The sequence below is a fragment of the Gobius niger genome (assembly GCF_951799975.1).
Source record: "Gobius niger genome assembly, chromosome: 5".
Classification (NCBI taxonomy): domain Eukaryota; kingdom Metazoa; phylum Chordata; class Actinopteri; order Gobiiformes; family Gobiidae; genus Gobius; species Gobius niger.
In genome coordinates this window covers 8981132-9125310 of record NC_136856.1, presented here as the reverse complement: position 1 = coordinate 9125310, position 144179 = coordinate 8981132, and the positions used below count along the sequence as shown (strand labels likewise).

The 144179-nt window shown below is 41.4% G+C and overlaps 6 protein-coding genes across 8 annotated transcripts; 2 read left to right on the top strand and 4 right to left on the bottom strand.

Annotated features, from left to right (window-relative positions):
* Positions 1 to 28657: 28657 nt before the first annotated feature.
* LOC306962907 (transmembrane protein 182-like) lies at positions 28658 to 38715 on the bottom strand (the record flags this gene model as incomplete). Its single annotated transcript, XM_079556283.1, has 5 exons — positions 28658 to 28943; positions 30879 to 31016; positions 32530 to 32628; positions 34547 to 34664; positions 38557 to 38715. The coding sequence occupies 5 exons, from the start codon at positions 38713 to 38715 to the stop codon at positions 28720 to 28722; spliced, it is 738 nt and encodes a 245-aa protein (XP_079412409.1). The 3' UTR covers positions 28658 to 28719.
* Positions 38716 to 40835: 2120 nt separating this feature from the next.
* On the bottom strand, positions 40836 to 63625 carry LOC306963464 (sodium/hydrogen exchanger 2-like; the record flags this gene model as incomplete). Its single annotated transcript, XM_079557035.1, has 15 exons — positions 40836 to 40957; positions 41039 to 41102; positions 42209 to 42298; positions 42392 to 42488; positions 45740 to 45880; positions 45957 to 46027; positions 47304 to 47393; positions 48238 to 48434; positions 50246 to 50463; positions 51885 to 52135; positions 52289 to 52529; positions 53631 to 53853; positions 56304 to 56565; positions 59512 to 59996; positions 63457 to 63625. 15 exons carry the CDS (start codon positions 63623 to 63625, stop codon positions 40836 to 40838), a joined length of 2721 nt encoding a protein of 906 aa, XP_079413161.1.
* On the bottom strand, positions 56287 to 63646 carry LOC306963465 (uncharacterized protein; the record flags this gene model as incomplete). The annotated part of the gene is made up of 3 exons (XM_079557036.1): positions 63457 to 63646; positions 59512 to 59996; positions 56287 to 56565 (listed from the first exon to the last, which is right to left on the bottom strand). The coding sequence occupies exons 1-3, from the start codon at positions 63623 to 63625 to the stop codon at positions 56287 to 56289; spliced, it is 933 nt and encodes a 310-aa protein (XP_079413162.1). The 5' UTR covers positions 63626 to 63646.
* A 5536-nt stretch (positions 63647 to 69182) lies between these two features.
* sh3bgrl (SH3 domain binding glutamate-rich protein like) lies at positions 69183 to 95246 on the bottom strand. The gene is made up of 4 exons (XM_079556303.1): positions 95170 to 95246; positions 77404 to 77589; positions 71700 to 71780; positions 69183 to 69622 (listed from the first exon to the last, which is right to left on the bottom strand). Exons 1-4 carry the CDS (start codon positions 95212 to 95214, stop codon positions 69584 to 69586), a joined length of 351 nt encoding a protein of 116 aa, XP_079412429.1. The 5' UTR covers positions 95215 to 95246; the 3' UTR covers positions 69183 to 69583.
* Positions 95247 to 96295: 1049 nt separating this feature from the next.
* On the top strand, positions 96296 to 99471 carry hmgn7 (high mobility group nucleosomal binding domain 7). 2 transcript variants are annotated; one of them, XM_079556141.1, is made up of 6 exons: positions 96296 to 96455; positions 97409 to 97441; positions 97629 to 97667; positions 98259 to 98306; positions 98408 to 98527; positions 98608 to 99471. In XM_079556141.1, the coding sequence occupies exons 1-6, from the start codon at positions 96441 to 96443 to the stop codon at positions 98653 to 98655; spliced, it is 303 nt and encodes a 100-aa protein (XP_079412267.1). In that variant the 5' UTR covers positions 96296 to 96440; the 3' UTR covers positions 98656 to 99471. The 2 variants fall into 2 exon arrangements, with proteins under 2 accessions (XP_079412267.1, XP_079412268.1); XM_079556142.1 differs by having other exon boundaries at positions 96297 to 96455; positions 97629 to 97658.
* A 12372-nt stretch (positions 99472 to 111843) lies between these two features.
* Positions 111844 to 122766, top strand: tent5d (terminal nucleotidyltransferase 5D). 2 transcript variants are annotated; one of them, XM_079556186.1, is made up of 3 exons: positions 111844 to 112262; positions 117115 to 117426; positions 119248 to 122766. In XM_079556186.1, exons 1-3 carry the CDS (start codon positions 112248 to 112250, stop codon positions 122227 to 122229), a joined length of 3309 nt encoding a protein of 1102 aa, XP_079412312.1. In that variant the 5' UTR covers positions 111844 to 112247; the 3' UTR covers positions 122230 to 122766. The 2 variants fall into 2 exon arrangements, with proteins under 2 accessions (XP_079412312.1, XP_079412313.1); XM_079556187.1 differs by lacking the exon at positions 111844 to 112262 and adding an exon at positions 113205 to 113339.
* Positions 122767 to 144179: the final 21413 nt, after the last annotated feature.

Sequence of the window (144179 nt, the reverse complement as noted above, 5' to 3'; positions counted from 1 at the left end):
AAAGTGAAATTTGAGCACACAAAGATTGCAATGACCGTCTGTCTCCCATTGCAAAAGTAAAACTCAGCTGCCTACCTTTCATTTGACAGCGACTATACAATGCAGCAAACTTTCTACCACCTACAGCTTGGTCCTCGGTTGTTCCTGAACAGATTGCTTCTTCTCGAAGTTGACGCAAAACTTTGAGAATCTCACGGCCGTCGTAACCCACTCCTCCCACATTCACAGCCTGTAGATCTCAATGGAGCAGGTGCACTTCTTCAGCGTAAAGCCTCCATAGGTCCAGGTCTGACCTCACCCCTCCGTGAATCATCCTCCAACGTGCCAGTATGTGTGTGTGCGCGGACTTTCCGAATCCCCGCTGTATCCGTAATCCAAAGACAAGCGGGAGAAGAGGATACGCCGCCACTCACTGCTCTGGTTGTTTTTGAAGTCTGCTTTTGTACAAATGGATGTGAACTTGATACATCGTGGAAAGTGGAGTCAGCGTGTTTTAGTTCGGAGATGTGTCAGAAATGATAGAAACCGCGCCAAGTTAAAGTCACAAAATGGTAGCGAAAGGCCGCACTGATAAAGTTTAGTTGTCTTTCGGAGTTAATAACATCCAAATATACTAAAAGTTTTTCAGCAGGGGAATTACACAAGAAGTCTGTTTCAAATCCTCACTGTTCTCCAAAGGGCAATTTTTAATGGTTACAAGGAGACATTTAGACAGGAGAGTAACTGTTTTAAGCTAGATTTTACAGGGTAAAAGTCCAACTTTATTGGCAGATGGCCCATCCATCATCTTTGTTTGCTCACAAGATAATTTTTGGTAGTTTCTCTCCAGCATAGACTCTAAAAACATGGATGTAACATCGCCATTAGCTGTGGGAAGCCTAACAAGTATTGCGGGGAGGCTCCGGCGGTTTCTTTACTGTCAACTTCTTCAATTAAACCTTTCTTGCTTGTCTTAAAGTCATTATTGAACACAGGCTTCTTACTGGCACGTGTTTGTCATGTCCAATGTCAGCCATATTGCTAGCATGAACAAGCTTCAGCTAGCCCTGTAGTCAGGGCCGACTTAACCTACCCATAGGCCCCTGGGTTAACCAGGAAATATAGGACCCCCCCAACCCCACCCACTCACTCTAAGCCGAGATGGCTCCACTACGCGCTCAGCGATCATAGCCATTCTATGAATTTTACTGTTTTCATGCTCACTTATACTCACAGAGGTGTGTTTCCATTCAGAAAACTACAAAGCCCCTAAACTTCCCTAAAGGGAGAAAAATAAATCAGCCCAGGCAAGCCCAGTGGTTAAAGGAACAGGCCCCTGTTCTTCCATACTGAGATATGTTCTTCCCTGAGCTTAGACGAGTTGATACGTACCTGTCTGGTCTTTGTGCCTGTGAAAGAGCTTGGTAGCTTCCAACTTCACCCCCGTTTGGAGCTATAAGAATATGCTGGGAGAGGCCAAATGCTAACAACATCTTTGGTCGTTGTGTGCGACTGAGCGCACACACAAAGACCAGACAGGTACGTATCAACTTGTCTAAGCTCAGTTAAGAACATATCCCAGCATGTAAAAACGGTGGCCTGTTCCTTTAAGGTGGCCCTGCCCGTAGAAGCCACCCTCACTTAGTCCATCGCTACAGTCTGTGCCCTCTAGTCAGCCTTCTGAGTAACGATCCGTGGTGCTCCACAAAGTGGCCAGGTGTAATCGTTTTTTTGCACTAGCAATTACAATATTTGAAGCACATTATCATTATTCCAATATTACTAATCCAATCAATCTTCAGCTGAATTTCCCATCCAACCACAAACCATGTAGCTTCAGCGAGGCTGGATGGGAGTCTGTGTGAACCACCACATGATGTCTTGTGGGTAGTGACAAGTGCGTTTGAAAAAGTTATCACCTCCAAATCACCAACACATGAGAAAATGCAGTTGTTTCAGTTGATTGCATTTATAATTATAATTATTGTTATCGTTTTATCCTATCTCTTCATCATATGATTTGAAGCACATTGATTATCTGCCAGCAATCTTTATCTTGTCATAAACACAATAGGTCCGAAACTGATCCCTGCGGGACCCCACCTTTTTGTCGGTAAGTGTTTTAAGAGTTGTTGATTGAATAACAAGGTTTTTTCAGAGCTGGAATGTATTTTTAGTTGTTGTTTTTTTTGTCTCTAGACTTAAGATTCTTGAGCCCCTTCCAAACAGTTAATTTACCTGGCGTCTATTGCTCACCTCTTCTTATTACCAGTTTGTTAGTGTTAACTCATCAGTGAGGTCGAACAGTGTAAGAACACACATTACAACACAGCCACAGGATCACGTTACACCATTTGAATAAATACTAGGCAATTTGTCACTGTCATGTCAGAGCTGGCCCTCTCCGTCTGGCCTCCTCTGCCCCGGGACAGCAGCAGGAAGCAGCGGCTGTGATTGTATTAACCCCTGAAGAGAGCTATGACCTCCGCCTCTGATCCGCTGGAGCTGGCTGCTCCCATGAAGAAACCAGCAGCTGTGATTTTGGAAGAAGAAATGTCTACTTATAAGGAGTGTGGGCTTCTCTTTCTTTTGATGATGTGGAACTGACAGCTGTGACTTTAGAAAATGTTGCTCTTTCGCATTTCTTGGATGTTTCATGCTCCTCGTAACTGGTGGGAGATATTTCAATAATAGTTGCAGAACGAATATGAATATTGAAAGGAAACTATGCTTTGTGGATAAGGGGAGGCTATGGCGTCTCCAGAGAGATTTGTTCTCTGCTTCGATGATATTGGAGTAACTTGCAACATGAGCTGTCAGTGACCACAATGCAGATCTTGAGCTAGATTTGGTCAATAATATCTAGTTGGAGGTTTTAAGCCTATTGTACATACTGTATTCAGGTTGATGAAGAAACCCAGCACCCAGACACAGCATGCAAACTCCACACAAATTGAATTCTTGCTCTGAAGGTAAATCGCAAGCTATTGACTGGCAAGGTTGGTGGGATACCAGTAAAGGAATACTTTGGGCATGAAGCAGTTAGCGCTCGTGCATCATACAGACGGCATCCCTGGAATCGTCCATATATGGTCATTTTTTAAAACAGTTAAGGGGAAAAACAATTTGGACAAAAATGTAAACTTTCTCTAATTATTCAAAAACTCAAAGACATGGAGAGGAGGTTCAACATTCCATAAATACATAAAGAACGGAGAATGCTATCATTGTGCTTCATTCATCGTGCTATGGCTAACGCTAGCTACGACTGCCCTTTTTTCACTTCTACTGAACAATCTGCTGTCAATAAATATACATGTGGACCTGATTTAGACTTGACTTTATTTTTATGCAGGGGCGGATCTAGAGGGGTGGCACGGGGCAGCTGCCACCCCTAGTAAAGGTCTTGCCATCCCAGCTGCCCCCCCTTTGTCATGTGAAGTCTCACATCTGGACAAACAGGACAGGACAAAGAATTAGAACAACTTTAGAGCTAATGAAGTTGCCAGGTGCAACTCCTGTGGCTCCAAAGATGCTGATTGTTTTTATATATTTTTTTTTATAACAAAAGTTTTAATTTTACCTGAGTAAGACCCCCTACTCATATTATGTACAATGTATGTATCCCCCATACAGCCTACATCTAAACTGAAAAATTGCTTTGCGATCAAGCTAAACATTTGCTATAAACATTCAACATTGTAAAATGTGTTGCCACCCCAGAAATGATCCCTGACCCTGCTTGCCACCCTGTGATTTTTTTCTAGACCCGTCCCTGTTTGTATGTGATAGATACATTTATATTTCACCAGAAAATGGCTAAAAAGAGTGAAAACTTGTGACAAGATGCCGTCTGTATCTATTGAAAGAAGGTCCCAGGTTCGATTCTCAGGCCAGACAGGACCCCCCGTGTCTGTGTTGGTTTCCGGTTTCCCCTACAACTAAAAACATGTACAATAATCCAGGATGAGTGAGAGTGTGTTTGTGAGTGCGAATGCAAGTGGCGTGTTTACATGAATGAGTCCTATTATCATCTGTGTTTATTCTGAGTACCATATGTGTAGATTAACATGTCCAGTCCTGATGAACTAAACCAATAAATAAAATAAGAAACCTATGAAAACCCTGCATTCGAATGACTTATTAGTAAAGCAGCAGAGGTAGCAGACAGATTGCAGCTCACTATAACTTTACGAGTTCTCTTGTTCATGAACAAGAGCCAAACTCTTCTAGTATAGTTCAAAAACATGGACACAATTAATGCAAATCCCTTCTGCTTCTCCAAAACATCTATACACGGTGTTCAGACCACTAACCAAGACCAAAATCAAAGAAAGAGCAATGGAATGTGGAAAGTCCAAAAAAAAACCATTTCACTAGAGTCCAACATAAAGTGGTTTGCCAATTCCAAAAGTCGCATTCCTTTGTTCTTCGCTGAAACTCCAGAGGCATGATTCCCCAAGACAATAAAAACTATGTGGATGAAAGGTGAGTCCGGGAGATCAGAAGCGAGCAAAGCAACACTACGGCACGTTGTGAAGCCGATACAACGAAACAAAACAGGCTCCACTGTTATCTGTCACCGCTGCGGACTCCCACCTGTCTGCTCAAGTTTCTCTCATTAAGCTCCAATCTTCAATTCGCCGAAGATAAGACTGAAACTGCAGCTTGTTCCTGTGTCTCCTTCGCTCACGGTGTTATAAAGGTGCCGTAATTAGCTGTCATAATTAGAGAGATAAGGACTGCGGTGGTCTGTGTTCCAGGCTGTTTTTATATTACACCGATAAGAAAAGGTTTGTGTAAGGCGTGTTGTGATACATGCCGGGATCCGTAAATTAATTCGTATTGATATTAGAATCCCAATTATGAGGCGGTTATTAATTTTGATTGGTATTAATTGGTTGCATGCACTTTGAGAAACCTGTTTACGTCTGTCCTAGAGCAAACCTAAACAGCACGAAGCTTATAATTCTCTTTCCAGGTTAAATAAAGGCCAATTTACTTTTGTGAGCCTTAAACCATGTTATAACATTGTTCCCTTGTCACAGACATACCAGGGGAAATATTTCACTTCATTTACACTGTTTGGATTATAAAGTGTGTTTTACGTTTCATAAAATGTAAAATGTTAATGCTGAAGCACCCAAAACATGCTTTTAAGTCTATTCTTCAAATAAAGTATATGTATCTATACATGACTGAGACTTGAACAATGGGCAATCAAACACTAATGATTGAAAGATTGGCAGTTATGACAAAATTATAGAAAGCCCCTTCTTCCTCTTCTTCCTCATCTACCTCTTCAACATTCTTCTTCCTACTTCTTCTTCTTCCTCCTTCTTCTTTTTTTCTTCCTTCCTCTTCTTGTCTTTTTCTTCCTCTTCCTTCTTCTTGACTTCTTTTTCTGCCATCCTTTTCATTCTTTTTCTTCTGTGTTCTTTTTCCTTCTTCCTCTTGTCTTTTTCTTCTTCGTCCTTCTTGTCTTTTTCTTCTTCCTTCTTCTTCCTCCTTCCTCTTCTTCTTCCTCCTTTTTCTTCTTCCTCCTTCTTGTGTTCTTCTTCTTCTTTCTTTGTCTTCATCCTTTTTTCCTTTCTTCCTCTTGTCTTTTTCTTCTTCCTCATTCTTCTTGTGTTCTTCTTCTTCCGTCCTCTTTTTTCTTCTTGTCTTTTTCTTCTTCTTCCTTCTTCTCCTTCGTCTTTCTCATTTTTCTTCTTCCTCCTTCTTGTGTTCTTCTTCTTCTTTCTTTGTATTTTTCCCTTTTTCCCTTCTTCTTGTCTTTTTCTTCTTCCTCCTTCTTGTGTTCTCCCTTCTTTTTCTTCTTCTTCTTGTCTTTTCCTTCTTCCTTCTTTTGCGTCTTCCTCCTCCTTCTTCTTCCTTCCTCTTCTTCCTTCTTCCTCTTGTCTTTTTCTTCTTCCTCCTTCTTGTTTTCTTCTTCCTCCTTCTTCTTCTTGTGTTTGCTTTCTTCTTCCTTCCTCTGCTTTTTTCACCTTTTTCTTCTTCCTCCTTCTTGTTTTCTTCTTCCTTCTTGTCTTTTTCTCCGTCCTTCTTCCTTTTTTTCTTCTTCTTGTCTTCTTTTTCTTGTCTTCTTCTTCTTCTTCTATCATTAATATTAGTCAGATATCCAAATGAAACTTAAGTAAAAGTATCTTAAAACTACCTATAGAGACATATGTGTGGGGAGGAAGTGTGGCCGCCCAGACCGGGGTTAGCACAACAGCCCAGACCTCCTGTACCTTTCATCTGCCCCTCTGTCCCCTCCACCTCCTCCACTCAAGCAGACCTGTGCCTCTCGGACAAACTGCTCACCCTTAAATAAATCCTGCTCCGTGTGAGATCCTGGGCCGGTCTCCTGTGACGCGGACTCAACCTCTGCCAATGTACAACACACTGTAGTTCGTTTGATCAAAGCAGCACCTGCAGAGGCCGAAGCAGGTGGGACACATTTAAGCACAATGTGATTCACAATGCTTTTACAAAGCAAGAGGGAAAGTATTTACAAAACATGAAGAAAAATCATCATAACGTTAAAGAAAAGAGTGCAGATAAAGTACTTTCAGTTGTCCTACACTGCTAAATTCAGTATAATAATTTTCGCCCGAATTTAAACATGGTGAGGGCAGAGAATTATGCAGTATCACATCTTCATATATAAACTAGTGGAAAAAAATAAATAAAGCAAAAGGCCCATAAAACAGAGCCTTTAACCTCTTAACTCCCGCCTGAACCGAGAGGATCTTTTTCCTCACGTCATCAGATTTTTTTTCCATCATTTTTTTGTTGGGTGTTCAACTCATTTTTGTCACATTTTTGTCATTTTTTCGTCCATTTTGATCACATTTTTGTCACTTTTTTTTTTTAAATTTTTTTGGTCATTGTTTTGTAATTTTTTGTCAATTTTTTGTTGTTTTTTTTGTCAAATTTTGTCATTTTTTGTCACATTTTTTTCATTTTTTCGTCAATTTTTTTAATCAATTTTTTGTCATTTTTTTAATCAAATTTGTGTCCTTTTTTGTGGCGTTTTTGCCACTTTTTCATATTTTTTTTGTCATTTTTTTGTCAATGTTTTCTCACTTTTTTGTCACATTTTGTTGCTATTTTCACAGCTTTTTTCCAGAAGCTTTTGGACTGGGGTAAAGCCAAACTGGAGAAAATGTGCTCGGTTCAGGCGGGAGTTAAGGGTTAGGGTTATTGTTGCTCAGCGTGGGCGTGGCTGGAGCGTTTGTTTGCGGCTAACGCTAACATTAGCATCGAGGACGTCTCTGTGTTTGTCCCAACATGTTTTGCATTGAGATGGTATTTTAAGTAACTATATTGTGGAGGCCAACTCTTTTTTGCACAACTTGCACAAAGTAGTACGCTTGTCTATTGTCCCATCAGGGCGTTTTTTAAAAAGAGAACTGAGTCCCCAGTGAAGCGTCTCCGTCCCTTTGCTGTTGTCTGTGGATGTGCGTTAGATCTATGGGCGTACCAGAAACACGCAAATAGAAAGGTTCTGGCTCGGGAGTTCCGGCTTGGGGGGGAAATTGGGGGAAATATGACAAATTGCATTTGTTTTTAAAACACGTTAAAATCGTTGTAATTAATCAATCAAAATTTGTTCGTTGAAGTCCCACCCTTAATATAAACGGATCTAGATTTTTGCTCAAGCTATGTACGACTCTCGGCCGAGCTCACTGATTTTGCGCACATTTCCAGAGATGGTATTTATGACTGTATTTGTTAATGACTCTCCATGATAACAACCTCAATAACAAAGTCTTCACATGTGATATAGAGCTGACGTTAAGGTGACGTTAAGGTTCAATGCTGCCATCTTAGGGTTTAGCAATTAAGCATATCCTAATCCCAAAGCATATTGACAGGAGAGCTTACAGTCTATATGCCAGTGTGATGCCTCATTTGAAAGCCAAGACATATGTGTAAAATCTGTGAACCACAACTTACATCACATTTGCCGTTCTTGACCCGAAACCCTGACCCTAAACCTAAAACTAACCCTAACTTCCTGATCGGGGGGATGGCAAGTTACAGTTATGGCTGCACGGTTAAAACATCCACCCAACGATTAAACAATGACAAAGGTTTGAGCCCCCTGTTTTTGCTGCACAAAACTGAAACACAAACTCCAGCATCCCATAAAGCATTAAATCCATCATCCAAGTAGCCATTTTATGTCTCCGTGGCTCAGTGATAGAGCTGCAACACATATGCATCCAAAGAAAAGACTAAGGACTGTATTTAAATAGGCTGATAGTTGTTTAGTTATTGGGTAGATCAGTGGAATAGTGGAGCTAAACTACATACCACATATAACAAAGAAACTGAAGTTCAGTTTGGCTCAGTTTTTTACTTTACTTCACTATTTTTTTCGCCCCGCCGAGCAACCAAGATAAAGCACAGTGCACAACGCCGTAAATGAGAATCTTGCAAATTCAACAGAAAACTCAAACCTATATCTCAGGATATAACACTTTTTTTTTTTTTGTGTCCCAGCGTGACTTTCCAGCAGCGTGCTCTTTTCTTCACTTTCTTGTCTCCCCGTCTTCCTCGCGGCCCTCCTGAGACGCAGTGATAACCGGGGTACAGGCGGACAGAGGATGTGAGAGAGAGGGGGGGGCGAGGGGGGGGCAGCTGGGACGTCCGACTCAGGGATATTTAATCCTCTCTGTGAGGGGCGAGCGTCTCTCTCCCCGTGTTTGGCTTGAGCAGATCAAAGCGGCGTTCAGATCCCGGCGAGGAGGACGGCGCGGCGCGGAGCTAACGAGGCAGTGATAGATGGGACTGTGCTCCACTGTCCTCAGCTGCTGCTCTGTGAATACAGGAGGAGCCGTCTGCCCATTAAAACGGAATAACACCACACACAGGCTTACAGCGGGTAAATAAAAACAAACCATAGGTGCATAATGGGGCAATTACCAGATTTACAGGATATTGTGAATGCCAATTTAAACGGGCAAAAGTAAATATCAGAAAACTATGATGTTTTGGAAGTATGAACCGTATAGTGGGTCTATGGAACAAAGAGAGACATGGATTCAGCTTCTTTTTATTGTTTTCTTTCATCGCATCGTAGAAGTTTTCGCATTTGTCAACTTGATTTGGTTATTTGGTTCCTTTCTACTCTCTTCTCAGAGGCTGCTTCATACTCATCTGATCACACTGTTTTTATGGTGCGCTCCATTTGTCCTCAGAGGTCGAGCTGGGTTTCTGGGAAAGCAGTTTTTCAGAGTTTCAGTGTTTCAGTTTTTATGACATAAACAGTCACAATATCAGACAAAATATATCATTCATTAAGGAATTTAAAACCCGGGCTATATCCGTAATGTTAAAAATAATTTAGAGAGTTAGCTTTTCTTCAGGGTTGCCAGGTCTTTTTTTGCCTTGGCTAATTATATCTTTCTTTTTAAATCAAAATCGCTATTTGGAATGATGAAATCTCTGAGAGCTGATTTTTCAATAAGAGAAGGGAGAAAGGGGCAATTTCTCATCATCGCAGGAGCACATGGGCTCAGTCAACTAGTAAAACATACTGAAAATTCCAGCTGCACCGTATGTCCGCGGGTTTTGGTTGGTTTTTCAGATATGTTTGGGCGGGCTTGGCTGCCCAGACCTGGCAACCCTGCTTTTCTTGTCATATGCTGACAGTGGATGTTAGCAAAAGTAGCATCGCAAAGCTAGTAGTCAATTGTTAATCTGTAGAGGCTTGACTTCTTCGCAGGAGCGGGACAGTCAAAGGAGGTAGAGGACAGCTAAAGGGTTAAAAACACAAGAAATGTAAAAAATATAGTAGTCGGGTCTTTTTATTAACTGCACTTCTAAGTTGTTTTCCCCAATTGAGTTCCCCCTTTTGAGTGGATATACTCAGACGTTGGAAATTCCGATTTCCGAAAATGGGTCGTACCATTATACTCTGGTGAGAACTGCGATGGCCTCACCCACTTCTTGCTAACCCCAGTTTCACTCGTTCACCCATTGTCTGAAGCCGGGGCGACCAGGACGACACTGTGGGGAGAAAAGTTATGTCTCAAATTATTGTACAATATAGGGCTGTGCAATTCATCGAAATTGCGATTACAATTTCGATTATTATACTAAACGACTACAAAATTAGCATAATCGGAAATAATTGTTTTAACATTTTTTTTTTTTTCAAAGCAAACTTGCATTATTTTATGGCGCTGGGATTATTTTACCTTCGCACTACACGTGCCATGGCTCATGCTTTTGCCTGACATAAAAACAAACAGCGCTGTGTGATGATGTCATCAGGCCACGCTGCTCAGTTTACTTGCGCAGGTGTGAGGGCTGGCCAGCAGGGGGCAGGTGTGAAACAGAGACCTCTCCTCAATCGAGGCATACTTGAAATCATTTGTACTTTTATGACTGTTCAGAAAACAGAAAATATTCAGCATCATTTTTTTTATTAATAAATATATAAATAAAATAAATACTTTTTTTTAAAGGCAACAAATAATCGTTTGAATAATCATGATTTCGATTATGATCAAAATATTTGTGATTATTATTTTTTCAATAATCGAGCAGCCCTAGTACAATATCAGTGTTACCAGGAATTGGGTTGGTTGGGATATTGAAGTGGCCTTGAGCTCCCTCTGCAGGCGGCTTTGGGAATGGCTCATGTTGGAACGGTGAAACAGCAAATCCATGGCGCTGAGATAAACACACATTCAGCGCAGAAGGATGATGGATTTAAACATGTGGGGGATAATGTTAGTTCCCACAATGATGCAATGAAATCCAGGAAACACAGATCGGAGCGCTTTGGCAGTAGAAGAAGAAGACAACCAAAGTAAATTGGTCCCTCAAAGATGGTAGCCTATGTTTTCTACAAAGGGAACAACATTATAACGTGGTTAGTAAAAAAAAACAAAAAAACTGCACGATACGTCTTCACTAATTAAAAACGGTTCAGGGAAATTCAGAACATTTGCCAATTTTATTCAAAACTGTTAATTACAGAAAAGGTAGCGCTGCTAAATTGCCTACTCAAGCTCCAATTTCGAAGCCTCAAACGGTGCACATTACCTGCTGACTGCTGATGTTTACAATCTGGCAGATGAAATGAACTTACAGTAGGTGGAAATAAAACACAAGCTTCTCATTAGAGGTGGATATTTTTTTTTCTCTTTTCTTAATTGCAAGAATGAGTTTTTTTTACCCCCATGTGCAAAAAAAAAACCTCAGCCAGAATACAAGTTATTACTTAAAAGATACAGTCCTGAAGTGAGCACATTTCTCTTCACCCGGAGGAGTTAGCGAGCAGTGGGGGCTGCAAAACGAAGCCGGCGCGATAACAAAAGTGATGATTTCACTGTTTCCTTTTCTATTTGTATTTTAATTTTACACCAATCCCTTGAAACACACGCGAACGTTAAGCCCGCGGCTCCCCTGCCACTCGCCTTCTGAGGTCTGTGCAGGTCTCTGATAGCAAGCCTCTGAAATGGAAAAGAGATAAGAGTAAATAAACAAATAAATACAATAAAACTGAATTTGTGCTGGTTCAGTGCGCACATAGAGGGGGAGAGAGAGGGGGGGGGGGGGGGAGAGAGAGGAGGGAAGGAGGACAGAACAGGGGGAGAGAGAGATAAAGATAGAGGGCAGAGAGAGGGAAATGAATGCACGTCTTTGCGAGGCTCCCTCAATAAAAACCACACAAAGGTAAATACCTAAGTGAATTTAGGCCCGATCCATTTATTCACTCAAATCTGTTGAGGCCGATACAGAAGAGACGCCGTTTGGCTTTTCCAACAATGAAGATATCAGTTTCCTCTGCGTCTCCCCGATATGATCATCTTCCATTTTGTACAAAAGAGAAAGAAAGGAAAAAATATACAAATCCGTGACAATGACATTGTTTGGTGTCAGCTAATAGTCTCTGTTGATGTGTGAGCGGAGGAAAATACACCGACCTAAAAGTTTTCTTATTTTATTCACGGATGTTTTTGTGTTGTTTGTTTCAAAATATACTTTTAAATTACTTCTGATTTTTGTGAGACTTTTCATAGATTTCCATTGTATCCTTGTATATTTCCTTAACAACCTGAAGGATTGTGCCTGCCTTACAATGGAAACGGCACAATGTATATGTCATATGTCAATAGATTTTGTTCATGTTATAGGATTCTGTTTCCGTTGGAGCAGGTGCCAATACAGCTCTATGGCAGAGAAATCATTTGTGAAGTAATTTCCAAAAAGAAAATGTCCAAATGTTTTCCTGGATCATTATTTGATATTGATTGGATTCACAAACCTGACATATTATTCTTAAAGGAACAGGCCACCGTTTTTCCATACTGAGATATGTTCTTCTCTGAGCTTAAACAAGTTGACCTGTCTAGTTTTTGTGCGTGCGCTCAGTCACGCAAAAAGACCAAAGATGTTGTTAGCATTTAGCCTCTCCTCCTGTCCTCTATGGGGGCAAACGGGGGTGAAGTTTGAAGCTCTTCCACGTTTTCCCTATTTAAATACAGTCACGTGAGTAGCTACACAATCCTAACAGGGTGCACTTTGTTCACTAAAACGGTGTGTAGATAAACTTACTTTAATTCAAGCTAACTAAAATATCCAATCTACAGAAAATGGATCTCTTCAGTCTGCATCCTGCTGTCTTGCCTTGCCCGTCTTGCTGCTCTGCTCCTGTTTATTACTTTTTCAAGAACGAGATGTAACCACGGAGTATGTATGTATTATGGATGTATCAATCCAATCCACTTTATTTGTATAGCACATTTAACCAACACAAATGTTTCCAAAGTGCTGCACATGAGATCCTAAAAACAGATACAATACTTATTAGCTCTACCCCCAAAAAAACAAAAACAAAACTAAAACCTGCATAAAACAATAAATAGTTCGGAAAAGACAGTAACAAAAATAAAATAGATAAAACATTAAAATAATTAAAAACATTGAATAAAACAATAAAACCAACAAGATAAAATAAATAAAAGACACAGGGACCATACAACTCACGGTATGGTCTTGCTTTTAATTGTGAAATCATGAAACAATGATGAAACAAACAGAAACTAAGCTAACTCATGAACAACAAAATAAAAACTGTTAACTTAAATATAATTTCTGCCTCTGCCTCAATCAACGAACCTGTGTGCTTTTGGTCCTAAGTTAAACTTAGGTGGCGTTGTCTGGCTTTAATTTTAATTTGATATAATTTATCAGACCCTCAATATCCCACTCTGCTACACTAGCATATTTACATCGATTTTCTAAGCGGATAAAATGTGGGACTATATTGTAAGGCGTAATAACACCTTAGAAGCACTTCGACGTCTGTGCAGTAATATCTTCACTTCTCAAGAATTCTGAAGATTTTACTGCGCTGAAGTCGAAGTGCTCCTAAGGTGTTATTGGATTGGAACGTGGAAGAGCTTGTTCGCTTCTAACCTCACCCCATGTGGCCCCATAGAGGAGAGGAGAAGAGGCTAAATGCTAACAACATCTTTGGTCTTGGTGCATGACTGAGCGCACACGTAAAGACCAGACAGGTACGCATCAACTCGTCTAAGCTCAGGTAAGAACATATCTCAGTATGGAAAAACGGTGGCCTGTTCCTTTAAGGCTGGAAGTCCTTTCAACTATCACGCACATGTTTTTTGGAATATTGTCTCCTCTTTTGGACGCCTTTATGACGAAGCAATTAGACCATGGTTCATGTGTTGGAAGAGATGACTTTGAACTCTCTGACAGTTTTTGTTTTATGTGAATTGACCTTGGATTTACTGAGAAATTAGCAATAAGCTGAGTCTACAAATATGCATTTTGTTACCAGTATGGCATTTTCAGCTGCTCCACCTCAGGTTTTAACTATAGATACAGAAGGCAACTTCTTTTTGGAAATTTTCTGGTGGAATATGAACTTATTTATTACACATAGATATATTTTTTCATTCTCCGTTATTTATGTAATTATGGGCTGTTGAACCACTTCGCTCATCTCCATGCCTTTAGTAGTTCTCCACCTTTGGGTCCTGACCATCAAGTTGAGAACCCCCTGGTCGATCAATGTCTGTACGTCACAAAGTGTCTCTATCTAAACAAGTCCATGTCCAAAAGTGGAGACGTTTACGTAAAGGTGTTAAAGGTATACAGGAGGATTTTCCCAAATTTTAGGAAAGAACCGCCCTCTCCACTTTTAAAAAAAACTGCGCATGTGCAAGGCTCTACCTGCCTCCGAGGAGGAAGAATCTCCCAAAAACACTCTGGTCTTGTTTCTCTCTTCTGAAGCCTTTCTCTTCTTCTCATAAACTTCGAAGACACTTTTTCTCTTGCGACCCTCTGCCATTTTCAAACGACTCGGTGCGTTCTGCGAGCAGCAATGACTGGCTAACAGCGTAACTCACATAGGCCTGAAAGTGCGCATGCGCAGAAATTAGCAAGGGGCGAGCGCGCACGACAGCCTTACGTAGGCATATCACCAGAATGATTGACAATTAGGAGGACCAATCGTCTTGATGATCCACCCGGAAATAGAACATCCTCCGCTATACCTTTAAGTCTCTATTATGAGAAAATGGTATTGGAACAACAACAAAATAAATGTACATCCATCAGTCATTGAAAGCGCTACATTCTGTACAGCAGTGGTTCTCAACCTTTTGGAGCCGCGACCCCCATTATGACAGTTCATTAGGATCGTGACCCCCGCCCGGGTCAGACCATGGGAAAAAAAAGAATTATATAGGTTAATGTCCCTGTTTTTCCCATGGTCTGACCCGGGCGGGAGTCACGATCCTAATGAACTGTTAATAATGGGGTTCGCGGCTCCAAAAGGTTGAGAACCACTGCATTAACCTATATAATTCTTTAAAAAAAAAGAAAAAACAATGGATAAAATAAAATTAATCAAATTTAGAACAAATAATAGCACCCTGGTAAAATAGCATGTATGCTACAATACCATAATAATAATAATATATATTTTTTATCTATATGCTCTGGCGACCCCGCAAATCTGTCTCGCGACCCCCAGGTTGAGAACCCCTGCTGTATAGTATCTGTATCTCAGCTATTTTGACAATCTGTGGTTATTATCTTGTCTCTTGTCACTGGCTTCTCCTCTTTCCTCCTCGTCTGTGGTCTTGAGTGCGGAGCTAAACCGAATGTTGCGTGTTTGGAATCGTTTGAAGGGCGCCCACACTGACGCTCCTCTCAGCGGCTCTTTCTTCTCACATGTTTCTTAATTACACTATCATAGTCCCGTTAATTACCTTATCAGCTCGCTGTAATCCCATGGTCAGTGTCGGCAACTGCGAATCAAAGCAAACCCACTCGCTTTCATGTGGTTCTATACTCCTGATGAATGCACCGGTCTGTTTGAAAAGGAGTTATTTTTGTAAGCGATTAAAAAGAAAATAACAATAGGTGTGCTTTTGTTTTTTTGTGTTTGTGCAAGCGTAATTTTAATTGTTGCTCTAGAGATTGCCTGCTTGTTGTCCCTTTAAGAGCATGTGCAATTGCTGGTTTGTTTTATAGAACTAGGATAGAAGGTGTTTCTTTGGCTATAAGAGGCCTTGGTTTGGACACAGTCAAAGATGGGTGTCGGATGAGTTTAGAAAGTAGAATGTACCAAAATCCAAGTCCAAAGTATGACTTAAGGGCTGATCTCACCGGCTTGGAGACTAGCGGAGAGAAATTCATATGAAACTCCATAAAGACTCCAAGAGACTCCATACGACTCTTTGGAGGGGTTTCAGCACCCAAATGATCCTGGGGGCTCTGTTGTCAGGGGGTTCGTGCCTCTGGTAGGGTCTCCCATGACAAACAGGTCCTAGGTGACGGGTCAGACAAAGAGCGGTTCAGAAGCCCCTGATGAGAGACTTACAGGCCTGGTTAGAATCGTGAGGCCGTCCTTCCCTGGACCCACCACCTGCAGGAGGAGCCATAAGGGGCTGGTGCAATGTGACCTGGCAACGGAAAAGTGGAAGAAAATTGATGGATGGATGGATGGATGGATGGATGGATGGATGGATGGATGGATGGATGGACTACCGTTGATACATTGTACCCACCAAATCTAGTACAATGTAGTGTGCTTTGTAACAATCTGTAATAACCTATGTAGTACATACACTACGGAATAATGTGTATCAGGTTTGGAGGTACATAATGTAATAAAGACTTAGGGTTCATGTCATTGTGAACCATCAAACTACTTGTGGATGTAACCCATCGGTTCAACTTATTTTACACAGCACATTACATACATTGCACAAAATTTGGAAGGTACAATGTATCAAGGGTAGTGTAAAATAAAGTGTGACCGCTCATGGTTAGAGGTAGATGAGCTATTAGACACAGTGGCAGTAAATAAACTAAATAAATAAACTTGGAAGAGCTGGATTCAGACCATATTCATCTTATTTCGGCCTGCACACTTTTGCCTCTTTTTACCATGGATCGAGAGCGTGAAGTGGAGAACGAGGGAAAATGTTTGCCACTAAAACACTGCACCGTTTCTCTATATCAGGGGTCCTCAGACTTTTTTCTCTGGGAGCCACATTATTGTTCCTGACTGTGATGGGGGGCCGGACCAGGTTATTACATAGAATTGTATGACCCAGACCAAAATGCCTCATCGTGAAGTAGAGATGACTCGCCTGCACAGTCGTCCCCACGACTATATCCACAAGATCAACACTTGATTCAGGCTCATATTTGTTTCAATGTAGTGGTTTGCAAAAATAGTGATCAAGTCTTCAAAATAAAACATCATTATGTAATGTGACCAAAGTAATAACTTCTTACACTTGTATTGTGCTTTACAAGCCTGTGTCACAAGTTTCTCTCGTCATTATTTATTCTCTCCACACTCTGTGGTTAAAGGGACTATAAGGAGTTTAAAAATGTTAAAATTAAGTATTTTCCTCCCCCTACATGTTCCAGCCATGTCCTAATGTGTAGAATGAGCTCAGACCTGTTCACCACAACTGCCTCTAAAATCCTGTACGGTCACTCAAAAATGTGTCACTTCGGCCCGAATTGCCGTCATGCACAAGCTTAATATAGAAGGTGCAGTTACACATTTGGCCTGAGGTGGCAGTAGTGAGTATAAAATGGCGAACTTGCTTCCAGCCCCTTTAAGCTTCATTTACCACTTGGCTATAATGTGTTTATATTCTGATCTCTTATGTAAGTGCCCTCTGCTGGACACCTGTGGAATTATTTTTTATGTATTCAAATTGCCCCCTAGTGGCTGGAATGAGTAAACTGGTTATTTAGTTAAAATATCCTAACTCCGCACAGGAATGGGCTAGAGACTTACTTTTTTTTTGATTACATCTTCTTGCTGGCCGGATTTGGCCCTGCTCTATATGGTAGGGGTATCCAACCATTTTTACCTGGCGAGCTACTTTTACACAACGTCGGAGAGTTTCAAAAACACTTGTGTAAAATGCGACTTAGGTGGACTTCACCCTGGAGAATTAGTATTTCAAAGAAATTGACTCTAGTTTAGTACTAGTACTGTTTGCAGATTGTGTTCGGCAAGTTCAGAGCAAACAGAAAATGCATCTAAAATTTGAGTTATCAAGTGTGTAGAGATGTAGCAAGTCTTTGGCGAGCTACCTAGAAAGGCCTGGCGAGCTACTGGTTGGAGATCCCTGCTCTACGGGGCCTGAAAACGCCTTTGTGTCCATAGACCCATGTAAACTAATACTAGTGAAGGGGCGGGCACAAGTCATTGCGGCGCCCATGGAAACTTCAGAATAAGGTGAATAGACTCAAAGTGTTTTTACTGTTGTTATGAAGTCGCCAACACCTTACAAAGTGTAAAGAGTCAATTTTGTTTGGATGTTCAGAAGAGTGACGCACATCAATAACAAAAAAATCAGTTGTCGCTAGCCAGTTCCAACAAGTCTGCTCTACCTGCGATCCTCAGGTTTCCAGATGACATAACCCGTTCTCCCTGACGCACGCATCGCCATAACAGTGTTTTGAACTCTGCAAAACAGACCTGCGGTAGAACAAAAATAACCAGTGTATAACATGATTTGTAAATGCAGTCGTGAGCACTTAGATGGAAAGCCGTTTAACTCCTTGATGTTGAAATAATGATTTAAATCTGTACATTTTAAAATTGAATTTTCTGACTCGTGGCGTGTTTACCTTGAGCGCCGCGATGCGTTGCGCGCGCGTCGGTGTTACCTACGAGCGCCCGCAGACGTAATGAAGGAATAATTACGAAGGCTCGTCGTGCTCCTCATGCGTGGAAGATGGCGCCGCGTTAATTTCACTCCTAATATGTTAGCGTACGTGCAGATGTTGAGGCGCCTGATGTGACCGAACCGGATCTTTTCAGCGGCTCTTTAATTAAGGACATTGCATCAGTTTTGTGGTGTTACTTTTAAACCTTTAATGTTTCTCCCTACACCCTTTATTGTTGTATTTTCTAAGCATTTGGAGGACAAACATCAATGTTATTAGCTTATGTTTATTTTATTTTTTTGATAGACCTCAGAATTACCTGCCTTAAACAGGTCCAAACCTATATATCTAAACCAGCACACGCCAATCCAGCCAGACCTGATCCAAACCTTGTCGAAACCAATGCAAACCTCCTCTAAATCAGTGAAAAACAGCTCTAAACCTGTCAAAACTAGCATAAACCAGTCCAAACCTGTCTAAACTGGTCCAAACCAGGTCTAAACCAGTCTAAAACTGTTCTAAACCGGTCCAAACCAGGTCTAAACCGGTCCAAACCAGGTCTAAACTGATCCAAGCCTGCCCTAAACCGATCCAAACCTGGTCTAAACTGGTCCAAACGAGGTCTAAACCAGTCTAAAACTGCTCTAAACAGTCCAAACCAGGTCTTAACTAGTCCGAACCTGGTCTAAACTGATCCAAGCCTGCTCCAAACCAATCCAAACCTGGTCTAAGGCCAGTCCAAACCAGGTCTAAACTGGTCCAAGCCTGCTCTAAACCGGTCCAAACCTGGTCTAAGGCCAGTCCAAACCAGGTCTAAGCCAGTCCAAACCTGGTCTAAACTGGTCCAAACCTGGTCTAAACCAGTCTAAAACTGCTCTAAACAGTCCAAACCAGGTCTTAACTAGTCCGAACCTGGTCTAAACTGGTCCAAAACTGCTCTAAACCGGTCCAAACCAGGTCTAAACTAGTCCAAACCTGGTCTAAACCAGTCTAAAAATTCTCTAAACTGGTCCAAACCTGGCCTAAACTGGTCCAAACCTGGTCTAAACCAGTCCAAAACAGCTCTAAACCGGTCCAAACTAGGTCGGAGCAGGCCCAAAGCTGCTCCAAACCAGCATAAACCAGTCCTAAGTAGTCCAACCCCAACCTATACTATTCCAAACTGGATATTTTGAGGATTACAAACTTGATCCGAATGGTAGTGATAAGCAGAATTAGAAACAACACATGATTCGATGAAGTGGGCTCTACCAAACGGTTGAGCAAACTATTAAAGGGTAAAAAGTTCACCCGGACTCTAACAAGTAAAAAGATGTTTAATATCACTCATTCACTTTCCAGATTTGTACTGTCGCAGTTACAAGCAGGTTTTTACACACAAAATGCCTCACTTCCCAAAATGGCATATCTTTTTGCTTACATTTGTATTGGTAATCTACAGGAAAAAGTTTGGAACAGATGTCATTCCTGAAAACACTGAGACCTGAGACAAACCTTCTTCTTTCTTTTGTTCGTGCAGCTTTAAACAGACTGAACCAAGTCAAGAAACAGCACAACAGCAAAGTCAGCTGCAGCATGAGTGAAATCCTCTTGCCCTAAAAATGATAGGGCACAGTCACTGCAGCCTGTTTTCCTCCATTCTGTCAAGAAAACTGCTTGGATGGAAAGAACTAACAAAACATGGGTGTCTCAGCAGTGAAATAAACATAAATAAATGGTATAGAGCTTGTATCGTCAAAAAGTATCTTGGAAAAATGGGGCACATTCCATGAAAATACAACAATGTAAAATAATGGCCTTATCATTCACATATGAGCATCTGTTCTCCGCTTATCAATAATGACCTGGCAGTTAATGGAGTTTTTTCTTTTGTTTTTTCCTCGGGTTCGTCTACGGGTTATGTCGGATTTCAAGACTGATTTCTACAGTTCAATATATCACATTAGATCCCGAACAGAATAAGTCTTCTGGACGGCAATGACCAGACTCCAAAGACTCTCCTGTCTTCCTGTGCACCTCAGTGTTTTCCCAGCATGCATTTTGATTTCACTCCCCTCTCAGCTGCTCCTCTTCCAGGAAGAAGAGGAAGAAGAAGCCTTACTGGATCTGTCAACTTGCGGGGAGAGGGGGGGGGGGGTTAGAGAATTTCCATTCTGCAGCTAACTCCGCTGCCTTTTGATGGATACGTCTTGCCGACTTTTATCTCTGGGTGCGTCTGCAAACTAATTAATATTTTTTCTCCCCTCCCCTCCTCACCCCTCTCCTCTTTCTCTCTTCCCCTTCAGGCAAATATTTGTTTCCTCAGATGTGAGCGTGGGCAAACCTTCCTCGCTGCTCCATATGCTGCCAGCTGCCAATCAAATGGGCCGCAACCCTCCTCCCCCCTCTTTTTTCCCCCTTCAAATACATGGATTCAGGGAAGCTAGCAGTAGCGGCAGCAGCGGCAGTCTAGCACGTCTATGGTGAGGGGGGGAGAGGGGGATTCGAATGAAGACGTACAGTCGCGAGGAGAAAAAAGAAATGGTGAAGACACATGCCCAAAGCTGTATCACTGTCTGTCCGCGGCGCTGTAGTTGCTATTTCGGTTTACCGTTTGAGGTTTTTATTGTTCAAACTGGATGGTTCTGGATTGGGTTTGTTTGCCAGACAGCTCAGAGTGTTGGGATCTCTCTCTCGGTGTGTGCCAAACAGACAGATCTGAGTGCGTTTGGAGCCTGCAGAGGAGCAGCAGGTGAGGCGCGGGGCACAGAGGAGGCCGCGGGACATGAGCTGCACCGCTGCGTTCGCGGCTGCTGTCTGATTTTATTAGGCCTCACCTCGCTATGTGTCTGTTAGCGTCACGCTGCTGGTTTACTCCTGGAAATGTGTAAATTTTGACTACCTTGTTTGAGGTTTTTCCTAGTGCTCAGGGAAGACGCTGTCATGAGGTGTGGAGCACGCTATGGTTCACCTTTCTGGAAGTTGTCAGCTTTTTGCAGATGTTTGGACCAGCTGAAGAGTTAAAACAGACTTGTATGTTTACAAGTTTGCCAACATTTTTACTGCTGCTCCAAGATGCTACACGCTGGGTTCCATGTGGGATTTGCAGACAGGGTTCCCTCTTGCCTTGGGCCCATATAGAGGCAGAATGATACTAACAACTGGATTCAGCTCATGACTCCCTCTAGTGGGACAAACAAAAGGAACATTTGGGCCAACAAATAGAGTTTAAAGGGATGTTTCAGGATTAGTGACATAGGGCCTCATTTCCTAGTTATCCAGGGTGTTGTTGATATCTGGAGATATTTTTGAAGAGCTTAGTGGCGCAAGGCTAGTGCATTTCTATGGTGTCAGCTAGCCTGCATTAAAAACAGGCTGACCCGCTCCACAGTGCACCTGAGGCGAATCACTTATAACGCCAGACTAACCATATAAATGTCTGTGCTAATAGAATCATTATAACTATTTTGCATTTAAAATAACTTAACTTATACAACCAGCTTCGTGGTTGTATAAGCTACGCAGCGGCGGAGTGATCTGCGAGAAAATAGTCCCTCAAAATGCGGTTATTCATGTGATGCAAGGTCAGTTTTATTTCAAAGATGATTCTATTGACAGGTCGTTTATATGGTTAGTCTGGTGGCACTAGCTTTGCACTAGCCTAGCGCCACTAAGCTCTTCAAATATAAGAACTGCATGAATTTAAGAAAAAAATATCTCCAGAAATCAACAACACTCTGGATAACGAGAATGAAGGCCCTATGGCAATAATCCTGAAATATCTCTTTAATATGACACAGGCATAATCCATCCATCCATTTTCTTCCACTTGTCCGTTGCCGGGTCGTGGTCACATTGCACCAGCCCCTATGGCTCCTCCTGCAGGTGGTGGGTCCACAGAAGGACGGCCTCATGGTTCAAACCGGGCCTGTTGGTCTCTCATAAGGAGCTTCTGAACCGCTCTTTGTCTGACCCGTCACCTATAGGACCTGTTTGCCATGAGAGACCCTACCAGGGGCACGAAGAACCAACAACAGAGCCCCCAGGATCATTCAGGCGCTCAAACCCCTCCACCACGGCCATGTGGCGATTCCAGGAGGGGACACACAGGCATAAGCTGCTTGTAAAAAAGAAAAAATATTCTTTACTGAAACAAGATAGAGAGAGATGGCAGTACCTTAAAACCCGACCCTAAAAGCAATGCACAAGGGTCCACATGTGCTCATGAAATACATTGGTTAGTTTGACCTTCAACCAAAGATGTGCCTTAAATGTGTACAAAAGGGGGGAAAAATACAAGTAGTTTCCTTTTTAAATGTGTAAAAAACTAAATAGCATAATCATTTCACCAGATTGTAGAACAGAACTGTCCAGTAAAACTTAAATTCGTTTCTACACATGCGGTAAACCAAGACATTCAAAACACACACATCCAATTTCGGACTCCGGAGGCGAGGCTGGTTAAGCGTCTTGCTGAAAGACACGACGACAGTAACCGGAGCCGGGTTCAAACTGCTAACATTTACAAGTTCATGTCTCTATTTGTCAGCATTGGTTTGTACAGCTGCTATGATCCACACAACGGCACCGGTGCATTGATAGTAGCCAAAGTGATATTCTGATGGTTTGACATTATTTACAACTATGCTTTTGTAAAAGAGAGATGTTTTGCGACTAAACCAGTTATTTATGCCCAAACGCAGAAAAAAAAGAGGCAACATGCAGAGAAACCGTTTCCCAGCCGTCCACCTGCTCTCCTCTGCCCCCAGTGAAGATTAGCACTCGTGTGTGTCCAAGGGATTTGGTCGGCACAAAAGAAACAAAAACGCTACAGCTCTGCCATAAGGCCTCTTTTCTCTCATATCAGATCTTATCAGGGCCGCCATTTTTGACAGGCTTTATCTGGAAGTGTCTGTCTGGCCTCGCATGTACCCCTCACCTTCCCCCCTCCGCGCTATCCCGGGACACGGGCGGGGGGGGGGGGGAAAAAGGGGTGCGCTTATGGGCCCCGTGGCGAGATAGGGCTCTCTCACACAGAGCAGGTAATCGGCTCACAGTCAGAGTTTAGGAGCCGGACACAGGGAAGGAAAGCGTTTGGGCGAAAGTGTGCCCCTGCTTTGAGTGGATTAGAGGCGGCAGTATCGGCCCATGGTGTTCCACGGGACATGCGGGGAGGAGAGGGGGGTCTGCGGAGGATAATGTGGCCCATGCACCACGTCGGCCGGTGGTTTTCGGTATAAAAAAAATATCTAATTTAGTTGGACCAGACGCAGCAGCTCCAAAAAATAATGTGGGTCACTGACTATCCGACAATGGACAGTGGTTCCTCACACTTTTCCTTTGGGAAGCAGAGCTGCAGCATTAACCAGGACACTAAACACACCTTAACTTTATTTACGCTATCGAACACGCCTTCCTGGTGCATAAACAAAACTCTTCAATTGTCCTTTGGCGCCAATACAAAATCAGTCCTATTGCACATTCAAAAACAAAAATCAGCCTTTGTCGAACACCATTCATAATCATCACCCTTCATACCTTCTGCAGTGCAAAATAATAGGGTTGTTTTCATCATTTAATCATCAGGCATGGGTGATGCTGTGACGTTTACTCAGCTCATGACTCCCTCTAGTGGCGCAGAGTACAAGTGCAAGATCTGATCCTGTATTGTGGGTGTTTCTTCACACAATGCAATACATTAGACCGCCAAAATAATAGCATTTTCTGTAATCTGGTGCTTTCAATCTTATGTTTTCTCACACGTAGTTCAGGACGGATGAGGATATCACCTGGAGATTGACCGCTATTCTTTACAATTGCCTATTATTCAAGGAGATAGACATCATCCCTTATGTTCCGACCCACAGTTTGGGCACAATCTCACATAGTTTATAGCCCGTACCCTCATTTTCATGCAGCCTATTTTTAAACAATAGGCACACAAAAAAAAACATGTCAACTTTACATTATTCACATCTCAGCCGCGCTAGAATAATACCCGGCTCATTATCCCAATCATCTAGATATATGTCCTGCAGCTTCTTTAAGGCCCAGTGGGGTTAATTTGCAGACCATTTATTATTTAATTACGGTGTCATGTCTTTTTCCGTCACGTGGCCGCCGTATGCATAACATTAGAACGACGTAATTGCTGACACTCCACGTTGCGAGATTATGCCTTGCTTTAAATGAAGCGATAGCGCGAGGCCATTGTCGGGGATGACACCGGACTTAATTAAGCGTGATTAGGACGAGCCACAGTCGCTCCTCTAAACACACGCGCGTAATTGCCTCCTTTAAGAGCGACTCCGTTTCTTTTGACTGAATGTTGTGTTTTCTTCCTGCGTTTATGCCGGTGGAGATATGGAGAGGCGTGAGATGAGGAGAGCAGGAGCGCCCTCTGGTGGTTAGTCGAGGTGGCGTATCTTAAAATCTGAGATGTGTTATGTGTCGTTTGAAATATATATTAGGTTTTTCATGATCAGAAATCCCTATGCAATTTATTAACCTGTTGCCAAATACACTCGGCCTTAACCCCTTAACTCCCACCTGAACCGAGCACATTTTCTCCAGTTTGGCTTTACCCCAGTCCAAAAGCTTCTGGAAAAAAGCTGTGAAAATAGCAACAAAACTGAGACGAAAACAATGATGGAAATGTGACAAAAAAGTGAGAAAACATTGACAAAAAAGTGACGGAAAATGTATGAAAAAGTGGCAAAAATGTCTCAAGAAATTGATTTAAAAAAATGGACAAAAAAATGACAAATATTTGATAAAAAATTGATTAAAAAATTGACAAAAAAAAAGACAAAAATGTGACAAAAAATAACAAAAAATTGAGAAAAAAATTGATTAAAAAAATGGTCAAAAAAAGACAAAAAAAGGACTAAAATGTGATAAAAAATTGACCAAAAATGACACAAATGTGACAAAAAAATGACAAAAATGTGATAATAAATGGATTAAAAAAATTGACAAAAAATGACGAAAAAATGACAAAAAATGACAAAAATGTGATAAAAATGGACAAAAAAATGACCAAAAAAATGATAAAAAATTGACAAAAAATGACCAAAAAATGACCAAAAAAATGACAAAAATGTGATAAAAAATTGACAAAAAATGACAAAAATTTGATAAAAAAATGATTTAAAAAATTGACAAAAAAATGACAATAATGTGACAAAAAAGTTACAAAAATGAGTTGAATACCCAACAAAAAACTGATGGAAAAAAATCTGATGACTAGAGGAAAAAGATCATCTCGGTTAAGGCGGGAGTTAAGAGGTTAACAGACTGTATTTTCCTCAAGTTTACCTTCACTCAAATCTAAAAGCCTCTTGGAAAAAAAAACGTCAAAACAGCAACAAAAACGAGGATGAAAACGTAGCAAAAATGTGACACATAAGTGACAAAAGAATCACAAAAACGGGATGAGGACAGGATGAAAAAAGCCACAAGAGAGCGACAAAAACGTGGCGTATCCAAGACAAAAAAGCAACGAAACAAAACAATGAAAAGGCAACAAAAACGTGACAAAAAAACCCAACCGAAACTCAACTAAAAACTGAGAAAAACTACAAAAAACTACAAAAACATGACAAAAGCACGTAAAAAAAAAATGTGACAAACGTGGCGACAATGTAACAAAAAAGTTACAATCAGTTTTGTAGGTCTTAGCTTTCAAATGAGGCATTGACTGGAGAGCAACAGTGTAATGGCCCATTTGAAAGCCAAGACCTACAAAACTGACCTAAACAGATCTTTTTCCTTGCTTTGTTGCTGTGTTATAATCACTTTTTTTCATGCTTGTTTTCATCACGTTTTTGCCACTTTTCTGCTGCACTTTTTGGTGGGATTTTGTTTATTTCTTTTGGGGCTTTTTATTGTGTTTTGGTCACATTTTTGCTGCACTTTCATCTTTTTTTTTTAATCACATTCTTGTGCTTTTGTTGATTTCTTTGTCATTGTTTTTGGTCACTTTTTGATGCATTTTCATCCGCATTTTCCTCTAGTTTTTGTCGCTCTTTTGATGCTTTTTCCATGAAGCTTTTAGATTTGGGTAATGCCAAACATGTGCTCAGTTAAAGTGGTCGGCTAAGAGGTTAAATATTACTTTTGGGCTTCCATGTGACACAAAACACACGCACACAAAAGCCTGTAAAGTGCCAGATGACAGTGCGTGTGTATAAATAGATAGAAGGCAGCTCTGATCATCACAAGCAGCTAAACTCAGATGACCTATAGCATTTGATATCTGTGGTGCTGCATTACGGTCCTGCCCTGACATGCTCCACATTCTACATTCACACGATGGACTCATGTATATCTTGAAATTCAAACACTGCTTGGTAAAGATTCTCCCAAAGGGCTTTTGAAGTAAACACACCCCCTTTGCTGCTCCCTACTCACACTTATGTCTCATTCAGATCTATGAAGGGAGATGAGCTCATAATGTAATGATGTGTATAATACAGTCTGGGCTTCCCCTGTGAGCAGCAGCTGAGTATGAGACCACAAAGTGACTGATGTGCATTTTCCTTTAAAGCCCAACAAATGTTATAGTATTTGCGTCCTTTGTGATCATGATCGTGATTATAAGTGTGACACTGTTGGTACTTGTGCTTCTTCAAACCTCTTTGACCTCTTTTAATCGTTTTAGAATCTGTTTCGATGACGCATGTATGTACATATTTTTTTCCTGGTTTAGACATGCCCATTTTAAACCCTTTTTACACTTATTAAAGATGTTCCTTTTGTAAGCTGTACTAGAGTCAGGTGATGTTGAAGTGGCGTGTCATTGAAAGCACACTCTTTAGATGGTTCAGTCCTGATTTGATCCTGATCCTGATGGCTCTTGGAATGCAAGATATTTTCTAAGGTAGTACTTGGTGTGAACACTTGAGAACCACTGCCCTATCATTTACTGCATTTACAGTGTTGCTTTCCGAGGCACCTCCAGGAGCGTAGCTTGCCATAAGGCAGGGCAGGCAGCTGCCTGGGGACCCCATGAACCACCCCGTTTTTCAGAAGCCTGCAATAAACCCTTGATATATGCAGTGTTCGTACCGATGAAGGTGATGCAGTTACATCATCGCTCCACCTATGCCCCGTGGCGCTGTTTATCCCCAGCCTGCTGCTGCTTTAGAGAAGTCATGGGTCCCTATGTTAACTTATTATGAGCAGACTTTTTTTACTCATTGCTCCACCAGATTATATTTCTAATAGTGAAACCAGTTTATTGTTACACCCCTAAAGAACCTCAGCTTCTGTTCTGAGGGAAACTTATGCAGAGAACTGCATTATGGGAGTTGCCAGGTGACCCGCTCCAGCCCAAACGTCGTCCTGTCTCCCACTGCGCAGTACACCGAGCAGGCACCAGAGGGTCGCCTACCGACATTCTTGCCTGGGGCCCCTTGGTCCCCTTGCTACGCCACTGATCACCTCACATTTGAAGACTGGCCAGGAGCAGCCTGTGAGGAAACTCCTGTTGATATTGGGCTGTACAAAACCATTGATTGAGTTGAACTGGGGTCCCAGCTGGTTCATCCCTGTATCACCTCTGATGAATATTCCACTTTCTTTGAACTCCTCGCTCTACAACCCATTACAAGACCCTATAGGCGGCCTGTGTGTTGAGTTGGTGCAGCTAAGAACTCTATTGGTAACTATGGTAACCATAAAGAATGCTGAATTTCCGACTTGGTTTATGATCAATATATTTGTAATGGCTGGATCTGTCCACATAAAGCAAAAACTGTTACAAAGTTCAATGTCTTCTCTCTCAGCTCACATGAACAAAGATCAAATGACTCATGCAGGTTTCCAGAAGTGGTGACAATATTCAAGATTACGTGTGTGATGTTGGTCAAATAAAAGGACTTTGTCAATCCAATCACTTCCAATTAATGATAGAGTTTCCCATTGAGTTGTATTGGCTTCTGCTCCAGCTGAAATCTTTACAAGACTTTCTAGAACATTGTGAACACAAAGTACTTTGTTGCGTAAAAGGAGTTCACTTGGTAAAATGGTTGGTGACCTCGTGGTATGAGCCGTCTACATGTTAGTGTGAGCTCTCAGTCATACAGGAGTATTTGTACACAAAAGCTCTTTATCCATTTGTACTGGGTTGTTTTAGTGCTGTGGACGCTGTGTGAATCAACTGGTATTTATTCACTCTGCCGCTGAAATATCATTTGTTACTGACGAAGCTCCTTGAGGTGAGAAGAAAAAAACCTTTGTTTACGCTACTTTACACAGATTGGCAGATCTCCAGTAATGTAAATAATGAACCAGACGTCCTCTGATACACAAAGAGAGAAAGAAAATAATACGTTCAATAGTGACACTTCTTTATAATAAGACAACAACTGACTAAATGATTAAATCGCTTTGAATTCATCAGTCATGAATGATTATTTAAAAAAAAAAAAGGTAAAATTTGCATAACATCCATTTGCAGTGATTTGAAAAGGCACTGTTTGCACTGTTGGTCATATCCACCAGATCTAAACTATTTACACATGAGACACTAGCACTACTGAGTCCCGATACACACCCAGTCCTTCCTCTGTGCTTTTAGAGCTTGTCCCCGCTCAGCGCCCGGGCCACGCACATGAAGACAGTCCCGGATGTGAGCACTAGGGGCACTCCTGCGGCGGCCACCATGAAGGACAGGCCATAGTGGATCTGGACGTCGGCCCCGGGACACGACTCGCCCTTTTCCTGAAGAATGTAGCGCTTCACGTCAACCAGCTCCATCCACATCACGAACAGCAGCAGCACGGACAGGAACAGGCAGGCTGCGGGAAGAGAGACGAGTCTGATTAACAAATACAGCCGAACATTTCATGACGAGTAGCTGAGATTAAACAAATCCCTTCTTCAGAGTCAAAGTTTGTGATTAATAATATCAACACTGAAGATGATATCACGTTAATAGTGCTATAGAAACTTGTTACAGCAGGGGTAGGCAAGTGGAGGGCCGATTTTCTTCATTGCCAAAACACCATGGGCCGAAACACAATTGTTGCCCAAAGTAAAATATTTTGCACGTATTATATGACCTGATGGGTTGTTTTGCTGGGAAATGTGAAAATACTGACAGCATTTTCCACATTTTAGAGTCCTTTTCATGTATTTGGTCTCTGATTTCTGAATTCATGTTTCTTAAAAATTCTCTTGGGGGCCAAAGGTTTTATGCTGGACATTTATCAATCCGGGTGCTAAATAAATAGTGGGTGCAATCTGAAAAATTAAATCTGCTATTTTGTGAATATGTTGCACTCAGTTTACCATGTGATGTTGCCTGTATTGCAGTATCAGGCCACCAAATCTGATATGTATTTAAGACAATGCTGCTGAATGAGCCGGCTGCTGATCCACTTCTACACGTGCTACTCACTTTGCACATGAGCCAACGCTTGGTAAATGACCCCCTCAGTCTCGGTGACAACTGTTTGCAAACTGTTTGCGATGACATTTTCATTCTGCACCTCTCCCTGAACCACAGGCAACACTTGAACACGATGTGTGTACAGTACATCGCCAGTGAGAACATCTTTTCCAGACTTTGTTTATCAAGGCTTAGGATTTAGCACATAATGTTTAGAGCAGGAATCTCCACCAGCCTTTTCCAAGTAGCTCCACAAAGACTTATTTATACAAAAGCTTTAGACACATTAGCATTTTCAAATTTTTTTCTTAACATTTTGAACATACTTTCAAAAATATGTAGGTCTATAGAAGAGGACAAAGAGGAAACTGTGTGAAAATAAAACCCACCTTGCAAAGTGTTTGTCCAGAGAATAATTATCTTGCTGCCATTATTGATACCAGAGGCCAAAATATGCACTCAAGCAAGAGTAATGTTACTGATAGTACACGTACAAAGCAGTAACCCAAGTAAATGTAAAAAAGTTCTTGGAAAAACTGATACTTGAGTACTGTGAGTAACTGCTTGAGCGAAAAAGTCTGATTTACTTTTGAATGACGCCATAAATCATGTGGAATTTGTGATATTTTCAAAGATAGTTTTAAGAAAATGGCAGAAAATACAGAAAAACTAAATAATTCTAAAGAACAAAGAGCATCTATTTTAAGCCACATCTATTTTATCCGATAAAAATGAAGCATTTGCTGCTTAAACATTTACTCACAGTGGAAAAAGTGAGTTATTTTTAGTAAAAAGCACTGTATGAAAAATCTTCTGTAAATGTATAACTGAGCACTACTGGGAGACCCCCGGTTTAGAGTTTAAAGCCACACTGCGGAACATTCCAGGTTATATGTTGCAAATAGACATAAACATTTAGGATGATACAAACAAAGTCCATTTAATCGTCACAACTGGACAAATCTGGACTTCGATGGCCGACTATAGTTTCGAGATGTACCCATGTGTCTGATGCTGATACAGACAATGCTATTTTTACTGTATCTTCTGAATTCTAACCAGATTCTAATGCTCATGTGGAGAAAGGCGTTATGTTACTAGTTTGCTAAGTCCCCAATTCAGTTGTAACACAGTTGTAGAAATACATCAAGCACCAGTTTCACCTGTCGCTACAGCGTTCCTTGCTGTTTCCTGTCTGGATGCCGTCATGTGACAGGTCTGAACAGCTGCAGGGTGTGTATCAGTATCTACATTCAGATATTCCCCCTGGCACTGTGTCCACTCACTCCGGGCCAGAAACACCGCACACATGTTTGGGAGCGTTTCTTTTTTTTTTTCATACCAGCCGCGATGAGGAGAGCCCCGCCCACTCGGTACAGCTTGTGGCTGTAGAACGGGACGCCGCACACCAGGAGGAATCCACCAATCGGAGCGCAGAGAAGAGCTAGGATGATCAGGACCGTCCAGAAACCTCTGAAGACTAAAGACATGTAGACAACTGTTAGTGTTGAAAGTTCTGCACTGCGATTCTAAACCATACTTTTGATCATGTCTTTCACTTTTGTGTTTGCTCTCATTTTTCCTGGGGTGAACTCAAAGACATGAGACGTTTTCTATAAACACAACAGACCCATTTCTCCCGAATATTGGTGTGGCATCGATGCTGATTAGTCCACATTCATATTGCACAGGCGCCTTAGGCTGTCTACAATAAAAGGACAGTGCAGCACATCCCGTTGTCACACACGCCGATCCAGAGCATTCCAAACATGCTCAATGGGGGACAAGTCTGTCAAAATGCCATCAATAAAATGCACCTGTGTTCCTTGTCCATATCAACAACTTGATCAACTCTTTGTGTTGCTCTGTGTGAAGGAAATGGTGGTCAAATCAGGATTTCCGACCTCCCCCTATTGTGTTAATGGAAAAAGTTATATGTCTTTGAGTTCATCCCATGAAAAATTGGATCAAAAACACAAACTGTCGTGTTGAAATTTTTGTTGAGTGAACATTTAGACATTTTTATCAATTATTCATATTGTTCACCCTGGACAGGAACTACTGAGACACAACAAATCTGTCTAATTTATTTTAAGAAAGGTTCGGCTTCAGCTTCTGCTTCAGCTTCTGTGTGTTTTAGTGCATTGTGTCTTATTCTGGAGTCTGATTTTGTTTCTGTTATACTGTATGAAAGCAGCCATTGCCATTGTGCTCCCAACCAGAGGCAGATCTAGAGGAGTGGCACGGGGTGGCTGCTGCCACCCCTAGTAAAGGTCTTGCCATCCCAGCTGCCACCCCACTGGTGTCAGCCAGGTTTGCTCCTTGTCTGGAACCGACTAAATTCTAGTGTAGTCAGGAACCTGGCACTTTATAATGCATTTTTTCAGCAATACAGAGCTTCAAAGCCTGATTCATATACTTTTTTGGTCTGTATAACCAATGTGATGTCTCACATCTGCTCTAGAAGCTACTTGGGTGCTCACAGAGGCTCACTCTCAGTTATTAGATTTATTGACAGGACAGAAAATTATAACAACTTCATAGCTAAATAAGGAGCCAAGTGTCAACTCTGGTGGCTCCGAAGATGATGATTTTTATTTATTTATTTTTTACAAAAGTAAAAATGTTACCTGAGATAGAAACCCTCTACGTATATTATGAACAATGCTGCTATTGTACATCATTTTGGTAGATTCAGCATGCATCTAAAGGGAAAAAAATGCCATGCAATCAAGCAACACTTGCGTACCTCCGCTATAAACATTCGACATTGTAAAATGTGTTGCCACCCCAAAAATTATCCCTGACCCTGCATGCCACCCCGTGATTTTTTTCTAAATCCGCCCCTGCTCCCAACGCTCTACTACCAAAAAAAAAAAAGAAATTTAAGGGACTAAGTAAACACAAAGCACACACTCTGAGCTATACATTTTGCATATTTGTGATTTCTTACACAAGTAAAGTAAACTACAAAAAGTGTACATGTGATTTACCTGCAGTGCCGTCGTACATGGGGTGTGGCACGGGTCCGAGTGCGACGGGCAGAGGGAACAGGTAACCATGGATACAGACTTTAGACTCCGGCTGGTTGGCTGAAACACAAGACAAATTTCTCACGTCAGATATTCATTTTGTGGTTTTACAAAAGCAGAGGCAACGAGACAAACTACATTATTCATGAGACACGTCTGTCAAATAACGTATTCCTAAACGTTTGTCTTTACTGTCAGAAAGACCGCAGACCTGGGCCTGAGTCTGACCTCAACACCCTGAACCCGCTGCGTAACGTAAAATCTTTCATATTTTTACCTAAAACATCTTTAAAAACAATGTCGGTGGTGTCATTTTGAAATTTGGTGCGACTTTAAAGCCAAACTGTGTGTCATTCCAGGTCATACATGATGTCAAAAGAGCAACTATGTTTGTGTTTGTGTTTGTGTTTGTGTTTGTGGTTATGTTTGTGTTTGTGTTTGTGTTTGTGTTTGTGTTTGTGTTTGTGTGGCGACTGCTGCTACAAACATGCCGACGATGCCAAACGGCTCCAAATAGACACCGAACAAGCCACAAGTGTCTCCCAAAAAAGCATTTGGAGATGGACCTGATGTATTTACGCCTAATGTTTGGCTACCGTCAGTCAAAACAAAGCACAGAGGCATTTCTCACCAAAAACACCCAAACTGAAATGAACGCTTAGTAATTGAAGTTTACCATCCGGATTCTCCTGCTGTAATATTTTCATTCTTTCAAAAATCATTGAAATGTGGAGAGATTTTGTCTTTTTGGGGGTTTGGCCAATTTTTCAACTGTCTGATGTTTTTGTGTTGAATACCTGTCAGTGATATCTAGCAAGACGCTATAGAGTTGGGGCTGGTTGTCTCCCGTGGGTCAGGGGTTGGTTGTCACATGGAGTTTAAATGGTGGAGAAAATGTAATCTCATTACAGAGATTTACAGTGAGAGAGAGACACATCAGGCATTTTTATCTCCAGAAAAAAATTGTTTCGATATTTTATTTTTTTTCCAAAATGTTAACACCAAAAACACTATTATTAACAATACGGACAAACGACACCACTCATTGTGACAACCTGCCCCACACATGGAGCACATTTCCCTGTCCATGTCGGTTAATAACTATTAAATGCAATACGCTATAAAAAAAGACAGAGATGCCAACTTCAAGTCAAGGGTTTAAAGGAACAGGCCACCATTTTTACATGCTGAGATATGTTCTTGCCTGAGCTTAGACGAGTTGATGCTTACCTGTCTGGTCTTTGTGTGGGCCCTCAGTCACGCACAACAACCAAAGATGTTGTTAGCATTTGGCCTCTCCCAACATATTCCTACAGCTTCAAACGGGGGTGAAGTTGGAAGCGACTAAGCTCTTCCATGGGCACAAAGACCAGACAGGTACGTATCAACTTAAGCTCAGGTCTAAGCTCAGGTAAGAACATATCTCAGTATGGAAAAACGGTGGCCTGTTCCTTTAAACCCTTGGCCTTTAAGTGTAAGTGTGGCTCATTGTGTTGATGAGCCATGGACTCCACTAAAAAAAAAGTGACAACGAGCCCTGCCCTCCCCTACTCTTTGTTCACTTTATTATGTGAATTGTCACAAAGTGCTACTGTATATGGCTAAATTAGACCATAGTACTCTTTGCATCTGATCTAAACGATATTTCTAGCCCAACTACTGTCAGTACTCAAAAACAAAGATCACAATGCGATCTGACAAACATTATTATAGGATATCAATAGTATATTGTGCTAATTGATATACTGAAGGTGATAACTTGGCAACGGTATAAAACAAAACAGCTACAATTCACACAGAATTTCCATATAAACAATATTTTTTTTCCTTAAAAGCTGTTATTTTGATAAGGGAAACAGGGACAATGTCAACAGTATTACATAAAAAAGTCCCATCTCTTTAAATAAGCAGCAAAATACTGTTGTTGGCGTTGTTGAATGAATAGCCACATAATTGTACTGTGCAGTAAAGTACTCACTGAACAAAGTGGCGAGGTATGGCTCCGCTGAGAGCTCCACCTGAAAGGAGCAGCGCCAGAAGAAGCCTTCGTGAAGCAGCGTCAGGGAGGAGGGACTGACCGGCTCCACGACTGTGATCTGTGAGAGAAAAGAAACATTCAAAAATACACACGCGCTCTGTGAAGTGCAATACACGATGTTAGCTTTGTCAGCAGAGCGCCCTGAGTGAGGCCGAAATGTGGTTGTGATTACAGCCCTTTGGTCAGTGAGGTTTTCTACAAAAACACCAAACGCTTGTGAGCGGCACTCAGCAGCGGCCTGTCAGGGATGATTGATGGTGCTGAATAACATGAAGAAACTTTATTTGAAACGTTTTACATCTACAAACGCTGCTGCTTCGGAGTAGAGCGATCTGGAGTTCAAAGAGGAGGTAGATCTTTAGACATTTTGTATTGGCAGGTGGAGCTGGTAGATACTGATACTGAAAATATACAAACCCCATTACAAGATTATGTAAGGGCCTTTCTTACCGGAGAGAGTTGCTGCCAGTCATGGTCTCTGCAACCTGGACAGCGCGCATACAAATGGCACATCTCACCGGCCTGGAGATTAGTTTGAGACTAGAGTTGTCGCTGGTCACGTACATATCTCCGATACGTGTCCTGGCAATAAGGCGAGTCTCCAGGTCTCGGTGAAAACGAACAGGTTTGATTTTAGTGGCGTCTCTGGTCTCCGAGAGACGTCCTTGCACTGTCTCAGAGACCTGTCGGACACTAAGGAGATCTCAAAGAGTCACATGGAGTCTCTTTGAGATCTCCTTGGACTCCGACAGGTCTCTGAGACATTGTGGGGACGTCACAGAGACGTCTCACAGGTTGAGGACAATAAATAATCACGACACAACTGCTTGAGACCATGTGGAGACCTCTCGGAGACCATGCAGAGACTTTTTCTAGTCTCTATGGCATCTGTTCGTTTTCACCAAGACCACCTGGAGAGTCCAGTAATGGCCATTTGGGTCGAGCATCGTCCAGTGTCTTGATGGACAGCCATTCAGACCCTCTGGCTCAGTGCTGGGGATTTTTTTTTGAGTCTTCCACTTGACTTTTTGTTCCATAACTCTCAGGATGTTTTAAGACAAGTTGACTGTCTTACTGAGTCCGTTTTGCGGATCAACAACCCAAACACGATCAAAACAAGTCTTTTTTCCTTTTTTTTTAACCTTTGCCATGAAGACGTCGTGACAGTTTAATACCTGACAGAAAATGGCACTAAATCCACGTTTTTGCACAGATTTGGCATTTTAAAGGCATGTGGTTCTAAACTTTTGATCAGCTGCAAAAACAGCCTATTTCAGTTTATTTGTTGTTTTCAATAAAAGTTTCAGTCGATTTTGTGTGTGTTGCACTCCCATTTCTTCTTATTGCATATTGAAGTTCTTCTTACAAAATGTGAATTTTTGCCATTTTTCAAGTGGTCTTAAACTTTTAATCTGGAATGTATACACATTTGATGCTTATACCTCATTGGTATTTAACTTTAATGTTGTATTTTATACCGTAGTTCGATTTGAGGGAATATTCATTTGACTCACAATGACATTTGTTTAAACACACTCTTTTTGTGTGGTCCCCAAACATCCAGCCCCAGAGCTGCTTCAAACAGACGCATGTGTCTATCAACACAACAGCTGATTTTATTTTTATAAGTGATAGAAATAAATCTGAGGTCACATTCATTTGCCAGCAGTAATTTGCCTTTTATTATTTTTGTTTCCGCCTGATGCCAAAGCTTCTTTAGTCTTTGTCAGTGTTGCTTTAATCTGTGTTTATCTATTATAACTTTGACCAATTTAATCCAGGCTGAAAACACTTCTATGTAGCCGTGCATAGGACGCTGCACTCTTTGCTTTTACTGATGTTTTATGGATTGATTTCATCTGCCTTCTTGTATCCCTATGTAACTGTGAAGCACTTTGATAAACCCGTGTATGAATTCTGCTCCACAAATAAACTTGCCGTGCCTTTTTACCACAGCTGAAAACTAGCTACAAAACTAATACCAACTAATTTACAGCAATTTTGATGAATACGCTCTGTCCTTGCACAAATAAGCCATCGCATAAGATGACTTAAAGACACACAGCGAGGCATTTTGGTTTGTACTGTGACCAAACCTATTTAAATCTCATATTTGGCTGCCTTTAGTCAACGTCTCCATGGAAACGAGCTGGAGACGTCCCGCTCAGGAAAGTTACTGCCAGTTGCCCATAAACAATGATCATTTGTTTAGTAGCAACCGGCACATTGCAACACAAATGGGACTCATGCATGTAAACACTCTGGATCATGGCTATAGGCTGATTTCCACTCATTTTCCAAAACACACTGAACCAGCGCACACAGACTTTGGAGGTGAGTGGCTTTTGCACGGGTCTGAGCCGGACCCGAACTGCCAACCTTCATAATGTGGGCAAACACTCTACTGAGCCACCGAGGGAGTGAATGATCACATCTGCTGTGTCAGATGACGTCACAACAGCACAAGAGGCAGGAAAGGTGAGTGTTGTTGATATGAAGAATGAAGAACAATATGAAGAAAGATACTATGAAGAGATTGGCTAAAGTTTACGATGCAAAACATCATATTGCTGGGTTGCAGGTGACATCACAGTGTTCTAAATTGTATGGGAGGAAAATTATTTTGTTTTTGAGGACATTTTTGGTCTTGTACAGAGAGATCATGGACCCAGCGAATGATATTAACGATCATTTTTGTGATTCATACATTTTCTTTTGAGCTATGACTTGTGAAAGTGCAATGCTGTTAATAGGAAAAACTGGCACATCATCACATTCTAGAACCTGCAACCCAGCAATTCAATATTACATTTTCTGCACATAAAGTTGTGCTCAAAAGTTTACATACCCGAGCAGAACTTTAGATTTTTTGGCTATTTTTCAAAGAATATAGTGCACGTTTTGTTGTCAACAAGGCCTATAATGAAAAGTGCACCATGTGAAATATGGAGGTGTTTCGCTGATGCCAGTGGCTCCAGCAGAATAAAGTGAAGGTCCTGTTAGTGCCATCTCAGTCTCATGACCTCAATATCATTGAACCACTGTGGGGAGATCTCAAACATGTGGTTCATGCAAGACAGACCAGGAACTTACAGGAACTGGAGGCTTTTTGACAAAAAGAATGGGCCGCTTTACCGTTAGATTACAAACAGAACCTTCTCCACAACGACCACAAATGACTCCAAACTGTCAGTATTAAAAACTGGGGTATGTAAACTTTTGATCAGGGTCATTTTGGTGCTTTCTTTTTTCGTTTTGATATAAAAATAGCAAACTCAGTTGTTTCACCATAAATGGCTCGACACAACTGCTAGAGGATAACATTAAATCGCTATTTATCAAACTGGGTCAGGCTGTGCAGTCGTACTATCTCTGTCATAGCCTTGACTGTGGTGCTCAGGTGCCACTCTGAGCCACTGAATGTTTGCTTGTGTATCAGTATGATGCTCTGAGAGGGTATTTATCCCTTTTCTGTGGAAGCATCGACAGACTTGAATGGTAGGACTAGCTCAATGTCTCGAGTTCATGTCTCCGGGTCCCGATGGTAAATAAACTTCTCCTGTAAAAGACATCCAGACTGCTGCCTGTTCTTCATCTATCCTCTCGAACACCATTGTTAATTCTCTAACAACAACCACCAACTATGAGTGGAAAAAAGGGTACGTAAACTTTTGAGAACAACTGTATAAGGTCACTCCAGTGCTCCTTGTTTACATCTTTCAGTGGATAACTCTGCGTCATCCTTGGAGGTTTCTGTTAACAATGAAAGTAGATTGATGGCAAACTATAACTTTTCAATCTACCTACAACATTTACAACTAACATTAGAGCATTTTCTGAATATTTATTATTAAAAAATCCACCATAAAGATAAAGAAGTACTGGTCCCTGCCCTATTTGAAAGAGGAACATCTTCTTAAGGAATGCAGATACAGTTTTATTTGCCTTACCACTGTACCATTTTCATCTTGAGTGGTTTTCAGCATCTCCGTCGGGCTGCAGTTGTCGCTCGCTACAAGCCAATAATCCGTCGCGAACGCCAAGAAGAAACACAGTGTCCCGAGCACCCCCAAAACTCCCCCGGACAAGGCCGCAGCTCCAATCTTCATATCACCAATACAGTCCAAACAACAAAGCCCCGACGTTTCAAAGCTTCTTCAGCCTCTGAGCAACACTAAACACACTGGACCACTCCTCGGGACAGGGATCTCTCCGGGGGGGACAGTATGGCACAGACGAGGGGGGGCAGGAGGAGTTATTTTGGGACACTGTGACTTGGGCCTTGTCAAATTACCACGGCGGTGTATGAAGGAAACATGGAGCTTGTGCCCGTGTGGTGGTTAATGTGAGTCGTTCTGTGACCTGGAGGCATTTGAAAGCTTGGCGCGACACTTGGAGTCTTACTTTGAAAATAAATTAGACGGGACGTGCAAATGACCCCCCGGCTCAGGGCCAAACAAGTTCAGTGCAGGCTTTATTGTGATGCATGTAACAAGTCAATTATAACCCGGTGTTCAAGGCCAGCAGCAAAGGCAGCACATAAGGGTTGAAGGAGCTCTGGAACAATTACTTCTTTTATGAGAATGTGTCAGAGGTGGATCTAAAATGTGACCTATATAAGCCCTATACCTGAGAAAACAGAAGATAATCATTGACATTTTTAGTAGTTGTTCAAACTCATTCCTAACTTTCTTCTTACCACCTGCCTTAACCGAGCGCATTTCCTTCAGTTCAGCTTTACCCAAGTCTAACAGTTTACAGCCGATAGGCCAGTGTGACGCCTCATTTGAAAGCTAAGACCTACAAAAGTCACAATTTCGTCACTTTTTGTCCATTTTTGTCACTTTTTTCGTCACTTTTTTTCTTAATTTTTTGTAGATTTTTTTCAGTTTTTCGACATTTTTCTGCATTTTTTTCTGCATTTTTTTGTCATATTGTTGATCCCTTATTTTTCTTTTTTTGGTCACTTTTTCACCACTTTTTTGTCAATTTTTTGTAGATTTTTTTCAGTTTTTCGACATTTTTCTGCATTTTTTTCTGCATTTTTTTGTCATATTGTTGATCCCTTATTTTTCTTTTTTTGGTCACTTTTTCACCACTTTTTTGTCAATTTTTGTCACTTTTTTCGCCACTTTTTTTGATATTTTTTTTGTCATTTTTTTTTTACTTTTTCGTCATTTTTCGTCATTTTTTTCGTCATTTTTTTGTCATATTTTTGTCACATATTTCCATCATGTTTTGTCACTTTTTTGTCACTTTGTTCAAGAAGCTTTTAAATGTGGTTAAAGTCGAACTGGAGAAAATATGCTCAGCTCAGGTGGGGGTAAACAGGTTATAAACATGTGTCTCAAGTTTCAGAGTTACCTTTACAGAATAAGTTCATGTAATTGATACAAACACAGCGTTATTTCCACACACATTTGAGTTTACAATAAACCAAAGGAGAACGACATACATTTCGTACCACGACCAGAAAAGCGATGTTACATTTAAATACTTTTACTCAAATAAAAAGTAAGTAAGTTAATTTCTTTCGGTTTGATTTATAATCAACAAAATGCCTGTCACAATAATCGCCACATCGACTAATCATTCAACAAATGTCGGATTTTCTGGGGCTCAAAATATATCAAAAGCACATTTAGTTGTGTTTTTTACATGTTTTATTAATTCTTCAATAAGATTTTTTGTTTTGATGTGATGATGTGATATCGAACCTAAAAATGTTTTATAGTGACAGGCCTATGTCTCAATTCTTATTTACATAAAAACAATAAAAAACATTGATATTTGGACATGGAGCTTTTGCTACAATGGGAAGAGTAACTCAAAGTGTTGTTCCGATACTAGTTTTTCCCAATATGATCCGAAACCGATACTTGGGTTCAGAGCAGTCGCCGATACCGAGTACCAGTCCGACACCACAGCAAGTGCATAAACTTGTAAAAATATACCAGTGCCTCATTATGCAGATTAAACAGAGTCTGTGCGCTGTGACTTATGCTGCTTGATTCCACGAAGGGAAAAAACAGTTAACAGAACTATTAAGGGTTTTATAGTGTGCACTCCGCATAGGCCAAAAAACACGACTTGGTATCCGATAGGTCTGGGTTCAGGCACTCAGTGATACCAAGAAAATCTGTGCTATCAATACCTGCACCAATGCCCTAAACAAGTACAAGTATGAAATATATAAAACTGCTCTTAAAAGTAAGAATTACAATTTAGTCTAATTCTTGTTCTCGTTCTCAATGTCAAAGCTGAGTTGTTTCTTGGGTCCTGGTTTTGGAGCAGCCTCTCCTTCGGCTCGAGTGGAGTCTGGAGACGCAGGTCTGGGGCTTGTGCCGCACACTGTGCACAAAGAGACGGTGAAAATGCTTTTTAAATGTACAGTTCTAGTAAAAAGGGGGTTGGGGGTTTATCAGGCTTTACCAGTGTGCGATCTGCGCAGTCCACGCCTCACACTGTGGGATCCATTCATCTCTGCGTCTTCCACCTAAATATTTGTTTAAGCAAAAGGCACAAACTTCACATACTTTTATGACATAGTAATGAAGTATTGTTAGCTGTGTATTTCCAATCTTTCCCTTCTGTCAGATACTTTGACAGCAGAGAGCGAGATACTTAGTAACTTTAGACCTCCGGCACACACACCCTGGAGAATTAGCTGCCATGATTATCATCATTAAAGGGACTATACAGAGTTTAAAAATGTTAAAATTAAGTATTTTCCTCCCCCTACATGTTCCAGCCATGTCCTAATGTGTAGAATGAGCTCAGACCTGTTCACCACAACTGCCTCTAAAATCCTGCACTGTCACTCAAAAAGGTATTAATTCGGGTCCGAAGTGCCGTCATGCACAAGCTTAATATAGAAGCTGCAGTTACACGTATGACCTGAGGTGGCAGTAGTGAGTATAAAATGGCGAACTTGCATCTCGCCTCTTTAAAGAAAAAGATTTTAGTTTCTTCTTAATATCTAAATAATAAATGTCACCATGACATTAAAACTTCTTCAACCGAGGACATTTTCTCCAGTTCAGCTTTACCCAAATCTAAAAGCTCCTCGACTGCTTTAGGCACTCAAAGTGCTTTACACCAAGGAACCAGTCACCCATTCATACAGCAATGTATGCAGACACTGGAGGCGAGGAGGGTGAAGTGTCTTGCCCAAGGACACAATGACTGTGTGCACCTGCAGGATTTGAACAGCCGGCCCTCCGATCACAAGACGACCCGCTCTGCTTTCTGCTCCACTGTTGCCCCCCTGGCCTACAGGGGCAACAGTTTGCTTTTTCACACTTTTCTATCATGTTTTCGTCACCTTTTTGTCACTTTTTTAAGTCAAGCTTTTGTCACATCGTTATTGTGTTTTTGTGGCTCTTTTCTTGCTTTTCCAACACTTTTTAATCGTAATTTTTATTTTTGTATTTTCATCCTCATTTTCGTTTGTTCAAGAAGCTTTAACTAGATCTGGGAAACTGGAGAAAATGTGCTCGGTTCAGGTGGAGGTTAAGAGGTTAATTAAATGATTCTTAAACACAAACAACAGCCAACGCAACAAACAAAATGTAAGATTTTGAAACATAATTAATGCTGAACCTGTGAGCTCCTCTCCCCCAGGCTCATGTGTCTGTGGAGGGTCCTGTCCAAGTCCTGGTGCAGCGTGTGGCGACTGTAGGTGGGCATCTGCTGAAGAGAAGACCACTTTTTTTATATTTATAACATAGCCTTATGACAGAGCTATAATAATAACGTGTACTGTAATAATTAATGTTACGGTACCCTGTTGTTGAAGTTATGGAGGTTCCTGGAGAGGATTCTTCTGATGCTGTCCATCTCCTCAGGAAGGAGCAAACGACTGCTGGTCTGAGGAGCTGTTCTAATAAAAAACATGTGGAGGTTTCAAAAGCAGTTTAAAGAGGGGAAACAGCTTGGTCGCTTCTAACTTCACTGCCTAAGACCCCCAGGAGAGGAGGAGAGGCTAAATGCTAACAACATCTTTGGTCTCTTTGGTCGTGGGCCGAAATTCAACTCCCGCGGCCGGTCTCGGGCCGCATATAATAGAGAATATTTTTCCAATAAATGAATAATAATAAGCTGAGATTTGGTCAAAGCCCCAACTTAACTGTAGCTTCATTAATGACAACGGCTTACACTTGTATTGCACTTTACAAGCCTGTGTCACAAGTTCCTCAAAGTACTACATAGTCATTATTCATTCACTCCACACTGGGTGCTGGTAAGCTGTTATTGAAGCCACAGCTGTCCTGGGGCAGACTGTCCATTTACCACGTGGCTATATAATGTGTTGTTCATATCCTGAGCTCTTATGTCAGTGCCCTCTGCTGGACACGTGTGGAACTCTTTCCTTTTTAAACCCCTTAACTCCCACCTGAACCGAGCACATTTTCTCCAGTTTGGCTTCACCCCAGTGCAAAAACTTCTGGAAAAAAGCTGTGAAAATAGCAACAAAACTGAGATGAAAAAAAATATGGAAATGTGACAAAAAAGTGAGAAAACATTGACAAAAAAGTGACGAAAAATGGATGAAAAAGTGGCAAAAATTGACAAGAAATTGAAGAAAAAATGACAAAAAAATGACAAAAAAGTTACAAAAATGAGTTGAATACCCAACAAAAAAATGATGGAAAAATCTGATGACGTGAGGAAAAAGATCCTCTCGGTTCAGGCGGGAGTTAAGAGGTTAAAATGTAATGCCCCCTAGTGGCAAGAATGAGCATTCTGGTTATTCTTTAACAATTCATAACTCCGCACAGGAATGGGCTAGAGACTTACTTTATTTTTTTTTTTACATACTCTGGAATTTATCCTCTACAGGGCCACAGATCAGGCCGCATGTTTGACACCCCTGCTTTAAAGAGGGGGTATTATGCTTTTTTCAGCCACATAGCACCAGTCTATGGCACACTACAATGATGACGAAACCTTCTGTTGGTCTGTAAATGCAGTAAATTAGAAGAACTGCCTTGTATAAAATTGCTCTTTCAAAATGGCGGTAGCGAAAGACTTGAAATAGGCCCCTGTCTCTTTAAGAACCTCTGACCCTTTGCGACACACCCCCTCCACACGCTGTCTGTGGCATCACAACACTCCGCTCGTTGTCTCAACTGTATTGAAACTACGATCGGTGCATTTTAATTTTTATTGTTGGAAAGGAGCTACTGTTTATCACTTTGTGAACAATGGCCACACAGGATATTATTTGGAAACGAACCTTCCACACCGGACGCTTGGAAGGGGCTCTTGCCTGAAAAATAACTGCTGTTTGGAGGCTTCTCTTTGCATCTGCCATGCCCTATGGATCTCTAACTATACCCCCATGGACGACACCAGGATCTGCAGGAGCCCATACCATTCAAAAGACGGACATTATCTGTGCAGGTGGACAGTGGTTTTTCGAGGTTACCCGTTAGCTTGTTATAATCGACTACAGCTCATTGTTGATGAAAAGTCTGCAATAAACCACAAATGTGTAAAGCCAGGCTCATTGTGTGATCATCGTAAAGGCTGCTTCGAGTAGTTGCTGCTTTATTGACGTTATTTGTGCATAATATGCTGCCTGTTTTCAATGAATGTTGTGAAGGTGAAGGTTGTTAGCTTGTCGTGGCTAATAGTGCCTTAGCTCCGGGAGAAAACCACTCGGCTACGACTCACTGTAGATGAAATGTGAGCAATAAACTACACAATCAACAAGCCAGGCTCCGTGTGTGATCATCATACAGGCTGCTTCAAGCAGTTGCCTGTTTTAGTGACGTTTTCAATGCATAATATGCTGTTTGTATTCAGTGAATTTTCCCGTTAGCTTGTCGCGGCTAGCTTGTTAGCTCCGGGAGAAAGCCACTCGGCTATGACCCATTGTAGATGAAATGTGAGCAATAAACTTCCAAATCAACAAGCCTGGCTCCGTGTGTGATCATTGTTAAACGGTTCTTTATGTGTGTGGTGGTTTTATTGACTTTATGTGTGCATATTTTTCGTTTTCACGTGATGACTCGAGGTTAAGCTTAGCATTAGCTTTCTCCGGAGGCTCTGTGCATCATCAAGGCCCAGCGCAGAACCAGACACTGAAATAAGTGTTCTTGTCACCGGTTTTAATCCTGGGTGTTTCGGTAACAGAAACACTGATGTGTGTCTTTGTAAAAGTCTGCTGTGGCTCCGGTTCACAACACATGAAGCTAATCCTCCATGATGACTCTGTTTACATCTTAGGGCTAGACACTGCGGGGAGGGGGTTCTGCTGAGGAGCAGTGGTTGGTTACTCGGCTGGTGACGAAAGGTTGGAGGCGTATCCTGGAGGTCGAGGGCGTTTCCTGAAGGAATCAGGCGTTTTATCCCTAAAATGGCCGCCATCAGTTTCTACAGATTACTCGAAAATACGTGAATGTGCTAAGGCAACACTTCAGGCATGTTTTTAATGAGGGAATGACTTAATAACATGATGTAAAGCTTGAAAAAGTCGATTTTGCATAATACCCCCCCTTTAAGGCTTGATTTTATTCTCTTAACCCCCACATGAACAAAGAACATTTCATCCAGTTTGGCTTTCCCCAAATCTAAAAGCATCTTGAACAAACCACTAAAATAGCGACAAAAACAAGAAGAAAACGAGCATGATTTTTTTGTTTTAAAGTGACCAAATAAAGTCACAAAAGAGCAACAATAAATTAACAAAAAAAGTGACAAAAACGTGGCAAAAGTGTGAGGAAAACGCAATGAAAAAGCCACTAGAAGGCAACAGAAGAGCAACAAAAAAGTGACAAAATAAAGCCACAAAAGAGCAACAATAAAGTAACAAAAAAGTGACAGTAAAAGCGGCGAAAGTGCTGGAAAAAAAGTGACAAAAATGAGACGAACGAGAAAGAAGTGACGACAACGCAGTAACAGCACATGGAAAAAGATCCGTTTACATCAGTTTTGTAGGCCTTAGCTTTCAAATGAGGTGTTACACTGTAAGCTAAGGCTGTAAGCTCCAATCGAGAAGTTTTTTAGATTTGGGTAAAGCTGAAGTGGAGGAAATGTCCTGGTTAGGGTGTGTGGTAAGAGGTCCACCATCACTTCTGCCACACATTCAGTTGTGTTTTGTATGAATGCAGTAACGGCGTCTTTTACCTGGGTTTGATGGCCGTCTCTCCGTCCCCGCTCTGCTCCCTCCTCTCCAGCTCCTGGTAAACGCGGAGGATGCTGGAGCGTTCCTGATGCTCCTCTCGAATCAGGAACCGGCGCAGGAACTTTCTGTTGAACTGCTCAAACCTGCCCCGTGCAAAGACTGTGTGATCATCGGCGCCCTCTAGTGGCAACAGTGAGACATTTATAACAGAACGCTCACTTGTCTTTCCAGTAATGCTGTCCCCAGTATCCAACCACATCCTCAATCCCAGCCAGAAGGTGATCTATGAGCTGAGGAAAGACCGAGCAGCAGGTTTCAGAAATTGATCTCAAAATGCTGATAACACTTTCATTTTTGTGAACATTGCACATTAAAACAAGACTTATAAACGTCTTTTATTTATAGCCAGGACATGATCTTGGCCTCTTAAGAAGCATCCTTCAATCAGGGAGTCAATGACAATATCTTAAGAAATAGGTTCATTATGATTAATTATGATACTGTAGGAAATCGCATTCTCTCCAGTTCAGCTTTACACAAATCTAAACACTTCTTGACTGGAGCTGACAGCCTATAGGCCAGGATAAGACCTGCAGAGCTCGTTTTCATCGTCTTGTTTTCAACTCATTTTCATCTTCCTTTTCGTCTTATTTGCGTTTCATTTTCGACTCATTTCGTCAAGTTTTCTTTTCGATTTTGTCTCGTTTTCATCCGCTTTTTTGCTATGGTTTCGTCTCATTTTTGTCACCTTTTTGTGGCTTTTTTGTTACGTTTATGTCACTCTTTTTTTTTGCGTTTTCATCCTCGCTCTCGTCTCATTTTTGTCTCTTTTTCATCTCGTTTTCATCCTTGTTTTTGTCGCTTTTGTGTCACATTTTCATTGCGTTTTTTATCCTCGTTTTTGTTGCTAAATTGACCCTTTTCTCAAGAAGATTTCAGATTTGCCAAACTGTAGAAAATCTGCTCGGTTCATGTCGGGGTTAAGAGATTGATATTTATTTTTATTTTAGGCTAATCCTCTCCCATAGAGGATTACCCTATGGTATGTTAACTACAGTGTGTACCGCCATCCCACTTATTATTATTATGTATCTTTATTTGATATAGACATAACAATAGCATTGGACAAACCACAGTGTTATTGCAAGACTGTTCATCATCAACACTTGTTCAGAGGGTCTTAGATAGATTGATCAAATCACATGTACAGTTTATACCACTTTTCAGGGTCAGTCTGCAGTTTTAAGTCAGTGGACAGAGAGTTCCACAGTCTTGATCCATTAAAGCAATCAATACATCAATGTATTTTCTTGCAGTGGAGTAAACCTCATTTGGCCCCATAGAACAACATAAAAACTTGTTAGCTTGGCACTCCACCATGTTCACGTCTGTGTGAGAGCTAGACACGACTTTAGGCAACAGCAACATCAGTTTGCCCCATTAATGTGTTCTTAGTTCTCACTTTTGAATAATGCATGTTCATATCTGAGAGCATAATGGAGGCTCAACATGAAATGTCATCATAACCTTTGCAACATCAGTTTGAAAGTGTACTTTGTCACGTACCCGACTGTGGATCTCCTCACTCACTGTGGGCAGAGCTCTCTTTTTCCTCTTCACGTCCAGCAAATCCACCAGAGGCCTGATTGTCATTCCCTGAGTCATAAATGAAAGAAGATGTTTTTTTAATATCGAGAACACCACCTGAACCCAGCACATTTTCTCCAGTTTTAACCGTCGGACCTTGGGGGACCGAAGCTTCGCCATCACCATCGCCGCCCCCACCCTTTAGAACTCACCCCCACAGCCCTTTAGAAACTCTGACTCACCAACCTTCAAATCAGTATCAAAACCCACCTGTTCAAACTATCCTTAAACACCTTTTTTGGTTTGTTTTATTCCCCATGTAAAGCGTCTTTGAGTGTCCAAAAAAGCGCTTTACAAGTTTGATGTATTATTATTATTATTATTATTATCATTGTCATTACCCAAATCTAAAAGCTTCTTTGAAAAAAGTGTCAAAATAGCAACAAAAAAAAGTGGGGAAAAAATGAAAAAAAAAAAAAAAAACTATGAAAAAAATAGCAAAACAATGAAAAAAAGGATGAAAAAAAAAGTGACAAAAAATGACTAAAATCTATGAAAAAAATAGCAAAAAAATGACACACAAAAAAAGAAAAAGTGGCAAAAAGTAACAAAAAAGACAAAAAAAAATCAATGAAAAAAGTGGCAAAAATGTGACAAAAAATGTGACAAAAATCAATGGAAAAATGACAAAAAAAATGTGGAAAAAGTGACAAAGAATGACATAAATCAATGAAAAAATTGGCAAAAACATAAAATAAAAGTGAAACAAAAAATGATGTCAACAAGGCAACAGCACATGGAAAAGGATCAATTTCGATCAGTTTTGTTGATCTTAGCTTTCAAATGACATGTTACACCGGCCTATCTACAGTTAATAAACTTTTAGATTTTGGTAATGCCAAAAAGGCATTACTTGAACGAAGACAGTGAAGAGGATGACTATGATGGTTGTTGTGATGAAGAGTCTCTTCTTGGGAAAGTCGTCGATGAGAAAAACCAGGGAGAAGCAAATTGCGCCTCTGAGGCCACCGTAGGCGATAATGAACTGGTCTCTGAAAGTCACTTTGTTTCTCCTGACTTTGTTGACAACAGCAGTGAGCAGCAGCACCCCTGAAAACAACAGGGACATTTTAGAAGGAAAAGATGGGTAACACTTTAGAAGACAGCCTGCAAGTTCCACGTGTACAGGGAACAAGAACGTAATAACACGAGTACAGGTAATTACACATTAAAGTGCAAGGTTTAGTAACTGTATTCAAAGCATAATAAAGGTGTACAACATGTAGGTGTAAGCGTAGCAAAGGGCAACATGGTGTAATAAAGGTGTACATAGCGCCTCACTTTAGTATACAGCCCACACTCGTACACAGTACACACGTATTCACACAGTACAGGATTTCCGCGGGGCATTAAAACGAATTAAAGTCATTAAATTGCATATGACAGGTTTTAATTTTGATCAGATGCATGTCACGTTTTTTTTTACTCATTAATTGTCCATGACAGTAAATACTACGCTGACAGTAAAGACAAAGGGAGAGAGGGATATTGAACATGCATTTACACAATGGAGATCCTTCTGTCACTCAAACTGGCTGTAAATACTGCTAAAGTGGCCCACAGTTAGCTTTGCCCGTTAGCCTGTTAGCTTCTGTTGATCATGATTCCATTAGTTTGCATTGAGGCTCCGGGTTGGAGCAAGTGTGGTTTTCTGGCCAGAGACACCAGGGGGAGATGAAAGACCCCCCCCCCCCCCCCCCCCCCCCCCCCCCCCAATCTACGGGACACGAAAAGGATTTATTAAGGTAAACACGTTACTTAGTTCTGCTTTAAAGAGGGGGTATTATGCTTTTTTCAATCACATAGCACCAGTCTATATCACACTACAATGATGACCAAACCTTCTGTTGGTCTGTAAATGCAGTAAATTAGAATAACTGCCTTGTATAAAATTGCTCTCTCAAAATGGCTGTAGTGAATGTCTTGAAATAGGCCTCTGTCTCTTTAAGAACCTCTGACCCTTTCGGACACGCCCCCTCCACACGCTGTCTGTGGCATCAGTGGGGAGGGGGTTCTGCTGAGGAGCAGTGGTTGGTTACTCGGCTGGTGACGAAAGCTCGGAGGCGTCTCCAGGAGGTGGGGGCGTTCCTAGGAGGACTCAGGCAAACCTATCCCTAAAATGGCCGCCATCAGAGTTTTTACAGATTACTCAAAAATACGTGAATGTGCCAAGGCAACATTTTTCGATTTTGCATAACACCCCCCCATTAACATGGTTGGCACGGCAACAGTTAAAAATTGTTTGCCTTCATCCATGTCACTTCCTGTCAGTGTCCAATAAGGAAGTGAAACTATAAACATAAAAAAGAGTCAAACTAAAGAAAGCTGGGTGCAATCTCTAGCAAAATAATTGTGTTAACTATGTTTTAGCAAAAGATTGTGTCTAATGTATCAAATGCACTTTAAATTGTATAAAATCAAGGCCTTTAATGTCACAAAGTTTCCAATTGGATTTTTAAATTTTAAAACAAAATTATGATATAACAATTGTGTAATGTAACCATTTTTACCATATAGGTTCATCAAAATACTATGGATTAAAACATATTCAGCAACAGTTTTGGTTGAAATGGAGTCTCTTTCCTCTGTTTTTGTGTTGGTAAAATGTACTATTTGGGCTTTAAAAATAAGCCTTGTACACCTTTGTTACACCTTGTACACAGTTTAATGTGTTCTTGCCTGTACTAACGTGTGTAATTACTTTCCTGTTCCCTGTACCTATAAGGAACTCACGTGCTGTAATGTAATGTGTCACCAAAAGATATTTCGATTTTATTGCAAGTATTTTTAACTATATGGTCTAATCTCTATGGTGTAATCTGCTATAATGGCTAAAGCTGTTTCTGGCTGTGTTCCTGTACCCGAGGCCCTCCAGAGCAGGCACAGCAGCAGGGTGGCGCAGACGAAGGCCCAGCTCCACATGTGCACGTCCTGGATGGTGGACACTCCGAGGAAGATGAAGATGAGGGTCTCGCTCACGCTGCTCCACATCTTCAGGAAGTACCGGATGCTGCTGTTGCTGCGCTCGGACACATTCGCCTCCACGTACTGCTTCATGGTCACTGCACACGTCACTATTCTGTACACGGGTACACACGTGAGGCCGCACTCAGATAGACTTTAGATATCCCAAATATACAGTGGGAGGGAAAAGTATGTGAACCCTTTGGAATATCTCAAATTTCTGCCTAGCTTGGTCATAAATTATGGTCTGATCTTTATTTGAATCACAAGAATGAGTCTAAAATTTTTATTGGTCATAACATGTAAACATTCACAGAACAGCGTGGAATAAGCAGTGGTGGAAAGTAAAAGTAAAAAGTACAAATTATAGGTACTTTTACTTTTACTTCACTAAATTTTAGAGCCTGTATCTGCATTTTCTGCATCTACATTGAACTGGTTTAGTCCCAGTTTAGACTTGGTTTAGTGGTTTACTCCTTTTGATCTTGTTTAGACCTGGTTTAGACCTGGTTTAGTTCCTGTTTTTGACCTGAGTTAGTGGTTTACTCGTATATACCTGGTATGATTCAAATGATTTAAAAAATCCTGCACATTAAACTCTAATAATAATAATAATGCCTTACACTTGTATTGCACTTTACAAGCCTGTATTACCAAGTTTCTCAAAGTGCTACACTTTTGTCACTTTTCATTCGCTCCATACTCGGTGATGGCAAGGTACAATTGTAGCCACAGGTGCCCTGGGGTAGACTGACGGAAGCGAGGCAACCAGTCTGCGCCATCGGCCCCTCCGACCATCAACCACTCACTCACAATTACACATTTTTACAAGATACTTTTACTTTAGAAAAAGTTTGGTCTTGTATCTGCACTTTTACTTTAGACTAGATGCAAGTTGGCCATTTTATGCTCATTACTGCCATCTCAGGTCATACGTGTAACTGCACCAACAACTTTCTGAGTGACAGAGCAGGATTTTAGAGGCAGCTGTGGTGAACAGGTCTGGGCTCATTCTACACATTAGGACATTGCTGGAACATGTAGGTGGAGGAGAATACATAATTTTAACTTTTTAAACTATGCATAGTCCCTTTAAGTAAAAATACTGAGTACTTCTTCCACCACTGGGCATAAGTAAGTGAACCCTTGATTCAACAGCTGGTTGACCCTCCTTTGGCAGCAATAACTTCAAACCTGAGGCCATTTGTCCAACCGTTGAAGCTCAGAAGAGGATGGGTGCTGTAACAAGACCCAAAGCACAAAAGCAAATCAACTCTAGAATGGTCTCAGAAGAATAAAATACACGTTCTGGATTGGCCCAGTCAAAGTCCTGACCTAACCCAGATAGAGATGCTGTGGCATGACCTCAAGAAAACCATTCACACCAGACATCCCAGGATAAAGATCAGACCGCATTTATGACCAATTTATGCAGAAATGTAAGAAATTCCAAAGGGTTCACATACTTTTTCCTCCCACTGTCTATGCTGAACATTATGAGATGACACTACAGGATTGAGAAGGGAATGGACTTACGCCATGATGCCGGAGAGGTGCAGCATCTCAGAGGTGAGGTAGGACAGATAGGAGTAGAGGAAGACGAACAGAGGAGCGATGACTGGGACTCTGGGGGTGAACCTGGAGGTGAGAGCGGCCACCAACCCGAAAAACAGCCCTAAAAAGAGCCCTCCGAACCCCACCACCAGCACCCTACTGCCCCCCAACAGGATGTCCAGGCCGGAGACTGAGGGCAGGCGCAGGAAGGACTCGAACAACTGGTACAGCACCTGCGAGGGACAAAGGGGGTCAATTGCCCCTCATACAGACAACTTTGAATGGGGTACATGATATTTTCCAGCTTGCACATATGCAGCACCTTTAACCCCCACTGTGTGACACTATGTACTTTCAAATACCCGACTCCTGTTCCCGCCCCTCACCACAGTCACGGCGTCGTTGAGCAGCGACTCTCCGAACACCAGGATGTGGAGCTGCTCGTTGACGTGCATCTCCTGGAAAACCGAGAGCACGGCCACCGGGTCCACGGCTGCGATCAGAGAGCCGAACAAGAGGCAGTGGAGCAGGGAGACGTCCCCCAGAGAGGAGGGGCACAGCAGGCACACCCCGTACAGGGACAGGCCGATGCCCAGGACGTTCCACAGGGTCCCCAACACTGCGTACCTGACGGGAGGAGAAACCAACAATCATAGAGCTATTATTATCTATTTATTACATTTGCGTTGCCCACTAGTGATCTTTTTATTTAGTCTGAGGCCTCACAACCCTGAGGATTGGGAGTTGGGATTATTTTGAAAGTGACCAACCAAAACTTTACTAGTAAAACTGTTGTATTGTTGAGTTCAGTGTTATTCATCTATATTACCCCATGGGTCGTCGTACCGCTGATTGGGAAACATTGTTCTTAGAGCCACAGATTAACCTCATCACATTTTTGTCACTTTTCTGTCATTTTTTCTTCACATTTTTGTCATTTTTTTCATCACATTTTTTTCATTTTTTCTTCACATTTTTGTCATTTTTTTCATCACATTTTTGTCATTTTTCGTCATATTTTTGTCACTTTTTTGTCACTTTTTCATCAAATTTTTCATCACATTTTTGTCACTTTTTTATCACATTTTTCATCACATTTTTGTCACTTTTTCATCACATTTTTGTCATATTTTCATCACATTTTTGTCATTTTTTCATCACATTTTTGTCACATTTTTGTCATTTTTTCATCACATTTTTGTCACTTTTTCATCATATTTTTGTAAATTTTCGTCATATTTTTGTCACTTTTTTGTCACTTTTTTGTCACATTTTTGTCACTTTTTCATAACATTTTTGTCACATTTTGTCATATTTTTGTAATTTTTTTGTCATTTTTTTGTCATTTTTTTGTCATTTTTTTGTCACATTTTGTCACATTTTTGTCACTTTTTCATCACATTTTCATCACATTTTTGTCACTTTTTCATCACATTTTCGTCACATTTTTCGTCACTTTTTCCTTGCTTTTTTGTCACTACTATTATTCTTGCATTTTTTTTGGCACTTTTTTGTTATTTTTCATCACATTGTTGTCACATTTTTGTCACTTTTTCGTCACATTTTTGTCACATTTTTGGTCACTTTTTCGTCACTTTTTCCTTGCTTTTTTTTTTTTTTCATTTTTCTTCGCTCTAACTGGAGAAAATATGCTCGGTTCAGGTGGGGGTTAGAGTCAGTGCATTTGAATTTCTTTTTTTAAAGTAACAAGTTAGTACATCCACAAACCAGAGGATGGTGCCCAGGTTTTCAAAGAACAGTCTCCCCGGCAGGAAGTACCCCGCGTCCAGCACGATGGGGGGCAGCAGGAACAGGAAGAAGGCATCAGCGCTCAGAGTGGGAGGAGCCGAATGCCGCACGCCGTAGATGACTCCGCCCACCAGCAGTCCCACCATGATCAGGAGGCAGCTCTCGGGGACCACGGCTGGGACCCGACCCGACCAGTGGAAACCTGAGCACACGGCAGTTATTCACAGCTCCTGGAAATGTCAGACCTAAAGGCACAACATGGTGGCTGAGTGGTTAGCGCAAGAAGGTCACAGGTTCAAATCCCCGGGCTGCGTGGAGTTACTCCCATTCACCAAAAATGTGCACAATAGGCTAAAACTTACAGCTAGGTGAGCAGGGAACAGCACTTTAGGCAAATGCTGGCAAATTTCCCTTCTTTGTTGGAGAATTTAGCCATTTGCACATAGGTTGGTGAGGTGCAGTTAAACAATGCCATCAGAAAAAAAAAGCTTAGGTACTAAAAACAGGTACAGAAAATAATATTCTTCATTTGATCCCCAATTTTTATGCCTGTTGTGTCCAGGGACAGCACTAAAGAAAGTTGTTTCTGCTCAAATAGATAAACTAAATTTAAAATAAATGGTCTCATACGGTATTAATTCAGTACTAAGTAACTTGTTTACCAGAATAAATCCTTTTCGTAGTCCCTCTAGGGGTAATACAAGTGTTAATGGGATGATTGGGGGTCTTTCATCTCCCCCTGATGTCTCTGTCCAGAAAGCCACAATTGCAACTTCTCTGCCTCCAAATCGGAGTCACCAATACACCCTAATGGAATCACGAAGAAGAAGCTAACATGCTAACGGGCAAAGCTAACTGCGGACTAGCTCCACCTAAACAGTATTTACAGCCAAGTTTCAGTGAAATTTTTTTTATCTCCATTGTGTAATTAGATGTACTATATCCCTCTCTCCCTTTGTCTTTTCTGTCAGTGTATTATTTACTCTCACGGACAATTAATAGGTAAAAAAAACCTGCTCCGACACCTGCAGTGGCGCTTATGGCCTCTAGGGGCACGAGTTACTTAGTACTGCTTTAACACGATTCTGTGTAATGATTCTAGATGGCAAATATTTTAGTACAGGCATCACAAGTGTCGTTAGAGCACCGGTATTGAATTTATTTTCACGGTACTCAGCCCTATGGAGAAAATCGAGAGGGCGCCATCTAACTTCATGAACATTCAAATTTTTACACTTCTTAAAAAAAGCTTTAAAATCACATTGTTGTTTTTTAAATCAATGAATGGCCTGGCTTCAGATTATTATATTATATCTGTCTGAAATGTTGAGTTGATATTCTCCTGTGAGAGCCCTGTGGTCATGTGACTAGCTACTTTAAAGCTGTCCCCGCTCCAATAAAAAAAAACAGATTTGACAGAGTGTTTGTGGGCGCTGGATTTAAACTTTGGAACGACCTCCCTTTGAGCATTCGATCAGCCTCATCCATTGAGCGTTTTTAGTCACTCTTAAAAACGCACCTTTATGTGTTTAACATTCTACATTGTTGCTAATTTTCTTTTTAGCTTAATTGTACCTTGTATTTTTGTCTCTTGTTTGAAACATGTACTGCACTTTGGGCAGTGTCAACTGTATTTTAAATGTGCTATAGACTTTAACCTTGACCTCCTCTTGAGCTGTTACACCAGTGGTTTTCAGATACGTGTACTCAGGATCATCTGCATTTTAGCTTTGTTCATGTTGTTTATAAATAATTTACCTTCAGAAATTTAGCCCTAGAACACTATTGCCGGGTGTTATTCACCTGAGCAAGTACATGTGATTTTCATTATTCTGCGTTTGAGTGTCACAGGTCTCTGGGCTTCTTTGATGGCCTGGATGTTTTCCTGATCCAAAACACGCTTTTTCCTACAGACACATGTTTGGGTGATTTTCACCCAGAAATAGTGATAGAAGGTAGGGCAGGGTTAATTTAATCAGGCAATCTTGCCCCCTTTCAAGGTTGACATTCAGGGCTGCCACATTTATTTTGCGACTTCAACTACAGCTTTGCTCCTGTCGCAGAGTTCGTGTCTCTGGCCTCACAGTAAGTCAGTAACACATAGTTATTTTAGTCAGCTGGTCATTTATACCCATTCAAAATATGACATATTTTGTTTCTCTCTCGTGCAGCTGTTTGTCTGAAGTCTCACATATCCCCAAAAAAAAGTTTCCATCTTCATTATTTATTTATTTTTAGGAATTTTTTGTTCCCAAATTCCTAATTTTCCAGTTATTTTGGAGCATTTTTATCTGGTCCCCTCATGATGCTTTTCTTTCATTTTATAAGACATGACACAGTTTAATATAAAAGAACACGACTCAAATGTGTCATGTACTGTCATGTTTTGATTGGGTGTAATATCTCGGGTAAAAATCACCCGGCATAAGTGATGGTGTTATAAATTTGAGCGATAGTGTTCTGGGGTTAAGTTAGGTGTTTTTAGGAGTTGACATGATTTACACTCAGTTATGACCTTCTTTGTTACCACTGGGCCCAAAAGGTCCATATTTGATATTGATCTGGGCCTGGTGGAAGCTCATATTTTATCTGAGTTAGTACGTGAGAGCCACTGCGTTCCACCATTATGAGCATATTAACATCGTTCCTCACCCAGTTTGGCCAGCGACGCGAGCATGATCCACAGCACGATCTCAAACGGAGCCTGCACGTGATGGTAGTCCACGCTGAAGACCCTCAGAGCCATCGGGACATCCACAGACGGGACCCCCCGGCTGCTGCCATTCTGTCCCAAAGACAGAGGCTGGTCCTGGGGCTCCGGAGTGTCCACGGGGCGGGTCAGGCTGGAGCATCCCACCACCAAACAGGCGTATATGAGTAAAGAGACGAGCACAGAGGCCATCCTGCTGCCATACTGGGACACGAGGGAGAGGGACACGAGGGAGAGGGACACGGGCGGCGGAGATAAAGGCAGGACAGAGCACACAAAACACTCTAATGTGCACAGGAATCCCTGAGCTTGCACTGATGCAACAGCACCTCCACCACAGCGCCTCGTGCACGCGGAGCTGAAATGACAGTGACAATGTAAGTACTGGTGATTCCATGGTTTTTAGGCATTTGCATCCAACTTTCCAGGTAAAATCAACAAGCTTTAAAATGTTTATGTTTGACTTACTTATTGAACATGGACACATCCCCTTCCCTGTCCCTTTGAGTGCACTTTAAGGATGCATCATGCAACTTTTATATGAAAAAAAGTTGATATTTGTGCATATTTGACCTTGTAGTGGCCCAGCTGTATGAGTGGTCAGCATGGCGCCTTTACTTTCCATCACAGTGGTCTCTACAACGCTACAGGATCAATTGTTTTGTAGGTTTTCTGGTGAGAGGGTCCGTCAGCAGTGAAAACCTTACAAACAATTGGTCCTGGAAGTTAAGTAAGTAAGTTAAAGTCGCTGGGTCACTACAAGGTCAAATACGCACAAATATCAACTTTTCTTTCCTCATAAAAAGTTGCATAATGCACCTTTAAGCACTTTAAAGCAAACACTGGAAAAAATAATTTGTTATTAATTTTTGACAAAGCAAGACATAAACATTCAATAACTATTGGACATAAGGGCCAAGTTTAGTTAAAGGAATATGCCACCGTTTTTCCATGCTGAGATATGTTCTTACCTGAGCTTAGACGAGTTGATGCGTACCTGTCTGGTCTTTGTGCGTGCGCTCAGTCACACAAAACGACCAAAGATGTTGTTAGCATTTGGCCTCTCCCAATGTTTTCATTTAGCTCCAAACGGGGGTGAAGTTGGAAGCTACTAAGCTCTTCCACGGGCACAAAGACCAGACAGGTACATATCAACTTGTCTAAGCTCAGGTAAGAACATATGTCAGTATCGAAAAATGGTGGCCTGTTCCTTTAAGTTTATTTGAGCAATTGCAAACCATGGACAGTTATCGGAAAAAGAAGAAACACAATGATGCCCAAAAGGAGTAGGCTGAAGCAAACTGGCCTGTAACCCCATTCAACTTATTCACAAACTTTGCAGCTATTAAATCAACTCATTATGGTAAATGGTTCCCAAAGTGAGGTCCAGTGCAGTGTTTTTTTTAAAAGACAAGCACATTTAATTGCTAAAATGTTTTACTTTAAACCAGATTTTTAGCCTAATCATAGTAAGATGTTTCTTTAAATGCTATTTTAGTTGTAAAATAAGAAAACTCCTTTCAATAAGAGTAAATTATTACTATTGGGGGGCCCAAAGAAAATGTCTGATCGACTAGGGGGCTGCAATGTCCCAAACTGAACTTTGGGAATGGCTGGTTTAAGATACATAAATTATCCTCACACAACGATCATCAACATTGCACATCAGTGTATAGTCCTCTGATGTACAAGAATGAGACTTTATTTACAAGAATACAGTCGTACAATACATTATATATTCTTAAGCATCCAATATTACAATATTGTGTGTCTTACAAAGCTGAAGTGAGTCCCGGTTCTATACTTAGGATAGAAAACTCACTCAAATTTTAGAACAAAACAAATATTCAACTTTCATCCCAATGTTTCTTCATGTTTCTCCATAAAACCACTTGTTTAAAACATGAGGCAACAGTGCTTTGTGTCATTTCAGTTGAAACCAAGATGTATTTATTCACTAGAAGGTGATGTTAAATCATAGTCATTTCAGCAGGAGCATGAGCCTGGTCTCTGTAATCTTGTCTCTATCCTGCACTCTCATAACAACACACTGTATTTAGCCAAAAGTTCTTAAAATAAACAGAAATCATACTCAAAACGTGTCGTGGCTACAGAAGACAAGGACAGCCAGTATGTATGTGCCTACATTTATTAAAGTAACGCAATATTTACACAGATTCATTCATTTATTCACAGTTTTTACTTGCTTTCCACTCCTTTCCACTGCAATACCTATTTGTAACAGCAGGTGGTGTGTGAGAGCACGACTCCACAAGCGTCAAGCCACATCCACAAAGACAATATATGTGTTTTAAATGTGAGGAATGACAAAAACGTAGCTGTGTCACGTTTTATCAGTTCACCAGTTCTCCACAATCTGATGATGGGCCATTGCCTAAAAAGAAGGGCAAGTGACAGACGTCGGCTACTCAAGGGCAAGAGGCAAATGATTGAAAAACAGGAAATGCAGAAAAAACTTCCTTTTTATGGCCAAAATCACACCACTTTTATTGGAATGATGTCATCAGTTTTCTCACCATAATGAAAAAAAAAAAGCATTGATGGGACTTTGGCTTGTTCTGTTAATGCATATGAATTAAGGTTCTGGTTTTGACATGGTTAACACATATTTTACACGTATTTAATCACATTTAGTCCGCTGTAGACCATATTTTAAACCAGATTTGACCTTTACCTATGCCTGGTGGTGCCTGGAGTTAATCAATTGAGACCGTTAGGCTTGGCAGAAGAGATATTAAAAGCTTTGCACCAGTTTTTGTTTCCTGATCGACCCCATAATTACATAATTACAGATGGATGGATGGATGGATGGATGGATGGATGGATGGATGCATGGATGGATGGATGGATGGATGGATAGATAGATAGATAGATAGATAGATAGATAGATAGATAGATAGATAGATAGATAGATAGATAGATAGATAGATAGATAGAGAGATAGAGAGATAGAGAGATAGATATTAACAATAAAAATAGGGTTTGCATTTTGAATTCCCCCACAGAGTCACTTTAGTTCTTCGAGATCCTCAGCATCGAAGAGTTAAATTTGGAAGACCACGGCACCCCACTGCTGGTGTTCAAATAGCTTGTCTTGTCACGAGATGTCGACCCTTCTTCCACACCGACCCCCAAAGAGTCTGTCCCGTGCCCCTCTGGCCCGCGCCCGTCCGGCTGCGGAGGGGGCACCAGGCCGCGCAACAGGCTGTTTTCTAAATTGGAGTTGCATCTGGCCAGGTTTTCTGTGAGATGCTGCAGGTAGACCTCATCGAGCTTCCTCTCCAGCATCCCGTTCAGCATCGAGTTCGTCCTCGGCTCCGGGACGTCCACGCTGATGTTGACGCTGTTCCCCATGACTAAGTACCCCTGGTCGGGCACGGAGTCCGGGTGAGTCGGGACGCCGATGGGAGGCGAGACGAGGGGTTGAGGGGTCGTGGGTTTGGGCGCCGGGAGGGGTCCTGAATCGGCCACTTGGATGTCGGGATAGAGGTTCAGTAACGAACAGTCGAGCAAACAGTCCACGAGAGCGGAGTCTGGGCTGATGAAGGCAGGATGTCCCGGGATGAGGACGCCTGTGGGGGGTTTGTGGGGGACTGGGGTTTCATGCTTCAGACCTGGGAAAGACAAATGTTGGATTAACAAGAGCCACAAGTGATAGTAGGGCTGGAGGACAATTAAATCGAAATGTAATCGAAATCGCCATACTTTGGTCAATCACAATAATCGTCATTGGTCTTTAAAATCGTCAGGTTTCAGAAACAGCTCTTGGTTTTGGAATTTGGAAGAAACAATAGAAGATTTGTTGTGTGTTCCTGGAGGATCCTGGAGGAAAGTATTTGTTTTTGTTTGAGCTGAGGTTTGTATAAAAGGTCTGTCTAGCTTCATGAATCAACTACAGATGAAACACGGAAAATGAGAATATCATTCAAAAGTCCATTTATTTCTGTAATTCAGCTTTAACTGTGAAACTATATATATATATAAATAAACCAGGGGCCTCCAAGTAAATTTCACTGGGGGCCAAAATATATCGGGAGTGTATTGCCGGGGTCCATAAACCAAAGCTCCAGTAAAATATGTCTTGATTGGGAATATACTATTGTGGAAACAATTTTTCAATAAATGAATAATAATGGGCCTGACAGGACTGCAACCTCAGCTTACACTTGTATTACACTTTACAGGCCTGTGTCACAAGTCTCTGCTACACTGTAGGCATTATTCTACACTGTAGTCATTGTTCTACACTGTAGTCATTGTTCTACACTGTAGTCATTGTTCTACATTGTAGGCATTATTCTACACTGTAGTCATTATTCTACATTGTAGGCATTGTTCTACACTGTAGTCATTGTTCTACATTGTAGGCATTATTCTACACTGTTGTCATTATTCTACATTGTAGTCATTATTCTACACTGTAGTCATTGTTCTACACTGTAGTCATTATTCTACACTGTAGTCATTATTCTACACTGTAGGCATTATTCTACACTGTAGTCATTGTTCTACACTGTAGTCATTGTTCTACACTGTAGTCATTATTCTGCACTGTAGTCATTATTCTACACTGTAGTCATTATTCTACACTGTAGTCATTATTCTACACTGTAGTCATTATTCTACACTGTTGTCATTATTCTACACTGTAGTCATTGTTCTACATTGTAGGCATTATTCTACACTGTAGTCATTGTTCTACACTGTAGTCATTATTCTGCACTGTAGTCATTATTCTACACTGTAGTCATTATTCTACACTGTAGTCATTATTCTACACTGTAGTCATTATTCTGCACTGTAGTCATTATTCTACACTGTAGTCATTATTCTACACTGTAGTCATTATTCTGCACTGTAGTCATTATTCTACACTGTAGTCATTGTTCTACACTGTAGTCATTATTCTACACTGTAGTCATTATTCTACACTGTAGGCATTATTCTACACTGTAGTCATTATTCTACACTGTAGTCATTATTCTGCACTGTAGTCATTATTCTACACTGTAGTCATTATTCTACACTGTACTCATTGTTCTACACTGTAGTCATTATTCTACACTGTAGTCATTATTCTACACTGTAGTCATTGTTCTACACTGTAGTCATTATTCTACACTGTAGTCATTATTCTACACTGTAGGCATTATTCTACACTGTAGTCATTATTCTGCACTGTAGTCATTATTCTACACTGTAGTCATTATTCTACACTGTAGTCATTATTCTGCACTGTAGTCATTATTCTGCACTGTAGTCATTATTCTGCACTGTAGTCATTATTCTACACTGTAGTCATTATTCTACACTGTAGTCATTATTCTGCACTGTAGTCATTATTCTGCACTGTAGTCATTATTCTGCACTGTAGTCATTATTCTACACTGTAGTCATTATTCTGCACTGTAGTCATTATTCTACACTGTAGTCATTATTCTACACTGTAGTCATTATTCTGCACTGTAGTCATTATTCTGCACTGTAGTCATTATTCTGCACTGTAGTCATTGTTCTGCACTGTAGTCATTATTCTACACTGTAGTCATTATTCTGCACTGTAGTCATTGTTCTACACTGTAGTCATTATTCTACACTGTAGTCATTATTCTGCACTGTAGTCATTATTCTACACTGTAGTCATTATTCTACACTGTAGTCATTATTCTACACTGTAGTCATTATTCATTCACTCAGCACTTGATGATGGGAACTGTAGCCGCCCTGGGGCAGTCTGTCCATTTACCATGTGGCTATAATGTGTTGTTTATATCCTGATCTCTCATTGTGTCAGTGTGCTCTGCTGGACATGTGTGGAATTCTTTGCTTTCTGTATTTAAGCTGCCCCCTAGTGGCTGGAGAGAGCACTAAGTTTATTTCTTAAAACAAATCATAACTCTAAACAGGAATGGGCTAGAGACTTACAGTACTTTCTTTTTTGACATACTCAGGAATTTGTGCTCTACAGGTCAGGGGCCGGGTTGAATCATCTCCTCCTGTTGGAGACTCATTACATGCAAAGTGACATATGTGAAGCCTTTGTTTGTTATAATTTTGATGATTGTGGCTTACAGTCATTTTCAAAATATTTTAATTTAGAAGATTTTTAATTGGGGTTTTTACAAGCTGAGCCTAATAATCAAAATGATAACAAACAAAGGCTATACATATTTTCTTTGCCTGTAATGTATCTATCATATGAGTTTCACAGTTTAAGTTGAATAACAGAAATGAATGCACTTTTTAACGATATTATAATTTTCCGAGTTGTATTTATTTTCATCACGAAAAACAATGTATTTCAATGAAAAAATAAAATAAAAAACATGATTAATTTTTTTGCCTTATCGTCCAGCCCTAAGTGAGTATCTTCTAAAGCAGTGCTTCTCAAACACTTCACACTGACATTCACAAAAGAGTCCCGGCCCCAGAGGGGAACCTTTTGGACATATTTTTACAACATGTAACATCCAATATTTCACATTCCAAGTACCACATGGCCTATACTACTGCGCTCTACTAAATCAAGATCAGATCAGGTATAAAACATGTCTAAACATGAAAAATACCAACTTAAATGCATTACTAAAGCCTTAATGAAATTATCTTTTAGTAAAATAAATAAAGCTGCATTCCAAAGAAGTCGACAAGCCACAGTTTGAGAACCAGTGCTTTAAAGTTTTCTAAGAATAAATAAGCCAATGGAAACTTTGTGGAAACTTAAGTGTTGGTTTTAATATTACGGGTGGAAAAAGGCAAAAAGGTTCATTTGCATAAAGAGGAACTTTGCTCTACGAGGATGTTGATTTGTTTTTCACTCTCAGACTTTTTAGCTGGATTTGCCATGCCAGTGTATAATGCCACAATTCTATCATTTTATGCAAAAGCTTAAATTTGTTTGTTTCAATAAACTTAAGTGAACTGATAACTCACTTCATAGTAACATGGAGCGATTTTGGCCTCTATTTTTCATTCGTGCAATATGTACTTCTATTACAAGCATTACATTTGACAGATTACTACAGAGATTGGTGGATTATATCTTTGACTGTGTTGATGTGTTGAAGGCTGTACCTGTTCTGGGCGGCTCTTTTCGTCCTTCTGTTGTGGAGGAAAAGGCTGGTCCTTTGCTGTGGCCCTTGTCCCCACTGTCCCGCTCTGTGCCTCTTGTTCTGGACTTTCCTTCAGCAAACTTTCTCTCTTCTCTGTACTTCAGCACTCTCAGAAAGCCTTCGCCCAGCATTGCAGCCTCTTCTCCTGTGAACCGTCTCGAACTGAAGCTACTTCTTTTGCATTTGCTAGATTTGACTGGCTTGTTTCACTTCTGCAACACATCGCTCCGCCCTCTACCGTTGTAATAATGGGGAAATAGCAGTTAACTCTGGTAAACTTTGCACTGATCATTAACTGCAGAGCCACAATCTTGTGAAAGTAAACTGACTTTTTACATATTTTCACCACAAAGTTGCCCCATCTAATCCTTCTCAAGAGTGCAGTGAAAATGCTTGCCCTCCACCTGCTGTCACAAGGGGATCCTCCTCTGTCTACAACCAGAATCCCAGAACCTCTCCCCAATCGAGTCAGAAAGCTCTGAGACTGGAGGTTCTTCACTTGTACAGTTCTACAGTATCATTTTTACCGATTACGCTGCCAGGTAATGCGGCCATATTAGTCCAGTGCTCTGGTCTCAGCACAGGCTCCCTGTCGCTCAGAGAATAGACTTTAAAACAGCTCTGCTTGTGAAGTCTAGCACCAAATTACATTTCTGTAACCTGTTGTTTTTGTGTCTTGTGAAGCACTTTGTGATTTTATCTGTGAAAGGTGCTACAGTGGTGGAAGAAGCACTCAATGTTCTTTCTTAAAGGGAATAGATGCAAGTTTGACATTTTTATACTCACTACTGCCACCTCAGGTCTTACGCGTAACTGCAGTCTCTATATTACAGGAACAGGCCCTGATTTTCCATTCTGAGATATGTTCTTGCCTGAGCTTAGACAAGTTGGTACGTCCCTGTCTGGTCTTTGTGCCCGTGGAAGAGCTTGGTAGCTTCCAAGTTCACCCCGTTTGGAGCCATAGGAATACATTGGGAGAGGCTAAGTGCTAGCAACATATTTGGTCATTTTGCATGACTGAGGGCACGCACAAAGATCAGACAGGTACGCATCAACTCGTCTAAGCTCAGGCAAGAACATATGGAAAAATAGTTCCTTTAAGATGAATTAACACCTTTTTGAGTGGCAGTGCAGGATTCCGTATAGTCCCTTTAAGTAAAAGTGAAGATGCAGGACTAAATATGTACTTAAAGGAGCTATCCTTGATTTTTACATTTTCTGTTATTGGAATAAAATTAGATTTGTCCTTTAGTATATGGTAAAAGCAGACATTTACCTAAAAAATGCTGGTTTTAAAGCCTTTTAAACAGTCACAAAATGTCAGGCTAGGTATATTTTACAGTGAAGTGACAGTTTTCCTCCTGAAAGTAGAGAAACCTGGTTTAAACTCAGTCCCTGTGATGAATTTTGATTTTGTAAATGCGATGAATTTGAAAATATGCAATTTGAAATTTGAGTGACCCTGTTTCTTTGTAGGTATAGCTCCTTTAAGTCAAAGCATCTGTTAACATTTTTACTTAGGTAAAAGTATAAAAGTATGAATTGTAAAATGTACTTTGTAGTTAAAAAGTAAAAGTATTAAGAGTTTAATGCGCAGGATTATTATTATTTTTTTATCACTTGTATCAAACCAAATCTACAAAATGAGTGAATCACTAAATCAGGTCAAAAACAGGAACGAAACTAGGTCTAAACCAGATCTAAACATGGTCTAAACCGGATCTAAACCAAGTCTAACTGCGTAAACCACTAACCCAAGTCTAAACTGACTAACCATATAAATGTCTGTGTCGATAGAATATTTTTTGAAAAATAACCATTTTTCATTTAAAATAACTTATATTTGAGCAGTATCAGCTTCCTGGTTGTAAGCTACGCTGCGGCGGAGTGATCTGCTAGGTTACCGGATCTACAGTAGTTTGTTTACCTGTGGCCGGCATTACTACACGTGGAATTTACAAAGGAGCTTTCTACAAATCTGATTTGGCAACGTTTGGAGGACGACCCCATGATTTTGAAGAGATTTTAATGCAGGCTACTAGTTACCATAGACATGCGCTAGCCTAGCACTAGCCTAGCACCACTAAACTCTTCAAATACAAGGACTGCATGGATTATTTTTAAAAAAAAATCTCCAGAAATCAACAACACTCTGGATAACGAGGAAATGAGGCCCTATATCAAAAATCCTGAAACATCCCTTTAAGAATGACATGCTGACATTTATTAAAACTTCTACTTGTTTCCTCATGTGCAGCTTAAGACAGTTCAGTTGTGCAGTAGCTGTAGTGTCTTTTCTAACCACACGTACACCAAATAAAGCAGGCGCTTCAAAGTTTTCCCATTTATTAAACATAAAAAATAACAGTTCAGTCTTACAAATGCACTTTTTTTTTTTACAATTAGATTCTTAAGAGCCACGTGATTGTGTAAAACTGGAATTGCCACTTTTGATGTAAGACACAAGGAAAAGTAGCACAATAAAATGAAGCCACAGCAAACCGGAAAAGTCCATTCTCCTCTTTCTGCGGCTCCAGACTTTGGCCACGAACAAACAAAAATCAACAACGCGTGTTTACACAACGCTAAGACATGACATGAGTAAACAGAACATGGAACGAGGATTATAAAAACTACACAAGGTGCTGTTTTGGCAAAAAAAAAGAAAGCGTCTGAGTTTGAAAAAGTTCAAATAGATCTTTCAGCCCAGTGATTCTTATCCTTCTTCATAGATGTAATAGCATGAAATGTTGAGTAAGAAGTGTTGCGTGATCGGCTATAAACTCATTCTTTACAATGACATAAGGGGAAATATGATGCATGCATATAAATGAGTAAGCCAATTGTTGTTTGAATTAGAAAGCTGTTCAATACTACTCAGTTTGAACACCTTTTTGGGTAATATGTGGGTCATAAGTGCACATTTACATACAAGTCATAGTACATAAAGCAACTTCCCTCTATGGTTCCCACGTAATGGAGTGGACTTGGTGCACTAAACTAAATAATAATAGGTCCAGCGTCACGCACAGTTTTTACTTCCTCTTCTGTTTCCCAGAATTCAAAGCCCATTGTTTAGAACTTGTGCATTCTGCAATAAACGAGAAGTTCTAAATGTAGTTCCTTTTCTGTGAGATATTACACTTTATACAGTATAGCGAAAGAGTTGCATGTACTTGAGTCGCTGAAATCGTGTGTCATGGGGAGTGGAATACTGAGAATGCATGTAAAATGTGCCAATGTACCAAAGCACGCAATGTCATGTATGACTATAAGGGCGAGGATTAAGTCGTCTCATCAGAAATCCAGATCGTGTTTTCGGTTTAGCCTCCTCTGTAGATGACAAATGCATGAGAGAGAAACACAATTTTGCAATGAATAACTGTGTTCTTTAATGTTTTTATGTTGTCAAAGCCACACTGGTGATAAAGTGTTGTAAAACTCAATACTGAAGGTGTTTCTATCAACAAAGCTCTTTTTACAGCAGCTGATCCCGCTCTCCCATCACACGCTTTTCCTGCCCTGAGGGAGGAGACAGCGCGAGTCAGTGGGTTTCATTCGGGAAGCTGAACTCTCCCTATATATTTTGAGATTCATTTTCTTATTCACGGTGGGTGTAAGAGAATTAAAACTACGATTCTCCGTATGGTCCATGTGGATGAACTGACAATAAAGCTATATTTCATTTCTACTCATAATATTTGACGAAATAAGGCGTTTGCAAGAGGAGCAGATGTTTGTAAATGTAACTAAGCGAAAACATCTTGGTGACAGTGTTAATTCTGACAACATATTTTAATTTAGTTTCAGTCTTTTGACGAAAATGTAATTCAATTTTAGTCGAGATTTAGTCATAAAAAACATCTTCAATTTGAGTCTAGTTTTAGTCGACTAAAATATAATCATATATATCATATCAATCATATACAATAATATTCATTATAATCATATTTAATCTTGTTCCTCTGCTTCATGGAGCTGCTCCCACATGAACAAAGCTCAGAGCTGCTCCTTTGTCAGAGAATTTACATGATATGAGGCTCTTTCAGACTGACAATAGAAGTTTGGATGATTTAAGTCTCTCCTTTTCATTTTTAGTCAGTTTTATTTTTCCTGTTCAAAGAGTGATATTTTTTGTTTGGACCCAAACTTGTTTCTAGCTCTCACAGTCCCTCCTGTGTATTCAAATTGTTCAAAGAATGCAATTATATGCAAATTTCACACCCGTATACAACATTGAGTGATGACAAAGTGAAGCAAGTTAAATTCCACTAATTTAGATTAAACTTCTATCATCCATTGCTCAATAAAGCTTTAGGTGAAGACAATACAACAAGGTCTGTGTTTTGCTGTGTTTACAACAGACTCTGAGGTGGCAAAAATAAATGTATTCTACAACACCAAAAAAATCAAGACTAAATATTTTAGTCGATGAAATGAACACTGCTTGGTGATGTCCCGCTTCCGGCAAAGTTACGAGTTCTGAGGAGTGACGAGCCGCTCACGGTAAAGATGCATGTTGAAGGATTTTCCATGAACAAAAGCAGCTTTATGATATAAATCTCTCTGTGCTCCTCTGAACACACCTCGCTGGTCACTCCCAAGCTCAAAGGCCGGTCATTTGCCGTCCCAAAGTTGTGGAAGCATTCGAAGCATCACTGAGTTGAAAACAGGGTTGGGCCATATTGTATCGTATATCGTTATCGCGATATAATTTTTTACATTGTTGTAGTTTTTTATATCGCTGTGGACACGATATATATTTATGTTCTGCTCAGCTCCATCAGAGCAGCATGAAAAAAGAAAGAAAAGAAAAACAATGAAATACCTTTGCATTAATCTTCCCACACTGCAAAAAGTAATTAACTAGATTAGTATAAAGATCTCAATTTGAGCATAATAATCCAAATTTGAGTTGTTTTGACTAGTTAAGAAGTTCTTGGGCATATGTCCTAGATTATTTCACTTGTTCTGAGATGTTTCCGACTCATTTCGATACATTTCGTCCTTATTTCAGGTCATTTTCTTTGCCATTGGGGTAAGAAAATTGTTCTTATCTCATTGGTAATATTACTTTCTTATTTCAAGCGAGATTTACCCTAGAACTGGTCTGAAATGTCCTCAAACAAGCAAAGTATAGTCAGATCAGGAAAAGTGTCTAAATGAGTGAAAACCGCTCAAAACAAGATACATTTCCTCAATTCAAGTCATTTAAGGCAATGCTTGATATTGACTTTTTGCAGTGCAATAGGTGTAAAGGCTGGAATTGTTTACAATATATCGTCAAATATGTCGTTATCGTGATATTTCTTTTCTTTTATCGTGATAGAGATTATACGCCACATCGCCCTTGTTGAAAACACATCTATTCAGACAAGATTTCGATGCGTAGCCACTGACTCGACTGCTGTTTTTATGCACATTTGTGTTTTTATATATTGATTTACTGGAAAGTGGAAAGCACCCTGGACACCTTCTGTTTTGAAAAGTGCTTCTATTTTATTGTATTTATTGGATGAAATGTTACACAGTGTTGGGCACCTCTTCAGGGTTCATAGTCAGGAGAAACTAGCTGAAGCATTAACCTATTGTGCATAATTGGGGTGGATGAAAGGAATCAAAGCACCAAGTGGAAGCCCAACAGGCTCTTATAGTGAAAATAAAGTCGGTGCCATAATTAAACGATTCCACGTGAACAAGGTAAGAACCACCGGACGAAACTTTCTCAGACGCAGTAAACATAAACTCAGGCTGTAGCCGAAACACGAACGCTACAAACAACACAATCTCCAAACAAAAAGCTGCACAGTACACATCCGTTCACATCGGTGCTCATGTTGATTAAGATATTATTAAGTGGCGTGTTTGCTGTGAGTGCTTTACAAGAGAGCGTACAACTGTCTGCTGTTGAAGTCGCTCTTTTCGCTCGAGCAGACAAGGCACGGCTGAACGTAATTAGTAAAAAAAACAAAACAAAAAACACCACGTTACGCACAGATTGAAACAGCAAAGGCCCACAGCTCTCGTAGGTCCAGATCTCATCCAGAAGGTCTTCGATAGATGGGTTTCAAAAAAAAAAAAAAAAGCTACTATTGCTGCTGCATCTTCTTCGCTAGCGCTTCCGCCTCCTACAGAGAGAAGAGACACATGTGACAAAGATTGGCGTGATTAAAATGGTGGCACTTTACCCCCCATACCAGGAAAAAGGAGGAAAACCCCTTTGTTTCTATAGTAACTGGCACACCTCCCTGCACTACCGCGTGTGACAGAGAGGAGGCGCTTGTGGGCTGGTGTGAATGTGGAGACGCCGTGCTCACTGGTCTGGGAATCAAGAAAGGGATGAGTTACGTAATAGAAAGCATGTGTAGCCGCTGTAAAATCATATGAGGGATTTTGAAGTGGACCAGCAGGGAAAAGGGGACTGCGAGGTTAATACCAGAGTTGCAATTTTAGATTAGTCGCAATAGGCAAAATCGCAAAAGGCTGCACAATGTCATCTGAAAACAACAAAATACAGTCTCCAATTTGGTTTGACATGTATAAAACCTGCTTACACTGTAGTTCAGACCTCTACAAACATGCTAAGCTGTTCATGTTTCCATTTTTCCCTCAGGATTTTGTTTTTGTTCACACGATTTTGGAGGAATAGAGTCAGTTTGCAGATTTAGTGAGAAGTATTGCCACAGTGATTCAATTTGTGACTTGTTTTCTAAAATCACGGTACAGTTCGGGCATTTTAAACATGTCCAGGAGCAATAACATTTGAGAGAAGACTTAAGTGAACTGCTAAACAAGACACAAGAAGCATAGTCAGTCTGTGAGGTAACCAGAAACTGATGGACGAGCAGTTTTAAAACATAATGAGATCCCAGGGAGGCGGGACATTATATTACCTAAATAACATTAAAGGCCCTGTGCCTGATTTTCTTCTAGTCATGGAATACAATTCGTTCTTTCCCCTCAGTGTGTTGTTATAACGGAAATGTGTGGTGGAAAAAGACCTTTGTGCACTGTGTGTTTAATAGTGAAGCCTTTTTATTGATTGTGCACTAGCAGATAGTTGCTATTGTAAACTGTGCATTAACTTTGCTCCCAGAAAGTAGTGAACATTTCTCATCAACTCATTCCTGTGTGTGTGGTTACAACAGGAAAAACAATAACATAAATATAAGGGCACATTTTTGATAATAAGTCAATGCTACCTTCTGTTTGAGCTAAAGATGTTAATGTTGGTGTGCAGTTTCAGTCCAGTGGGGAGAGAGCTCCACAGTCTGGCCGCCTTAAGAAGCTGGACTGTCCACAATATCTTATTAGGAATGAGATTAATACCAATTTGAATGTTTTTGTATGTAATAATAAAAATCTGAGGTACAGATTGGACTTCCACGATAATTATTTAATTATATCGTAACATTTGTCAAATGTAATACCATACATTCAACCCAAAGCCGGTTGTGTTTCTTTGTATTTCATGTTTATAGTGGGATATTTTAAGATGAAGTACTTTTCAAACAAAGCTTCACTGTCATTTTTACGCTTTAGAGTTAGTTTATGTAGCATTTAAGGCTAAAATAAGTAACTCATGCCCCTAGAGGCCATAAGCGGCACTGCAGGTGTCGTAGCATGTTGCGGTCTTTTACTCGTTAATTGTCCGTGAGAGTAAATACTACGCTGACAGAAAAGACAAAGGGACAGAGGGATATTATACATCCAATTACACAATGGAGGTATTTTTTTTCACTCAAACTTGGCTGTAAATACTTTTTAAGTGGCGCTAGCCCGCAGTTAGCTTGTTAGCCTGCTAGCTTCATCTTCGTGATTCCATTAGTGTGTATTGGTGTTCCGGGTTGGAGGCAGGAAAGTTGCATTTGTGGTTTTCTGGACAGAGACACCAGAGGGAGATGAAAGACCCCTCAATCATCCCATCAACACTTGTATTACCCCCAGAGGGACTACAGAAAGGATTTATTAAGTTGCTTAGTTCTTCATGAAAGGTTCTATGATGGGGCCGAGGTACAGAACCTACTTGAAGTGTTTAAAATGTGCACCATGTATTCAATCATGATTAAAAACAATTGACTGAAGTATTTTTTCCTTATTATTTCAAAGCCGTGCACTTTATCGTAATACACCTAAGATATGGCAGGTGACTTCAGTGCAGATGAGTGTAGAGTATCGTGTAATATGATGTAATGTGAGTCAAACCTTGGAGCCTGGGGGGGCAGTCAGACCCAGAAATGCATACACGGCGTTGTCCTCTCTGGCGTCGAAAAAGGCCTCGTAGTTCTGTCAGGAAAACACAAAACAAAAAAGACTTATTACGTGCTATTATAAAACATTTTCAATTTGTTAGAAAAGCAGCTGCACACATTTCTAAAAGTGCAAAATGTGTTGTTTTGCTGCCTCTAAGATGGACATATTCTGGGGAACACTTTGCTCTCTGATTCACGTTGCTTTGGAGGGCAGGGAATGGTCCAATGCATAATTTAGTGATGCCTCGTTTAGGACTGGGTTTGACCTATTTTAAAGCAACGTCTCTCCATTGGATTTTAAACCTTCCCCAAACCCCAATGGAAATGGATGATTTAATGTTAACCCCCGGAAATCAATGGGAGCAATGTTTAGGCCTACAGGTATTTCTGATCTGCACTTGGAAAATTATACACTGATCGAAGGAAGAGAGACAGGAAATGAAAAAAAGAAATACTGAGGAACGATATGTACATTTTTGTGCATTAAGCCTTTAGCAGGAATCTTTACTAAGTTACTGGTGAAACAAAATGGCAATGAACTACTTTTGCTTCTTGCGTAACCAATTTGAGTTCGCCAATATGACATTTGAACACAGTAAAAAAATTAATAAATCACTTGCAACAATTTCAAAATGTATAAACCCAATACCGACACCACAACGCAAAAATTGAGTTGACATAATAGTCCAGTGAACAACTGTCTTCTTTAATAAACTACTGTGTATGATGGTTATATAAGGCAATATTTAACCACATGCCTCGGAGTCTCTTATTTCATCACTAAGGCAAACTATATCTGCAAGAGACCACTCTACACTGTCTGGCTAGAACAAAAGTCACACGCTCTAATATTTCTTTGGACTGCCTTTAGCTTTGATTGCAGCACACATTTGCTGTGCATTGTTTCAATTCTGTCCTCTTTACATCGGCTATCAGTTCCCTTTTGAATAAAGTATAAAAATCTGATCTGAAGATCTTTATGCCTAAATTTGCTGGCACCAAATTATTTGTCAGATTTGCTGCAACTCTTCTGTCCTCCTGGAGCTTTGAGGTCTTCAGAACGGCTCCTTTTGTCTTAAAACTAGCTTGTGTCCAGATGTGACCGAGCCTTCTCAGCGGCGGCCTCTAAACTTTACAGGTGCTCGTCATATAATTAGAACATCATGAAAAAGTCCATTTACTTCTGTTATTCAACTTAAACTGTGAAACTAATATATTCAGAGTCACCTTATCCAACGGGCTAGCAGGGGCTGGAGCCCAGGGACCTACCATAGTCGAGGGCCTATCAGAATTAAAGGGATATTTCAGGATTTTTGACATAGGGCCTCATTTCCTGGATATACAGAGTGTTGCTATTTTCTGGAGATGTTTTTTTGTTTGTTATTCAAGCAGTTCTTATATTTGAAGAGTTTCGTGGTGCAAGGCTAGCACATTTCTATGGTATCAGCTAGCCTGCATTAAAAACAGTCTGACCCGTTCCACAGTGCACCTGAAGCAAATCACTTATAACGCCAGACTAACCATATAAATGTCTGTGTCCATAGAATATTGGACACATTTTGCATTTAAAATGTGATGCAAGGTCAGTTATATTCCAAAAAATATTCTAACACTCTGGACTAGGAAACTAGTCCAGGAAAACTAGGAAATGAGGCCCTATGCCAAAAATCCTGAAATATCCCTTTAAGGGAAAAACAATTCTGTTTAAGCCCCGGGGCCTATGGGTACATTAAGGTGGGCCTGAATATATGATAGACTAATAATCATAATCATCAAGATTATAATAAAGGCTTGACATGTGTCACTTTGCATGTAATGAGTCTATATCATCTATTTGTTTCACAGTTTAAGTTGAATAACAGAAGTAAATGCACTTTTTCATGATATTCTAACTATATGACGAGAACCTGTAAATGTGCTTTATAAATAAAACAAATTGACATTGACAATAAGCTTCTGCAATATCAAAAGATCCATTCATTTCTTGATCTTGTATTGATGGATCAGTGTGACCACTGTGCAAAGCCTTCTCCAGCACATCCCAAAGATTCTCCATGGGGCTTAAGAACTGGACTCCATGTGTGAAAATAGCTTTGAAAATGAGCTTCTAAATTGAGCATTAGTCTTAGTGTCAACTAGTTTAACAATTGAGTCTGTGTTTGGCTCCGGTGGGTTTGCGGGTCTCGTACTGAGTTACTGTGGTCCATTTTATACGTTGTGACAAATTAGGGCTGACATGTCCCCTTGTTGTAAAATGGCCCCTGCGCAGCAACAACCTGAGGAATGATAATGTGCACCAGATTTTGGATCTAGAGCCAATAGAGGTCACTCAGAGTATTTTCAAAGGGATCTCCTCAACCATTATATTTAAATAATCAAAGGTAGAAGAAATACACTACAAAAACAAATATATAGCATGGATTTAAATTACTCAAAATCTGAATGTTAATTGTTTATTTTGCTTTATTTTGGCGAGAAATCATTTATCTGCTAATATGACTTTCATTTTTAGCATGTTTGACAGCATTTCTGACTAGTTGTAAGAAAATATATCTTTAAATAAGACAATAAATCTGTCAATGCAAAATGCAATTTTCCTAGGCCACGGGTGAGTTCACTTGAAAAAAGTAGTAAAGCATTGAAACAAGTCAGAAACATCTCAGTGCAAGTCAAATGATCTACGATTCTAGATTGATATGAAACTAAATCTAAATTAGAGAGATTAAGACTCATTTAGATGCAAGTTATTGTTTTTGTTGTTATTTTTTGCAGTGTTTTTTTTTTTTTGCACAAAATACTCCTGAGAAGAAGTTTGTTGCCAATAAATTTAAATTAATATTCCAGCTCATTACTGGCACTGGCGGACAAAAGAGAAAACGTTCATAAACAAACTAAAAACCATGGTGGATATGACAATAATGTTTAAGTTTCTATAGGCAGGAAAACGTCATGAAGGGCTTTTAACTTTCAACATTGATAATGATCAGAACAAGTCTGGTGAAGATGAACAAGGCGATTAAAGAGTGGTAATTATGCTTTTTGCACAATATCCGCTCTTTAATAATAACCTCAAACACATGTTTATTACTTTGTTGGCTAGAAAATGCAATATTGATCAAAACTGATCTCCCCATAAGCCCCTCCTACCTGTTTTTAGTTTTGGTTATAGCATTATCACATGGTACTAAAAGCCCAAACACTAATTTTGCATAATACAGAACCACAGTCCAGTCTAGAACCACATTGGGCCTAAACCAAGACTTGACTAGTTTAACTTTGATCTGGTTTTCCCTCATCTAGTACTAGACACACCCTTGTTAAGTTCTAGTTTAGTCCCTGGTGGTTTGGTATAAAAAGTCCTAACACTATTGTGAGAAATCAATTGTCAAGCCTGTGTTTTTTGTTCAGATTGGCCTCAGCGGCCCTGCCTTTGTGCAGGGGTAAACAAGGTTATGCTTTCACCTATTTACTGTGTATCTTTCTACGCCCCCCTCCTCACTCCCACTCTCACATACCAGCTCTGGCGGAAGACAAAGAGCGCTACAGCTGTTCATATCTTGGGAAAAATGCTACTCTCTTTCAGTGTGACATTCAATACAGGGCCATCCTCTCCCCTCCTATATCCTCCTGTAAGCAGCTCTGCAGTGGATTTGCATGGGCTAACCAGGACCAGATGGGAAGACTGCATGGTGCAATACAGAGTGGACCAGAGCTCAAAGGACTGTAAACAAACTACAGCATATTTCTTCAAGTTAGTGGTGTTGACAGTATCTGGGAGGATCAAAAGAGATACAAGCATTTCAGAATTTGGAAAACACATTCACTCAAATTTATTGCTTGAGGTTTCATCAATCAAAGATAAGTTAATAAATATGATAACTAACTTAGTACAAACAGTTGTCAGTTGTTTCCCAATAATACATGTTAGGTTTTGAAGCTTTATTCAATAAGGCTTCCTGACTCCTCCTGCGGTGCCAGTAAGAACAAACAGGAGGTCATACAGTTTAGTTCACATGTAGCTAAAGGGAAATATGGATCAAACCATGTATCATCTGCTGATGCTGCTCTGAGTGGAGGGCATGAGGGATGCCCCGAGCAGATCTCCTGATCTGGAGGTTTAGTCACGGGATTTTACTGTAAGTAAGAAGTATACACATACGGCTGTAGTGCAGACAAAAGGCAACATTTATCCTTAAAGGAACAGGCCACCATTTTTACATACTGAGATATGTTCTTACCTGAGCTTAGACAAGTTGATGCGTACCTGTCTGGTCTTTGTGATTGCCCTCAGTCTCCCAACATATTCCTATAGCCCCAAACGGGTTGAAATTAGAAGCGACCAAGCTCTTCCACGGGCACAAAGACCAGACAGGTACGCATCAACTCGTCTAAGCTCAGGTAAAAACATATCACAGTGTGGGAAAAACTGTGGCCTGTTCCTTTAAATCAATGTAAGATTTCGAGGTTAAAGCAGTTGTATATAGCTAAATGCAAGTCATACATGTGATGTCAGAGAATAGAAACGCTATTGTAACAGAGGCCAAATCAATTCATTGACATTAAAGGCTTTGTTTGAAATGAAAATTATTAAAGGGACTATACAGAGTTTAAAAATGTTAAAACTAAGTATTTTCCTCCCCCTACATGTTCCAGTCATGTCCTAAGGTGTAGAATGAGCCCAGACCTGTTCACCACAACTGCCTCTAAAGTCCTGCACTGTCACTCTAAAACTGGTTACTTCGGGTCCGAATTGCTGTCATACAGGAGCTTAATATAGAAGGTGCAGTTACAAGTATGACCTGAGGTGGCAGTAGTGAGTATAAAATGGCCAACTTGCATCTAGCCCCATTTAAGTGCAAACTTTCTACTTAACAAGAACACATGAAAGAATGTCTATGCTGTTTTCAGTTAAAATAGACAAAGCAAAAAAAAAAAAATCTAACCATAAGGGTAAGGCCTCACACAGACTGAGTGCATTTTTAAAATTTTGTTCATTTTTCATTTACTTTATTGATTATCTGTAAATGATGTGAATCTCAGATGTACTGATGACACACAGTATATTGGCACTTCTTCACTGGCCAGACCAGGGTCAACCGGGTACATGTTTTGAGACTTTGTTTAACCCCATAGGCCAAAGTGCTGAACTGATAATAACATGACGTGAACAGACTGGGCTCAAATACCAGATTTAGTATTTCAAACCACTGCTTAAAAGGATGAATTTGACGATGATAGCATTTAGCCGCCGTTAATTGGTGAGGCATAACATTTACACCGAGTTTACCTTCATAGTTTGTCTTTCAGTTGCTTCTTTCCTCTAGTTTTTGCCTTTGCACCTCTGAATAATTTCATGAACCCCATCAAAAGGCAATATTTATCCACAGTGGTTTCATCGCGACTCAAAAGGCTTTGATCGCTGTTCTATTGTTCTTTCAGTAACGTGTATTCCAGTTTTGCACATCACTGGGGGCGCGGCTCACAATAGCTAAGGCCATTTGAAAAGGAAGTACTAGCCCAATAAACCAGGTAAAGCCGTGAACTGCAGCCACACAGTGCTGGGTCGAAGTGCGCTACATGGAAACACAGCATAAGACAATTTCCCGACGGGGACAAAACAATAAAGAATCTGAAAACAAATAAGAGCCATGTCTCACCCCGCAGTACTTGGTCTCGTTGAATATCTGGGGGGGCAGAGGATTCCCCGTGGTCGGCCGTGAATCCTCCGGGACGTTCTCTCTCATCCACTTCCTGTTGTCTTCGTTGGCCGCGATGTCACACTCCTCGAACTCGATCTTATTGGCCGCCAGGAAGCCCATCACGTCCTGCTGCTGCTTTTTAATCTGTGAAGCCCAGGGAGAACACAGGAAGTTATCAGACACTCGAGGAAGCGCAACAAACGGCCCGTGGGCTGCTATGAAAGGACACTTGTTCAGGTTTGATTTAATGTCAGGCGAAAGAACGTTTGCCCTGTTTCCCTTTAATTACCAAGAGAACACTACACGTTTCAGGGTGGTTTACTGTATACGGGGTTAGAGTTGGGTTTATGATTGTTCATATCACCATTGTAAAAACTAAATGTCGATTTGCACAGACCTCGGAGTTTGCAGAACTAACCAAGGTAAAAATCGGGGGAATTTTTTCCTTCTAAATTTCTGACATGGCAGATCAGTAATATGTATTTTTTACCTGAGGTCCCAGGGTAATTCTAATCCCATACGGATAGAACTTAAGTTTTGTTTCTATATAATAAACATGTGATTACACAGATGCTATTTTCATCACTATTACCATTTTTTTTTACCAGGAAAGTTAAGCATCTCATTTGCAGGGGAGTCCTGGCCCGAAACCTATTGTACATATTTTTTACTAGTAGGGGAAACCGGAATACTTGGAGGAAACCTATGCAACCACTTCTAGCTCAAGTTACCGCTGCGTCACCGTGCCATTTTATCACTGTGCTTTACAGAAAAGTGCAGTGTAATATTAAAACATAAACAGGGAAGTCCTTCTAGATGTATTTAATTGTAGCAATGATGCAGATGTTTCATATTATCAGTTAATAATTATAATCTACTCACTTAGCCATAGAGAAAATGTCAGCAGTAACTGTAGCCATAGTCTGCTCTATCACAATATACATATAATAAACTTGTTTAAATGAACACAATAAAATCTACACATAAGAACAATCTAAATGTGTCGCAATGGGTTTCAGGTGACATCACAACATTATAAAGGCCTATAATATTATACAGACATAAAATTTTGTTTTTGAGGACATTTTTGGTCTTGTACAGAGAGATCATGGACTCAGTGACTGATATTAATGATCATTTTTGTTATTCATACATTTTCTTTTTAGGTATGACTTGTGAAAGTGTAATGCTGTTAATAGGAAAAACTGACATCATCACATTCGAGAACCTGAAACCCACCAATAGATACAGACGGCTTCTCTGGAATCGCCCACATGGTCATGTTTGAAAACAGTTAAAGGAATAGGCCACCGTTTTTATATACTAAGATATGTTCTTACCTCACTTTAGTCGAGTTAATATATCCCCGTCTGGTCATTGTCCGCGCGCTCTGTCACGCAAACGGAGCACATACGCAGCCTCTCCCATATGTGACATAGCTCCGAAAAAGCTCACGATAGAAGCTACCAAGCTCTTCCACGTGTTCCCTATTTAAATAAAGTTACGTGAAGTGTTTTCATGCGAAGTATATTTACACAGAAATGTAGCATGTCGATTTTATAAGCAAATAAAAAGGGGGACTATATTGTGAGGCGTAATGATACGAGGAGTAAAACGTCCGCGCAGTAACTCCTAAAGGTTATTGACGGAAGTGAGCGGGGGAAGTCTTTAGGAGTTACTACGCGGACGCTGTGCTCCTCGTATCATTACGCCTCACAATATAGTCCCCCTTTTTATTTGCTTATAAAATCGACACGTTACATTTCTGTGTAAATATACTTCGCATGAAAACACTTCACGTAACTTTATTTAAATAGGTAACACGTGGAAGAGCTTGGTAGCTTCTATCGTGAGCTTTTTCGGAGCTATGTCACATATGGGAGAGGCTGCGTATGTGCTCCGTTTGCGTGACAGAGCGCACGGACAATGACCAGACGGGGATATATTAACTCGACTAAAGTGAGGTAAGAACATATCTTAGTATATAAAAACGGTGGCCTATTCCTTTAAGGGGGAAAACAACTTTCTCTAATTATTCAAAAACTATAACAAATGCTGAATTATGAATATAGTTTTCTACTCGACAAGATACAAAGACATGGGGAGGGGTAAAGTGGTTCAACAGCCCATAAATAACGGAGAATGCTAACATGATGCTACATGTTTGCATCTTGCTAATGCTAACGCGAACTAGCGCTTGCTACGTAATACTGGAAGAATCGAAATGACACAAAAACTGTATCAAAGTTCATTGTCTCCTCTATCAGCAATTATAAACTAATGTCCAATTATTTTCTCTGAAAGGCGTCCGAAAGTGGTGACAATATTATTCAAAAACATGAGAGTGATGTTGGCCAATAGAGTTCGGGAATGTGACGTCATATTGCTAAGCATTATGGGATTAGCAGCCATTGTAAACTAATGGAGATTTTAAAAGTTAAAATACTGGAGTTATTGTTCACATTAAAACACTTAGAGACCACAGTGTGTTAGATGTATTTACCAGCTGTAACTCAGCAGCTAACGGAGTAGTTCCACTGTTTTTTTCTCCACTTTTTATAGCTAATGTTTTAGCTAATGTTAGTCTATGGAAATGCATGCTAACAGCTGCAAAGATGGCGGATCTCCATGGTAACTGTGGACATTCCCGAACTCTATAGGAAGGAGTCTCAGACATATGAATAATACGGCGGGTTTGTGAATTCAATCACTGTCAAATACTAATGAGGAAAATCATTTGATTATTTTCGTGGAGATTTCTTACAAAAACTGTATTTCTCCCATAGAGTTGTTTTGGCCCCTGCCCTCCCCCTGACATTATGACATCATCACATTCTACATCGTGAACGCCACCTATTGTTAGATGTTGATGCTGTGCAGTAATATGATGAACAAAATAAACCATGTGTAAAAGTCACTACGTTTGTCTATAATACTCCATAATACAAGATGCTTTCTAAAAACAAACGACAAGGCTGTTTAGATAAAATATGTTTAATAAAAAGTCTGCGTGGGTTGCATTTCAGTATATTTATGGCGGATTAGTGATACTATCGCAAAAGCTCAGACAGTGACTTATCCACCGCTGAGTCATTTTTCACGAGACTAGACACTGTAGTTGCATCCTTCTCTTTTCTAGTTCAAAACGTCTGTCCTAATCTAAATTGTTACAACACAAAACAAAACATCCTCCACAAAAACCCTGCGAGGGCACGTTGCAGTTCTTATGTTTAACTCATCTACAATACAGAGATAAAAAAGGGAATCGAGCGCACACTTAAGCATTTGCCTGTCATCTCCCTACTTCTGCTTGTGTCTGCTGTGATCAGGGAATCGTCCAATCAGATCGCGGCGTGTGTGCGTGTGAGTAAGATCAGGATGTCCTTACAAGGCCAGGCGGAAACGAGCGCTCCCCGGGGACTCGGGAGGAGGTAACTGGTCAAAACACGAGCCAAATAAGGCCAGCTCAAAGAACCCACTACTACTGCGAACATCCCAGACCACACCATGCAAATTCAGACACTCCTGACTGGGTAAGCTCATAAGCCAAGGCAAAACACTTTTTAATAAGTGGAGTGGATTACTTTCAGCTGAAAAGGCTTTAAATTCTTAAAAGGTGTTTGAATATGAGTGACAAAAAATGGTTAGGGCTGCACAATATCAGAAAAATTGAGATATTTGATAACTATCTTAAAGGGGATAGATGCAAGCTGGCCTTTTTATACTCACTACTGCCACCTCAGGCCATGCGTGTAACTGCACCTTCTATATTAACTTTGTGAGTGACAGTGTAGGATTTTAGAGGCAGTAACATTTTGAAACTCCGTATAGTCCCTTTAATAATGCAATATTTTACTGAACAAATTAGGCTAAAGAATTAGGCAAGTAATGACTAATACAGAGTGTGCACATTTTAACCTCTTAACCCCCACGTGAACCGAGCACATTCTCTCCAGTTCAGCTTTACCCAAATCCAAAAGCCTCTTGAACAACGTGTCAAAACAGCGACAAAAACGAGAAGAAAATGAGGGTGAAAATGAGGGTGAAAATTCAACAAAAGAGAGATTAAAAAAGTCATAAAAAATCTACAAAAGAGTGACAAAAACGAGAAGAAAATGAGGGTGAAAATGCAACAAAAGAGAGATTAAAAAAGTCATAAAAAATCTACAAAAGAGTGACAAAAACGAGAAGAAAATGAGGGTGAAAATGCAACAAAAGAGAGATTTAAAAAGTCATGAAAATCTACAAAAGAGTGACAAAAAAATGACAAAACGAGAAGAAAATGAGGGTGAAAATGCAACAAAAGAGCGATAAAAATGTGACTAATAATCTGACAAAACATCTAAAAAAGAACGACAAAAGTGTGTGAAGAAGCAACAAAAACTAATTTTGTAGCTTTCAAATGAGACTTTACACTGGCCTATAATCCGTAAACTCCAATCGAGGATTTTTAGATTTAAGTAAAGCCGAGCAGGAGAAAATGTGCACTGTTAAGGCAGTAGGGAGTAAGAGGTTAAAGTCACTGGGTTTTTTTGTTTTAGCCTCAGTTAGGAAACTAATTGTAAATTGTAAAAGATGTTGTGATATACTTTAACTGTTTGTTATATGGAATATATATAGGAATAATTTGTCGATACACTGTGCAGCCCCATCAATATCTAAAATGCTCTGAATGCAACATATTGGCTTCATATAAAAAACAACGAGACCAATGAACATCACATGAGAGAAGAGATAGAGGAACATCAAGCAACCGCAATGTCCTATAACAACAGAGAAGCACTGAGATATGGAACAGTGGCTGCCGATTAGCTGGGAAGTTTTTTTTTATATCCATTAAGGGGAAGTTTATTTTGACCAAAGTCCAAAAACAGCATCTCCCAACGGCTGCTTCTGAACTGATGCCTTAAAAGAGTGGAACATTAGCCACCGATCATGTGTATTTACAAATAAAGTGGAAGACTTCTGCTGCTCAACCTCTAGTGCTGAAGTTATTACTGCTTGTACTGTTAGGATCCAAGAGTGTGCAGGAGGAAAAAGCTTTGTCTAGCAGTTGACTCATGCAGGCCGTTGTTTGCAGTGCCTCGCTGACCTGATGATAAACTAAAATTAAAACTAAAATTTGGATTATTATGCTCAAATTGAGATGTTTATACTGATCTAGTTAATTACTTTTTGCAGTGTGACGTTTTGTTTGCTAGTGAGCCGCAGTTTTCCTGTAAATAGCTGCATTTTCAAACGTATATAAATTCACAAATATTGACCTGTTTGGTACCCACATGTAGCACAAAAGGCGACTGAGATGACGCTGTAATACAAATATGGTCTTTTCTTACTGTGTAAATAGTTACAGACGGCATCTTTAGAATCGCCCATATATGGTCATGTTTGAAAACAGTTAAGGGGGAAAACAATTTGGAGAAAAAACTCAACTTTCTCTAATTATTCAAAAAATACTTTAACACATGCTGAATTATGAATATAGTTTTCTAAATAAAGATACAAAGACATGGGGAGGAGCAAAGTGGTTCAACAGCCCATAAATACATAAATAACAGAGAATGCTAACACGATGTTAGCGTCGTGCTAATGCTAACACTAGCTAGCACTAGTTGCGATTGCTGTTATTTCACTTCTACTGAACAATTTGCTGTGAATAAACATCTATATGGACCTAATTTAGACTTGACTTTATTTGTATGTGATATATTTATATATTTCGCCAGAAAATGGCTAAAAAGAGGCCACGCCCCCTTCTATGACGAGATGCCGTCTGTATCTGTGACTAAAGGCGTATATTCTCAAAATGATTTCTTTACACTCTTGCAACAATATCTCCACTTGAATAGCTCCTACAGACTCCAAACTATGCAGTCTTGTAGTCAACACTATTTTGAAGGTTTTTTCAGAGGGATTTTATATCATCTCATTCCTAGCCAGATTTATTGAGCTTTGAACTGAAGAAATACAAGGTGGAATTTGTATGTTTTTTTGAACATAGGCTCATTCAAATAAGATATCAAAAAATCCCTCTGGAAAACCTTTGTAACTACACTGCAAAAAGTAATTTACTAGATTAGTTTAGATGTCTCAATTTGAAAATAATAATCAAATGTTTTGTTGTTTTGACTAGTTAAGATGTAGTTGGGCATTTGACCTAGATTATTTCACTTGTTCTGAGAGGTTTCTGACTCATTTCAATTCATTTCGCCTTTATTTCAAGTAAGTTTCTTTGCCAATGGGGTAAGAAAAATGGTCTTGTCCCATTGGCAGTTCTACTTTTTTATTTCAAGCGAGATTTACCATAGAACCAGGCTGAAATGCCATCAAACTAGCAAAATAATCTTGGTCAGATCAGGAAAAAGGGTCTAAATGAGTGAAAACCCCTCAAAACAACATATATTTCCTCAATTCAAGGAAGCTAATGCTTGATATTTACTTTTTGTAATGTAATACATCGACAAAATAAAACCTTGAAGTAATAAAACCTAAAAGTGTAAACCTGACTCTATCCATTATTCAGATTTCGTCGCTGAAAATATTGGCCATTTTCATGCATAAGTTTAACACACCTGTTTGAAAAACCCTCACTGGAGACTTATTACATGGGCATAAAGATGTGCCCGCAGAGGGCAACCAACCAGTAATTAGCCCCATGGCAGGTTATCATGCTCTCCATTGTTTAATACTATCATTGATTCAAACATTTATAAAACATGCTTGAGTTGTTTGTAGTAAAAGTCTAGTAAATGAGAAGTACTTGGCTTCGCTCCTCACTTTCCTCTCTTTCCCTGTGGCCTTCGCTGCTCCCTGAACAAGCCTGCCTTGTACAGCTGCCAAGCAAAATTAATTTGCAGAAAACTGTCCACGCTTCATCTGGCCTTTGGTCTAATTGCGCACCGTAAGGACTCCCTTCTCTCCCCCATCGCTGCGCTGGTCTCTGGAGGGGAGAGTCTGCCACAGTTGTGTGCGCAGTATACTTAAAGGGGGCCTATTATGCAAAATCGACTTTTTCAAGCTTTACATCATGTTATTAAGTCATTCCCTCATTAAAACCATGCCTGAAGTGTTGCCTTGGCACATTCACGTATTTTCGAGTAATCTGTAGAAACTCTGATGGCGGCCATTTTAGGGATAAAACGCCTGATTCCTTCAGGAAACGCCCTCGACCTCCAGGATACGCCTCCGACCTTTCGTCACCAGCCGAGTAACCAACCACTGCTCCTCAGCAGAACCCCCTCCCCGCAGTGTCTAGCCCTAAGATGTAAACAGTCATCATGGAGGATTAGCTTCATGTGTTGTGAACCGGAGCCACAGCAGACTTTTACAAAGACACACATCAGTGTTTCTGTTACCGAAACACCCAGGATTAAAACCGGTGACAAGAACACTTATTTCAGTGTCTGGTTCTGCGCTGGGCCTTGATGATGCACAGAGCCTCCGGAGAAAGCTAATGCTAAGCTAAACCTCGAGTCATCACGTGAAAACGAGAAATATGCACACATAAAGTCAATAAAACCACCACACACATAAAGAACCGTTTAACAATGATCACACACGGAGCCTGGCTTGTTGATTTGGAAGTTTATTGCTCACATTTCATCTACAATGGGTCATAGCCGAGTGGCTTTCTCCCGGAGCTAACAAGCTAGCCGCGATAAGCTAACGGGAAAATTCACTGAATACAAGCAGCATATTATGCATTGAAAACGTCACTAAAACAGGCAACTGCTTGAAGCAGCCTTTATGATGATGACACACGGAGCCTGTATTGTTGATTTCGTAGTTTATTGCTCACATTTCATCAACAGTGAGTCGTAGCCGAGTGGTTTTCTCCCGGAGCTAAGGCACTATTAGCCGCGACAAGCTAACAACCTTCACCTTCACAACATTCATTGAAAACAGGCAGTATATTATGCACAAATAACGTCAATAAAGCCGGCAACTACTCGAAGCAGCCTTTACGATGATCACACAATGAGCCTGGCTTTACACATTTGTGGTTTATTACAGACTTTTCATCAACAATGAGCTGTAGTCGATTATAACAAGCTAACGGGTAACCTCGAAAAACCACTGTCCACCTGCACAGATAATGTCCGTCTTTTGAATCGTATGGGCTCCTGCAGATCCTGGTGTCGTCCATGGGGGTATAGTTAGAGATCCATAGGGCATGGCAGATGCAAAGAGATAGCCTCCAAACAGCAGTTATTTTTCAGGCAAGAGCCCCTTCCAAGCGTCCGGTGTGGAAGGTTCGTTTCCAAATAATATCCTGTGTGGCCATTGTTCACAAAGTGATAAACAGTAGGTCCTTTCCAACAATAAAAATTAAAATGCACCGATCGTAGTTTCAATACTGTACGCAGACAACGAGCGCAGAGTTGTTGTGATGCCACAGACAGCGTGTGGAGGGGGCGTGTCGGAAAGGGTCAGAGGTTCTTAAAGAGACAGAGGCCTATTTCAAGTCATTTGCTACGCCATTTTGAAAGAGCAATTTTATACAAGGCAGTTATTCTAATTTACTGCATTGACAGACCAACAGAAGGTTTCGTCATCATTGTAGTGTGATATAGACTGGTGCTATGTGGCTGAAAAAATCATAATACCCCCTCTTTAAACAATGTTATCACCATTACAATAAGGGAGGATGTTGATACAAAAATGTGTATATATGTTTCTATCCCTAACCCTCATATGGATGTCAATATGCTCCAATAAACGGAAACAAATATAACAAAATGTTTTCTTCCAATTGAGTCAAGAGAAGAAAAATTTAATCCAGACCAAAACACAGCTAAAGATAGATGCTTTTATTACAGACTCATGGTCCAGACCAAAAGACCAACAAATAAAACAAACAATAAAATCCTCTAAACTTTCAAGAGGCAGTCATAATGTTTCTAAAGCTGAGGTGTAACGTACAGCACTGCACACAACACTGGACAACAACATTATCACTAAATGTTTTGACTCATTCAGGCGGCATAGAAACTACTCAAGACAGCTCGCAAAGTGCTCACTCGATTCGACATGAAGAGTTCACCGGAACTTTAAATAAAATTCTCAATGCATCATTGTGTGCAACTGTACGTTTCTGGAAACTGGGCTTTTTAGAACTCACCCACAGATGTGCGGTGTGCAGAGGTGAGACGTAGTTTCACCTGTACAGAGCAGGAGAATTTCCGAAACAGAATGTTTGCTTGTGCACATACAGCGTCCGGCACTGGGATACATGTCCTCAGCATCTGTTAAACGATCAGTTGTGATGTGGCCGAGGCACTTGACGAAATCACACACATTTAAGATGTTCCACGAGAGCTTAAAGTCAGGAAACTGCAATGAATTGTCCTCCTTAGTCCGGCAGGTCGTAATTACACTTGTGTTGTATTTCACATCCTGCAGTTCCCTGTACTGTACACAGAGCACACAGTTAACATCTACTGGACAACGGCAGAACAAGGGCTAAACACCACCAGGTCATCTGCATACATTACGTGATTGATTAAAGCACCACCAACCATACAACCAGTTTTGCACATATTCAACTGTCTGCACAGGTCATTCATATAAAAATCAAAGAGCACAGGGGACAGCAAACTGCCCTGTCTCACACCTTTACGAATCTGAAATGGACAGTAAGATCATTACAAAAAACAAACCTTTTGCACGTGTTTAAGTTATCATGCATTTTAGGATGTATCATTAAAAATGTGTAAATGTCAGTCAGATGGAAGACCTTATGTTATACTGTGTCTTCGTGTTATATGGATACTGAGCCAACACTGCAGTAACAATAATCTGGTGATATATTGTGCCCTCAGGTTCACCCCTTCTTAACATACTGCTTATTTATTCCGACATCACATTAAAGACCAACTTATCTGGAATATCTTCATGAGCAAAAGCAATAACACTTTGACTGCAGCGCTCACCTCTACTTTGGACTTTATCCATTTCCTTGTATTACTTTATCACTGTTCATATAACGAACGCTGCGGAGTAAGCTGACACTCTCTTCTTTAATCCCTTCTGGTTACTTTCGTGGACACTTTAGCTCCAGCAAAGATTCACACATAGCAACACGGTGGCTTCAGATTTGTCAGCAATGACCAGGCAGATTTCTTATCACCTCCCGAGACACTTCAAGTCTGCACCTACAGTATAATTAGACGGTGACAATGTGACTTGGCCTGATTTGACAGTGTTCAATCAATGACGTGCAATGGCAAACCCTGTCTGCATGTGGCTACTGTGTAAACAACACCCACAATGCATTTCTGTGCACACATACACCTGTGCAACTTATCATTTCTATAGTTACTGCATATTTGATGGTTGGATGGGAAAACAACCACACCTATATGAAAAGAATATACATGCACAGTGCACAAAGGCCTTTTTTCACAAATGTCTGCTTTTGTGATGCACTGAAGGACAATAAATAAAAAAAATCTGGTGTAGTTCTCAGTTGGCTGTCGATATACAAGAGGCTTTGTGTAAGCTGTACCTATTCCTGCAGAATATTAACAACGTAAACACACAATATATCGAATAGTAACTCAAACAAAGGATTGAATTTCTTGCTAAAAGTAGATTGAAAGTGCAGCCACAAGTCTGAAGCAGCCGTGATACGAGAATGTCAATATTACACGTGTAAAGTGGCTGGATGATATTTATATAACATACATTTCTTGTAATCTCTGAACTACTAATATTTCAGTTCTTTTGTTTAACCTCTTAACTCCCGCCTGAACCGAGTGGATCTTTTTCCTCACGTCATCAGATTTTTTTTCCATCATTTTTTTGTTGGGTATTCGACTAACTTTTTTGTCATTTTTTTGTCATTTTTTGTCACATTTTTGTCAATTTTTTATCACATTTTTGTCACATTTTTGGTCACATTATTGTCATTTTTTTGTCACATTTTTAATTTTTTTTTTTTTCATTTTTTGTCATTCTTTTGTCACATTTGTGTCACATTTTTGTCTTTTTTAGTCACATTTTTGTAATTTTTTTGTCACATTTTTGAATTTTTTTTAATCAATTTTTGTCTTTTTTTTTCGTCAATTTTTTATCACATTTTTGTCACATTTTTGTCGTCAATCTTTTATCAATTTTTTGTCACATTTTTGTCATTTTTTGTCAATTTCTTGTGATATTTTTGTGACATTTTTGGCACTTTTTCATCCATTTTTCATCCATTTTTTGTCAATGTTTTCTCACTTTTTTGTCACATTTCCATCATTGTTTTCGTCTCAGTTGTGTCGCTATTTTCACAGCTTTTTTCCAGAAGCTTTTGGACTGGGGTAAAGCCAAACTGGAGAAAAGGTGGGAGTTAAGGGGTTAACAAGTGATTACAGTCGATCCACATCGGCCGCTGGAGAAATGCTGTCTATATTGACTCTTTACATGGCGCATTAAAATGATATTTTTCTGCTCTTCGGTTTCCGCACCACAGAACGGCGTCATGTGAGTGACCCAGCACTGATCGGTGGAAAAGGTCAGATTTCAGACATCAGCCAAAGACATACAGCGACAGGCATTGATCAGCCTCTGTGCCCACAACACACAACACACATGGATCAATACAGAGGATGCACTGACTCAATCAACTCCCACAGCAGGGTTAGAGGAGTTAATGTCCGTTTGACCGAGGCTGCAGACATGGACGCAGGACTGAAAACACATGACGGAGAGTTGAGGAAAGGAGCCTTGTTCACACGGCAAGAAGCTATTTATGCTATGCTATTGAAATGATACTTGTTTACTGTATGTAAAACATGACGGCCATACAAAGTGCACACAGACTTCAGGTCATTTATTTCATTAGGGGAGTCGTGTTATAGCTCGATTGTGCCCCATTATGGAGGAAGCCTCATGTACAATCTGCAATAACTACAAATCTGTCAGTGATATAAAGGAGAAGTAGCTGCGGCTTCAACGGTTTTAACGGACTGTGAGATTTGTGAAGTTACAGCAAATTTAATTCAGTCTTTCTCTGAAATGTGACACAGTACAGCCATGAAATTATATGATCTAACACAGTTCATAATTATTACATCCTCTAAATGTGCTTTCTCAGATCAACCCATATAAAGAACTTTGACTTCATAGTTTGGGGTAAGTTAAATCAGAGTTTAGTTGCTACAAGAAGACCATTGGTGTAAATATGACATACATAAAAAGGACAACGTGTAAACTAAAAGGTCATTTATCTCAAATGGAATGTAACGGCTGATACTGCTCATTGCCTTCGTAGATCGGATTAGTGTCCCAGACTCCCAGTGAGTTTTTATTTCTTTTAATTCAGCTTATAATGACACTGACAATCACTAAAAGGTTTTCTAATCAGTCAATAGAGGTCACATGAGCTCTACCGTACGAGCACTACATTTACGGCTGATTCCACTCTAATGCTATCAAGACTAAAAATACTATTACAACGTTGCAAAGTACTACAATCTAAAAACTACAACCTAAAATCAGAATCAGAATAGTTTTTATTGCCATTGTTTGAGAACAGGTTCACAAACTAGCAGACGTGCAACATAAAACACATAACACAGAATTTAGATTAAAATGGTTAAACTTTAAGCCTTGATGCTTTCAACAACCCTTGACAGGTTTTAAGTTTAAGAATACACTAAGTGTTGTTGGAGCTAATAGGCTTAGTCCTGATTACATCAGGTTTGAATTGGCTGAAACACAGTGGCGTTAACTCGAGTCCAGAGTCAGGCGGACTCCACCACCTCACGACTGTCATATACTGTCACATAACGCTATATATCCTTCCACTACTGCTGCTAGGACCAGCGGCGGGTGCAGAAGTAGAGGTGGACAAGATGATATAAAAATTGATGTCATTTACAATATTGACTTTATTTCCTATGCCAAGAAATGTGGGGGGAAATGGGCAGAAATCTGGGCAAAATTAGAGGAAAAAAATGCAGTGACAATGTTTTTTTGCTTTATCATCACAATCGGGAAAGTCCCCAAAAATAATGAGCAATACATTTTTGTCAATATCGCCCAGCCCTAAGTAGAAGAGACTTTCAGAGAGAAACGTGTTCCTCTGAAAATGCATAAAAACATAACATATAACACCTAATAAGCAACAAATAAACACAGGTGGGAGTGTTTTCTACGACTGTATCCCTTTCCATTCAATTTGCTCACATAATAAAGCCATAATATGACCAGACACAGCTCCAGCCCCCACTGTCATTCATTCAAGCAAAATAAAATACTGCTAATTCTGGTATTTCTGGAAGCATAAGCCTAAAAGAGAACAGTTGCAGGAAAAACTAGCATTGTAATCTCCTTAGGCTTACTCAAAGTATGTGTAGCCATAAACTCAGCAAAAGTAAGACCACTTTTACAAAACAGGTTAAAAGAAGAGGACGCCAATCTACTCATTTCTCAAATAAATACAACACTTCCCCCTCGCAGCGAAGTCTGACATATCACGCAGGCAGGCAGCTCATCGTGACCTATAGACTCGACGTGGTGCCACGCCCACAGCGACGGGGCCAACTGTAAATCTGATATTCTGAGGAGAAAGTGGAAGACTTTGACACGGATACTCGGTGTGAGGGCTCCTTTGTGCAGACTTTATTGTGGCAATAAGGAAGGTATGCACCAACTTGGCAGCAGCGGGAAAAACGGTCAGGGAAATGACGTTGCGACATGTTGTTATTGCTCGAATAAACAAGGGGGTAGAATTTGAATACCTGCCTCGATTTTATACCTTTGCATATTTGAAAATTCGTTTCAAATGAGAGTCTTGTGTAAACGTGACCTCAGAAATACACAGCTTTTCTCTAGAGAACGATGACGTCTAGTGCTACTTTGTTCAGGGGGGTATAGGACATTTTGACATAACAGGCGCAGCGTTTGTTGTGTGACCTAATCTTCACAAACGGAGCCGATTGAAATCTTTGCTGTGTTTCTGTGGAGTCACCGGGGAGTCAATAGTTTTTGCAGGTGATACAAACCATACAGCGGGGGTAGGCAAGCTTGTGTCATGGAGGGATGATTTTCTTCATTGGCGAAACACCAAGGGCCGAAACTCGCTATTTTAGCCCAAAGTACTTTACACATATAGGTTTTGCTCATAATATATAAGCTAATCAGTGTTAATTTTGACAACATTTTAATTTAGTTTTAGTCTTAGTCTTTTGACGAAAATGTAATTCGATTTTAGTCTAGTTTTAGTCGACTAAAATTGCAAGTAAATTTAGTCGACTGAATTTAAGAAGAATTTAGTCGACTTTGCATTGATAATATTCATTATAATCATATTTAATCTTGTTCCTCTGCTTCATGGAGCTGCTCCACATGAACAAAGCTCAGAGCTGATCCTTTGGCAGAGAATTTACATGATCTGAGGCTCTTTCAGACACTCAATACAAGTTTGGATGATTTTAGTCTCTCCTTTTCATTTTTATTTAGTCTAATTTTAGTCGACTAAAATATCTGTACATTTTAGTCATAGTTTTTTAACTTTTAATTTAGTTTTAGTCAAATTTTAGTCGTCAAAAATAACACTTTGACTAAAATAAAGACTAAATATTTTAGTCGACGAAATTAACACTGGAGCTAATGGGGTGTTTTGCTGGGAAATGTGAAAATACTGACAGTATTTCCCACATTTCAGAGTCCTTTTCACATATTTGGTCTGTGATTTATGAATAAATGTTTCTTCAAAATTCTCTTTGGGGCCAAAGGTTTTATGCTGGAGGGCCGAATTTGGCCCCCGGGCCTGACGTTGCCTACCCCTGCCATACAGGAAGTAAAGTGAGGTAAGAGGTGTGTGCATTTGTGGGGCTGCGTGATGATGTCAGAGGGGGAAATAAACCACAATATGGAAGTTAATAACAAAGTCGATGAGTTTTGGAATTGGAAATGTTGTATCAATGTAACTGTGGTTCTCAACTGGTGGGTCAGGACACCAAAGTGGGTCATAAGCCTTTTTAGATGGTCAGCCTTGCAATCCATGCTTAAATCGACAGAACTCTGCACACTTCACACTGCGACTGAATCGTTAATACAAAACTACACTCATCTTCATTCCTAATCTCGACCTGGGACAAAGTGAAGCTTTTGTAAAGACTGGTTTAGCCACATGCTGCTGAAACGTTAATGTTCACACCAAAATTGCACCTTTCAAGGAGAGCCAGGTAAAGGTTAAGCTCACTCTAATATTGACAACAGAATCTAAAAAAGGAACGGTCGCAGACTCTTGCCCTGTATAAGAGGGAATCATTACTGTACACTTCCCCGCACTGTCTTCGAAAAGCAAATCAATGCTGCTAATGCACTTTGCTGACAGACGGGCTTACTCAAAACTGACTTAAAGGCATGTTTTTTTATTTATTTTTGAGCAACATGGCAGCTTGTTATGGCTCGACATCAACACTAGTAAACCAAACAAGATTTACCAACTCTAGGTTCAGCTATTCAAGGCCTCGGTGAACAATGCTTCTGTTGTACTATAGATTAATCACACATAACCATCATGAAGAGACCAGAGAATGTCATTTTATGCTGCTCTGTCTTTTAAAAGGGACTATATGGAGTTTAAAAATGTTAAAAGTAGTATTTTCCTCCCCCTACATGTTTCAACAATGTCCTATGGTGTAGAATGAGCCCAGACCTGTTCACCACACTACCTCTAAAATCCTGCACTGTCACTCAGAAAGGTGTTGATTCGGGTCTGAAGTGCCGAGCTTAATATATGGATGACCTGAGGTGGCAGTAGTGAGTATAAAATGGCTAACTTGCATCTAGCCCCTTTAATATTTAACCTATTAACTTTCTCTGCTCTGTCTCTGGAAAAAAAACAACACAGAAACAGCATCCCATTTCACAGACTATTGGAAAAGGCAACAGATGTATTTGAATAGTTTTGAAGATCTCATTGAAAGATTTCACTATTCAAACTGCCACTTGCAGGTAAAGGGTTTTGCATACGGCTTAGTGTAGCCATTGCAAGTGGAAAAACGCCTCTGAAAGAAAATGTACAGCTAAAAACATGGCACAGGGTTAGGAGGACAACCTGTCAAACTCCACACACAGGGGAGCCCCGCCTGGTCTGGGATGCAAACTCAGGAACTTCTCGATATGAGGTGAGAGAACTAACTAGCCCCACAAAAGCAACAAACGGTGTGTGTGTGGATTTGACCCCTTAACTCCCACCTGAACCGAGCACATTTTCTCCAGTTTGGCTTTACCCCAATCCAAAAGCTTCTGGAAAAAAAGGTGTGGAAAATAGCGACAGAACTGAGACGAAAACAATGATGAAGGTGTGACAAAAAAGTGAGAAAACTTTGACGAAAAAGTGGCGAAAAAATGACAAAAATGTGACAAAAATGTGACAAAAAATGACAAAAAAGACAAAAGATTGACCAAAAAAGAAGAAAAAGAAAGAAAAAGACAAAAAATGTGACCAAACATGACAAAAAAGACAAAAAATGACAAAAAAGACAAAAAATGTGACAAAAAAATGCAAAAAAAAAAAAAGACAAAAAATGTGACAAAAAAATGACAAAAAAAGACAAAAAAATTACCAAAAAATGACAAAAACATTGACAAAAAATGTGACAAAAAAGACAAGAAATTGACAAAAAAAAAGACAAAAAATGTGACAAAAAATGACAAAAAAGACAAAAAATTACCAAAAAATGAAGAAAAAAAGACAAAAACATTGACAAAAAATGTGACAAAAATGTGACAAAAAATGACCCAAAAAAAATGATTTAAAAAAATGACAAAGTGAGTTGAATACCCCCCCAAAAAAAGGATGGAAAAAAATCTGATGACGGGAGGAAAAAGATCCATTTAGATGAGCTTTGTAGTTACACTGGCCTACAGGATTTGGGTAAAGCTGAACTGGAGAAAATGCTCTCGGTTCAGGCGGGAGTTAAGAGGTTAAGGTAAGACTCATACAAAGTGGTCCGGCCCCATGTGATTGTAAGCTCATTGTGACTGTGTAACACACCAACAACACACACGTTACAAGCACCAACAGTCTCGCTGCTGCTGATGCACCACCACAGAGCAACACGAGGTCACTTCCTGCTGTTTCACTGGGGCCATGGCTTCAACTTCAGCCTGCACCACAGAGAGAAACACCAGACTCCTGATCCGAAAGGTCCTTGTTGTGTCTGGACTCTGCAGGCTTAGGCGTTCCTGGGCTCCAGCTGCATTTGTGGAAGGGGGGCCCTTGGAGAATTGCATCACCGTCATTCCTCTCTCTGCTCAAAAGCACTGGCAAACCCTGACATTTAGGACTTTTACAAGAAGTGAGCACAAGGCGCCACCACAACTAATCCCCTGAACTCGTAAACATGTTGCTCTGCTCTCGGCATCACTGAAGCCATTTAGTCCTGTTTACTGATGTGAGATACTTTGAGCCTTTCCTGTTTGAGTTGATGTCAGCTGCAAACACTGTCAGTACAGGAAGCTCAGTGGCAGACCACAGCTGAGAGAGAAGGGTGCCAAGGCTCACTTCCTCCAAAAAAAAAAAAAAGTTTTGGTTAAAAAAGTGTTTGTCTTTGTTCAAAGTCTGAGGGATGCACAAACTGGACACGAGCCCAACAATGACGAGTCACAAGCCAAATGAATCCTATAATATTCCTCCTTTGTAAGTTCAATATAAGTTCAGCTGCTTCACTCCTGTCTGCAAACACATAGCGGTACAGTGCTCAATGCTGCTGTTCTTACCGAAGTGGACCCGGAGGACGATGCTATGTAGACTTTGATCACCATGTTGAAGCCCCGGATGCTGCTCTGGTTCGGCGCTTGGGGGGTGACTCGTTTCTCGCGGAGCTGTTCCGGCGGAGACAAGAGAGCTCGAAAGTTCCCGGAGGCTGACGACGCTGTCCGCGAAAGGCAGCGCGCGGACGATCTGCGCAAATGCTCTGAGCTCTGGATGGAGGTTTGCATTCCTCCTCCTCCTCCTCCTCCTCCTCCTCCGCCTCTCCGCCGCACCCCGCCCCTTCAGCCCCTTTCTCTATCTCTGAGCGCACACACGCACACACACACACACGCACGCGCACGCAGCGAGGAGACGCGGCCAGACCCATCATGATGGTCTGGGTTTTTCCTCATCGGGCCATTGTCTGCGGGCCTATTGTCCCAAACACCGGCCGGGTCTTGGGTCCTTGTCTCACAAATATCGATGGTGGTTTTGTGTGGAAGTGGCGGTGGAGTCCATAATCTCCCCCCCCCCCTGTGATTTCTGAAAACAGAGGCGCGCTTTTGTACCAGCACGGCCAGTGGAAGCGCCACACTCCACACACCGGCTCAGCGCTCTCCCATTTATTCCACAGACTCCGTAGGCCCCCTGCAGGCGTCTCGCGCAGACGACGCCGAGGCTCCCCCCCCCCCCCCTCCTCAAAACGAATTTAGGAAAAGGCGACTGACAAACAAAAAAAAAAAAATGTGTCGGGAGGGGGAACGGGCGCCATATTGGACTCAAACATGAAGCGAATCGCGGTGAATTGCCTCCTCTCGGGGCGCAAGCAGATGTTGAGACGTGTCTTTGTGTCAAGCCAAAGGCGACGCACGGCTTTTCCACCTTATAATACAATGTTGCGTTCAGGTGTAAAAAAAAAAAAAGGGGGGGGGGGAGTCACGTTCTGATTTTGAACACGAGCGCCCCGATTGCAAACTGTAAAATTGTTGCAGGGCTTTTTTCCTTCCCTTTTTCGCCCCTGCAAGAAGCCATTCGCGCAGACCCGAGAAGAACATCACCGGCTCCAAAAAATGCTCCAAGTGTTCTGCAGCCTCGAATGGCGTCACCTGATTGGCCGAGAGCATATCAATCATGCCCTTAGCCGCACCCCTCCCCCCATTCAACCACTCTCCTCTCTGTTCCAGTGTGTTTACTACACTGCTGACCATAGGGGAGACACTCGTCTTCACATGCACTGAGCCCAACAGGAAAAACTGTTTTTTAGTTACCTTTGTAAGAAAATCTCCACGAGCTCAACATGCCCAAGAGAAAGGTACGTATGCTTAAGATATGGGGAATTATTTGAAGGCAGTACCCGCGGATAACGGTGTGCACGGGATCGGGAAGACATCCTCCGAGACATTACTTAATTATAACGCAATGAATAGTCGTCGTTCGCCGTTGGTATTTTTCGGGCATGTTGTAGATTAAACGTGTATTTTTTGTGTGTTGGAATGATATTTTCCCGCCCCGACAGTCCCTATAACAAGGCGTTTGAACGCGCGAGCCGCTGTCCTTTGGGTAGTCAGAAGTCTCGCTCGGTCTCCATGCAGTTAAAGCACAAGCAGCAGCCATGCTTTGCAGCTCTTGTCCACCTTCGTCGCCGACCCGCCGAGAACAAACGCCTCGCTTATCGCCGTTTCGGCATCAAACCGGGCGAAAGTACCAGCAGAAAATGCTTTAATGCTCCTACTTTGCATTTTGACCACAATAACAAACACTGGCAGTCGCATTTCGATAAAATTATATATTTTCTCTCTTTGTTCGCGGTCCCAAATGGCTGCAGTGGCGCGGATCAGCCTGAAGGTGGCGTCTGCGAGCCCGGTTGGTCCCTCCCCCTTCTCAGAGACTCCCGCGCCAGCTTTCAAATCTGAGCTCCATGCTTTGAATGAGAGAAAGAGATGGGGGAGTGAAAGGGAACAGCGGGGCAGGGGCCCTCAAAATATGGCTGCAGCGGCGCACGAGGCTCGGCTCTCGCACCACAATCCTGAATCCCGCCCAAAACGCATCATCCACGGCCCACATTTACTTATATACACCTGGAATTCAAATAAAATTTCATTTTCAGGTGAATGTGAAAAGTTTTTTCACCAGGCCTGTAGTGATGAATAAAAAGCAGTGGAGACATTAAACAAATGTTTCCTCTGTTTATAAACCCGCAATAACCTCCTGAAATGGATTTTTGATGTTTTATGACTAATATCTTTGTTTCGCTGTTTCTTTCAGGCCGCAGCAGCAGAGGGAGGTGAGAAGGAGGAGGTAAGAGCTATCATGTCAAAAACACTTTCTAAACATAATTAAAATGTAACTTTTAATCAATAATTAATCATCACAACGGTTTAATGACCTCTTTTGTCACTAAAGAGGGTGCTCGGTTGTGTCTTTACCGACATTAATGGTTTTTAATGCAAAAACATGTTAATAACTATCTTTATTCTGTTTTTAGCCCCAGAGGAGATCGGCTCGGCTATCAGCGGTAAGAAAAGTCCGGGAAAACACTCCACAAAGGACAAATTAGATAAATATTATCATTTACGGTGCTCATGCAGTGAATCTTTAAAAAGAAATGTATAAAAACAACAGAATCAAGTTCTAAACCCCAAAACAACTATTAAATTACAATTTTCACCTCATTATTTCTCACAATAGCTTTGTAACTGCTGATAAATGCAAAATATTATAATTTAACTTCAGTTTTATCATAGATATTCATTAAAAGTGCGGCACATTGTTGCAAAGTGATTAGATTTACGGGGAAAGCAATTCAGAACTTTCACAAGCAATTACAACACAGATTATGTCTTTAAATGTCGCTTTGAATGATTAATGAAGATAATGTCACTATTTTACACTTTAAATTAACACGTGATCAAATTGCAAAGCCAAAATGATTCTTCCTGTGTAAGATCAAACAACGTATTGAAGCTTTAAGTGCTCACAGGTAATCTTAGCCTAATTTATCAATATTTTAGGCAAATGTGAGCTTTAGAACTTACATTTCCACATTAATGCTAGAAAACAACACAATAACTGTAGAGTTTCAATAAATAGTCCTTTTTTTTCCTTTTTATTACAGAAACCGTCCCTTCCTAAGCCGGAACCAAAGGCCAAGAAGCCAGCCAAGGTAAAACCCATGATTCCCCGTGTGTTCCGACGACAGCAAAGTCTGTTTTTTTTAGGCAACAAAGAGTGAAACTTGTAATAAAACATGATGTGTTTGCGCAGAAAGAGAAGGCTGTGAACGACAAGAAGGAGGACAAGAAGGCGAAGAAAGCGAAGGAAAACGCAGAGGCCGAGGCTAACGAGGAGAACCACTCTGAGAACGGAGACGCTAAGACCAACGAGGTACGGCCGCCCCAAATCCATGTCCGCCGCAATGTCAGAATAAGCTCAGAGTCTTGACACTGTTCTGTGTGTGTTTCCAGGATGAGGCAGCTCCAGAAGAGGCCAAGGAGGAGGCCAAGTCTGAGTAGCAGGCACTGCCCACTCTCCTTCCCTCCCTCCCCTCCGATAAAGACCCCCCCCCCGCCCCCCCCCCAGCCAGCCAGCCCAACCCCAATCTCTCACACGGTTTCCCTCCAAGGCGTATTGTTAACAGAGGAATATTTTTATCAATGATTTTATAAGTATCCGTACAGATTTTTAGCACAAAAAGCAAAAGCTGAATAATATGGAGCACCTTGCAGACTTGCAGTGGTCATATCAAAAAAACGTGTCTGCAGGATAAGAAAAAAAACAGCAAACAAAAGACGAACACACTCGAATCCTTTTTTAAATGGCATTCATGATTGTTGAAGGCTTGTTTGGTGTAGAAAGCGTGTCCCTTTTTGCCGGATTGGCTACTATGTTGTGAGTCGTGTACCCCTTGTGTTTTCTCCCTCGATCTAGCCCTGAACACCTTTTCCTACCGATTTAGACCTCTCCTCTCCTACTACCTTTATCCATGTTTTATTAACGGTTCAGCCATTGGTAATGTGGGTGATTTCTTCTTTTAGACTCTAAATGTGCAGTGTGCAGTTCCCTTATGCTTCTGTCTCATGATCTATTGTTTTATTTTTTCATTGAAATTGTGTTTTAAAAGAAAAAAAAAGTGTGTTGTCCATAAGAAAGAAAGAGGAAGACGAACATGTAAAAAAAAAAAAAGAAGAAAAAAAGACATTCCGGGAACAGCCTCCTCCGACCCTGCGTGTACAAAACAGCTACTGCTCCATCACATAGATGCTGTCGAGTCGGCTTTTCTAAATAATAAGAAAACACAAAATTACTTTCCGTTGTTCTTTCTTTTTTTTTTTTTGAAAAATCAAGTGAATTTGGAAACCTTCTCTCTGACAAATGCAGGTGTCCGGTCCCTCTCTTATGTTCTGAAATTCTCTTAATAAAAACGAGTCCTGGGAATTTTCCTCGAAACGTTTGTCTCCGATTTGTTATTATTGAACTCCCTTATAAGTCGAGCATCGACTCAAGTCCAGCTGACAACTCCTGGAAGCCTCTGCTAAGATTTAAGAATAACACATAGAGCCATAGCTAAGACACAATACGATATCTCTATGTAAACCCCATAAGGTTGGACAAAATCTATTGTAACGATCCCCCTTTAAAGGTGAATGTTGACACTTGTGGCCTCTAAACTGAAACAAAACTATTCCCAAGAGATTATAAAGCTATTAGACGACAAAACAAGCTCAATTTCGGAAAGATTTAACCGGATTCTCAAAGAAACAAACGGTTAAATCACTGGGCTTAACTGCAAACATGGAGTTTAAACATCCATTGGCTTGTGCAGTTGTTGAGCTACTTCTACTGCCACTGATGCCATTATTTCTAATCCTTAAAGTTCTTAGCACTCAATTTATCTCCACAGGGCAACCATTAAGGCCCACAGAAGTGTCTTAAAACATTACCTTTTATTGCATTGCTCCTAAACTGTTATTAAGTGCCTGTAAAGCATAGTTGTAAGGCCTGTGCGGTGCCTTTTTTCCCCTCTCCCCTCCCCATACAACATGCAAAAACCAATGATAGTTTTTGAATAACAGTCGTGGGCTCGTGTTTCCTCATGAGGCCATCACACAGGACCTGCCATTCACTCCAGTGCGCTTATTGGGCACCTCTTGCTCAAAATGGCTGACCCCTGTAACCCCCAATGTGTTTGCGCGACAAAGGCGGCGCACCGCGCGTCGTCCCTCCATCATATCACTCGCGGCAGACGACCTCCAAAGTGTCCTGGGGTCACGCAAAGTTCACAAATCGTGTCACTCGAAACAATGCGCGAATTAAAGCCATACCAGTTGTGAGTAATCTACAGGCGGAGGGGAGGAGGGGTAACTAACTTGCAACATGTGAGCGAGGGCAGCTGCGTCCTCCTCTCCTATGTCCATGTATAAACACAGCAGGGTTAGTCTACTTTAAACACATCCCTCGCATATGCATCTCACATCCCCTTAAGGCCCTTTTTTTTTTACGTTGAGGCCTCAGTGTGTGGGGACTCGAGCATAAAACATGACCTACTTCCACCCCCCAAACCATTCTCCAATTTGTTGACTAATAAAGGCTGCGCGTAATTAGGTTCATGTACAAAGACGCACGCATCACATCACAGGCATTTGCCACTCAGAACTTAAATAAAGCGCTCCAGGTCTTTTAGGCAAGCACAAAACAAACAGTGAATGGGACAGTATCTTCTGTGGTTTTTGTTTAAGAGAAAGGGCCAGCAGCTGCATTCCGCGCGCACAAAGGTTGGACACGCACATTCGCGCCACGAACGATGACCGAACGTGATTTTTGCTGCGAAACCGATCAGTATAATGTTATATTTTAGTAAAAGACACGCACAGTTGCAGCCGCACAAATCGGCTTGTTTTAGAGAGATGGGCGGTTTAAAGCGTAACATTTAAGGGGGGCAAGTTTCATCAGCGCCTTGAATGTATGTGCCAACGCTTCATTTTGAACCCCGTGCCCCCGTTTCCTTTAGCACTTGCAGTCTTTGTGGCCCGCATTGTCATGGCCGAGACTCCATTTTGTAGACATTTTATTGAAGGCAGGAGAAGCCGCTGTGGCGCCGCACCGACACTAGAGGGCGCCCGTGTCCTACTTTTGAACAGAGGCGGCGACAGTGCAGCTAAAACTCTAGTTCATATTCTAAGTTTTGTGGTGAGTTTAAAACAAAAATGTGATTAATTTGAATCATTTGACCTTTATTTGAATGGTTTCAACTTTTAGAGCTCTTTTCCACCTACAGCAGGCTCTCCACGTTACACTTGGAGCATTACAGCAAGGAACCAATCACCTATAATCACACTCTCATTTATACATCATTGTACGCAGACACTGGAGGCAAGGAGGGCGACGTGTCAGGCCCAAGGACACAACAACAGTGCAGACACAACAACAGTGTGCACCTTCAGGAGGCAGGATTTGAACCCCCAACCTTCTGATCATGAGACAACACACTCTACCAACCGCTCCACTGTCCCTGAGATCAGGAACCTCATTTTAGGGGAGACTATTGTACATATGTTTAGGGTGAACCGGAGCACCCGGACGACCCCGATGCTGACACGGGGAGAACATGCAAACTCCACACAGAGAAGCCTCACCGGCCCTGGGACCTTCTGGCTGTCCGGCATGAGCATGAACCTACACCGCCTCACTAATGTAAACATCAGATCAGCGTCACAAAGGCGTCTGATTAACTGCACAGAGCTTAAAGAAATATCTGAAAGACCAAACATAAAATAATGTGAATGTTCTGATATTTCCGAAGAATACGCCAGTGTTAATTTCGTCGACTAAAATATTTAGTCTTAATTTTAGTCAAAGTGATATTTTTGACGTCTAAAATTGGACTAAAACTAAATTAAAGGTTTTTCATGAGACTAAAACTATGACTAAAATGTCCAGATATTTTAGTCCACTAAAATAAGACTAAATAAAAATGAAAAGGAGAGACTAAAATCATCCAAACTTCTATTGAGCGTCTGAAAGAGCCTCAGATCATGTAAATTCTCAGCCAAATGAACAGGTCTGAGCTTTGTTCATGTGGAGCAGCTCCATGAAGCAGAGGAACAAGATTAAATATGATTATAATGAATATTATCAATGCAAAGTCGACTAAATTCGTCTTAAATTTTGTCGACTAAATTGACATGCAATTTTAGTCGACTAAAACTAGACTAAAGTCGAATTACATTTTCGTAAAAAGACTAAGACTAAAACTAAATTAAAATATGTTGTCAAAATTAACACTGGAACACGCCACAAATTATAATAAAAATAAGTACTTCAAATTTTTTTTTTTTTTTTCTTTTTTTAACTGAAATATTGACACCATGGGTAAAAAAATCTGTTCTTTTAAGTACCTCTCTGCAACTCTCTGTCTCTGTTACAGTATTACACTATTACTCTGTCCTAATATAACTTAAATATGTAGGGTCTTTTGCTATCTCTTGTACTATTATAAGTTGATTTACAATTTAAATAGCTTTGTGTTTTGGGGCTAATTGACAAAAGACAGGGTTTACTTTATCTAATAAACTAAGTAAAGAATACTTCGATATTTACTTCTCAATGTCCCTCCATGTTCTTCCTCGTCCGGTCCCACTTTTTATTTGTAAAAAGTACTGTGTGATATACAGTGGGAACCAGATTTTTACACAAAACACTCTCACTGTCTGACATGAAACCAGAATGAACTTTTCCTTCTTTCTTTTTTTTGTAGGTCAATCGAAATTTGAAAAATATTTATATTTGCTAAATGGCAAAAATAATGAGAGATAGAATGTTGTTCATGGTTTTATATTACTTTTTTACAAAACCATACCATGTTTACATCAATGTCATTAATATTTGGTAGCATTGCCTTTAAACTGTATATTTTGGGTCAAATGTTTAGGATATTCTTCCACAAGCTTCTCACAATAGTTAGCAGGAGTTTTGGTCCATTCCTCCAAACAGAACTGGTGTAACTGAGCCACATTTGTAGCCACCTTGCATACCTATGCCTTTTCAGCTCTGCCCATACATTTTCAACTGGACTGATATCAGGACTTTGTGAGAACCACTTCAAAACATTGACTTTGTTATCCTGAAGCCACTTTGTAAACAGTATTGTCCATTTGGAAGACCCACCTGCGTCTTTAGGTGTCGCTCCAGTATTTCCACATTCACTGCTTGCACATAACCCATAATGCTTTGCGCCTTGGGGGGTAGCTATGACCTGGAGGCCTTTGAGTGCGAGTGAAGCTACAGCCAAACAATGATGAAAAACAACTTCTGCTGTGCTCGTGATGCTCCAACAATCAAAAACGTAATCTGGAACTAAAGCTTTTTTCCCCATCGACTTTTCCAAATCAATAGATAAAAAGGTACAGATTTTCTTAAGCTTTGGTTTAGTGGAATGGGATATTTTTTTTTAATGGTATTTGGAAGATTGATATTAGTCTCTTTGATGATGGCTCGCAACACCATATTGCTCACAGCGTCGAACCCCCCAAGGCGCAATGCATTATGGGATTGTGCTAATAGTCTCCTTTCTTCATGACAACCCCACAGCATGATGCTGCCACCCACATATTTCACAGTTGGGACGGTGTTCTCAGGCCTGCAAGATTCTCCCTTTTTCCTCCCTTTTGATGGTCATTATGGCCAAACCTTTTTTTTTTGTTTGCAAACTCCAAACTGGCATTTTGTGTTTCTTTTAGAGAAAGAGCTTCTTCCAGGCAGAGTACCCTCTCAGCCCATGTTGTTACAGTTCTTGTTTCACTCTGGATGATGACAAACTCTTACCAGGTTCAGCATCTTCACCAGGTCTTTTGCATTTGTTCTTGGTTGATATTCACATTTCAGACACAGCACGTTCAACCTGCCTTCTTTCTGGTGGTTTTTATTTATTTATTGACCTTTATTTAACCAGGATAGTCCCACTGAGATAAATAATCTCTTTTTCAGGGGAGTCCTGGCCCCAGAGGGGAAGCTATTGTACATGTTTTTAGTGGTAGGGGAAACCGGAGTACAGGGGGAGGAAACCTACATTGTGATGTGTATGATGACTGGTCATTCCCATCATTGTTTAAACCAATGAACCTGGACCTTCAAGTGTCTTGAAATTGGACCCAATCTTTCAATCTTTTGGCATTTAGCAAATAAATAAAAAATTCTAATTGACCTAAACAAACTATAAGTGAAATCTGGTTTCATGTCTGACAGTGAAAAATGCAAATGTGTATTTTTATATAGTGTATGTAAACATCTGGTTCTCACTGTAAACGCTGCATGGCAGGGGTGGGGAACCTCTGGCCTCAGGGCCGTATACGAGACTATTTGACCTGGCCCCTAAGGCATTTTTCATATTCAGTATAGTATAGATAAGGGTCATGTGATTTTACGTGACGTATAGCTGCGTATTCCAGGAAAAATTGACTGATTTCTCCTTAGTCAAAGTGAAAGGCTAGTGTGCCTAGTATGTGGCGAGGGGCTGGGAATGATGAAGGTAAATCTCAACGCCATTGAATTGATCTCCGTGTGAGCTTAGGTGCCCATTAAGCAGCTTTCACAAGACTGACCCCAACTTGGAAAATCAGCTTTTCATAGCATCATTATCACTGCCAGCTGACATGAAACCCTCAGCAACGATAAACAGTCCCATTATCTGAGCCAGAGATGCATAGAAATACTTCATACTATCAGTCCTACCCTTTTGTTGTATGAACTCTAGAATGTTTGTCACTAAAGGCCCTTGGAGTAAAATCCAATGACCCTCAGCAAGTTATAACCTGTCTGCGTTTTATTAACACGTCAGCTACTTGTATTTGGGGAGGCATTAAAAGTGTCATTGCATTGGCCCCAGGGATAATCAACGAGAAATAGTGTAAGAAAAATGACTTGTTTTTATAATAAAATCCAGATGTCAAGCTCAGCAGTGACTCTCTTTATAGGATTTCTAAATGTCAGCAGCTTTGAGCAATCCAATTTCTTTTTATTGTCTCTGACAGCATGGTGTGTATGTGAGCTCTCACTCCATAAGACGTACTAAAAAAATGTGACTGTAAGAGAATAAAAAGTTGCCAAAAAGGAAAGCACTCGATTAAGTTATAGGAAGCATTGAAATAATGCAAACATTGGGGATGACTTGGATGTATCTGGGGAAAAAAATACAAGTAGTTCAAATATCATCAGTTTCTCAAAGTGCTTCAGAACTGACTGTTATTAAAATGATGTCGAACTGAACCAATTAAACTCACAACACGACTAAATGCTCATCTATCCTTCCTTTGTCACTTTTACTGTCACAGAAAGACAACAGGAATAACCACAATGTGCTGCACAAGACGTCTTAACCTCTTAACTCCCGCCTGAACCGAGAGGATCTTTTTCCTCACGTCATCAGGTTTTCTTCCCATCATTTTTTTGTTGGGTATTCAACTCATTTTGTAACTTTTTTGTCATTGTTTTTGTCATTTTTTCGTCATTTTTTTTGTCAATTTCTTGTGACATTTTTGTCCATTTTTTGTCCATTTTTTGTCACATTTTTTGTCATTTTTTCGTCCATTTTTTCTTCAATTTTCTATCATTTTCTTGTCACTTTTTTGTCACATTTTTGTCATTTTTTCGTCAATTTTTTTGTCCATTTTTTTGTCCATTTTTTATCATTTTTTTGTCACATTTTTGTAACTTTTTTGTCAAATTTTGATCAATTTTTTGTCATTTTTTCGTCAATTTTTTTTGTCAATTTCTTGTGACATTTTTGCCACTTTTTGTCCATTTTTTGTCACATTTTTGTCATTTTTTCATCAATTTTTTCTTCAATTTTTTATCATCTTTTTGTCACATTTTTGTCATTTTTTCGTCCATTTTTTGTCACATTTTTGTCATTTTTTCGTAAATCTTTTTCTTCAATTTTGATTTTTTGGTCATTTTTTGGTCACATTTTTGTCATTTTTTTGTCAAATTTTTATTAAACTTTTTGCCACTTTTTCATACATTTTTCGTCACTTTTTTGTCACATTTCCATCATTGTTTTCGTCTCAGTTTTGTTGCTATTTTCACAGCTTTTTTTCCAGGAGCTTTTGGACTGGGGTAAAGCCAAACTGGAGAAAACGTGCTCGGTTCAGGTGGGAGTTAAGGGGTTAAAGCATTAAACTAAGCACTTAAAACAACAAGTGGCGAGCTTACAGGTCTAACACGGCTGAAAGATATCATGTAAATGTTTGAAAGTTTTAGCGTGCATAGAAGTGCTGCTGGACATGAAGGGAACTTGATTTAAGTGTAATTCAAAACTTTAAGAGAGAGAAAATGATCAGTTTGTGTGACTTTGAGTCCATGGAAACTAAGCTGTCTGTTACCTGCCAACGGGATTGTTAAGTAATGATGTCATCGCCCTGTTCACTATCATTGATTTTTAATTCATTTTAAATTTAATAACATCTTCATTTTGACACTGATGGTACACCCTGTCATTGTGTCCCTGGGCAAGACACTTCACCCAACATCTGTGTATACTGGTGTATGAATGAGAGAGTGAATGGGTGACTGATTCCTTGCTGTAAAGCGCTTTGAGTACCAAACATAGGTGGAAAAGCGCTATATAAGTTGAGACCATTTATCCTTTACCATTTTCTGTTGTAATTTCAGCAGAAGATTCTGATAAAGTTGTGTTTTTTGCTGTGTTTGTCCATGAAACTCTCACAGTTTGGACCCGGAAGTGGCTTGGTTATCGTCTGTGATGTCACACTTAACAGCTCTATGGCGCTGGCGGTCTTGCGTTGCCATGGTGATCAGTTGTGAGACGTAATTTTAATAAAGTGATTAGACAAAATGATGTCTTAACTGGTTGTGAATCATGTTTAGCTCAGAAAACACCCAACCTAACTGCATCACTGCTGCAATTATGACAGTAGAATCTGAAATCGCAGATGACCCTGAGCCCCGAGTATCACACGTACCTCAGTTTGAGAAGCACTGCTTCCATTTGATTTTATTTATGGGTCAAATGTTACACTGTGTGGCCCTCTGCTCTTACTCTGCCACTTCATACGCCCTGCTCTGAATATCTCAGCTTTGATGCTCATTAAGCAGGTTTTGAGCTTTTAGTTTTGAGGCAGATGGTGCATTTTTAGACATATCTTTAGGTTCTTTCAATAACCCCCATTATACCCTGATCCATTAGACTGAATGAGAGGATGCAGCGACTGCCTCTTAAAATCTGAAGCTTTCATTGACTTGCGTAATACTCCTGTATTGCATACTTTTCATGTGGATGTCTGTCACTTACCTCCACTTTTACTTTAGGCTTTTGCTCTTCTGCGTTATAATTATTTTAAAACAAAATCTCACAAAATACGTCATTGGTGCTTCATATTTTTTAGTGTTTGATTTAGTTGGATCACTTTATGCACACTTTACTGAAGGGCTTTTGCAAAACTTCAGCTCAACCTCTCAAGATTTCTGCGTCGCATTGTTCTTAAAGATCTCATAATTTCTATGCAGAGCATTATTAAGTGCTACAAGTACACAAGTACTTAGTGCAGGTCTTTACCAGCCTTTTGTTCAAAGAATAACTACAAAATAACACATTTCTGAACTATCGAGGCAAATCGGGGCAATATAAGTCACTATAAATTACAGTATATGGTTGTAAGGGGTTTGAGCGCCCGAATGATCCTGGGGGATCATTGTCGGGGGCTTCGTGCCCCTGGTAGGGTCTCCCATGGCAAACAGGTCCTAGGTGACGGGTCAGACAAAGAGCGGTTCAGAAGCCCCTTATGAGAGACCAACAGGCCCGGTTTGAATCATGAGGCCGTCCTTCTGTGGACCCACCACCTGCAGGAGGAGCCATGAGGGACTGGTGCAATGTGATTTGGGCAGCTCCAACAGCTGCCCCCACGACCCGGCAACGGACAAGTGGAACAAAATGGATGGATGGATGGTTGTAACATGGGGAGAGTTGTAACACCACCAATTCCACCATTCAGGGATAAGACAAGAGTCACATGAACATATCAGTGTTTACCCACTTCCTCCCTGATCCCACATGGTGATTGTCAATGTTATAGGTTCATGCAGATTCTATAGAGGAAAATTGATTTTGAGGGAAAAAAGGAAATTTTTTGACCAAGACTGTATTATGTTTAGTGCTTATACAATTGCGCATAAAACCATATGACTTACATTAGATTAAATTGTAGTTTCTAAGGCAAAATGTGATGCACTTTTCCCCTGCTAATTCCAAACCATTATGCTGATACAGTTAGCCAAACCAGTGGTTCTCAACCTTTTGGAGCCGCGACCCCCATTATAACAGGTAAAAGGATTTGTGACCCCCCACCCGGGTCACACCTTGAGAAACATTAGCTTATACATAATTCTTAAAAACCAAAGAAAAAAAAATGGCTGAAATTCATCAAGCTACGAACAAGTTACTCTGGTGAAATAGCAAACATGCTATGATAAAACATTACATTATTTGCTAATGAAAATATGTATATTTTATCTAAATGATCTGGCGACCCCCCAAATTTGTCTCGCGACCCCCTTGGGGGTCCTGACCCCCAGGTTGAGAACCACTGAGAACAATGGCTGACAGGGGTGGGGATGGTTGTAACACAATCATCCCCTATATACAGTTAATAACACTACTTGATTTTACTTTTACAGAATGCCGAGACAGTGGAGAAGAAAGACTGACAGATGTGTGCTAATGTTTAAAAAACAAAAAGCATCCGATGGGGTCAGAAAGAAGGGCAAGTCAGATCAGTTGCAAAGGCACAGGGATCGGCCATGTCAGACTGAGCAGATACTGCAGAAGCTGAGAGACCGAGGTCCAGTGATCATCCCAGTGTGGGTCACTGAAGCATCGACAGAGTTTCCTCTGAGGTGCAGGAGGAAGTGTTGGCCGACTATTCGGACTCAGACATCAGATCTGTGTTATGGACTGACTCCACCTGAGGTCAACATATGACAGGTTAGAGAGAGAGAGAGACATTGTTCTTTTATTTTAATAAACCTCTATTTGAAGCATATCACATGACCTGATCTGTTTTTATTTCTTTTGTTTAACTGTTACAACTTACCCATTCATGTGCTACAACCTACCCCGCTACCGGGGTACACCATGTACTAACAAGGTCTGTGATATTCTTGCAGAGGTTTGAATCGGTGCCATTTGTAGTTAACAAATGTGTGATTCAGTGAAGTACAGGTGCTGAAGCAAAACGTGTTACAACCATACAACCTCCCCTATTATAAAAACAAAACATAAAACCCAGTTCTGATCTGAAACACATTAAACCGAAGCAAAATAAGCGGGATTCAGAACGTACAAATACATATATGCCGCCAAGTCTAAGTCTACATACTAAGTTGACTTTATATCGATCAGAATGGCAAATGGTAAATGGTCTCAACTTATATAGCGCTTTTCCACCTACATTAGGCACTCAAAGCGCTTTACAGCAAGGATCCACTCACCCATTCATACTCCCATTCATACACCAATGTACGCAGACACTGGGGGCAATGTGGGTGAAGTGTCTTGCCCAAGGACACAACGACAGTGTGCACTTCCAGGGGGTGGGATTCGAACTCCCGACCTTCCGATCACGAGACGACCCGCTCTACCATCTGCGCCACTGTCGCCCTTAGTATATCATAAGTATATCAGAAGTATATCATAAAAGTATAACATATTCAAACTTAGTGCATTTTTACTGTGTGTGACTCAAATACAAGAACGTAAACTCCTAAATACTTTGTGTGTCCCCCACGATGACGGCCTTTTAGGCTGAAACTGTTTGTCCATTTAGTCAAACCATAGTAATAAAGGTTCATCCGAGAGTGCTTTGTTTTTTCTATTTTTTGAATGACTTTCTCTGCCCCAAAGAGCACTTCTGGTTCTTAATCACATACTCTTTGGAGACCCAGGGAGCTCCTCTTTTCCTCTTTTTGACTTTATTACTTAGGTTTACTGTGTGTTTATGTCCTGAATCCTGAAAGCGGCCTTCTGATTATTTGTTGTGATCCTTAAACTTTATTGTGGTAAATCAAGAGCGTTATAATCACGCATTTCCGACTTGGTTTCACAGTAACGCAATTATGACAGTGTCGTCGCTATAATTATTTCAATAGCGTGTGTTGTTACTCGTCTTAGATTTATCCTGCTATATTGAACGCAATCACACGCAGAATACAAAGCGACTACAGCACCCATTGCCTTGAAACGTAAACGTGACGCGTCGCTCATGCCGCGCCTCATAGAACGATCCCACGTGTAAACGCGCCTAACCATCTCGACTCGCTCTCATCTTCGGAGGCACTTCTGGCCACCTTTCACCGTCGTCATACGGTCACGATTTTGCATGGCGACGTGCCCGCGCCTACGTCACAGCCCGTCGGTGAAAGCAGCAGAAGTGAACGGAGGCGCGTGCCCGGGGTAGACAAGTTCCAGTTGGGTCTAAAAATAGTTGTTCCCGGTGTCGGTACGTCGTGGTACACGTCTGGTGACGTCATTGGTGCCTTTTTGTTGAAGAAGTATATTGACCTTTTCTGCCGCGAGCCGTTCCCAGTTCACCTTTCATTCATGTTCCGCCGCTATTTTTACGCACGCACGAGAATAACCGGGGCTCCGTTTTAGCTCAGAGTCTACAATGGGATGTGCTTTTATCACACACAGAGACTGCATATAGAGCACAATGCACCGCCCTGGTATTGTAAGAGTGTGAGTAAACACTGACTCAAATGACACGTAGCCAATCCAATAACAAATATCAGTGCGCGCAATGACGAGCATGAGGGAAACTTCAGCTCGCCAAGAATCTTTTTTTTCCACACAATTCCCAAAAGCAGCGCACGTTGCCTCTGTCAAATTTGTGAATGGGTGCTTTGCTTGTGGCAGCAAAAAAAGAAAAGAAAAAGAAAACAGAAGACAAAGTCAAGCCAAGAACTTACATAAGTCAGATTACTGAGGAGGAAATGGTGATCCGCGTTATGAGAAAGAACAAAGACGTGCCCGTGTGTGTGTGGTGTGTGTAAGCACCGGGGGCACGGGGGCCGAGAAGGGAGGGGATTAACGGTTGGGTCACGTGGGGGGGGGGGGGGGGGGGGGGGGTGGGGGGGTGGATGACTCATATGGTGCATGCAGCCTGGACAAGGCCCTACATATGATATGAATGGGGAAGCAAGGACCAAATAACAACAATACGCCTATATCAATATCAATATCTATCTATCTATCTATCTATCTATCTATCTATCTATCTATCTATCTATCTATCTATCTATCTATCTATCTATCTATCTATCTATCTATCTATCTATCTATCTATCTATCTATCTATCTATCTATCTATCTATCTATCTATCTATCTATCTATCTATCTATCTATCTATCTATCTATCTATCTATCTATCTACCTACCTACCTACCTACCTACCTAATCAACCAAAAGCACCAACACTTAGATGTCGTCCCCACCCCAATGGCCATGTGTCCAAACTTAATTGCACCGCGCGCTCTCATAAAACCCTCACGCAGTAAATCTCGCACCTGCTTTAATCTGTAACCGTCACTGCCAAACGGAATTACCCCCTGACACCTGTTAACGCCCCCCATCCTTCCCCCTGGCAGCGACGCCACCATGCTGCAGGACTCCCGGCTCGAGCCCTCCTCGCCTCGCGGTGTTGCTGTGGTGGCCGCGTCTCCCGCTGCGCGCGCACTGTCACACACACACACTCCCCGGTCATAAATGAATGACGGCAGGTCGCTATGGAAACTGCGTTACGCTCCGGGGCGGCTCAAGGAGAGAAAACAAGAGCGCGGGGACTGTTTCTCGGTCTTCATTTCAGCACCACGCGTCTCCCGGACAGCGCCCGGATGATCTGGACGGCCAGCCCTCGTATGCCTTATAAGGAACGGCCGAGCATCGCATCATCGAAGTGGGTAGGGACGACTTCGGGAAACAAACAAACCCACGAAGAGGAGGAGGACGGAGAAGGAGAAGGCACTCTGCGAGTCAGGATTTGTGGACACGCGCGGTAGTTGGGTCCGCAGACCGTTTAGGGGCACGCGCTCCTTCCGATGCCACAGCAACAGGTAAGAGCCCCCACTTCACTAGCTGAACCAGAGTAGCTGCATGAATGATCTTTGTAAAAAAAAAAAAAAAAACTCACTTCCTATCAATGCCCCTTTATTTAATTCTATTGAGTTCTGATATAGTCACAGGGCGAGATATCCTCCCAGAGTTTGTCTATTGTCCCTGTTTGAGAAGCGTTGACGTGCACGTTATGATACAGTTACTCCATTACTGGTTGTTTTAATGTATTCCAGGTAGTCCTTCCATTTTTCAGTGTATACCTCGTTATCGTATGCCTCTCTGTCATCTAAACACTTAAACTGCCCCCCTGCCTGGTTACAAATTGTGATTCATACAGTCTGTGACACTACATCGAAACCATTCAAGAAGCTACTACAACTCTGTTACACATTTTAAGGGAGATTTGTGGGGCACAATTTGTTCAAAGTAATTTAAAGTGCTTTGCTGAACATGACAGAGTTGTTTTTTATGGGAGTGGACGTTTCTCTTTTACCACAAAGGCTACTTGTAATGTCAGTGTTTGTGCAGTGCAGATGACGACTTGAACAGCCCTTCTTTACCAGTACATTAAAAAAAAAACTCCCAGAATATATCAGCTCAGGTGTTGTGTGGAACTTTTTGTAGCATATGCCCGTTCTACTGCGGATAGAAGTGTTTGATAAGAAGTGACAAGAAATCAGTGAGCCCCCTTTGGATGTCAGTGTTCACATACACCAACACAGAGATCTGCATGTCCCTCCGTCCAGCGCGCCGTGCCTCTGCCTCCCCCCGTCCGGCGCGTTATGTGTGACACAGTGGGATTTGTTGGGGTTTTCAGTGGCCATAGATTATGTGCGAGCTGAGCCGATACGCCTGGATGAGTCACTCCGGCTGCAAGTTTGCAGAAATGTGCGAAAGGGGAGGGAGGGTGTAGTGGGGGGGGTTGAGTGGAGAGAGGCTCAGAGCTCTGGGGGAGACTGGGAAACGATCCTGCAGAGGCATCGGGGCTTTATTGTGATCCCTGTCAACATCTGGAAGACACGGAAAGCTTTTAGATGCTCGTTTGGGGGGAGATTTGAACGCTTTCATGTTTGCTGGTAAGCTTGATTTTTTTTATTTTTTGTCGTAAGTTGATGCTTAGATGTTTTAAAAAGTCATGTGGGATCCAGGTCATCAGCATGTGGAAGGGACGGATCCTTTTTTGTTGTTTAAAGACATAAGAAGGAGAGTTTCCTGGTGATCTTTGCCTCCTTGTGTTTATTGTTCGGGATGTTTTCAAAGTGTGTTGTTTGTTTATGCAGGTAAAAGCGTCATAAATAATCCAAAGAATACCACCCAGCACAATCTAAGCTACAACCACAAGCTGCACAGCTCCCAAACTCAGATAAACCGATCACTGGGAAGAGTGTCGAACTTCCAAATCAATTCTTAATTTTAATCACCGCACACAATAGAAGGTAAAGATCTATTTGACCTGGTCTGTGGTTGCTGGGGACAAAACCACTCCAACGTTTGACAGAAAGCCCACAGAAAGAATCCCATTACTGCTCATTAGGACCGTGAATGTTTACGCGCCCGCTATTGGCAATCATAGCAATCACTGGCATTCACTTTTAGCCCCGGAGTGACAACTATTGATTAAGCCTAACAATGGCTAATAACGCTTTCCTCCGAATCACGGCGGCGCTGCACTTTGCGGAGCGCTCCCCCCCCCCCCTTTTGTGCACAAACAATCTCGAATAACACCGAGTTCTGCCTCACTTGATTAGACAAATGCTTATCGAAAAATGTGTTGACTTTTTCCGCGGCTGCCACGCTCTTGGGAAAAGCTCGGCGTGCGGCTTGCCAAAAGGGATCGCACATTGGAAGTGAAAGTAATTGGTCATGATTAAATTGTGGTACTTTGTGGCTTTGTGCGCACGGAGGTGTCGGAACAAAAGGCACGTCTGCGCCTGCGAGAGCCCCCGGTTATTAGTGCGAGGGAGTCGATGTTTTGCGCCGTGTGTTGCGGACGCACATCTGGGGGGGAAAAAAAGGGGGGGGAGAGAGAGAAAAGATTCATGTTTAGTGTATAATTAGTGTGATGTTGGTGTGATTAATGCTGTCTGCCGCTGATGACTCACTCAGCTTAACCCCTGCCACACTGCCGGAAACAATCGATAAACAAAACCTAAAAAAAAAACCACACACACACGGTCCATTGATGCAGTATTTTGCTATGTTTGCATTTTCTCCATTCACAAGCATAATGAGCTCCCTGCTTGTATCTGTGGTATGTGCGTAGAAATCCACTGATTTTTTACCGCAAGTTAACATAACTCCCAATGCATTTTCCACCGGATTATGCCTGGACCATTTCACTCTTTCGAAATAGCACAATGAGGGATGCACGTTTTCATTTAAGATCAAGCTCATTTATCAGCATCATTGCAATATTGGCTGAGATATTACAGTATGTTGACCCTCCAGTGGAAAGAATCGATGTGCAGAGATGGAAACTGTAATATCCCAGAACACGGAATATACTAGTGCTGTTTCTTCGTACGCATGCATGCAATGTTATGACCACTACAAACGGTCTGTCATCGCAAAGAGCAATTTTGAAGCGAAGTCACCGCTTTTTTCATGCTCAAGTCATCAGGCTTTCGAGTCCTCGTCACAAGAACTCTGGGGCTCTATACCCATCCTTTTCTCTTGAAGGATGGAGTCAGTCCGCTTTAGTTCCGTGCTTTGTATTCAGTTTGCAGAGATTTGTGGACAAAACAGGCCAAGGCGTGGAGGAATCAGGAACTAAACTGCCTGACCAACAAAAAAGATCTTGTATTGATGATGGGAGAGTGTGACCACAGTGCAAAGCCTTCTCCAACACATCCCAAAGATTGCCAATGGGGTTAAGATCTGGACTCTGTGGCCAATGCATGTGTGAAAACGATGTCTCATGATCCCCGAACCGCTCTTTCACAATGTGAGCTCGGTGAATCCTGGCATTGTCATCTTGGAACGTGCCCGTGCCATCAGGGAAGAAGAAATCCATTGATGAAATAACCTGGTCATTCGGGATGCTCAGGTCGTCAACTGATCTCATTCTTTGGGCACCTGTTGCTGAACCTAGACCCGACCCGACCAACTGAGGAAACCCCAGATCAGAACAGTTGATTTGTTTGTTTTTTGTTTGTCAGGCAGTGTACTTTTATTGGACGCACTTTGTTAGGGTTTAGAAATAAAGAAAATGGGTCCAGTGCCTTCAACACCATCATTAAGAGATTATTTACAAATCATTCATTCATCAAGTTCCAAGTCCAAGACCTCTTCCCTGAGCTCCAAGGCAAATTATAACTACGTATAACTTTGCTTTAATCTTTTGACAAGACAAAAGTTTGTTTTCCCCGAGACTGACCGAGGCAAATGAAACCACTCTTCGGTGTTTAATCTATAAATCACTGCCGGAGCTGAAAGTGAGTACATGTAGCTCATCACGCTGCTCATTTGTCGGCGTCGCGTTTGTCGACGGTCGGATTGTTTATGCGGGGCAGTTCTGTGTGGATGCCTCCATGTGTCAGCCTGTCAACACAGCAGCCACATTAGCATTGTGGCCAAGCTGTGAGCCAAGCTGTGACTCCCGACAGCAGACAGTGAGGGAGGGAGGGAGGGAGGGAGATGACGAGAGCAGGGAGACACTTGTTGCTAGTTATGAAAAAGTTACAGAAAAAGATGTTGTAGACCTGGGTGGCGAGGAATTTGAACTATTCAGCAGCTGCAAAGTAAATGTTCATTATAAATTAGCATGGAATTTGGATTGAAGACATGTTCATCTCATCCTAACATAAATCCACACATAAATTCTACTTTAGATGTTGGGGCTTGCTGTCAGAAAGCCTCCAAAACTACGATGAGGAGGTGGCAATGAAATCTTAATTGTTAACATGATGTTTTGTGGTTGTTACTTCTCTAACTTGGACAAGGTGCACAGAGCGTTCTATCGCTTATCTTCAATCTCACTGTCGGACTCGTTGGGTGGAGTCTGCATGTCCTCACGGGATCTCTTCAGGCTGATTGGTTTAGACAACCTTGGGATAAGTGGCACTCCAACGTTCCCTCTCCGAAGACAACATGTACCAGAGACAAGATCAAGCCTCCATTCCAAAACCACCACACTTTAATTTGCACAAATGATTTGACCTGAACCTCTGCCCAGACCAATCTCTGGGGGACCGCCTCTAAACTCTGGTGTCTCCTGAGCCGGACCCGAACAACATGTTGTTAACCGCTGGCCTGAGGCAGTGATTCTCAATAGGTGGGTCACGGCAACAATTTCAGTGGGTCATCAGCCTCTTCCAGGGAACATTTTTTTCAATATTTTCCATCTGAAACTGCATGGAAACACTAACAGAGTCTGTTTAAATTAATGTTATTGGGTTGTTTTGATCATAATTTCAGTCTTAAAGGCATATCTACTACAATATTTTAAACGATATATGACAAATTACATTTTTATTTGGGTTGCGGTTTGTCATCCGAGGGTAATGGTGGGTCCCAAAGCCGTACCACTTGAGAACCACTGGCCTAAGGAGTGCCTTTCCTCATGCCCAAAGTTACATCGATCCGCTCAAGTGTCCATGACTCCAACAGGAAAGCAGACAGAGATAAATGACTTCACATTATAATCGTATTACCTTTGTATTAATAATGTTAATGTAGCACAAGCAGTGTCCAAAGTGCTGCATTTAAATTATAAAAGGAATAAATCCAATTACTCTTCTTTCAGTTCATTGGCTTCATTTCATCCAAAAGAGCAATTAAATCAGAGCAATAAAATAAAGCAAAAAACAATGAGCTGCTTATTAACATTCCCTTCCCCCGTGTCTCCTCCAGGGCAGTATGTCTGAAGCCAAATCCAGCCAGCGTTTCCACTGCCTGAACGCTGAGCAGGTGGAGGTGCTGCATCAGGTGCTGTCCGACGTGGTCCCGATCCATGGCCGCGGGAACTTCCCCACTCTGGAGCTGCGTCCGCGGGACATCATCATCGCCGTGAGGGCCCGGCTGCAGAGGCAGGGCATCCAGGTGAGGGACGTGCGGCTGAACGGGTCCACGGCCAGCCACGTCCTGGTGAGGGACAACGGCACCAGCTACAAAGACCTGGACATCATCTTCGGGGTGGAGCTGCCCAGTCAGGAGGAGTTTCAGGTAAACGGGACACAGGGGAATGTAACAGTGAACTTTGTAGTCTAAACTGTAGTATTTATTTGAGATGAGGTTTTGATATTCCTCGAATTATTACTTAGTTTGACATCAACAAAGAACTTCTTGTACTCTTAAGGTAAACATAACTGATATACCCGCTCTTGGCCTATTGCTGGGTTGCAGGTTCTAGAATGTGATGATGTCATCGGACCCAGCGGGGGGCAGGAGCCAGTTTTTCCTATTAACAGCATTACACTTTCACAAGTCATAGCTCAAAAGAAAATGTATGAATTACAAAAATGATCATTAATATCAATCACTGGGTCCATCATCTCTCTGTACAAGACCAAAAATTTCCTTAAAAACAAAATAATTTTTCCTCCATACAATAGTATTGGCCTTTAGAATGCTGTGATGTCACCTGCAACCCAGCAATATGTACAGTATGGTTCCACGGCGACAGCTATGGTATACGTGCCTCTTCTAATGTCACGTACTGTGCCAATGTCCAATCAGAAAGTTAAATAATAAACATCACAAAAATGTCAAAGCAGGAAAATCTGTCTGGGTATATTTTTGAAAATGTTTTTGTAAAGTTGCATGGTTTAAACTTCAACACATATCTGATTAGTTCCCTTCATTATTTTAAACTCTATGGGTTTATGTATGTATTTATCTTATGATAATATTATATAAGTCAATGAGAAAATGAAGTTTTACTCCTCCCGAAACCGGAGATTTTGACTTTGAGGTTGGTCAGCTCAGTAGAGTCCATTTCCACCTGTTTCTTCACTGAAAACATCAGAGGGTTGTTGGACAAGGGAGGAATTGGTGCAGTCTTCCTCGACTTAAGGAAAACATCTTACTGACCAAATTACAAAGCTGTCAATCCTCGGTCCTCCCCATCTCCACCGGTGTGCCTCAAGGGTCAGTTTTGGGACCTTTATTATTCTCTCTATATATCAACAACCTCCGATCGGTCTCTATGTCCATGGCAGCAGTGCATTATATTGAATTGTGCCATGTTTGTAACTGTGATTTTACTTTATTTAGAATGACACATTAACATCTGTCCAGGGACTACAGATGGAAAATAGCCCTTTGGCTAAATGTGGCATATTTACAGTATTGTTTACTAATATGCACTGTCCCTATTACAAAAAAATATGTATGTAATGTTTGCCAATTTTCTACAAAACCCTTTCTGCATCTTACTTGGTCATGAATACAAAACCTTTAAAAGATGATAACCTTTTTTTTTAATTATTATTTTTATTAAGCTAGCACACGATAAAACAACTGAAGTTTCAAGTTTAATGTCAAGTTAATGGGCCTTTTTTTTATAGTTAACAACTTACATTTCATACAGCAATATAAAAACTGAAAACTTGGTATTATAGTCCCCCTAAAACACTCCCATCGATTGGACATTTTACACAGGGCCATAAGATTTCTTACTGTAGCTTTAGCCTCAATATATGCTGCACTTTTCAGAGTCCGCTCTCAAGGCGGTGTTTGGCTATTGATTTTTCCTCTCTTAATAAAAAAGTAATTACAATCCCTACAATACTAGAATTGTTCCAATCAGTGGAGGTCGAAGTAGTAATTTAGTGAAATAAATAATTTTGCAGTGGGAGTGTGGGTCAATTACAGATAGGGAAACAAAAGGAGATATCAATTTGGAACTTTTGCCTTTTATATAACTAACTATAAACATAAACACATTGCCACATCCCTGTCATTTAAATATTTAAATGGAGAAATAAGGCGCTTCTTCGCTGTTATATTAATGGCTATTAATGGCTCTGTTTTCTTTTTGTTTAGGTGATAAAGGAGGCCGTGCTGGGCTGCTTGCTGGACTGTCTGCCCACCGGGGTCAACAAGGAGAGGATCAGCAGCGCGACAATGAAAGAGGCCTACGTGCAAAAAATGGTCAAAGTTTTCAACGAGCACGATCGCTGGAGCCTCATCTCGCTCTCCAACAACAGCGGCAAAAACCTGGAGCTCAAGTTCGTCAGCTCATTGAGGCGGCAGTTCGAGTTCAGCGTGGACTCTTTTCAGATCATCCTGGACCGGCTTCTCGAGTCCTACATGGCGCAGGATCTGCGGAGAAAAAGCAAAGACGTTCACGTCAAAGAGCATCCGGGGGATAATCAGAACAAGCAGGCCGACTCTTCTCCGAGAAAACAAGCGGAAATGGAGAAGCCTGGCCAAGCTCAGCAGACCGACAACGTGCAAGAAAAGGAATCGCAGACTGACCTTTCTTTGCAAAAAACGAAAGACTCGAAGTTTCAAAAGAAGGAGAAGTGTGGTAGAAAAACACCTGTTGAGTTGAAAGAGATCACTCAGCACGGTGAAAATGTCATCCCCGACCTCGAGAAATCTTCAAATCAGATTTCCGAGCAGTGGGTTGAAACAGAGGAAACTAAAAGCGCGGTTTTAGACGCGACTGAATGCCAGGAAATGGCAGAACACTCTGTCCAAATTTGTCCGTGCGATGACAGGGAGGCACTGTGTTCAAAGCAGGAACTGTGTGTCCAGAAAGAGCCATCTAAGCACTCAAAAGAGGAAGAGATTATCGAGCAGAAGGGACAATTTGAGCTGCCAGAAAGCTCAGATAAAAGTGGGAGCGACCTGGCTCAAGAATCACCCGGTAATGGACACTCGGATGAAGGAGAGTGTTCTGAGCAGGAGCGAAAAGAAGATGAAAAAGCCACTTCTGCTACAACAGAGGCAGGCATATCCTCGAATGCAAAACCGGAGGCAGACACGGCGGCAACAGATGAGAAGAGCGCGGTGGAAAGTGAGACAGGAGAAAAAGTGCGAACGGAGGAGCGAGATGACAGCCGGGAGAATGAAACGAATAATGAAGAGAGTTTAGCTTCAGACGAGCAACTCAAAGACACGACAAGTCCCTGCGCCTTTCAAGCTCACGACTCAACGGATACGCTGGAGATTCCCCACGCGCTCTCAACTGAGAGATCAGAAAAAACTCAGGATACGCTACCCGCACCGCCCGGCCTTCTCCTCATCGACAAAAAGACCTCCAAAGCGTCGGAAAGACTGTCCTACATGGTGGTGCTCAAACACTCCTCTCCCAAACCGCCCCGGAGGATGTGCCGGAAGGTTTCCCCGACCCCCGCGCAGCAAAACGAAACCGCCCCGACAACTCCATCTTTGGACCCCTCCCCTTGTCCCAGTCCTGACCCAGAAGAAGCCCTGAAGTCCGATGAAAATATGCTAGATTTAGACAAAACTGACAATCCCGCAACTTCCGCAAGCGCAGAACCGAGCTCAGACCTTACCTCATCTGCTGCTGATTTACTGGAAACTACGCCCTTAGAAGAAAGCGAAGAAGCCCCCCCAGAAACACCAGCCCCACCTATTGACCAACAAATCGAACCCACCGCCATTACTCCTACAGAAACTGCCTCAGCTGCGATACAATCAGACCCTCCTGAATTGCCCACTCAAGATGACGTCCAAACGTCCATTGAAAATACCTCAGAAACTGTGCTCAGCGACGCCGCGACGCTTCAGGAAATCAAAATTGACGTGGATCAGTGCGCCACCCCTCCCGTGTCCTGCCTCGCCCCCCCGATCCTCAGCTTCTCCGCCCCGTGCTTCACCCCGTCGCCCCCTAGCCTCAGCCCGCCGCCCTGTCTGACCCCGCCGTCCCACTGCGTGAGCACGGTCAGCCCCTCGACGAGTTTCAGCTCCGCTCCTCTGAACTTCAGCCCTACCTCGTCCTGCCTGAGCTCTCCCCCGTACCTCACGCCGCCCATGCTCAGCCTTAGCCCCCCGCCTCTATGCCTAAGCCCGCCCTTGCTCTGTCTCACTCCCCCGGTGGACCAGGCGGACTTGGTAGCTCAGGTATCGGCAGGGGCGGACATGCCTTTGATTCTCGACACAGACGGTAGCGAGCAGCACTTGAAAGAGCCTGCCACTCAGCAAGTAGGAGTTCCCCTTTTAGATACGGCGGCTGGAAAGGAAGCCGATTATATCTCCGCTTTGCCTCAGGGCTCCAAACCTGTGTCTTTCCCCATCACCATTCCCAACACCGCCTCCAATGCACTGCCTCAGTCTATGGACCCAGGGGAGTCCGCCGCCCCGAGCGCTGACGCGGCGCCCGACGTGACGCAAGAGAGCAAAAATCCCATCAGAGATTTCATGCCCGAACCCTCTCAGAATCCAATTGGGTGCGCCCCGGATGTAGAGGTGCTGGCTGAGAGCATGTACGGGGATTTCGAAGCCGCCATGGACCACCTACGCTACAGACTAATAGCGACGAGAAATCCAGAGGAGATCCGGGGAGGCGGGCTTTTGAAATACAGCAACCTGTTGGTGAGGGATTATCGCCCGGCCAGCGAGACGCAGATAAAGACGCTGGAGCGATACATGTGCTCGCGCTTTTTCATAGACTTCCCCGACGTGCAGGAGCAGCAGAGGAAGATCCTGTCCTACTTGAAGAACCATTTCATCGGCGAGGAGCGGAGCAAGTACCAGTATCTGATGACGCTGCGGCGCGTGGTGGACGACAGCACGGTGTGTCTGATGGGACACGAGAGGCGCCAGACCCTCAACATGATCACGGTCCTGGCCCTCAAGGTGCTGGGCGAGCAGAACATTATCCCCAACACGGACCACGTGACCTGCTTCTACCAGCCCGCACCGTACATCGCAGAGCACAGCGCCCCCTACATCCAGGAGCCCAGCTACTGCAGCTACTACATCCCACAGGGAGGCTCGGCCCTGCTGTACCAGCCCTACCCTTTACACCTCCACCCACAGACAGGACTGGTGTAGGGCGGATTCAGCCAGCAGGCAGCTGAGCCAGTAAACTCACAATCTGGAGAATAGCTTCTAATCCAGGGATAAACTGTTGGTCTATAGTAGACCTCTAGTGTCGGTATTGAGAGGGTTTCTCAGTAAACTCTGTAAGGATCTGACATGATTATATGTAATTATGTGGGCATTGTGGGAAAATAATAATTCTTCCGATATTGTTAAAATTCCAGAAAATGCCGTATGCACTGCATGAGTCATCGGCCTTTGGTCTCCCTGGGAAACCAACTGCGCTGCTGACACTCGCCGACTCACAAACACACAAGCACACACACCCCCATAGACACAGGGCCGCTACTAGTTTTAGGCTGTGTTCAAGTGACATCACAACATTATAAAGAGTCTAAAGCGGAGGCCAGGCCGGGATGTAAGGGAGAACTTACCTTTCAAAAAACTGACACGAAGTTTAGTGTCTTCTCTATCAACATAAATGAACAGACGTGATTTATTTTTCTACCACAGATATTGAACGTGGTGGGATTATTTGACCACAAAGATGGGCTTGTTGTCAGTTCAGCATACCTACTTTTAAGGGACTAAATCATAAATCATGGGGGATTTACAGACTCCCCCTCCCCAGCTCTGACGAAGCATGTTCCTAAAAAGGGCATAAGGGCGGGATCTTCACTGTAGACTTGCCCCTTGCGTGACGTGTAGTTCGCGCTGCTCCAGTGCTAACAGTCCAACCCTGGTCTGGCCTGGTCCCCTTAATTGTAGCTAACCCAGTGTTGCCACAGGAGGAATATCTAGCTGTAGAAAGTTTAAGAAAACTAGTGACCAGGTTCTGAAGTTGTTTTTCACGTGTTTAAAGTCCAATGCATTTCAATGGGAGACTAGCGGCGATATGAGGTACAACAGCAATGGCGGCCAAAAAGCAGAGCAGCCAGCGGCCATGGGACTAAACCTGCAAAATCTATTTGTTTATGCACGCAATTTTCCTCTTCTATGCTGCTAAAGTGCTCCCATTTGCATTTGATGGATTTTTTTTAGCGTCACAGAGGCAACGCAAACATTTTAAAGCCCTTACTCCATCACCAGACCTGTTCTTCTCAAACTATATACAAAACGCAACACTATTGACTGTAAGCATGCTGTCAGCTTGAAGTGAAAGCTTGTGCTCACTGTGTCATTCCCACTTGATTTGAAATCCTGACCAGCCCAGTCACTTCCATCTCACTCCCTGTTCTTCACTTAGACAATATCAATACAAACAAAGCCTAAATTCTGTTAACTTCCACTCGAAAACCTTCAGTGTGCAAAACGTGCCAATCGAAACCCCTCGTCCTTGCAAACCCCCCCCCCCCCCCCTCGACGCCAGGAGCGGCCCCGTGTCCAGACTGTACATAGACGCACACATCGGCAGGTCTTTGAATCTCGTGAACCTTTCCATGTTCTTAACCGTGTCGTTCCTAAATGGGTTTGTTCCGAAACGTGGACTTTTTTTTCCGCCTGTGTTTGATATTTCGTGCATGGATCATAGGACTGTTCTCTCACTGCCAAATACTGTGTTACTACTATGCTCCTAAACAGTTCAATGTATCTTTGTTATTTACTAGAGAATCGTATTTTGGAGTATATGGAGGGTGTGTACAGAACATCCACACATGCAGAGACACACAGATATATGCACACGAAGTCCAACAATGCATGAGTAGCTTACTATTTATTTAGACAAGATACAGAAGTCCGAGCAAAGGATTTTAACTAAATAAAGGTATCTATTTTTGCAAGAATTTCCAAGATTATACTCAGTGGTGAACGTGTGATACTATGTGGTAAACGCCAACGACAACAATGCCTTTGCAGCTGTATGGTGAAGTGCATTGGTCACAGTGAGTTGTGTGGAGAAAAAGACAAAAAAAAAAAAAAAAAAAAAAAAAAGCATTGTTTTTCAGGTTCCTCGTGTTAGGACGTCGTAGTGCTTGATTCCTTTCCTTCGTGGAGTCCTTTCTGTGAAGTACTGTATACGATCTAGTGTTTATTTATCGCCGATGTTTACTCAATGGAGGTGGAAAAATAACCATCTTTGGGTCATCTCAAAACACCAATCTGTCAAAGAAGTGTTTTAGTTCATCGTCCGGCGATTTCAAAGGCTTTGTTCACGCTGGAGGAAAAAGTGGAGAGACTTTATTTATTTTCATACATATTTGGCCAATTGCTGGGTTGCAGGTGACATCGCCGCATTCTAAAGGCCTGTACTGTTATATAGAGGAAAAATGATTTTGTCTTTGAAGAAATGTTTGGCGTTGTACAGAGAGATCATGGACCCAGTGACTGATATTAATGATCATTTTTCTAATCCGTACATTTTATTTCTAGCTACGACTTGTGAAAGTGTAACGCTGTTAATAGGAACTGTCTCCTGTGTCCTGCATTGGTCAGCCCCATCACCTTCTCCTTCCTTTTCCTCCTGCACAGCTCCCTCCGCTCCACAACAGTCTTTCACCATCTTCTGGGAAGAGCTTAGCAGTTAATCTGTTTTATTCCCCAGTGAACATCCATTAGTCAAACCAATAGTAGGGATAGAAGGCATGTGTGGCTTAGCTGCTGGTCTCTCCCGGATACCTCCTCGTTTGTCCCTTTTTTGTTTCCTATAGCGTCTCTTGTGATGCCTCCACTGGGCTGTGCCTCTTCAGTGTTTCAGAAGAAGAAATTTGTAGGTCTAATGAACGATTCATTAGTTAAGAGTGACCAAAGTTAATGAATATTTGAGGTATGTGAGGAACTATTCATTTTAACTGTTGTAGTTAAGTAGTTAGTAAGTGTTCATAAATAATAAAGTGCTACAGCTTTTTTAAGGCTAAATAAGGTGTAGTTATTATAAAGTGTTATAATAATATATGTAGTGACATATTCAATTACTTTTTCGTACAGCCCAATACTACAATAAGTAGGAATTTTGAATTATTTGATTGAACAGAACCACAATGAGGAAGATAACAATCTATGAAGGCAGATCTGAGATTTTCCGACAGAGCAGTTGGATGATGCAGAAACTTTGATAAATGAAATATTTGACATTAATCAAGAAATTCTTCACACAAAAAAATCTAATACGAACAGAACATGCTGCAATAAATGAGACGACAGCACCGAAGTCTGTACAATTTTAAAGATATTCTATTAAATGTGTGGATTTGGCCTTCAGCACCACGGACAGCTCCGCACTCGACTTAGCTGAGGCTTTTCGTCAGATTGTGCCTCAGTCGTACGAGAGTTTCCATTGAAGAAAATATTTTTAAAGTAACTTCATCTAGGGCTGAGAGCTATGGCAAAAACTGAACAAAAGGACGTCTCCTCCTTTGTATTGATCAGTCTATTTTTCATTCCATCATAAAAACGTATAAATATAGCTTTTACTTTGTTTAATAATGATGAATGATGGAAACCTTTCCTATTGGCCGGTTTTCCCTCCAGCGTGAACAATGTCCTCCTTCACTCACGGGAACCAGGGCTCCCCGGTTCAGTCCACCTCAGTCTAAGTTTAAAGCCGTGCGACTATGACCAAAGATGGTTCGGCGGGGACTTTAAGTGCCTAAACGTGGGACATGTTTTTGAGGCGTGTCTCATCTCTCTGCACTGGGGGTGGGAGCGGGACGGGACGGGTTTGTGTCCAGTTGTTGACCCCTGTTATTGCTGCCTGTTTCGATGTCTTCTTTAATGTAGTCCTTTGTTGTATTTCGTTCATGTATTTTGATAAAATAAAGGAGAGAGACAAGCTGATGAATATACTTGTAATTGAATCTGATTATTTGAGTCGGGAGTGACATTTCACAGCATGAAAAAAGGGTTTGAATTCCAATTCAAAGACCTGGAGAAGGTTCTAAACAAGCGCCAAGTAGTGGTTATAGTGTTAGAGGATGGATGAAGAACAGGCAGCAGTCTGGATGTCTTATACAGGAGATGTTTATTTACCATCGGTGCGGGACCCGGAGACATGAACTCGAGACATTGAGCTAGTCCTACCATTCAAGTCCCTCTATGCTTCCACAGAAAAGGGATAAAAACCCTCTCAGGGCGTCATACTGATAAGCAAGCAAACATTCAGTGGCTCAGAGTGGGCGCCTGAGCACCACAGTCAAGGCTATGAGATAGTACGACTGTACAGCCTGACCCAGTATGATAAATAGCGATTTAATGTTATCCTCTAACATATATTACATCGTTTACTTGGGTCAAGATGCTTTTAATCACCTGTTGAGCAAAACCGTTATCTGTATAAGAAAAGAAAGTGGATTAAACCCATTTCGATTATACAGAACTTTCTCAAAATTTGCTTTTATGTCATTAATTCCTACGTGAATCCTACCATGCACCTTGATTTACTATACTGCACATTTTCATTTACTTTTGAACATCACTTCGATATTTAACTTTTATAACTTGACAGATCTGCATGTAAGGAAAACAGCTGACTGTAAACAATGGCATATTCAGGAATCAAACTGTTTTAGTAAGTTTATAAACATCAGGACATAGAATGTAGCGACAGGGACCACATGACATCAGCACATGAAGCGGACCTTTGAGAGGGAGACAGACGCAATACTCCAACATGAATACAACTCTATTCTTTATGAGGGAGCATTTATGAAATGATGTAGATTCAATAAAAACAGACTTGCTAAATGACAATGATAGCCTTTACTCATGTTCCAGTCTTTAAAGGGAGTGGCATTATTGAAAGAAAACCATAAGAAGTCCCGTTTCTGTTTGCCAGAAGCACCATGTGGCTTCTGGCAAACAGAAAACAGGACTTCCTATGGTTTTCTTCCAAAAATGGCTTGTTCCAGCCACTCTGCCATTAGGCCAGATTTGTTCAGTGTACGACTTATAGTTGTTGCGTGTACAGTTTCCCCCACCTGAGCTGTAGCTCTCTGCAGTTCATCCAGGGTCATCATAGGCTTCTTGGTAACAGCTCTGGTCAGTGCTGTCCTTGTTCGGTCAATAAGTTTGGGAGGACGGCCAGGTCTTGGTGGGTTTGCAGTGATGCCAGACTCTTTCCATTCCTGGATGGTGTATTTAGCTGTACTTTGAGAGATGTTCAAAGCTTTGGAAATCTTTTTATAACCTAACGCTTTATACTTCTCAGTAACTTTATCCCGGACCTGTCTGGTGTGGTCTTGGACTTCATGATGCTTCTGCTCCCCAATAGTCTCTTCACAGACCTGAGACCATCACAGAGCAGCTGTATTTGAACTCACATTAGATTAAACACAGGTAGACTCTATTTAGTCATTGGGTGAACATGTGATCATTCACAAATCATCAGGCAACTTCTGAAGGAAATCGGCTGCACTAAAAGGAAAGGGTGCCTATACTTTTGCACATCCCACTTTTCAGCTTTTTATTTATTAAAAGAAACCTAAATCATGTATGAATTAAATTTCACTTCACGATTGTGTGTCACTAAGTGTGTGTCTTTCACTTAAAATATCAGCTAAATATATTTATGTTTATGGTCCATAGCATGGCCAAATGTCGAAAAGTTAAAGGGGTGCCCATACCTTTGCATACCACAGTACATAGATGCTTTTGACCAGGATCCAAAATATCAAAGTTCTGAATTGTGGCTTTAATGTTACATAGTTTGTTCATACTCGTCATGATAAAAGCAGCTTTAAAAACCTGTTGTTATTATGATGCCTTTTTCATATTTTCTCCCATCAAACCTCCCCATCAGTGGAGTCTGCCTCCTGCTATGATTCATTTAGCCCCGTCTGTCAAAAAGCTGACAAAAATGTGGTCAGAGTCCGAGCTCTTATCGCAAATCACCCGTCCTTCAGCGCCGCGCGCAGCCGCTGACGCACGCCCTACGCAACACAGCGGGCTCAACAATGTGTAAATGTGACAGCGGCGTGGCGGGTGAGGTGTGCGAGAGAAGAGGACACCGAGGGAGATGTGTGTCTAAATGGCATCAGGTGGTCGCGTTGCCTGGGATTAGCGATGTGGAGAGGCAGGGCGGTGAAATAGCTCTGACGTCTGTAGAGAGACAAAGAGCGGGGAAATAGTCGCAATTGCACGGAGTTGCTGGTAATTTGTCAGAAGAGGAATGAATGTCCAACCCCTGCAGATGTGACTGTGGCTTGTGCTCGGTGACATGTTGTGTGGTGCATGTGGGGTTTAGTTTATTAGACAGGTTTAGAACTGGTTTAACCAAGATCAATGCTCCGTTTAGGCCACTTAGTAGAGCCTATGGATGGTAAATGGTCTCAACTTATATAGCGCTTTTCCACCTACATTAGGCACTCAAAGCGCTTTACAGCAAGGATCCACTCACCCATTCATACTCTCATTCATACACCAATGTACGCAGACACTGGGGGCAATGTGGGTGAAGTGTCTTGCCCAAGGACACAACGACAGTGTACACTTTCAGGAGGTGGGAATCGAACCCCTGATCTTCCGATCATGAGACGACCTGCTCTACCATCTGCGCCACCGTCGCCCCGGATGGGTGATGCCCTTTTTGTTTCAACCCAATGTCAAATTATACAAGGACTACAATCCCTATATTAATTTGCTACCAATGTGTGTTACAGTAAAATGCTTCGTAACTCAGTCAGAAATGCTGTTCACCTGCTCAAAATGAATGTCAAGGGGGTGAGAAAGTAGTTTTTTCAAGATATATTGATCAGTCCACTCATCCCTAAAGACAAAGCTCAAATCCTTAAAACAAAAGAGGCAGGGTTATTTATGGCCCCGTCCACACGATGTCAAGCTGAGGACGAAATGCAGTTCTCAATCCAGTGTATCGTCCATACGTGTTTTGGGGGTCTGTAAACGAACACTTTCCAAACTAACTCCCAGAGTGGAAAGATCTCAAAACGCCGTTTACGTGGCTCATTTGTTACAACGTCGCGCCAGAGTGGTGTCTGTTATCTATAATCTACTGATCTTATGATAGTTTTACTCATGGATGTATGCTGGTTTTACTCCGCTCCTCTTTGCTCCACTGCAGTCAGCAAACAACAGGTGACAAGTAGAAAAACCCGGCCGAGTCAGTCTGTGTTTTTGGACTGACAGTAAAAGTCACTGACAGGTTTTTCTGCTTTAGTCCCGTTACATCTGAAGAATAAACTCTCCTCTTCATCTCTTCTGTAGATCGTAAATCCTTGAATCAGTTTAATTTTTACTGTTTACATTCCACAAACGTTTACAGCGCCTCACGCGGGCCTGGAAGATGAATTGCGCCGTTTTCACAGACCTGAATCGACCCATGTGGACGCTCACATTTACTGAGCTGGCTTCGTGCTTCCAAACAAAGTTTCTGAAAATAGAAGCGTTTTGTCTTCGTGTGGATATAGTCTTAGTTTTAGTCCAGCTGACAGAGCAAACAGAGATGATAAGAATGTTTTTAATGTCATTTTAAATGTAATGCACTTCGTGATGCACTGTATGAAAAGCGTTTTATAAATAAAGTTTTGATTGATCGCGGACGAGCCCCCCGGCTCAGCTAGGTGTTACAGGTCCCGGGTTCGATTCCCAGCAGGACGGGGCCTTTCTGTGAGGAGTTTGCATGCTCTCCCTGTGTCTACTCTGGTTTCCCCTACTACTAAAAACATGTGCAAAAGGTGAATCCTCCAGCCAGGTGATTCTGACCACCAGCCTGGCTCCACATCATGGAGGTGGGTCCCCGGGCGCGGCACTGCTCCTTACGGGTCGCCCCAGTGGCATCGAAGGATGGGTAAAATGCAGAGGACAAATTTCCCTACGGGGATAATAAAGTATACAAACAAACAAACATCAAGATGCTAAAAGGAAAAATAACATTGTAACTTAAAGGGATACTCCCCAGAGTTTAAAAATGTTAAAATTGTGTATTTTCCTCTTCCTACATGTTCCAGCCATGTCCTAATGTGTAGAATGAGCCCAGACCTGTTCACCACAACTGCCTCTAAAATCCTGCACTGTCACTCAAAAAAGTTGTTACTTCGGGTCGGAAGTGCCGTCATGCATGAGCTTAATATAGAAGCTGCAGTTACACGTATGACCTGAGGTGGTAGTAGTGAGTATAAAAATGACCAACTTGCATCTAGTCCCTTTAATAAAAGGAATGTAAAAGATAATTTCAAACAAAGTGGAGTAAAAAGCCGAACACAAAAGGCTACAAGTGAAAACAAAACCTACACCAACAAAACCAAAGCTCACAAAAGTCACTGAGTGTACTACAAAATGAGGCCTAACAAATACAAAAGGGGTGTCACTTAATTCCAAGTCACGTGAACATTCCTAAAAGCGAAACTGACGAATTACTGGCCATAACAGAGGCAGGTGTGTCCTTGAAAAGGTATGGCTCTTCCAGGTTGACACACAGGGTTAGTCAGTCCCTAAGATGCTGCACCAGGGTGGATCCTAAAAGTTGATATGATCAAAAATGATAAAAGGCACACATACAACTAATACACCAAAAGAAGGGCCTGCAGTAACCTCTGTTTGTGCCCCACGGTTTGAGAATCCACTGTTATGGAGGTATAGCAACAGCAACATTTCCATCTTGCATTGTTTCCCCCTCCCATTGTGCACCCATGTAATAATCTCTTTTGTATATACAGCCTTTAACGACACCATAGGCGCCCGACACACGCTGCACACTTACAGGCCCATGTGAACAAATAGCCATAATTATTATTTATGTAGCTGCCAGACCACCCTGCGACCTGCGCCATTACTGAAGCATCAGAACCCATCAGGGAGTCCCCGTTTCAAACAGAGCCTATACTTACAGTCTGAGGGCTAGCACAGAACCGGCACTTTTACATTATGCTTTCATTTGGAGCCTCTGATTAGGTCACGGACACTCGGCGGGGCGGGCAGGCGAGTTCATTCTGACAGCGGGAGGGAGAGGGTTACTGCAGCAGGAGGCAGTGATGGGGGTTTATGGCTCTATAATGGGAGTCGAATCTATTCAATCTGTTTATACTTCATCGAGCCGCTCCGAAGGCTGACGCCGTTCTGATAAATCATATTCTCAAAGACAGTGCTGAATGTCATCCAAATGTGTAGCAGAACTGGCTCTTTATTCTTTGAAATATGTGTTGGTGAATTAACATATTTGTGCCACAATTGCTGCAAACGTTTAACAGCTGCTGAGCCAAACCACATTCAGTTTTTTGGCATGATTCTGGAGCATTTCTAAAGTGATTGATTGGATCTGTCACCACAGAGTCTAGATATTAAGCCCTTTAAAGGAATAGGCCACCGTTTTTACATACTGAGATATGTTCTTACCTTAGCTTTGACGAGTTCTTTAGGACCTGTCTGATCTTCCCCCGTGCCTTCAATCACGTAAACACAGCGCAGACGGCGTTAGCATTTAGCCTCTCCCCCTCTCCACTATAGCTCCTCTAAAACAGGTCAAAATAGAAGCTACCAAGCTCTTCCACGTTTTCCATATTTAAATATGGTTACGTGAAGTTACACTACAAAGTATAATCACACAAAATTAAACAATGTGGATTTTCTAAGCGGATAAAAGGGGGGACTATATTGTAAGGCGTAGTAATACCAGGAGTAATTTGAAATCCGCGCAGTAATCTTCACTTTACTGTGCGGATGCCAAATTACTCCTGGTATTATTACGCCTTACAATATAGTCCCCCCTTTTATCCGCTTAGAAAATCCACATTGTTTAATTTTGTGTGATTATACTTTGTAGTGGAACACTTCACGTAACCATATTTAAATAGGGAAAACGTGGAAGAGCTTGGTAGCTTCTATCTTGACCTGTTTTGGAGCTATAGAGGAGAGAGGGAGAGGCTAAATGCTAACGCCGTCTGTGCTGTGTTTACGTGACTGAAGGCACGGGTGAAGACCAGACAGTTCCTAAAGAACTCGTCAAAGCTAAGGTAAGAACATATCTCAGTATGTAAAAACGGTGGCCTATTCATTTAAGAATCTTTGGGATGTGCTGGAAAAGCCTTTGCGCAGTGGTAATACTCTCTCAAGAGCTTGGTGAAAACTTGATGCAATACTGGAGCTTTAGACATTGCAGAGGCTTATTGAAACAACGCCACAGCGAATGTGGTGTAATCAAAGCTAAAGGAGCTACAATGAAATATTACACAGTGACCTTTTTGTGGCGACCTTTTTTTTGGGCAACCGTCCCAAAATCTTGGCTTGAAGCGACTTCTGTTTCCGGCTCTGTTGTTAAGCTGTTGTGTACGTATTACATCAGTGCAAAATTCATAAAAACAAAGGAAGACAAAACCCACAGGGAATGTTTGTTTGTTTAGCCTCATAACCCCCACCTGAAAGAAGCACATTATCTCCCGTTTGGCTTTACCAAAATCTAAAAGCTTCTTTCAAAAAAACGTCAAAAGAGCAACGACAACGAGGATAAAAGCGCAACATAAATGTGACAAAAAAAGAGCAACAAATACATGTCAGAAAATGGCTAAAGAACAGTAAAAGCGCAACAAAAACGTGTGGAAAATCCAACAAAAGTGACACAAAAAGCGTCATTAAATCAACAAAAAAGAAACAAAAAAACTACAACATCTAACCAAAAAACAGCAAAAAGGTGTCAAAAAAGCACACAAAAAAAAATAAATAAAAAAAATTAACCAAACAATTGCAAAAATGTACAATAAGCGACCAAAAAAGTAACAAAAAAGCAACAAATACATGCCAGAAAAGCAACAATATAATACAACATAAAAATGACTAAAGAGCAACAAAAAACCAACAAAAACGGACAAAAAAGTGACAAAAAAAGCAAAGAAAAAAAATAAATAAATAATAATAATATGGGACCAAACAATTGCAAAAATGTAGCAAAAAAGTTACCACAAAAGTAACAAAAAAAGCAACAAAAATTCATTTAAAAAAAAAAAATGAAAAAATTGGAGAAAAAATGACAAAATGTAATTAAAAAAGCAACAAAAAAAATCTAAAAAAAATGTTACAAAAAAGCAACAAAAAATTAACGCAGTTACAACGCAACAAGCTACTGTTTCTCTCCAGTCCAGAAGCTTTTGGGTACTTCCAAACTAGAGAAAATGCACTTGGTTAAAGGAACAGGCCACCATTTTTCCATACTGAGATATGTTCTTACCTGAGATTACACGAGTTGATACATACCTGTCTGGTCTTTGTGCCTGTCCTCAGTCATGCAAAAAGACCAAAGGTGTTGTTAGCATTTGGCCTCTCCCAACATATTCCTATAGCTCCAAACGGGGTTGAAGTTGGAAGCTACCACGCTCTTCCACGGGCATAAAGATACCTGATTTTACTAGAATATTTGTTTGAGAAAATGTGTTTTGTCCCCTAGTATATTGTAAAAGTATATTCCTGAATAAGTTCATGTTAAAAGATGAGATTTGGTCATGACGATCACACCTTCAGCTCGATCTAAAGTCACATGACCTGTAGTAGTGACCATTCCGTGCTCACTCCAGGTATTCACAGGGTGCTTTGCTCATGGGCGTGTGTCGGCATAGCCTCTTAATAGGGGCTGTGTCAGTGTCTTGCAGACCTACAAGCCACGCTCATGTCCACTCAGCGTTTCCATAGAGACAGAGACGGGCAGAGAGCATGATGGGAAGGACAGGGGAGACCCACACGCCGAGGAACAAGGGGAGGCGAGGAGAAATGAGCAGAGGAAGGAAGCGACTTATTCAGGAGGTTAAAGAAGCAAAAGATGTAAATAGATCTATGTATAGAGGAGGGAAATGGAGCTTATAGATAGTATAGGACGATAATTGGAGATGGAAAGTAATAGATCAGGTACTGTGATAACTGATGAAGTCAGAGGATGAAGATTCCCCGCTATAAATGCATGGAAATGGGCAAGACGCATTATAATGACAATAAGGTTTAGGAAGAGAGGACAGACAAAACGAGCTGAGGAGGGAGGGATTATGGATAAGGCATTTTGATACTGATGCGTTCATAAAAAGCAGATGGAGATATTAACGTGATCTATTACAAAAGCAATAAAAGTGTCTGTTATAATAATAATGTTTTGGTAATCCATTCAAGTTACTGTAGGTTTAGACTTAATTCAGTCCCATTTAGATCTAACTTAGACCCTTTCTGAAAGATATTTGGGTCTGAGAGGGGAGGTCAGGACTTATATTACAGACGGCAATGGGGGAAGAAAACCTCTCATGGGATTTTCACTCTTTTTTAGCCGTTTTCTGGCGGACTATAACCATATTTATCACACACAAATGGTCCGAAATTGAGTCCATATGGATCTTTTTTTTGTTTGTTTTATACATTGTTTGTTAAATTGTTTAGTAGAAGTGAAAAATGGCACTCCTTTCTATTGTTAGCATATGTAGCATGAAGCTAACGCTAGCTTCCTGGTATTTATGGGCTGTTGAACCACTTTGCTCCTCTTCATGTCTCTGTATCTTTATTTAGTCGAATATTATATTCAGAAATCAGCACCCACAGGACAGAGACACCACACCTCCACCTGATCACCCACAGGACAGAGACACCACACCTCCACCTGAGCACCCACAGGACAGAGACACCACACCTCCACCTGATCACCCACAGGACAGAGACACCACACCTCCACCTGATCACCCACAGGACAGAGACACCACACCTCCACCTCCTGAGCACCCAGGACAGAGACACCACACCTCCACCTGAGCACCCATGACAGAGACACCACACCTCCACCTGATCACCCACAGGACAGAGAACAAACACCTCCACCTGAGCACCCACAAGACAGAGACACCACACCTCCACCTCCTGAGCACCCACAGGACAGAGACACCACACCTCCACCTGAGCACCCATGACAGAGACACCGCACCTCCACCTGAGCACCCACAGGACAGAGACACCACACCTCCACCTGATCACCCACAGGACAGAGACACCACACCTCCACCTGATCACCCACAAGACAGAGACACCGCACCTCCACCTGAGCACCCACAGGACAGAGACACCACACCTCCACCTGAGCACCCACAGGACAGAGACCAAACACCTCCACCTGATCACCCACAGGACAGAGACACCACACCTCCACCTGATCACCCACAGGACAGAGACACCACACCTCCACCTGAGCACCCACAGGACAGAGACCAAACACCTCCACCTGATCACCCACAGGACAGAGACACCACACCTCCACCTGAGCACCCACAGGACAGAGACACCACACCTCCACCTGATCACCCACAGGACAGAGACACCACACCTCCACCTGAGCACCCACAGGACAGAGACACCACACCTCCACCTGAGCACCCACAAGACAGAGACACCACACCTCCACCTCCTGAGCACCCACAGGACAGAGACACCACACCTCCACCTGAGCACCCATGACAGAGACACCGCACCTCCACCTGAGCACCCACAGGACAGAGACCAAACACCTCCACCTGAGCACCCACAGGACAGAGACACCACACCTCCACCTGAGCACCCACAGGACAGAGACACCACACCTCCACCTCCTGAGCACCCACAGGACAGAGACACCACACCTCCACCTGAGCACCCACAGGACAGAGACACCACACCTCCACCTGAGCACCCACAGGACAGAGACACCACACCTCCACCTGATCACCCACAGGACAGAGACACCACACCTCCACCTGAGCACCCACAGGACAGAGACACCACACCTCCGCCTGAGCACCCACAGGACAGAGACACCACACCTCCACCTGAGCACCCACAGGACAGAGACACCACACCTCCACCTGAGCACCCACACAGCCACAGACTATCTGCTCCCGAGCCAGAGGGGCCTGGGAGAGCCTCAAAATATAAGAAACCATCTATAAACCCTCATAAGAGTTTAAAATCCTGAAGTAAAAGTAAAAAATGAAGCTCGAAATAAATATATATAATTGTATAATATATAAATAAGAGTAAAAGAATAGATGTGAGTTAAAAGCTAAAAAGGTGGGTCTTGAGCCTGCTCCTAAAAATCTAGCCGTTCTCTGCAGCTCTGAGCTCTAATATTCAGACTTAGCGCTTACGCAGATACAAATACTTCAACTCCATCAAGTTGCCAATGACCATTATATAATTTGAGTTCAGTCCCTAAAGACACAAAGTCCACCTCCACTCTAGCATAAAAAATAGAACAGATTTATGTAGATGGCAGGCAAAGATACAGTAAGTGGGCACCGAGCATGCACAAGGAGGCAGGGAAGACCCACACGCCGAACGAGTGGGAGACCAGCAGCGAGCTTAAAGTGTGTGGCTCTGAACGAGACGCTACAGGCTGACACTGGCCATAAAGCATGAAGGCAGAGAGAAGAGTGGGAGCGAGGAGGAGCAGCGCTGGACACAGGGAGGAGGGCGGTAAATCAGACCTGGGGGGGGGTGCGCGGGGCTAAGAGCTGAGCGTGGGAGGCTGTACGGTCCTCAGTCACCGGGGACACACAATGAGACGGCTGTAGTGACGGCAGCAGTGATGTCAGAGGCGGACACACACACACACACACACACACACACACACACCTACAGGCACGTGCACGGTGCTGTAACACACACACACGCTGTAGTGCTCCTCAAATCACACTGGTGGACACTGTCACCGAGTCCATGAGCAAGACACTTCATCCATTTCGGTGGTGGAGTGGTTAGTGCTCTCGTCTCACAGCATCTAGGTTGTGGGTTCAGCTCCCGGACCGTGTGGGAGTTTCATGTTTCTCTTCCCGTTTCTGGATGGGTTTCAACGAGTGCTTCAGTTTCCCCCCTCATCAATCAAAAACATGCACAATAGGTTAATCCGACCAGCAGGTGATTCTGACCAGTCCCCTGGCTATAGGTGCTGCATCGAAGGTCAAATGGCAAGGCAAGTGTATCTGTAGAGCACAATTCATAAACAAGGCAAGTCACAGTGCTGCACAGTCGTCAACATCAACATAAAAATCTATGAATTACAATCGCTTTAGATTAAGGTGTGCTCATTAATAAGCATTAGCAATCATTTTAGGGTTGGGGGAAGGGTTAAGGTCAGGGTTAAGGGTTGTCTATGAATAAGCTTATTATTATTATGTTAACAGTAAAAGTGTAATAAGCAGCGTGTTAATACTTTACAAAGCATATTATTAATGCCTTATCAATACAAAACGAGCACACCTTAAAGGGACTATACAGAGTTTAAAAATGTTAAAATTCTGTATTTTCCTCCCCCTACACATTCCATAATGTGCAGAATGAGCTCAGACCTGTTCACCACAACTGCCTCTAAAATCCTGCACTGTCACTCAAAAAGTTGTTACTTCGGACCTGAAGTGCCGTCATGCACGAGCTAAACATAGAAGCTGCAGTCACACCTTCTATGACCTGAGGTGGCAGTAGTGAGTATAAAATGGCCAATTTGCATCTAGCCCCTTGAATTTAAAGCGTAACCAAATCCTTAATACAACATATAAAATAGCTTCAGTTGCCAAATGCACAGGTAAAGGAACTGTTTACAGTCTGGATGTGAACATTGTCAGAGTTGAGGCCTGTTTCATGTCCACCTTTATGAAGACTGTTCCAGATTTTAGCTGCATGAAACTGAACCAGCAGTTTCCCACCCAGTTTTCTAACCTCTGAAGTTCTGTCCCGCGCTCAGGTCCAGCAGAACTAAAACTGAAACTTTGCCTGCATTGATGTTCATGCAGGCATCATTTGAACCACAAATTTGGAAATTTGCACAGGAAAAATGTCCAAATGAGGACAGTAAAGTAAACCTTACAGGGACTATACAGAGTTTAAAATGTTAAAATTATGTATTTTCCTCCCCTACATGTTCCAGCCAAGTCCTAATGTGTAGAATGCACTGTCACTCAAAAAAGGTGTTAATTCGGGTCCGAAGTGCCGTCATGCACAAGCTTAATATAGAAGGTGCAGTTACATGTTTGACCTGAGGTGGCAGTAGTGAGTATAAAATGGCCAACTTGCATCTAACCCCTTTAACAAAGACACTTCATCCACCTGATTGGCAGCCTCGCTTCTGTCGGTCTACCCCAGGGCAACTGTGGCCAAAATAATATGTCCGAAGAAGTGCTAATGCATTATTATGATACACACACATACTGTATTTATATTCTTGCATGCACAGTCCTCGTACACACACATATAATACTTGTATGTGCAGGCTCCTGTAGTCCATGGGTGCACTCCTGACACACACATACGCGGCCAGGTACACATCAGTTCACCTAATGGGCTGCCCACCGGTCAACCCTCGACAAGCATCTCCTTTTTTAACAGGGAGATAAAAGGCAGCATCACCCACATGTTTTTCGACATCTCATTCAGCCTTGATTTCGCTGGCCTTGACGGGATGATGTAAGACATTCAACAAGTTTCACAAAAGCTCTTGTGCGATTAAAAATAATTACTCATCCAATCAATGGCTTCTGATTACGAGAGCAAGTGTAGCTCTTTTGCGTACTTAACAGCTACGATTTGTAATTATTGTTTTAGAAAATTCCTCAAAATTTAGCTGCGTTTTATCTGTTGATAGTGAGACATCCTTTGTGACCCAGTGGGATGTATTTTTACCTATTCCGACAGTGTGTTTAAGTAGTGAGAGGCCACAGTACACTTTCAACATCAGCATTCAGGAACTGGAGGTGAAGGTTTTTATTCTTTATTTATCATTTTCCCATAGACACATCATTCACGTATGGGTTGACACGGCAGCAAAACCGACTGAACCATATATGCAATGCAAACATGTGGACATGAAAGACGGTCCGTTTCACAGCCTCATTTCATTATTTTAGCCACATAGACAATTGGGAGTCACGAGTGCGGCCTATCGGGAAAAGCAAAGGATAAGCATGAGCACACACACAACACCACTGCACTTTGAGGGATTAACCAAACGGCGTGCGGTGAAATCAATAGAAAACATGGTCGTTTGCAGAGATTATGAAGGTGACGTCCTTTGGCTTTTTAGTTCACATCCACTGTTTACGATCTGCAGCAAGAGTGAGATGTTATTTAACCATATTTGGTCCTTTTACAGTAATGATAATGGAGCAGCCAAAACATTTTTTAACCCTGTTTATTTTGGAATTATGAAAAGGGAATCCTACCTGTATAGCTCTATACTAAAGACTAAAGATTTACCTACACAATTAGCGGTGACTGTCTCCTCCTCCTCCTCCTCCTTTTACTTCTTCTCCTTTTACTTCTTCTTCTTTGCCTTCTTCTCCATGTCCTTCTTCTTCTTCTTCTCCTTCTTCTCCTCCTCCTTCTTCTCCTCCTCTCTCTTTTACTTCTTCTTCTCCCTTTTCTTCTTCTTCTTTGCCTTCTTCTCCATGTCCTTCTTCTTCTCCTTCTTCTCCTCCTTCTCCTCCTCCTCCCAATTTAACTTCTTCTCCTTTTTCTTTTTCTTCTTTGCCTTCTTCTCTATGTCCTTCTTCTTCTCCATGTCCTTCTTCTCCTTCTCCTTCTTCTCCTCCTCCTCCTTCTTCTCCTCCTCTCTCTTTTACTTCTTCTTCTCCTTTTTCTTTTTCTTCTTCTTCTTTGCCTTCTTCTCCATGTCCTTCCTCTTCTCCATGTCCTTCTCCTTCTCCTTCTTCTCCTCCTCCTTCTTCTCCTCCTCTCTCTTTTACTTCTTCTTCTCCTTTTTCTTCTTCTTCTTTGCCTTCTTCTCTATGTCCTTCTTCTTCTCCATGTCCTTCTTCTCCTTCTCCTTCTTCTCCTCCTCCTCCTTCTCCTCCTCTCTCTTTTACTTCTTCTTCTCCTCCTTCTTCTTCTCCTCCCTCTTTTACTTCTCCTTTTTCTTTTTCTTCTTTGCTTTCTTCTTCTTTGCCTTCTTCTCCATGTCCTTCTTCTTCTCCATGTCCTTCTTCTCCTTCTCCTTCTTCTCCTCCTCCTCCTTCTTCTCCTCCTCTCTCTTTTACTCCTCCTTTTTCTTTTTCTTCTTCTTCTTTGCCTTCTTCTCCATGTCCTTCCTCTTCTCCATGTCCTTCATCTCCTTCTTCTCCTCCTCTCTCTTTTACTTCTTCTTCTCCTTTTTCTTCTTCTTCTTTGCCTTCTTCTCCATGTCCTTCTTCTCCTCCTTCTCCTCCTCCTCCCTCCTTTACCTCTTCTCCTTTTTCTTCTTTGCCTTCTTCTTTCCCTTCTTCTTCTTCTTTGCCTTCTTCTTTGCCTTCTTCTCCATGTCCTTCTTCTTCTTCTCCTTCTTCTTCTCCTTCTTTTTCTTCTTCTGTGAAGTTTTATGCTAGCACCAACTGGATCGCTAATCCACTTTTACACAAACATGACCACAAAGTCATGTCTTTCAATACTACTAGTAAAAACATGCTACTCCCATTACCAGTCACAAGTTTTCCTATATTATACAATGCATCATTAAGTCCTGCACCAAATCTAAGTCTCTTCATAACATGGAACAGCACAACACGCAACAGTTCCAACGGTTCCACAGCAGGTCTTGATATCGCTCATATTTGCTGTGCCCTGTAACAGTTTCTTGATCTGTAAAAGTTTCTTGATCTTTGGTATTATGTTACGTAACACATATCAATCTTTGGCATCCTTTAACCAGAACTGATATACAGTATTTCCTTGTAATCACCCGCTTTCTTTAGTGTTGTAATGCATTTTCTCTAGTTTACTCCACTCTATTCAAGTCCAAAATCAAGGCTCAGCATTTGGAAAAGAGTCCCACTCTCCCTCACAGGCTGCCCAGGTATTGAAAGCTTTTTCTCTTCAGGGACAATAAAGTTTACCTCGGTGGCTATGCGTTATTCTGGCAACAGAATTCAACACAGGAAGACATTTACTTTGAAGGATTACGGCCAAATCAATGCCACATGGTCCAATAAACTGAAGGCTGCTCTGGATCAATGGCCCAGCGAGACTCGCAGCTATCGGGCCATTGTCATCCAGCTTTTATTACCTCATTGTTTACTGTACCCCAGGCAAAGATTTAAGGATTTCTTATTTTGTCCATTTTTACGAGTATGAAGCTCTGGACTCAATTTGTAAGATTTGTTTACATTTTGATCTTCATTTGCAGTTACTAGTAGAGCTACTCAGTGTTTGCACCAATGTAAACAGAACCAACTTATAATGTATGTCGTAAACGTACATGCAAAAGAGACAACCTCGCATACAGCGGCTTTGGTTTGGTACTGGGGGCTATATACTGTATAATGATTGCACGTCATCTGATCAGGCTCAGGTTTACTTTATTATTGGTAGATTTGTCTTGCAGGAATAAGCACACAGACAAACTTTAGCATATTGGCTCAACAGGATACGCGATACCAAAATCTATTCCATTGTGTAGCTGCTGAGGAAACAAAGCTGTTACTGTATATACTGTAGCTGGTGAGATTTTCCGCAGCTGGGCAAAAAGCCACCAACGAGAACGACAGGGCTGGTTCAATTAGGGAGGCACCGATACCACTTTTTCTAAAACCGATACGAGTACGAGTACTTGGATTTAAGTACTCGCCGATACCGAATACCGATACGAGTACAAGGCATTTTCTTCAACATTCTTACTTTTTTCACAGCAGATTGTTTTGTAATTAGTAAATTTACTCATTTACATTTCCTTAAGTAAAGTAGGCGACACATTTAAGAGCAGTTGTATTAGAATTGTGCTGATGCCATTTATTTTATTTTCATTCAATATAATGTTTTATTTTTATTGCACTGTCCATCATAGACAGAAAAGCCCATGTCCAAAAGCTCCCAATGCCTGTGCTTTATTCATTTATGTATTTTTATTTAACAATAGTATTGAGATGTTACTTAAATGGTCTCTTTTTGTCTTTACTTCAGCTCCGTGTGGATTTTCTCGTGTGTTTGTAGTAACTTAGCGAGAAGCTACAGCGTTTTCATTGTTCTGCTGCAGCTCATTTTGGCTCAATATAAACATGCTGTATGTCTTTAAGTTGGATTTTCTGAGGACTTTTTAGTTGCTGGGTTAGTTTTTCAGATGAATAAAACAGCATCAGAATGGCCAAAACTGCTAGCCGCGAGTTAGCAACGTTAGCCTGTATGTTGTAAACACTGCAGACGCTGCAGCACTAACAACATTAAGCTCTGGTTAAATCCAGCACAGACTCTGATTTAGAGAGCGCAGTCTGTAATAAAGTCAGATCTATGTGTATTATTGTATTTCCACTAAAGAATTCTCCAGTTTGTTGCTTCTTCTCTCCTCAGCTGAGAGCTGCGCCTCGTAGCTGCGCCTCGTAGGTGCGCTGGCAGCACGTCAAATGGTATCAGTTTCTGGTATCGGGACCTCATGAATGAGTACGAGTATGAGTACAAGCATGTGGCATCGGCCCGATACCCGATACTGGTATCGGTGCATCCCTTGATTTAATAAAAGATCTATAAAAGATAGTTCGCATTGTCTTGTCTAGTATATCAAAATGAGCCAGTTTTCTAAGGCAAGAAAGATGCTGGAACAAACTGCTTCAGAATTTTCTTCAACATACAATCATTCCACCAACAAAACAAAAAAGAATAACAATCTGGCTCACACCTCTCTCTCCCCAAAACACAGAACTTCATATACATAGAAGAGAATTAGAGACTTTTCAGATAACAGTTCAAAAGCCTTGACAATCTAAAGCAGAACAGCACACTACGAACATAAGCAGTCTGCTTTAAGGTGTGTATGACGAGAGGTTCTGAAGAGTCCGTAAGTGGTTATTGACCTTAATGCTATTGGCAGATGGTTCCAGTCATTAGGCGCCTTGAAAGAGAAAGACCTTCGACCTGCCTCTTTCCGCATAGAAGGTATGAAAAAAGGATAGAGTGTCTAAGAGAGTGAGTTGCAGTAGATGTAACTAGAAAACACTCTAAATGGCGATACATTGAAATAAACACATGTGAAAATCTCTACGTAGGCTCTCAGTCGTACAGGAGTTGTCCATCTGCAATGAAGGTTCTTGAGTCATCTTCTGTACTCTGTAGTTGAAGTGTCGACGAGGCCATTTGGATGAGAGGCGAAACGTTTGACACTTCAACTACAGAGTACAGAAGATGATTCAAGAACCTTCATTAAACATATGAAAATGAATTGCCTCAGTGACACAGTCGCATTTTGTCGGGCTATAACCAGTTAAGTTGATCATGTGATATACAGTGATGCGTTCTAAAGGGACAAGAGAATATTAAACATATAGTATAGAGTATTTATTGGTTTGAGGTGTACACACCATGAGTGTTTTGGTAGACAGTATATCTTTCTCCAAGATTAAGAAAGCACAATATCAAGTTCGGGGGAAAATCCACTGTTACCATGCACCATGTTTGTGGGTGCTAGCATATATTGTCCATAGACTAACATTAGCTAAATGCAGCACAAACAACACAGAACCACCAGTCACATAAAAACAGTCTAAAAGGTGGATCAAAAAGCTGTGGAACAACCCCGTTAGCTGTTGAGTCACAACTGGTAAATAACACACAGTAATGTCCAAGTGTTTTGTTGTAAACAATAACTCCAGTGTTTTACCTTTTATCATCTCCATTGGTTTATTATTGCTACAAATCCCATGATGCTTATAGCATCAGTTCTGAACTCTATATGTAGATCGCGTTGACAAAGCCCAGCTCTAGTTCTGGAGACGGGTCCCCACAGTGCTGCACTAAGAAGGCAGTGACGGATGGGGCATTAAGTATGTATACAGTAAATATACAGTATTCTCTCAGTAACCCCTACCTCCAGGATCCTGCCAATATTTTTTTAATCCAAGGCCATGGTTCTCCACCAGAAAAAGGTGATGGAGAGTCAAGTGGAGGAGTTCAAGTATCTCGGGGGCTTGTTCAGGAGTGAGGGCCAGATGGAGCGTGAGATCGATACACGGATCGGTGCAGCGTTAGCAGTGATGCGGTCGCTGTATCGGACTGTTGTGGTGAAGAGGGAGCTGAGTCGGGGCAAAGCTCTCGATTTACCGATCTACGTTCCCACCCTCACCTATGGTCACGAGAGCTGG

Bases quoted from the DNA above. Each gene is read 5' to 3' on its own strand.
- sh3bgrl (XM_079556303.1), bottom strand. From the start codon at position 95,214: ATGGTGATCAAAGTCTACATAGCATCGTCCTCCGGGTCCACTTCG. The intron at 71,781-77,403 runs GTGAGACATGGC...TTTTCCTGACAG, and splicing joins ACGAGACCAAGTACTGCGGG to AACTACGAGGCCTTTTTCGA. The intron at 69,623-71,699 runs GTTTGACTCACA...TTCTCTCTGTAG, and splicing joins CTGCCCCCCCAGGCTCCAAG to GAGGCGGAAGCGCTAGCGAA.
- hmgn7 (XM_079556141.1), top strand. The intron at 97,442-97,628 runs GTAAGAGCTATC...TTCTGTTTTTAG, and splicing joins AGGGAGGTGAGAAGGAGGAG to CCCCAGAGGAGATCGGCTCG. The intron at 97,668-98,258 runs GTCCGGGAAAAC...TTTTTATTACAG, and splicing joins GGCTATCAGCGGTAAGAAAA to AAACCGTCCCTTCCTAAGCC.
- tent5d (XM_079556186.1), top strand. The intron at 117,427-119,247 runs GTAAACGGGACA...CTTTTTGTTTAG, and splicing joins CCAGTCAGGAGGAGTTTCAG to GTGATAAAGGAGGCCGTGCT.